The sequence below is a fragment of the Leptosomus discolor genome, chromosome 1 (assembly GCF_034619465.1).
Source record: "Leptosomus discolor isolate bLepDis1 chromosome 1, bLepDis1.hap2, whole genome shotgun sequence".
NCBI classification, from domain to species: Eukaryota; Metazoa; Chordata; class Aves; order Leptosomiformes; family Leptosomidae; genus Leptosomus; species Leptosomus discolor.
In genome coordinates this window covers 34504002-34648180 of record NC_141391.1, presented here as the reverse complement: position 1 = coordinate 34648180, position 144179 = coordinate 34504002, and the positions used below count along the sequence as shown (strand labels likewise).

At 44.2% G+C, this 144179-nt stretch overlaps 4 protein-coding genes across 7 annotated transcripts; 2 read left to right on the top strand and 2 right to left on the bottom strand.

Annotated features, from left to right (window-relative positions):
- The first annotated feature begins 20444 nt into the window (after positions 1 to 20444).
- Positions 20445 to 24063, top strand: PCDH8 (protocadherin 8). Its single transcript, XM_009952324.2, has 3 exons — positions 20445 to 22856; positions 23000 to 23210; positions 23690 to 24063. The coding sequence occupies exons 1-3, from the start codon at positions 20445 to 20447 to the stop codon at positions 24061 to 24063; spliced, it is 2997 nt and encodes a 998-aa protein (XP_009950626.2).
- Positions 24064 to 46810: 22747 nt separating this feature from the next.
- On the top strand, positions 46811 to 59505 carry CNMD (chondromodulin). The gene is made up of 7 exons (XM_086481981.1): positions 46811 to 46882; positions 47205 to 47339; positions 49808 to 49948; positions 52617 to 52730; positions 55261 to 55414; positions 56727 to 56914; positions 59290 to 59505. The coding sequence occupies exons 1-7, from the start codon at positions 46811 to 46813 to the stop codon at positions 59503 to 59505; spliced, it is 1020 nt and encodes a 339-aa protein (XP_086338107.1).
- A 6423-nt stretch (positions 59506 to 65928) lies between these two features.
- On the bottom strand, positions 65929 to 92594 carry SUGT1 (SGT1 assembly cochaperone of MIS12 kinetochore complex). 2 transcript variants are annotated; one of them, XM_086476622.1, is made up of 15 exons: positions 92560 to 92594; positions 92416 to 92461; positions 88775 to 88865; positions 88000 to 88069; positions 87577 to 87647; positions 82695 to 82748; positions 81067 to 81083; positions 80024 to 80058; positions 79283 to 79379; positions 78119 to 78226; position 77060; positions 73248 to 73325; positions 68120 to 68212; positions 67096 to 67277; positions 65929 to 66473 (listed from the first exon to the last, which is right to left on the bottom strand). In XM_086476622.1, the coding sequence occupies exons 1-15, from the start codon at positions 92586 to 92588 to the stop codon at positions 66372 to 66374; spliced, it is 1074 nt and encodes a 357-aa protein (XP_086332748.1). In that variant the 5' UTR covers positions 92589 to 92594; the 3' UTR covers positions 65929 to 66371. The 2 variants fall into 2 exon arrangements, with proteins under 2 accessions (XP_086332748.1, XP_086332739.1); XM_086476613.1 differs by lacking the exons at positions 73248 to 73325; position 77060 and having other exon boundaries at positions 68120 to 68210; positions 92560 to 92593.
- Positions 92595 to 94806: 2212 nt separating this feature from the next.
- ELF1 (E74 like ETS transcription factor 1) lies at positions 94807 to 135209 on the bottom strand. Of its 3 annotated transcripts, none has more exons than XM_086476590.1 (8): positions 134863 to 135209; positions 126967 to 127141; positions 119168 to 119275; positions 118394 to 118558; positions 113477 to 113560; positions 108905 to 109097; positions 107343 to 107810; positions 94807 to 96494 (listed from the first exon to the last, which is right to left on the bottom strand). In XM_086476590.1, exons 1-8 carry the CDS (start codon positions 134932 to 134934, stop codon positions 95879 to 95881), a joined length of 1881 nt encoding a protein of 626 aa, XP_086332716.1. In that variant the 5' UTR covers positions 134935 to 135209; the 3' UTR covers positions 94807 to 95878. The 3 variants fall into 3 exon arrangements, with proteins under 3 accessions (XP_086332716.1, XP_086332724.1, XP_086332730.1); XM_086476598.1 differs by having other exon boundaries at positions 94807 to 96502; positions 107348 to 107810; XM_086476604.1 differs by having other exon boundaries at positions 118394 to 118498.
- Positions 135210 to 144179: the final 8970 nt, after the last annotated feature.

Genomic DNA, 144179 nt, shown 5'->3' with positions numbered 1-144179 from the left:
TGGGCAAAGTTTACAGAAACCAGTTATTACTTACTATTGTTGTTACATGCACATATTTCCAAGCCACTAAATAATTACCATCATGTTTCAATGCAGAATATTTCTTTACAATCTGAAAACATAATAGTGCCAGACACACTGAATAGACAAATGTATTTTTGATTATGTCATGGTAATAATTGCCTTCACTGCTTTATATGAATTGAATATTTAAAATATCATCATAAAAATAGCAATCCTTTAATGGGTATTATCCTCTCCCATAATGGAAGTTCAGGTCACAGAACACCTTCCTTTCCTCGTTATTGACGCTGATAGAAACCAGGCTAGTAACTTCATTGTCACCGCAACATTTCTGCAAGGTTTGGCATGTGTCTAAAATGCAGATATTAACCCCTGCTTTAAACATTCTCTCACCAGCATACAACTGAGAACCCTCTCTCTAAGAACGTCAGATAAGGTGTCTGGCCTGGAATAAAAGAGCTTTTCCAGTTTCTTGGTAAGAGAGAAAAAAGAGAGTTCTTTATCGAAAGCATATTAGCATATTTTGCCTCATTAATAACTTCACTGCAGCATTAATTTGCTTAATTATTGCACTTAGAATTCAACATGGAAGCTAATTAATTCAAAGGCTGGGGAAAAAAAATTTGGAATCATAACACATACACATATAGCCCTGCTTTGTGAGCACACTTTTTTTGAAAATCTTTTTTTTGTTCTGTTCCATGAAACACTGTCTGTGGACACAGTAAGTCAAAAGTTATCTTTTCAATGATTTATTTTAATACATTTTCCCAGGTTTGCCCATTTATGCTTCTCTCCTGATGAATCTTCCTATAATAAATGGGGTTAATGCATCTCAACAGCCTGCTATCAGGACTTCCAGCCCCATTACCCACTATTAAGATCTAGTTCTCTTCCTCTGCAAATCTTTCTCTCTATTTTACCAGCAATGGCAACAGGAACACAAAATCCTTAGCACATCATTTGAAAACAGGAGTTCACTTCTCTCCAAACAGCCCCAAAATTATCTTCTCATAGCCCAAACGAGACCAAAAAAAGACACAAAAAACCCCCAAACAAAACCCCACATCCCAATCCCAAAACACCATTCTCCATTTCCTAAAGTCTTTCATCATAACTGAAAAAGAAAATCTTGAGGTATTTGGGTCACCCCTAAAATTCTCACCATCAGAACTGGGAATGATATTTCAATACGCCGCCTTCTTAACTGCTTGATTACCCACCTTACATCTTAGCAAGACAAAACCATCGCAAACCAATTAATGCACCAGGGCTACTCTGAGCTGACTGTCTCTTGTGGTGCTACAAAGGCTGCTCAGTAACACAGGGGATGCTTATGGTGATTCTACAGTGATGGTCACAGAGGCAGATAGTCCATAGCTAGCAGAAAACCTTAACTGAATACAGCCACATTGGAAAACAACTACTGCCAACCGTGCTGCTCAAGCTGAAAAAAATAGTTACATATCGGTAAGAAGTTGGTATAGCTGGACTGGTCACCCAGCTGCTACTGCTGGGGCAGCTCACTTCCCACTAAAAGCACTTTGCTGGTTTAGTCTTTTGATATCTTCATCCATTTGTACTTTGGTATGTACCAGCTTGGTGAGACAATGGACAACGGAGGATTTCAAGGTGCTGGCCTCAACTGTCCATAATTGTATTTTCTTGGGTTGTTTCTACTTATACAGGCTTGCCTACCCTCAGTTGCACTTTTTAAAGAGATATACTGGGAATGGGGATTTACGGAATCTGCTGTAGATGGCCTAAACCTTTTGAAGCCTGGTGTTACAGCTCACATTAAGTTGCAAGAGAATTGTGATTAATGAGTCTCTCTGCTTGTACCGGCAGTATTTACACAAGGACCAGAAAAGTCCATTAATGTAGTTACAATTTTCTTAGGGTTTTGGGTATCTAAAATGGGACTTCAGTGAAACTGAATTCTCCCTTCCCACCATTCAAAAGCTATTTATGCCTGGAAACACCTACATTCGGTAGGCATTCTCTTTCCAGTTGAAAACATTAGAAAATACTCTAAAAATCAGAGTTCTGCTTTCTGGCAAGCCTAGATCTGCTACGGGTAGGGAGCTCATCCTGATAGACTGTCAGGATGCAGAAATAAAATACGCAAAAAAATAGGTTACCTGCACAGCTCTCTCCAAGACATATTCTCAGAGCACACCTAGCACTGATGCAGTTCAAGCCCTCACAAAATGCACCCTGAGGCTTCTTACTTTTGAAAAGGATCTGAAAAACAAGATGCTGAGGGTACCCTTCTTCTATGTAACAGCCTGAAGACACTTTTGTAGAGGTTCACACAATTATCTTGCCTCTTGCATTCCTGTTCCCTCTTCCATCCCTTCTCCCTGGAGTCACGTATGAGGCATTTTTTTTCCTGCACAGTGTCCCTCTCCACCTTATAAGCCCGTCACCTGGTAGTTGTGTCCTTTGTGACCTGCTGATTCAAACCCTGTCCAGCAGAGCGCAGAACAAACCTATGTCTTTAACTGCTTGAATAACTACCGTAACCAGGAGGCCACCTTGCAAGGACCAGACTCTTCGTTGTGTTCCAGATACCTCTTGCAGCAAAACAATGAGCCATGTTCCATCCTTTAAGAAAAATCTAAATTAACATTTGAAAAGGTCCTACTGTGAGGTGAGAGATGCTCTTCACTACATCCAGGAGATGGGCACCTTGGGACTGCAGGTTGGGAGGATTTCAGACACTGTGCAGTCCTCCGTCACCAATTCCTAGCTCACAGGTCTGATCAGCCCTCCACGCCATGGACTTCCCCCTGAGAAGCCAAGCCCATAGCCACGCTTGAGAGCTCTGGCTGGGCAAGTGAAAGATGGTCAGCAAAGCACATGGATTTGAGAACTTCTTCCAGATCTTGCCTTTGGTTTTGGTGCATTGCAGTGTCCCAGGCTAGAAATTCTGTAGCAATGTCACATTCATTACAAAAATGAAGGATGAATGATGAGAGCACACACTCTGTTATTTATCTGACTTTTTAAATCATTTTACATATTTTATATATCAGACCACTTCCAAAACAGAATAAGCCATAAATTTTTGTTTAGTTAACTCAGTGTCTGCATCACCAGAATTGCCAATGTACCATCCTGTGGGATAACCTGGTATCCAGGAAAGAACCAGGTAGTACTACCTAAATGTGTCTGCTAAGAAGTAAGCATCAAAAAGAGACAATTTTGCCATGTGAAATGTTAACTTTCTGTTGCTGCATTGATCCATTGTGTGAATGAAACTGTTCAAATCCCTTTAAATGATAACTATGGCTTGAGGCTATCTGCAGTCACTTAGATTACTTTTGGGGGGCTTTCCTTTTTGCTGAAGTCCCTGGTCACAGTTCTGGGACAAGTTGCAGCATCCCCAACAAGCTCTTTAACAGTGGAATTACAGACCAGACACCCAGAACAAGCAGAGCACCAACGCTGAGCTGAATTAGCAAAAGACCTATTTAAGGAAACATGTCTAGCATCTGTTTTATCAAGCATATGTATTCTGCTCATTGCTGTGCACCATTAAGACTTTTCATGCAGAAATTGTAAGATGCACATGAGCATTGCAGAAGCTAGGAGACTGGTTTTTTTTTCCTTCTTTACTTTGCCTCATCAAGACTTCATTCAGGACCACTCTAGTCTAAAATCACCCTAGTGGTAAAAAATAAAATCTCCCTGCCAATGATCTGAAGGACAAGGGGACATCAAATACAGAGGGAATTTTCAGAGTGATTAACAGACATCAGGGATATGACCTTATTTCAGCTACAGGAGTCTGGATAACTGAGGACAGACATACTATGTTATACATGAAAACACATGTTTAACCACTGTTGGTAATGACAGGATCTAACAAGACAGGATGCTCTCTCCTCTGGCTGTTGATCCCGGCAGGCGAATGCCCTGAGCCAGCTTGCCCTCCCACAGTCCGAGAGAGGACACCCAGTGGGAGAGCAGTCACCCCTTCCATCATCCCATGTCCCCTGGACAGCTGTACTTAGGAGTACCTTCACCAAATGCACAGACTCCTTCCCATCCTTCCAGCCGTGATGAATAGGACAGAGGAAACCCTGTGAAGCAGCCCTCTGCCCCGTGCTTCTGGTGCCCAGCTCCACAAGCTGGGAGGACCTGGCAAGGAGCCTTTCTCCAGGCTTTCTCCTAGACTAAAACATCCCAGCTAAAGTATGTGGAGTCTGAACCGGGTGAGTGGAAAAAACCACCCTGCTCAAGCATTGCACAGTCTTAGAATCACAGAAACATTAGGTTGGAACAGAACTTTGAGATCATCAAGTCCAATCATTGACCTAATACCACCATGCCCACTAAACCATGTCCCGAAGTGCCACATCTACACGTTTTTTGAACACCTCCAGGGATGGTGACTCCAGCACTTCCCTGGGTAGCCTGTTCCAATGTTTGATTACTCTTTCAGTAAATAATTATTCCCTAGTGTCCAATCTAAACCTCCCCTGGTGCAACTTGAAGCCATTTCCTCTTGTCCTATCACTCGTTACTTGGGAGAAGAGACCGACCACCACCTCACTACAACTTCCTTCCCATAGTTGTAGAGAGTGATAAGGTCTCCAGACTAAGCAATCCCAGTTCCCTCAGCTGCTCCCCATAAGACCTCTTCTCTAGACCCTTCACCAGCTTCGTTGCCCTTCTGTAGACACGGTCCAGCATCTCTATGTCCTTCTTGTAGTGAGGAGCCCAAAACTGCACACAGTATTCAAGGTGCCACCTCATTTCTGGTCTAAAGACCCCAAAAGGCACACGAGCCAGGAGGTTAATCTAGAATAACTAGAATATTCAAAAGCTGGCAGCTGGATCTCCTCAGGGTTCACAAGGGGCAGATCAACCATTTGTTGCTTTCATTATCTGGATTACAATTAAAAGAGAGAAAAGAGAGTGGAGGCAGACACTTCCCTGAAGACTCCTTGCCCAGATGTTAAACCAGCTGGCTACAGACCCCATGCAGAGACTTTGCTGTCAAAGCCAGGGCTGACAACAGGAGATGGAGACATGGCCTCTACCTTTCCCCCTCCTGCCAAAACAGATCAAATGTTCTGTAGTACAGCTCAAATTTGCCACAGCAGATGCCACCCAGAGTACCGCTCTGCAGAGTCCCAAGTCCTCATTGGCACCGTGTCCCTCAGAGTCTGGAGAAGACCTTCACCACCTGCACCAGCTCTTGCCAGTGGATCTGGAGGAGCAGTCCCATGAGGACCACAAGCTGTGGGGCTGTGGGTCCCATACTTTTCATTGTCTTTGCCCTGAACCACTACAGAGCCTTGCCAACCCCCAGCCCTACATGCATCTCACAATTTCTTACTCCCCATGCTACTGCTTCAAGATGTCAGAGTGACCCTGCTCCAAAGATTTTTCATCCTTCTTCTTCCAAATCTTCTTCTGCTCTTTTGCCCAGCACACATTTCTAATTTGCACTTAAAGTACGCTTCTCATGAGAAAAGCACTTGGTCCACCAGGCAGGGCAGGAGAGGTAGCTCAAATAGACACCTGCATTGGAGAGAGAATAGCTCTGTCTTCTGGTAATCCATCATATCCTGGACCACATGCAGGGAATTCAGCAAATCCTCCTTAGGAAAAGTCCCTTGTGTCTCTGAACTGAATGACTGGTGCTCCACACCCTGTTCATCCACAACATGCTAATATTCATAATGGGTAAATAAAAACATAATTGCTTTTCCCTTCCCATTTCCAAAAAAACAGCAGTCTGTTGATAGAAAATCTTGATTTACAAAACCAGCAACTAACAAACTGATAACACAGAACAGCCAACACTGATAAGCAGAAATTAGGACATTTCCCAGCTTCAGCATGCTTGAAATCCTGTGTTGTCTCTTTAAAAACAATGAAAAACCATTCTGGATAAAATCTTTCAGAATGTTTTATTTCCTCAAGAGAATGGATCTCTTTTCTTAAAAAAAAAAAAAATACTCGCTAATATTAAAATATACTGAACCTGATAGAACAGAACGTCTCCTTTGAAGTTGTTTCAATCTTTTTAAATATCTAAAGGACCTAACCCACACAGGGCTTGCACGTTTTCAGCTTGAAAAAAAAAAAAATCAAAGCTCTCTCCCCTTTTTTCCCCTATGTACACCCGCTTGCCAATTATGGGAATTAGAAAAAAAAAAAAAAATCAGTGTCTGAAAGAGGTAGAGGTTTTTACACTTTTGTAATTATGCACAGGATTTAATCATTTGGGGAGAGGGACTGCTTGGGGGGATAGGAGAGTTTTATTCCAAGAGTTATATGCGCAGTTTCATTCTGGATCAAGTGTCAACCACCAGGTGATTTTTCATAGGGATAGCCATGCTCCTCTGCTTAACAGCTCATCTTCGATTTGCTCAAACGATCAACAGCTCCTCATCTTCTTTATTAGTCTCTCTGTTTATCTGCCCAGCAATGAGCTCCAGCTCCCGCAGCCAGAGAACAAGCCAAGAATAGCCAGATCCAGAGCTGTGAAAGATACTCTTCCAGCATCATCTGGCTCCTTGGCAGAGTCTGCAGGCAGCTGTACTCGCAGCCCAGTGCCTGCCGCTGGGTATGTCATGTGGCCACGCTGTAGTGGTACTGGCTGGGCATCTCTGGCCTCCTGGACACAATTTTCCTTTGATTCACCTTCAATCCAAAAACCCCATTATATGACCATTGTCTCAGATTTGATAAATAAGGGCTTTTTTTAATGACTGTCTGTATAAGATAGCCAATGCATCTTATTCCTGCTGTCATACTTTATAAATCTCTGTACTGCCTTTAAGGACCATTCCTTTTGCCGTACAGGGCATACTTCAGCAACACTTTTTCACAGCACACGAGCAGGATCTTTTCCAGCTGATTTGTAGCACAAGGGGTGGATTTCTTCTCTGACGGATAAACAAAAAGCCTGAAAAAAAGGCTTGGAGCAGAGAACAGGAGGGTTACCTAGAACTGCTCTGGATACTGAGGCATCAGCCAGGCTATAATTTCCAAAATATATTTGCTTATTTTTTTCAGGAAAATCACACACACCAAAAAAAGTGCTTTTCTCTTCCTTCCTTCCTTCTTCCTCCTTTTCTTCCTTTCACAAGAAAGACCAGTAAAAGCTCTGTGTGTATTAGCTACAAGCATCGTCTATAAAAATCATGTCTTAAAATATTACTCTTATCACACTGTTGCACAGTCAAATTTCATAGGAAACAAAGCACCAAATGCAACACAAATTACATCAGCATTACAACTTGGACATAAATTATCTGAACTAAACAAAATCTGACCTTGCTTCTACTAGTTTGGTCAGTGTCTCCATTTTAGATGCTGCAGGTCATCCTTAAACATAAGTTTGTCCTTTCAGTTGATTTTTACATTTAAATTGGTTTAATAATTCCTGACATAACGAGCATTAAAATATAAGCATTTTCTACCTAAGGAACTAACAGTCTGTCAGCTTCAGCAGTAGATGTGACACAGCTGAACACTTGAATCAAAAAAAGAGAATATTTCCATAGTCTGCGACTGATGCAATTGTATACAGGCGTTTATTTGTCTGCTCAAATTTTCAACCCCAATAGTTTTTTTCTTTCTTATTGTATTTGTCTAAATCCAATTGTAAGTTCTTCAGGGCAGCAATCTGTCTCCTCATATGTTCGTAAAGTGCCGTGTACATCTATGGCACTCTGTAATACCTAATTTCCTATCTGCTTATGATTAAAGAGGGATTTCAGGTGAAATATTGTAAATTGAAATGGACAGGCTAGGAGGACAGCTTACATTACCAACATCATTGGGTCAGACATTGCGTTTCAACACAGGATGGCAGACAACGTGCTATGCACGGTTTGAGCTCACATTTGTGCAGCTCTACATGCCTTTTTAGAGCTGTCCTACAACCATTCCCCATGTCCTGATGCCATACCCCTAAACAACGCATTGTGCAGCGTAAGAAATCTTTCTATTAAATGCTTTGTACTGCGGTACACATTTGTTTGTAGGGGTATCTATTTCTTTTTCCAGGGGTACTCTCTGAAAGCAGCTAGACATGCCATGGACACGACTGAAAAGACAGAAGTGCACTGTCTTGACTAAAGGTGGAAAGAAAGCGGGATAAGCCACAGAACAGGGAGCAGAGAGAGAAGGTAAGAATTTGTTATATTAATAGGATCGCCCGGTGACTCGCTGGAGGCATGGACACATCCAGACGGGTCTGTTCCCCACTTAACAGTAATTGATTTGTGCAGGTCATATAGCAAATATGAGAGTCCAGCTGCATGATGCATGCACAGATGAAGATCCCGGCACGTTGAGGATTGCCATATTCATGGCATGTGATAGGCTTCTGGGAGCGGTCTCCAGCTCATGCCCTTGCCTGCACCCCAGGACACTATGATGCCTATCGGTGGCCATCCAAAATCTCTCGTCTTCCAGCTTTGGTGTTATTTTTTCTCAAACACCATGTTCCTGAAGCAGCAAAACGAAGGATCCCTATGCAGAGGTTCCTTCCTCACTGAGGGAGGAGTGGAGAAGGTTTATGGCTGCTGGGAAGAGGAAGCCAAGAAGGACACTGGAGGACAGTGAAAAAAAGAAGTCACCACATGGGCAGCCAAAGTTTGTTGCTTAGTGAGCAATCACTGATCTAAACCGCCATCATGCCACAGGCAACTTGTATGATTACAGGGCATATAGGACAGGGTTTTCCCTCTACAGACTTATATATTTCAACGGCTATGACACCCAAGAGAACTGCACTGGAAGGACGTTAGTAAGACTGCAAAGTCAGGCACTTAAACTAGGAAATATGGGGCCTAAGGTGGTCTTTGCAGGCCCAGCCATGCTGTGATACAATCCTTATTTGCACAGCGAAGTGTTATTTCTCCACCGCTCTCCTGCTCTGCTCCACAGACCCAAGAGCCCTCCTTCTCTTCGGTGGCACGTTCTGTGTTCTTGCTCCATTCCGCAGTTTCCTCACATCACTCAAGTCCTGCTCGGGCTGGAAACAATAATTTTATCATAGACTTTTCTTTGGCCTTCCCCACTCTTAAATTAGAGTGATTCACAGATGTTAATTATCTTATTTCCATAATGAACCCATGGAAGGAGGGTGTATCATTAACTCTGCATTACAGCTGGTGATCTGAGACATAAAGAGATGCAGGTTAGTAGATTAATATCCACTAATTTTGCACACGTAAGCTGAAACACTCAAGGCCTGCTTTCCCCTCACTCTGGAGGACCTGACATTGCAAACTCCACGATCCTCTATTCATATCTCCCTAGACTTTAAGGTACAGGTACTGGAAAAGCATAACTTCACCACCAGCTCTCCGGCAGTTGTCGCCAGGGTTGCAAGCCCTAGGTCCATTGCACAGACAGTGCCCCATTTGAGGAAGCACAGAGCCAAGGCCAGTGTTGGGCTACCATTGGCCAACCTTTCTTGAAATCAGGAGGGTAAGGGATGTTTTGCTACCAGATTTTAATGGCTGTTTCCTGATAGCAGAGGAGTAGTTGTCTCTGTCTCACAAATATCTGGAACAGCAATCCAAGTTTGTGGTAGACCAGGAAAAAAAGGCGCTATGACTGGAACAGACTCTTCTGACTTTTCTCTCCCCAAACCTTCATCCCTGCTTTATTCAAACCCAACTGTTTCCTTCTCCAGCTGCCTGAGACCACAGAGGGATGTAGGCTGCTTTCAGGCCTCTGGATATGCCCAGCCTGTGCTTAAAACAAAAGCCAGTCCCAGATAAGGTCATGGAGTACCCACCGCAGGTGGAACCTGGAGGGAATTTACCTGCTTAATCTCTACTCTACTTAACACCCACAGGCTGCACTGTTTCAAATGTGTAGCCAGTTTCGTTGAAAGCTCACAAAATGGCACAAGTCACTTTCCTGCTTTAGCAGGGCATCTTCTTGCAAAATTTCAAGTCCTCAAATGAAACCATGAAAACGGCATGATTTAAAAAAAACAAACAAACAAATAAACCAGAAAAGAAAAAGTAGAGAGCCTGGATATTCATCCCACAGGCAAACCAACCAGAAAAAAAACCCTAAGATAAATTTACCCTAGCTTTCTTTCTGGAGATAGCTGAACTGCTTCAGCTGAAACTTTCTGTTAGGAAGAACCAGCAGCCTGAAGCAGACAGCCAGCACAGAAAATTTCAGCTTAAACAGTTAATACTTGTTGAAGAATAAGCTCCTGGAGACAGTCTTCTACACAATAAGTATTCTTATTACAGGACTCCCTATAGGACATAGAGACCCCTGGGTGCCTTTCCCCAGCATGCCCACTACCTCTGGCCCTGCTTCCCTTGCCCGGCTCTCTGCTGCCCCTTCCCAGCTCAGCTCTGCAAGGACCAGACTCACATGGCCACCCACATGACCCAGCCTGACACTGATTTCTCACTCTGGCTGCTTTATCTGGGGTCCCATCACAACCACTACACATAAGTATTCACAGATAACTGTGCATCTTCCTGGTAGCTGAGAGGTGGATTTCTTCTTCCCATTTGTCATTTGTAAAAGTCTAAAATCCCAAACAGTCTTTCAAGTAGGACAGTGTGAACACTACCGCACAGCAAACCCCAATACTAATCGGGTTTGTCACTAATCACTAATCCAGCACCTTCAATCCAAGCTGCAGCTCTCCTGTACACACTTGCAGTTCCTTATATTTTGTCCTTTTTGCAGTCTTTATCTCCTGCAGGTCTGCCACAGGCTTTTTGACTGGTTAATGACTTTATCCCTGAGATGAGCACACAGTCTCCAGTCATTAGTGAGCATCATGTGTTCATGTTGTGTTATGTATCTTGGAAAGCTGCATTTGGATACGGTATATCTTCCTCTTTGCAATGCCAGGGGTGTCTTGCACAAGCCTCCCTTACTCTTTTGATGGACTGTAGACAGCTTGCTCATTAGTCTAGTATCTAATTGCTTATCAGTCACACTCTCAAGCTCCTCATTACTTCACTTACACGGCTACAGTAATTAGATTTCACGTTTCTTTAGACTCTCATGGCATTGTTTTAGCCTACTGAGGAGGCACTCCTATATAATACACATATATTATAAATTATCTCCTATAATTATCATATTCATTATAATATATAACACATACATATACATACATAATGCTGCTGAGGCAAACTCAAACCTCTCCGGTTCTAAGTGTTCAGGATGCTCCAGGAGCATCTCCAAATGCTTGTTTGTCAGCTTTAACCTCTGCGAGGCTTCACCCATCTGTGACCCTTCGCTTACAAACCAAGCCCGATTGCATCGTTTTCTGCTTCTCACTCACCACCACATATCTATCCCACAAAGCAAAGCCTTTGGAACTGCTCACTGCAGAGATACACATTCTTTTAGGCAGAAACACGAATTTGATGTTTAGTGCAGAAGCAAACAGAAACGTCGCTTGAGCCGTCAGCCCTTATTTTTTGGAATAACATAGATTTAATGCCTTTTTTTCGGTCTAATTTGATGCATTTCTTTAGCACCTATTCTCTAAGCCTCAAGCTTTTTTTGTGAGATCATTCCACACATTTATTACAGCACTTTAAAAGCTACAACAATTTATTTAACTTTTCAGAACAGATGATTTTTTTTCCTGGGAATCATGTGAAATATGTTCTGGTGTCTGTATTTCCAGATGCAAAACCCACAGACACCGGATAGCATATAAAATTGTGCACCTCTTTTTAAAGTTAATTAAATAAGTGAATGCACCAGATGGTTAAACTTGAAAAGGCAAACAGGTAATTCCCCTTGAACCAGAAAAGGGACATACCATCATAGGCTACATCTGCAGAAGTAAACAAAGCAGAGCCAGAGTATGGAGCATTTTATTCACTGTTATAGATGTAGATGTAGTGACTGCAGCGGTTTCCAGATCGCCTCCTTGTCCTGCTGTGGTGCACATTTATAGGTGCAGGAAGGACAGGTGACATTTGGGGATGATTGGCTATCTCCTCAAGACAGGCAAACACGCTGCTCTGGGCTACGGTGCAGATGCATCCCTCAGCCACAGGAAACAGCTCTGCTCCTCTCTGCTCTACCACCAGCTCCAGGTCACGTTGCCCAGAGCCAGCATTGTGCCACCTCAGCAAGACCCCTTCAGCGAAGCGTATGTGGAGAATGAGCAATTGCGGTGCATGAAAGACGGGCGGTGAGCACAGGAATATTTTGTAGCTCTGGAGGTCAAAGTCCTGTGGAGGTCAAAGAATGGCAGATTTAGACAAAATAAACTGAAGGGAAAAGTATTCCCGTGGCCTCATAAAGCAGCCTGATCAAATGCTGAGCAACACCCTACACTCCTGAAATGCAGCAAAATGTGGTAGTAGAAAACCTTAAAGAAAAAATCCTGGGTGAAATACTCAAGAGCACCTAAATGATTTAGGAACCAGATTTCCACTAGTCCCCAAGCTTATGAAAAGTTTTCTTCTCATCAACTCCGTATGAATACCTAAAGCCTTTCCAAATTTCTTGTAATGGGATGTGTTTGCTCTCTCCATCCTCCTCTTTACTGCTGTGTGCCATTTCCCTGCCTTCCTCTGCCCAGAGTTGGCTGCATGTCAGGCAGCAACATGCTGGCAGTCATCAAAGCTATAATCCGTCCTTGTAGGAAACCCAGCACGTTAAAGCTGGAGACTGAGAGGGAGGTTTAACTCTGAGCCCCACCTGCAGATAGGAAAGGGAGATGATCACAAAATCAGGATGAAGGACAGCAGTGTGATTGAACTCACCACTGCTCCCACACACACCTTCAGTCCTTGGGGGCTCCTCACCACACCGATATAAAACCCTGGGCTGGGCAGACGCCTCAGGTCCCTGGAAGCGGGCAGCTGAGGGGGGATGCTCGCCTGCTCCCCGGCAGTGAATAGCATTCATGCCCTGGCAGGCGGCCAAGCACGGCAGCCGCCCGCGTCTGGGCCCTTCCCCTGCTCTCACAGCCTCTTCAGCAGAAGTGACACGAGGCACACTCTTGCTCACAGCCTGCTGCCGCTCAGGAGCTTGGGAGAAGAAGAGACTTAGTCCTTCACAGCTGGGGGGCTCTGACTTTGCAAGCTAAGGCGCGATTAAGATGGAGGACGAGGGGGGGGAAGAGGGGGAAGAAGGAGAGGCGAGATGGAGAAAGGGACTCATGGCACAAGGCTGAGTCCCTGCCTCTCCATCGCATTTTGCCCCCATGCCACCCTTCACCATAATCCTCTGGGAAACAACCAGAAGCAGACCAGGGCACAAACCTGCAAAGCCCCCCCAGCCCAGGAATCGGAAGCTGTGGCGCTGTGCCCAAGCTCATTAACCCCGCTGTGATACTGGGCTAATTTACTCGAGCATGGCGTTACGCTAGTGCAACTTCTCTGTTTCCAGGACCTCAATGAGGATCACTTCCCAGTGTCCCCACCTACCCCATGAATGAATCAGCAGAGCAGGGGGAGGGGGGGGGGGGGCAAGAAATCACATGTGCAGGGTAAGACTGAAAATATAGAGACAGCAAAGAAATGGTGAGGATATTTTTATTAGCATAGTAACAATATATTGGCATGTATGTAACTATCCCTGTGCGTATATAAGGGTATGATCTTACCGGGAAGCACTTCAGAAACTCTAAGCAGGAGGCAGAGCCCAAGAAGTGGCATGGCCATGCTTCTTTAGTGTGCACTGGGAGGGTGACACTGAGTGAGTGACACTGGCTGGCCAAGGGCAGCAAAAGGGCATTCAGAAAGGGACCTTGCACACCAAATAGCGAGGGAGCTGCCTCTCAGAGAAATCAGTGGAGCCCATCACAACCACCACACGTAAGTATTCACAGAGGACTGTACATCTTCCTGCTAGCTGAGAGGTGGTTTTCTTCTGCCCATTCATCATTTGTAGGAGTCTAAAATCCCAAACAGTCCTTCAAGGAGGAGAGTGTGAACGAGGCCCAGGAGGAAACAAGTTGCTGCTGGAGGAAAGCCAAATATGCCAGCCCAGACACCTTCAAAGTGGTGTGAAAGACATCCCAGCCAGGTGTACGGCAGCAGCCACAGAGGGGGAGCACCAATTCACAACAGCCAGGGGGAGAAGCCGTGCAGCTCCCCTCTTCAACACCCTAGTGACCTGACCAGACCCCAAGCTATGGAGAGGGTAGGCGTTTCTTCTAAAGGTCTACATTGGAGCCTGGCGTGAATAACTACTCGGTTACCTGCACCCCCTAAAACCAAAGGCACTGAGGTAAAAGAGCCAGAAAGGATCTGCACAATAAAGGGTATTCCTTCTAAGGGCATCTCTGATCTCCTAAAGGTCCTCATGGTAGCCAAACAGCAGGACTTGAGCTGTCACCTGTCCGATGCACCTGCAGTTTGCAGTGCGTTTGTCTTCACAGCGCCACTGTGAGGTACAGAAGTGCTCTGGGGGGCTTAGGAGGGGCTAAGTCTGAGAGAGCCTCAAGCCCTCATCCAGACTAAAATATGTCCAACTCCCATGGCATTCAATGGCAGTTGAGCACCTAAATACCCCAGACCTTGGTGGGGCTGAGCCTCATTAGCTTTCTGGAGATGAAAGAGCAGAGAACTGAACCTGGGCACCTGCCTTATGGTTTAACAGCTGAAAAGCTTCATCTATCTCTTCCACTGCAGAAAAGGTAGAGAGTAAAGAGAGCCGGAAAAAGGGGGGGGGGGGGGGGGGGCAGAAAAGGGAAGGGACACCAAGGGTAAGGTTATGTGGAACCACAAGCTGTGTTGTGGGATAGGAGGGAAAAACTCACATCAAGCCACCTTGCAGGCAAGATAGACTAGGGAGCACCCCAAAAAAGCCTGCACTAGACCCCAGCTGAGAGCCGCATGGAGGGGCCTTTAGGAATGCGCTGCTCCAGGGATACCTCCGGGCAGCATGCACGAGGCCCACACTGTGTGGGGAATGCGAAGAACTGGTCTTTTGTTTCATGCCCCTTTGTTTTAACCTCTTGAATCAAAGACCCCAGCTGCTACTCCGGGAAAGGCTAGAAATTAATCCAATTAAAAAATAAATTCCCTGTGGAATCAAACCTGCTTGCCGGGTGGGGGGTATGGGTATGCGATTTCTTTCTTCTGCAAAACAAACTCTTTTTCTAACCCACGTTTCACAGAAGGGAGATAGAGGCAGTGAAGCATTTGAAGCAAATACAACAAACAAATGACCGGGATGATTTATAACCCTGGTACCAACCCGCAGCTCACGGGAAGGATCGCAGCCTCTGTCTTCTATAGCCTGCATGGCCGGAGACAGAAGCACAATGCCGCGTGCTACCCTCCAACACAAACAGTCATAGAGCAACAAAACCCTTTGCCGCTTCGTTCCACTCTTTTGTTTTCCAGGGTTTTTGGTCAGCCTGGGCTTGTGGAGCTTGACAGGTTAACCCACACTTCCTTGGTTGCAGCAGAAATGATTAAACAGGGGGGATTGTTTAGGCTGTGAAGCAGAAGGAATTCCTTTGTTTTTGCAGATCACTCCAAGGCAGCCGAGCCCACCGGGATGCCCAAGAAGAAAGAGGCAGGGGCTGAGCGAGGAGATGGGTTTCCAGGGAGGGAGGTCATGTCACCCCTCTTCAGGCTCAGAGATGACCAGTGTGGGGACATTTTGCACTTCAACTTCATGGCTGGAGAGAAGTAGGCCAGACCCTCTGGGTGTATGGGTGAGCAGGCCCAGCTGGACGCCATTCCCGCGTAGCGTGGCTTCTCCTGCGAGGCTCAGCAACACCCCAGCGAAGTCATACCACTCTAGGGCTTGTGCTACAAGGGCACCACACCCCACCACCCCGATGGCATGCAGTCACCATGCAGCGTATGTTGAGGGGAACGGGAGCCAAGGAGAGAGGGGGACTTTCAATAGCCAGGGCTTGGTGCCTCTAAGATCTCCTGGGAAAGGGGAAGCACATATAACATGGACACTTCTTCTTAAAATCTAGCTTGTTTCCACCGCCCCGTGCGGGTGTTAAGCCGCACATCCTCCCTCAAGGTGTATGTGGTCCTGAGGCACTGGGGTGGACCTCTATGCGAGTCTTACCTTCTCTCGCAGCCTCAAAATGTAACACTTTCTAGTTTGTCTGCACCAACAGAGGTCACTGGAGAGGATCTCAGGCACCTGCTGAGAGGAGGAAAGTCTTACCCTGCTGCACTGAGGACACTGACACCTCAGGACATATGCACACTTACTGTGCTGCAGGTGATGGAGAAAAGGGCCAGAGGAGTAAGCGCCTGTGCTCAGCTGGAGGAGATCCTGAGGTTTTGTCACCCCGTGTAAGGCAGTAAGTATCCGGGGAGAGGGGAAGAGCACTCACAAACTTTAGTTCTAAAAGCTGGATCAGAATAGAGGGGGGGAAATAAATTTAAAGCTATAAAAGGGAACGTGGAGTGATTTGCTAGCCATCACTAACTTAGTTGCTGTTGACATCAGGCTGGTGGCCTAGGAGTGCTTTCACTCCTTGGGAGCAGCACATTACCCAGGCATCCAGGTTCATGGGGGGGGGGGGTTGGAGTCTTGCTTTTTTCCTTTGCCTGACACTCACTTCTCAGAGCAGCTTCGATTTCTATCTAAGAGGTACGGGAAGGAGGTTGGCAGCAGAGATCAGACCTCCGGACACTGCAAAACACCTCCTTCTTAGCAGGCTCTGAGTCTCCACCACAACACTAAGTGCAAGAGAGGTGGTAAATTATTAAAACAACCTTGCAACAGCTCCGGAGAAACCGCCAGTGCCTCAGATTCAAAGGAAAGGCTATGGTGTGAGAATCCCCATTAGTAACAATACGCACAGTTTGCAAGAACATATGTCCCCGCATGGAGCAATCAACCAATCTGGGCTGTTTAACCACAATATTTCAAAGAAGTGCTTTTAATGCAGCTGATCCGTATGTTTATTTTTGAGCTGTAAAATGGGATTCTTCACCAGCCTTTCAGAACATTTCTGTAATGGACTCTATCCAAACTATCGGGGAGAAGGCTTTGCTCCAGCAGAGCGACTGATATGTGGGGGTTTTTAAATCAAAGTCACAAATGTGGAAAAAGAATAACTCAGGCAGACAGAAAGTGCATTTGTCCTCTGGAAAAAAAAAAAAAAAAAAAAAAAAAAAGGCAAGAGGAGCAAGACCCCACTGGAACCCTCTCAAGAATGGGTTTCGATCGAAAGTGTGTGAGTTGAGAACCGGGTGGATGGGAAAGGAGAAGGATTTCCAAGCCTCTTCTGATGCAGATACTTGAGCACACATTGAAAACACAGCCCTTTGCACCCTTTTCTCCTGCAAAGTGCGTGGGAGGTGAACGAAGGTCCTGGTTTATCGATCGATTGATTTTTTTATAAAGAATAAGAGCTCCTCGTGGAATAACCATGCCTTTGCGGGAAGGGGGAGCTGGGGAGTGGGAAGGGGGGGGGGGGGGGGGGGGGCGGGGGGGGAAAGGTCTGGTCTCTTTCCCTGCTCGATCTAATCCTAATTAAAAATAAATTACATGCTGTATGGAACTTGAAATGGCAAAGATAATCCTGTTACACACGAGGGGCCGCCCCGCTGCCCGCTGCCCGCTCCCGGCCGGCAGCCCCGTTCCCAGGCACGCAGCCCGCCCCCGGCCCCCCAGACCCCGGCCCCCGGCCCGGTCCGGCCCAAGGTGACCCGGTCCGGCCGAGCTGCTCCCCGCCCCGCCAGACGGCCGTCCGCGGAGCTCCCGCGGGGGGCGGCGGCGGGGGGAGAGCAAAGAGCTCCGCGGAGGCTTTTCGTATGGAAACCAGGCGTTGGGGGAGCTTTTGTCGGCGGCAGAGCCTGCCCCCCCTCCCCGCGCCCCCCGCGATTTAAATCCCATTTCCATAAGCCGGCGCTGCGGGCAGCCCGCCGCGCCGCACCCCCCCCCCCCCTCACGCGCGCGCGTGCCGCCCCGCGCAGCGATCCCGCTCAACGACCCCGCGCAACGACCCCGCGCAACGACCCCGCGCAACGACCCCGCGCAACGACCCCCTCGCAGCGCCCTGGGGTCCCCCCGCTGAGAGGGGCGGCCCCTCGCGGAACCGCGGGGGATGGAGCCCCTCGGGATGCTCCGTCGCTCCGTGCGCGCAGCGGGGCGGAGGGCTTTTATCCCGTGTCCGAAGGAAAGCGGGGGGGGGGGGGGGGGGGGGCACGGCCCCCATTCCGTTTGTCCCCCCTCTTCCTTTAGAGCGTATCTCTGAGGCTCCCTGACAAGTGGGAAGAGGGAAGGAAGGAGGGAAGGGTGGAAGCAAGGAGGAAGGAAAAGAAGGGAAGGAAGGAGGAAAGGAAAGATGAATGGAAAGAGGGAAAGGAAAGATGAAAGGGGGATAGGAAGAAGGAAAGAAAAGATGAATGGGAAGAGGGAAAAGAAGGAGGAAAATAAAACGAGAGGAAAGAGGGAAAGGAAAGATAGAAGAAGGAGAGGAAAGAGAAAAGGAAGGAAGGAAGAAGGAAAGGGAAGAAGGGAAAGGGGAAAGGAAAGGAAGGAAAGAAGAGGGAAGGAGGCAAGGAAGAAGGGAAGGGAAGGGAAGGGAAGGGAAGGGAAGGGAAGGGAAGGGAAGGGAAGGGAAGGGAAGGGAAGGGAAGGGAAGGGAAGGGAAGGGAAGGGAAGGGAAGGGAAGGGAAGGGAAGGGAAGGGAAGGGAAGGGAAGGGAAGGGAAGGGAAGGGAAGGGAAGGGAAGGGAAGGGAAGGGAAGGGAAGGGAAGGGAAGGGAAGGGAAGGGAAGGGAAGGGAAGGGAAGGGAAGGGAAGGGAAGGGAAGGGAAGGGAAGGGAAGGGAAGGGAAGGGAAGGGAAGGGAAGGGAAGGGAAGGGAAGGGAAGGGAAGGGAAGGGAAGGGAAGGGAAGGGAAGGGAAGGAAGGGGAAGGGGAAGGAAGAAGGAAAAAGGAAAAGCAGGAAGGAGGGAAGGAAGGGCATGCAGTTTCCCGGGGAGCCGGATGCCCCTCAGGACCCCCGGCTTCCCCCGCGGGCCGAGGCCAGCGGCCGCCCTGCCCACGGCCGCCCCGGCACGGCGGGGCCGGGAGGCAGTGCCGGGCTCCTCCCGCGGCCCCGGTGCTTGCGGGGCAGATGGTTTCGTTCCCCCCGGTTCGTGCCAGGTTTCAGCCTCATGCTGTTATTTTTGTTCTTCTGGAACGAGACTGGTGTTGCTTCCCAGAGAGGCCCTATTAGGACAAAAAGAAAATCCCGTGAATAGGCGTAACAGGGCACCAGGAGGGATAGGTCTTAAATGTATTTTAATATGAGCGGGGCATTGTGTGTAATTCAGCGCTCATCATCGTTTAGTCAAAGAGTTATGGCAGTGATTGGGAATGAATAGAGGGACATAATGGATACATGTGGCGTTTGCTCATTATATTCAACTTAGTCCAACTCCTCTGTGGAAACTGTTCAACTTTCTCTCCCTTTAGCCTGTCACAGTGAAATAATACAGACATTGGTTCCTCGAATGGGATAGCCTGCCATGCTATTATATTTCTACAGCTAACGAGGGCTTCATAAGCCTTTGATACAGCCTGATCTTTGAAACCTTTCCAAATCTCCTCAAGCTTATGCTAAATCCTATTTGGAACTTTTTTTTCTTTCTTTCTTTCTTTTTTTTTTTTTTTTCCTTTTTCTTTTTCCTCGCCTGCTAGTGCCCCAGGCTTAAGAAACCCGGGCGGTGACATGCATACTAAAGCATGCGGGGACACCTCCTGAAAGGCGACTTACGGCGCTGATCACAGGCTCTCACGCGAGTAACACACCACTCCGGGCGCGCAGCTGAATGCCGCTCCGCACCACCACCCCCAGCCTCCCCCCCCCCCCGCACCCCGCTAATCCGCGCCCGCCGCCGCCCCGCGCCCCCACCCGCGCCCACGCGGCGCGCCGTGCCGCGACACACCGCGACATGCCACGACACGACACGGCATGCCACGACACGGCGCGACATGCCACGCCACGGCACCCGTCCGACCTGTGGCACAATTAACAAACCCCGCCGCGCGTTTTACTCCGCGCTCCCCGCGCCGGCTCCGCCGCCGCCACCACTCAGGAGAGAGGGAAAAGACGGGAGGGGACGAAAGAAAGAAAGAAAAAAAAGAGAGAAAGGGAGGAAAAAAGGAATAATGCCGGGAAAAAAGGAAAAACCCCAAACCCCGGAGAGTTAAAGAAAACAAAGGCGAGCGCCCCGCGCCCCCGCTCCCGCCGGCTGCCGGAGCCGCCCCGGTTCGGGGACCGCCGGGGGCCGCCCGCCGCCCGCGCCCCGCCGCCTCCCATTGGCTCCGCCGCCCGCTCATTTGCATACCGCCGTCTATGAAAGGCCGTGCGGAGGCGCGGAGGGGGCGCAGACGGCGGCGGAGGGGGTGCGGAGCCGCGTCCCGGTACCGCGCATCAACCCCCCCCCCGGGTACCGAGCACCGGCATCACCCCGGACCGCACCGTCGGGCTGAGCCCCGCGCAAGTGCCATGAGCCCCCTGCGGCTGCTGGCCGTCACCTGCCTGCTGGCCCTGTCCCGCTGCAAGACGGTGAGGTACCGCACCGACGAGGAGGGCGCGCCGGGCACCGTGATCGGTACGCTGGCCGACGAGATGCCGGTGAAGGCGCCGGGGGAGATGAGCTTCCGCCTGATGCGGCAGTTCAGCAACAGCTCGCTGGTGCGGGTGCGGGAGGAGGACGGGCAGCTGAGCATCGGTGAAGCGGGGCTGGACCGGGAGCGGCTGTGCGGGCAGGCCCCCCAGTGCGTCCTGGCCTTCGACGTGGTGAGCTGCTGGCGGGAGCGCTACCGCCTGGTGCACGTGGAGCTGGAGGTGCGCGACATCAACGACAACGCGCCACGCTTCCCCCGTGCCCAGATGGCACTGGAGGTGTCGGAGAGCGCCGCACCTGGCACTCGCCTCCCGCTGGAGGTGGCCGTGGACGAGGACGTGGGTTCCAACTCCATCCAGAGCTTCCAGGTCTCCCTCAACAGCCACTTTGGCGTGGAGGCGCAGACGCGGGCGGATGGGGCACGCTGCGCTGACCTGGTGCTGCTTCAGGAGCTGGACCGCGAACGCCAGCCCTCCTACACGCTGGAGCTGGTGGCCAAGGATGGTGGTAGCCCGGCACGCTCGGGCACGGCCACTGTGCACGTCCGCGTCCTCGACGCCAATGACAACAGCCCTACCTTTGCCCAGGCCTCGGTCACGGTGGAGCTGCCCGAGGATGCGCCACCCGGCTCCCTGCTGCTCGACCTGGACGCTGATGACCCTGACGAGGGCCCCAATGGTGAGGTGGTCTACGCCTTCAGCAGCCAAGTGCCCCCTGAGGCACGGCGGCTCTTCCGCCTCGACCCGCGCTCGGGCCGCCTCACGCTGGAGGCCGCTGTGGACTACGAGCGCACCCGCACCTACGAGCTGGACGTACGTGCCCAGGACCGTGGAGCCAGCCCTCGCGCCGCCACCTGCACCGTCGTCGTGCGCCTCACGGACGTCAACGACAATGCACCACGCATCAGCATCAGCGCCCTCCGTGGTGCCGCCAGCACCACTGGTGTGGCCTACGTCAGTGAGGCAGCGGCCAGCGAGAGCTTCGTGGCCCTCGTCAGTGCCTCAGACCGTGATTCGGGTGCCAACGGACAGGTGCGCTGCAGCCTCCGCGGCCATGACCACTTCGCCCTGCAGCGTGCCTACGAGGACAGCTACATGATTGTCACCACAGCGGCACTGGACCGCGAGCGCATCCCCGAGTACAACCTCACCGTGGTGGCCGAGGACCTGGGCTCACCGCCCTTCAAGACCGTCCGCCAGTACACAGTGCGGGTGAGCGATGAGAATGACAATGCGCCACTCTTTGCCAAGCCCCTGTACGAGGTGGCCGTGCCAGAGAACAACCCCCCAGGTGCCTACATCACCACTGTGGTAGCCCGCGACCCCGATCTTGGCCACAATGGTAAGGTCACCTACCGGCTCCTGGAGACACAGGTCATGGGGGCCCCCATCTCCACCTATGTCTCGGTGGACCCCGCCACTGGGGCCATCTATGCCCTCAGGACGTTCAACTATGAGATCCTCAAGCAGTTGGACCTGAGGATCCAGGCCACTGATGGAGGCTCCCCACAGCTCTCCAGCAGCACCCTTGTTAAAGTGAGGATGGTGGACCAGAATGACAACCCTCCCATCATCATCCATCCAGTGCTCACCAACGGGACAGTGGAAATTGGCGTGTCCAGCAAGACGTCCCGTGACTCCCTGGTGGCCCAGATCAAAGCTCGAGATGCAGATGATGGGCCCAATGCTGAGCTCACCTTTGCCTTCCTCGAAGAGCCCCAGCAGGACCTTTTCACCATCAACCCAAGCACTGGGGACATTGTGCTGAGGGGTGACCTCTCTGAAGAGCTGGGACAGCTGTTCAAGGTCATCCTCACTGTGACAGACAACGGCAGACCCCCCCTGGCCACAACTGCCACAGTCAACTTCCTGGTGACCGCCACTGCTCCTTCCAGTATCCAGGAGCTAGCCAAGCCCAGCTCCTGGGAAGGAAAGGCTTTGCAGTGGGACATCCCTCTGATCGTGATCATCGTCCTGGCAGGAAGCTGCACCCTCCTCCTGGTGGCCATAATCACCATCGCCACCACCTGCAACAGGCGCAAGAAGGGGAACGAGATCAAGAACAACGCTTCCTTGAAGGACCAGATAGACATCTCCCACCTGGAGAAGGGCCGGCAGGAGGAGGGCAGCCAGAGGGGGAATGTATTTGAGGTACGAACCTTTCCCAGCAAAACCTCTTTCACCAGCCCTGACCCTTCTCCAGCTGCCGAAGAGATCTCCACTGCTGAGAGCAGCAGTGACAGCACTTGCCTCTACGAAGGCCAGAAGAGGCTCAGAGGACCGAGTGGGGAGGTAAGGTCCTGCTGTGGGGAAGGGGGTCGGCAGGTGGGAGGGGTCTCGGAGGATGTGAATCGCAGAGATGCGGTTCTGATGTTGAGGTACCCTTCACTGCTTCCCTCTCTCACCTCTCCTTTGTTCCCCCCACCTCACCCCAGCAGGGTTTCACTGCAGCTCCAAGCTACGGCAAGGAGCCTGCTCCCCCTGTTGCCATTTGGAAGGGGCACTCGTTCAACACCATCTCTGGCCGAGAGGCAGAGAAGTTCAGTGGCAAAGACAGCGGCAAGGGCGACAGTGATTTTAACGACAGCGACTCGGATATCAGCGGAGATGCCTTGAAGAAAGATCTCATCACGCACATGCAGAATGGTAAGGGCTGAGCCCCTGCTCTGGGCTGGCCCCTCCGGACAGACAGACAGAGGGGCGGATGGGGAGGTGGACAGAGAGACCCATCCCTGGGGCACAGTGACTAGGCAGCTGGAGGGGGAAGCCTGATGCTGTGTGACTCAAACCGCCCGTCTCTTCATAGCAGGCTGCTAGATGCTGGTACCTCTCCGCACTGAGCACCCAGCACAAATTAGCAGGTGCTGGAAGTACTGCAGGATTGGGGTTTTTTCCCTTCCCAAAAAGCTTCCCTTAAAGTTAGGATTGGGAGGAGTGTCCCTAGCAAAACGACATAACCTTCCCAAGCGGGGTTTTTTCACTGTGCCATAGAGCATCGCCTCCCAACTCCCACCGCCAGTGCATTGAATCATCCTGTGACTGATAACTCTGAGGATTAGGAATTATGTGGCTTTATTCCTGCAGTAATGACGGGTTTCTCCTCCTCCCTCTCTCCCTCTCTTTAGGTCTGTGGGCATGCACAGCCGAGTGCAAGATCCTGGGCCACTCAGACCGCTGCTGGAGCCCCTCCTGCGGCCGAGCCAACCCTCACCCCTCTCCCCATCCTGCGGCACCCCTCTCCACCTTCTGCAAGAGCACGTCCTTGCCCAGGGATCCCCTTCGCAGGGACAACTTTTATCAAGCCCAGCTGCCCAAAACAGTGGGGCTTCAGAGCGTCTACGAGAAAGTGCTGCACAGGGACTTTGACCGGACGATCACCCTCCTCTCCCCGCCGCGCCCCGCACGGCTCCCTGACCTCCAGGAGATCGGGGTGCCCCTCTACCCAGCCCCCTCGACTAGATACCTGGGCCCCCAGACTGACACGGCTGAGAAAGCGTAGCCCAACACGCTCCCCACCCAAGTACACACGTCCCTGCGCGCACACGACTAGGTCACTCCCGAGAGCCTTTAAGTTATTGACCGGATCTGGTGTCGTATGTGTAAATATGCAAGATGTGCCTTAAAAACGAAGTTGTTGGGAAAGATTTCCAATCACGTCAGTACTGTTTGAAACCTGCAAACAAAAAAAAAAAAAAAAATATTGTTTGTAGTTAATGTAATTTTTATGAAATGTGCAGTATTTAAATTTGTTTTTCATGTTTTCTACATCGGGTTTTTTTTGCTTTTGGTTCACCCATGGCCTGCCATTTTTTGTAGTGTTTTTAACCTGTACATTGTGTAATGTAATGTTTGTACATAATGAAAATTGGTTATATTTTTATATAATAAAAGATTAAAAAATGGGAATTCTTGCCAAAGGAACTGTCTGAAAGACACAGTAATAATAATTAATAATAATATCCTGAATATGTAGAACCTTGTAAGGGAAATTCCTTTTTCACAGTGTAATAATAACCTAAGCAACCCAGTGTACTGAGAAGTTTGCCTTGCCAAATGTGACTTGTATTTCTTGAGTCTGTGGTCAGCTTAAATGTTATTTAATTGCCTTTGGTTCCTGTAATCTGTGTCACTGATAAACACTAATAAAGGTTTTGTGATGTGTTGGAGGATCTGTTCGTGGATTTCATGCTTCAGACCGTAGAGGTCTTTGCAGGTCAACAAAAGTATTTTGTGCAGAGAAATGAAGCGGGGAGGAGCATGCACAATGCTACTTTTAGTCTTGCCCATCCTTCATCTCAGGCAACACCTCACTGGAGGCTTAGCTCTAGAGATTTTAATGATGGGTCGCAGGGTGAGAGGGAGGGATGTATGACGGAGCGGGCCTTTGCTTTTCACTACCTGGCCTGAGTTCTTCCAGCTTGATCCTTCACTGGTGGGAAGCAGTGTAATTTTAGTGAAGCAAATGAAGTTACGTCCATCAACTGCAGAGTTCGTGCTGTGCAAGTGTCTTTGCATCAGCAGCTACTCGAGCACTTTGCTTTCTGATCTGGCTGAGGCCTTGATTTGAGTCAAGCTGCATAAGTATGTGCTTGTATGTTTGTCCCTTGTTAGGGCAGCCTTACTAAAGGACAGTAACTTGCATTTGTGTACATACATGCACACGTTAAGAGAAAGGATTAGCTTATATTTGTGCGTAAAACAGAAAGAATAAATGTTGATTATGTTGAGTTTTTCTGTGATACGTATTTTTCTCCCAGAAATGACAGTCCTGAAAAAAAATCATACACAGCTTTGAAATTCCCTCCCCTCAAGGTTTCAAGCTAAAAGCAGATCTCAAATTCTTCTGCTGAAATCAGGTATAGAAGAGCATTTAATGAAATAAACTGAAGCATGAGCATTTCTTTCTGTGTTCAAAGAAATGCTTATACCAGAAATGATGCTTCTATTGGAGTTTTAATATTAGATTGAACTTTTCCAGAAGGAAGAACTGCTCCTCCCTTGAAGTATATAATTTCACATTTTGTACAAATCAGTAACCCAGAAACTTGTACCTGGCAAAACTTTTGGGTTTTATTCTGAATTCTCCAGTTATATGTCTAATTACTATGGCATATCTATAGAGAAGACAACTCACAAAGAAAATATGAAGCCTTCTTAGACATAAACAAGGTCCTATTAGACTTTGTGTCTCAAAATGTAAGTAGAAAACAGTAACCCACCTGCATGTCCCTTAACCAACAGAAATCCCCTTTCTCCCCCGACTTCCAGCTTTATCAAGCCCACATAGCAAGAGTGGTAGAGCCCGACCGAGTTGTTATGCACACAGCATCTGAGTTTTAACAGGGGCTTCATAAAAGTGGCTGCATGAAGATTTGTGGTGGACAGAGAGCTTCAGAGGCTGTACTTGAAGGGAATTGAAATCAGGCTGATGCAAGACTCAACTGGGAAGCAGCGTCTGTGATACAGCTTTTATGGTCAGAAAAATAGGTGAGCGTTTCTGGCGATTCATCTAAATCTGGTAGTAAAAATCACGATGCATCTAATGAACGAAGAGGGTTGTCTTGGTTAAATTTAGAGCTGAAGCTGGGGCTGAAGGGTGGGTGCTGAGAAGGAAGGCTGGGAGCCTCCCTGCTGGCTAATCATCAGTGATGCAGAGCAGCAAGCCTGCATGCAAAGTAATTAGTCATAACTCTGAACGTGGGGAGGCGAAGGCTCTCCGTCAAAAAAGCAGGGCGGTCTGATAAGCTGGTTCTTCCTCTTGTAGTTCAAAAGCCTGGGTTACATACTGCAACACCTCCACAGCAGGTCCCTAGGCTGTCCTGGGGGAGCCTGGCAGGAGGTAACCGCAGCTGAAGGGCAGTTCATCGCGTTGGGTTGAGATGCCGAATTTGCACCGTTGCCCACAACAGAGCCCATGAGCTTCTGTGGGTGAGTCAATGCTCCTCGCTGCCTAACCAGGAGTTCGAGCCACCCCAATGTGAGGCAATCTTGAGATGAGGGGAAGATATAAAGTCACTGTTTCTAAAGCAGCTTTTCAGCAGCAAGCAGCTACAGTCTCACTGGTGTCAGGGATCTGTCTGTTCTGGCAGTAAAATGTGGGGTTCATCCATGCAGCGTTTAAATCTGAGCCTGTCACTTTGCAGGGACTCTCTGGTTAGTGGAAAGATACCTCTTCTGAGAGCTTTTCCTCTTGGCTTAGAGTGCATCACTGAAGCTCCTGAGCTCCCCTTTGCCTGTAAGGGCAAGGGGCAGCATCCCAGACCCTTTTAGCTTTTAGATGCCTAAGATTAGGTGAGGGAAACACCCAAGCACCATCAGATAAGAGCACACATTATCTGAAGAGCAGACAAGTGGAGAGGGGAGTCCAAGGCTTAGCTCCTGGGCAGGGTCCCTTGAATCAAACCTTTGCTCCCTTGATGCTATTTCACTGTGTATGTCATGTTTTTTTTTTCTTTCAGTTTTTGATTAACATAACCAAGGTTTTTGCTAACATACTTCAGAAATTAATCCAGATCTATCAATTCAACTCCATTTATTCCCCAAGCATGGTATGGCATCAGCCCTGTGTTGTGTGCAGCAGACAAGACTGGGTGGCCACACAACTTGTCCATCATGGAGAGCTGCCCTCTCCTGCCTGCCTTTCCTCGGCTCAGGGGGCAGAGCTGAGGAGGGTGTGCAAGGACATGGGACGGGAGACACTACTCTTTCACTAAGCCAGCATTAATTCCGTGGCTTGAACAGGCAACAGCAGCTGGAGATCACAAAAACCCTAACCTCGGCTTGAGCCTGCTCCTGCAGAAGTCTCTGGTAGTCACCTGCAATGGAGCAAAGTACCCTCAGCTCCCTTCGTAGTCACTGGAGAGAAACAGACACTTTCAGAACACAAATCATCTCCTCCTGAACCAGCCAGCTAGAACAGGTCTGGTGTATTGCACTGAGAAGTTCCCCATCCCTCCCTACCTGCAGCCTGCAGTGGCAGTAGACATTTGCACTGCGGACATCATACATCTAGTGAAATTAATCTCACCCCGTGTGCTTTCAAAAACTGCCAGGTAATTTGCTGTTAGCAGTTGCCACGAGACCATCTGATCTGAGCATACCGACAGTGTGGCAAAATGAGGGATCTGTAACCAAAATAGGTTAGATGAAGATGAGGATACCTCGTAGCATCAGTAGCATCAAGCCAGGCCGTTGGAGACCAGCAGACTCACAACTAGGTGCCAATATCCAATTTCTTTCACATCAAGGGAGAGGACAGCACAAACACAGAAGTGGGTAATTCCCACAGTCTCTTTTCCGGGTGTACCTGCACAGCCATTAAGCAATAATACCCAGGACACAGAGGAGTGATGCTACCGCAGCACAGCCCCAAAATGCCTTGTCTCCTGAGTACCCCAGGGATATTCTGGGACTGTGGGCTTGCAACTGCCACCCTGGAGACCTTGGGTAGACATCCAAATCTATTTTAAATGTCAATAAATTAAATTAATTTTCCCAAAGTGTTTTGCCTGTGACAGTGACTGGTAAGTGATCTCTCTGTATCTATCTCAACCTCTGAGCTTTTTCATCTCATTTTCTCCCTTTGTCCTGTTAGGGAGGGGGAGGGAGGGAGCAGCTGGGTGGGGGGGTCTGGCTGCTGACCAACATCAACCCACCACACACCTCCCAAGAAAACAAGATCCCAGAGATGCCTTCTGTGGTGCTTTGGCCAAAAAAGTGAAGTCAAATTTCCACTGACCTGCTCTTCTCTCCTCTGCCTCTTGAATGGCTTCAAGGATGTTTTATGTTTAATGGTGTGTGGTGGAGTCAAACACCACTGTGAGGTGCCTAATTCTGGTTTCTGCAGTGCATGCTCTAGATGCGGGACTCCTAGTAAAATGGGGTGGCAGCACTCATGCTTGTAAGCGGATATGGCTGTGACCTCTGGGATGGAGGCTTAATCCTGTGATCTCAATATGTGCGAGAGATGCTCAGAAAATGCTGCCTGGACCAGGCCCTGAAGGCAGAGAGACACTAGGGTGGGATTTAGCTGAAGATTCAGACAGATGTGCCTTTTGTGGCCACTGTGTAGGGGTCTACATAGATGTGGTAGTCATCTATGCTTCTGTAGCAGACAATGAGGGCTGGTATGGGTGGTCTAGAGGGCTGACTGGCTCATCTCACAGTAGGCACCTGCATTTCCTTAGCAAAATCACTCTCCAGTCTCTCGTAACTGTGTTGACTACCTCATCATTGTATATGACAGCAGATTAAGCACCTGCCTTACACATTGACACGCACATTGTGGATACAGAAATTCAGGTGGATGCACTGTCACCAGAAGGGATGGTCCAATCTTCTGTCCATCTCCATCTTCATTTTCCCATGACTCCTTTGCCACCAGCATCCAGGAAAGTCATCTGCCCATGGGCAGATGTACAAAACCATGTAGATTTCTGCAGGTTTAGCTCAACCAGGTGTCAGGCAAATGTCAGACGCTGTCAGGGAGGGGGCAAAGAGAGAGGAGGACCCCAGGGCCTGGGAAGGAGGCAAGACTGTGCTTTTGAACAGCAGCCAACAAGTAGGTCAACCTGTATATAATGTAAAACCTCTGGAGGCTTCTAGGAGATTTCAAGGTTGGCCAAGGAGGAACATAATGCCTTGTGGATAATTTGAAGGCTTGGCCTCACTAGTAACAATGCCCGCTCTCTCCTCAAATGTCACATAAGCCCAAATTTAGACTGAAGAAAGTAGACAAGTAACTGGGGAGAAGTAAGTGTTACTTCCCACCATATACGCTAAGGTCTTCAAGCCTTCCTTATTTAAGAAGATGCTTTGGGGAAGCTCCCTGGAGTTGGGTTTCCCCCTCCTTATATAGTAATAAGGACCACTCTGCTTGTCTGTCCTTCCTGATGGATGCACAAAGCTAGTTTCACACTTATGCCCACAAAGCCCGTGGCAGTGGGACCCCCACCACTCTAAGGGCTCCTGGTGCATGCTGCCCATCCAACATTAATCATATCAGGAGAGTTCACAGGGAGCTGGGGACCCTGACGCAGGCAGGGAGGGATGCAGGGATCAGGAGGAGGACTGGCTTCAGTGGATTTACCCCACGCTGCAGTGCCTGGGGAGGGTTAAAATCCTGGGAGCTGAACTGGAAAGGGAGCAGATGGCCACCAAGTTGAGAAAAGCAGCAACTTAGCCTGGATGTGAGAAGCCAGTGGGTTCATTCAGTTGGTAATTATTAATTATTTTTGAGCGGGCATTAGCATCCTTGGGGTCACAGGCATGAGCACCCATTTTAGCCTGCAGCAGGCAAACCCTGCTTGCCCATCAGATCCTGCTGCGGTGGGCAGCCCACTGCCATGCCCTCGGGGTACTTTTTGAGTAAGGAGGGCCTATGGGCCCCACACATGAGGTGGGGAAGCAACCCTGTGTGGTGCTGTAGTTGAATGCTGTTGAAGGGTGCAGGCATTTTTGCGGTAACTCCATCTTTCGGATTTGAAGGCAGGTTTTTATTCCAAGCCCAGTTGTGCTCCATTGCATTAACCTATGCAGGGTGAGTGTGTTGGGGGCCAGAGGCAGAGGCTGCCTTCTACCCCTTCTCCCCTCTCAGGTGACTACTTCAGATCCAAACAACACAACGTCCGCTTTCCAGCTACCTCCAGCCATGAAACAGTTGAGTCACAGTTTGCAGGTGCTTCTTAAGTCAAGGTATTTGGCCTCGGCAATGAGGTTTTATGGTCATGCTTGCCCTCTGGGTTACCTCAGTGCCATGGGATTCGGCCGTTTCTGTCCTGACATGAGCACACAGGTGGCTGCAAGAGCTCCCAGTTCCCACCACGGCAAAGCCACTTCTAGGCTTTCTTCTGGAGCTAAAGTGGACATGTAGTGGGAACAACCTGTGCACCCACCACAGATAAATGTGCACCAACACCTTCGCAGCTTCCCAGGGTGTCGGGGTGGATGGCCCAATGCTGAGTGCAAGAAATGGCATCTGTCCCTGCAGCTGTCTACCAGGCAGCCCCTGCCATCTGCACAGTTCAGCCCCTGGGACCTTCCACCCACCTGCCAGGGTGATGAGCCCTGGCCCTGCCCAAGTTGGCTGCTCTGCAGACAGTCACAGTAACCCTGGCCGTGTGCTCCATCCCCTTGGAGCAGCTCACCAAAGAACAACCAGCCCAAAAGGCCCTGCAGACCAGACCTCTTTTTTTTCCCCACAGGCTCATGCTGTATATGTATATGTAGAAATACTCTTTATGGTTAAAACCAAATTGCTCAGGGATAACTTGCATTTGCTCCTGCAATAAGAGGGGAGTTTTGCGAGAGGTCAGCAGAGGCCATGATGATGGACAGCTCTGTAAAACTCCATCAGAGGGACTGAGAGACACAAAGAGGAGAAGAAAGGGCAACAGCTTCCACTCTTCACCTGTAAAATTCTTCTCTCTCCCACTTACAGCGAGAGGAAGACAAAAAAATCAGGGAGTTTGGGGGGGGACAGGATAGAGGGACCCACACGACGTGGGACTAAGCTGTCTAGAGGCTGCAAACACACAATGGTTTTGGAGGACAATCCCCGGTAAAATAACCAATTTCACTATGTACAGAGAATCCTCAGCTTAATTTATCCTCTCTTTTCATTCAAAACATGTCCACTGGATTGGGAAGAAATTCAAGAATCTTGACCTTCCAAAAATCCTACGGCAGACACTGAGAGCATGTTCAGTGGACAATTAGCTAGAGAATAGCATGGAGAGGCACCTCCGCAAATCAAGATCTTAAAATTGCTTTTGCCTACAAATTTGCTACTGCCTGAATCTCTATGTGTGGGACAACAGTGCATTTGGCATGTGACCCCCTGAGTGGGGGCATCCCATCCCCAGCTCTTTGCTGCAGCTTCCGGACAAGGTCTCCTCCCTCCCCGGAGTTTAATTTCACTGTTGTACCGAAAGTGTTCCTCCTCCCTCCCTTCTGGGCTAGACCGCTTCAGAAATGGCATTCAGACAGGGCTGGCAGCCCGCTGTGACCTTTGCCTGATTGAGTAATGCACGATAACGAGAGATCTGATACTTCTGAATACACAGCTTGGCGGGATGGTAATTAAACCAGAGTAACACTACCTCTACCGTTTGCAGGGCTGTAGCTCCGAGCACTTTGTGAATGCCCAGGAGGTAAAGGAACATGTTCAAGGCCACGCAACACATCTGCGAGAGAGCTGGGAGTAAATCCAAGTGCTTTTTGTTTACATATCAGCGTACAACCTGGCATATACAATGAATCCAGGACAAGACCAGATGGATGCACCAGAAACCAGTGGCATGAGAAGGCGGAAAAATCGCTTCAAATCACTTTGCTTGAAAGGGAAAGAGCATCTTCCCTCCATCCTCTCTCACCCACACCAGCAGCAAACCATCACTGTCCAAATTGCCCTCGGTCCCTTGCTCCCCTGTCAGTTGATAGCAAAGAGGTTCACCGTCACTTCCAAATTGAGTGCTCCTTTGGGCCCCGGGACAGCCAGAGTTCTGCTTTGTTTTACCTCCCTGACATGACCTAGGTTTTCTTAGCAGTTATTTATTTTTATTTATTTAACTGTGTAAACTGATTATCCATGTAACAACTTTAATCAATTATCTGTAGCGAAGAACTTCTCTGCAACTTAATTAGCAAAGTTCTTCCCTGACCTAGCAGTATCTGATTGCATCATAGAAGAGCTTAACTTTGAAATGGCAACACAGTTCATTAAAAATAACTAATAGCTGCAGGGTTTAAAGATGTAAATGTTAATTTTCTTAATGAGAAAAAAAAGGCCATGCAGACTCTACCTGTCTATATTCATTATACTGTGTCCACATGGGATGACTCACATTTGCAAAACTCAGGTTTAATTAACATGCTTATTTTTACAATGATATTTCTCATTATAATAAATTAAATGTTTAAACAGCCAGTGCAAACATTTTGATCCAAGACAAAAATGCTTGCACAGTGCTAGTTTAAGCATTTAATTTATTATAATCCTTTCCACAACAAATGCCTTAGAAGTTGATTTCTTCGCTGTGAAAGGCTATTAGTATTATTTCCTCTGGTAATGTTTAATCCAAGACAATCAACAACGTAAGGCGTGAACGAAGCGGGACCGGCAGCGGCGATGAGCGCCGAGATACCGAAGGGCGCTCTCTGCCTCCGCCGGCCGCAGCTGCAGCGGGTGCCGGCTCCGCCGCCAGGCCGCCCGCCCGCTCCTTCGGACCTCCGGCACGAAGCCACCGAAGCGCAGCGGCTGACCCAAAGCGCCTTCGGTCCCCGGGAGCGTTTGCCCCGACCCCGCCCGCCGCCCTCCGGCGTCCCCAGGCCGGGGCGGGGTGGGGGCCTTTCCTGGAGGGCCCCTCCCAGCTGGAGGTCGCTTTCCTTTAGACCGACCCTGCGGCCTGTCCCGGCTGGGGATGGGGCACGGATCGGGCTCCCGACCGGGGGGACGGGGGGGGGGGCAAAGCCCCCGGGGAGCCGCGCTGCCGGCCGGACCCCGCAGCCCCCGGCCGCTGCCGCCGGCTCCGGCCGAGGCCGCCGCTAGGTGGGGGTGCGGGGCCGGCGGGCCTTGCCCTGCCCGCAGCCCCTGCCCGCAGCCCCTGTCCTGCCCGCAGCCCCTGCCCGCAGCCCCTGCCCTGCCCGCAGCCCCTGCCTGCAGCCCCTGCCCTGCCTGCAGCAGCCAGGGCAGGGCACGGCCCCAAACCGGGACTCGGAGGGGGGGGGGGGGGGCGGCGGGGGGTGTCGGATTTGAGCAACATCAGTAGTAAGTGGAAGCAGCAGATTCAGGAGACTCCAGCATCCTCCACCCTGAAAGCAGAGCAGGAGAGGGTTATGCTAAAATTATGATGTCTTATAAGATTTAAGAGCTCTCTGGTTAATGCAGCTCCTTCTTTTCAAGAGGTTTCCAGCCTGGGCATTGGTGCAGGGCAGGAGGCTCAGCCATGGAAGCAGCAGCTGCTCCACACCCTCTATGACAAGGTTCAGCTGCTAATTTCTAAAAAGCTCCTGGCCCAGCTCCTTTGTGGCTGGGGTCCTGGGGACAAGCCAGGGCAAGGAGAGTGTCCTTATCCCCTTGGCATAAACTCAATGAAGGCCACATTGCTCCCCAAAGGGATGCCCACTGAGTGGGCTCCATCAGCTCCCATCCAGGACCAGGACTGCGATGTGAGGTGCCGTGAGAGGCTGGGACAGCAGGGCACAGCAAGGCAGGCCAGGGGACACGGGGACATCCAGAAGAGTTGCTCAGCCTGGCTGGGAGCCAGGAGCCAGCCTCCAACTGACTTTCCTTGGGTTCATGGCCCCGGTAGACATCTCCTGCACCTCCCCAGGGGAAATTCCCACCTTTGAGCTGGAACGGTGTCTGCAGAAAGAAGTGGGCCAGGAGGCAAATTTCCCTAGAAGTGATGCGAGAGGAAAAGTCTTGCAAGAGACAAAGCCAAGGCAGGGTGCTGCAATCAGGTGAGAAAAGCCCAAGTGTTCAAACACACACACACACCCCCCCCCCCCCACAAGCAGCTAGAAAAACGCAAGGCAATGAGCACCCTGGCCTGGGGACAAGCAGACAAGGAGTGACTGTGGGACCCCACCGGCATCCCCTGCCACCGTCTCACCCCTGCATCCAGGAAATCTCCCACCATGGCTCAGTGGGCTGGAACCGATGTCAAATAACCGTAGCTGCACAGGATATTTCAGTGATGCTGAAAAGTTAGTCTGCAAGTCACTCCAGTTTCATACGTAATTCAAAAGTATATAATTGGAATTAATAACTAAAGCCCTTTAGGGGATCTCATTATGCTGTGAAGAGCATTAGCAAAACACAAGTTGTCAATCAGTTTAGCTGGCTGATAAGCTAGAAACCAGCCGATGGTCCAGGCTGAGCCAAATCAGCAAAGGAGAAGAGAAATTGCTCCTGGATTTACCTCGGATGAATGACCGTGACAGTGATTTTTTTAAAGAAACCGCCATTAAAACATTCATGGACAAATTACCAAGTACCCCCAAACCACTGAATTAAATTCAGGGGTTGCTCACGGTCTGACAAACATCCTGCCAGAAGGTGCCCATTTATTTTTCATTGCTTGCTGCTTGACAAATCACTGCGTTCACAAAAAAAAAAAAATCAGTGGATTAATAAACTGATCCCACTGCTTAAGTAATTGCGAAAATCCAAAAAGTGATTAGAGTAGTAGTACAATGGTCATTACAAAAATATCCACTGGCTTTGGAAAATTGAGGGCACAACATTTTTAACTTGGAGGGCAGCTTTATGTAGGCCACAAAGTGCCTGGGGTATTTCTTAGAGTCCTCGAGTTTATTCATGTATTATTTCCTCGGATATTCAGTATATTTTTCCAGAAGGCAAGAAACCGGGGCTTCTGTGTACGAGTTTCATCTGCTCAAAATGTGAAAAAATATAGATCCCCTTAGCACACACTGCTACAGTAGAAGCAAAGTGTAAAAAGAAAAATTCCAAATATGTAGATTTAAAAATAAAAACACAGAACTCTTTCCTCCCTAAAAGGGATTTGGAAAAAAAAAAAAAACACACCAAAAAAAAAAAAACCAACCCAAACCCTGGGCTACAGATAGGTCTAGACTTTAATTGTCGAGTTGCCTAAGAAGAATTGTTGGCCTGAGGTCATTTTAATCAGGTTGCATGTCAGCTTGCAAAATCTCCAAATTAGCTTACAGCTCGGGGAGAGAAAGATGTTTTTCTTTCCTGAAGAACGCAAACAGATTGTTGTGACATGTTCTCAGTCATCATGACAGATCAGATCCCTGCTTTGCACTGCAAGCCGGGAAAGAAATCAGCCGCTTCTCGGGCTCCTTGGGAGATTTGGGCATCTCCCAATTTGTCAGAGCCAGGGATGGAGTTTATAGAAATCCTTCTGAAAGTGAGGTTTATATGCAAAGACTCTGATAAAAGAGATTGACCTTAATTGGGAAGCAAGTTTCTTTCACATTTTTTAACAACCTCCAGGCCTTCCTAGCAGTCTGATGAAAGGGAAGTTGTGAAAAGAAACAATCTGTATTTATGCAGCAGGAACTATCATATCCTGAGCTGCGCGGAGAATGACAAGGAACCGACTCATCCTTTTGAAAAAAAAGGATTAATTTGCCATTTTCTTTGTGAGTTTGTAAAAAGTAAGGCTGTGGGTAGATTTCAAAACAGGCTGAGTACTTTAGTTAGATTTATGGCAGGCTGTGAGCCTGCGTGAGACTGCATGGTGCTGTGGAGCACCTGACCGGGGACAGTGTCCCTCACAGGGTGTCCTCAGCCTATGTGTCCAATTCAGTCCCTTGGCTCTAGCACACTCGGATGCTTTTTTTCTTTTTACTTCTCCATGTTTAGTTTTCCATCTGCATCAGTAAATGGCTCCAACGGAATCACAGGGGGAAGAGGGAACAGGGTGACAGGAGCTGGGGTGGTGACTTGGCTTCATCTTGATGGACTACCAGAGGGAGAGGCAAGTGTAAATTCATGACAACTAGCTGATAGCAGGATGCGTCTCACCTATCTAGTGGCCCCCAAAGGTCTGCATCTGAATAAGTAACCAGCAGCGTCTCTTTCACAGGATGTGGGAAAGAACCAGAGGTCTCCAAATGGCAGCTCCTCTGACTTCTAGCTGCTGCCTCTTTCTCTTACGTAGTTCAGGCACTTTATTTAGGGAGAACGAATCTATCTGTCCCTGGTAGTGGCCAAGGGCTCGGTATTGCCCGCAGCTGAGTAAGGACGCAGGCAGAAGCAGGAGCCCTCCCCTACAACCCTGGCATGCCACAAACACAGGCGCATGCCTGGGCAGAGACGGAGCTGGGACCGCTTTGCCGAAACAGGAGAGGATGTGATGTGCAGCAGGCACTTGTGCGTTCGCCACGAAGGAGCCATCCTGAGTAGTTGACATAAGACCCTCAGGCCTTTAAAATCAGATGGGACAAGACAGCGGGGGGGATATCTCTGTTGGGACAACCCCTGGCATCAGGAGAAGAGACTGTATTTCCCCATCCCTACTTTTTCCTTCTGTGATTCTGCAAGCCAAGAGGAGTCACAACCGTACTTCTCTGGGTAGAAGCTGCCAGATCCTTTCTCCCAAAGGCCTCCACGTTGACAGCAGAAAAATCTTCATCTTCCCTGTTGTATAGGTTTGAGGACCTCTTTTTTTTATTCCCTGGCTCCCTGCCATCAGCCCTGGTGGGACCCAGGGCAAGGCAGCAGTGCTACGCAACCCAGATGTCAGCAAACCGTTAATCCCAAGGGACAGACCCCTGGGGTGAGATTCCTGCTGCAACTTGTCCAATTAGACGGCTTACCTCCTGCTTTGCCTCTGCTTTGGCCATTTCGGACCGAACATATTTTATTGTTCGGCCTCCTAGTTAAATGTCTGGGAAGCTCTGGATGTAAGCACGCAGAGATTACTGGTTCAATAATAGAGTCGGGTACGTTGGCTTTACTTTGTTTTGCTAATAAAGCTGCAAAATAAAAATGTTGACTCTTCTTTCATCAGCATCAGCCCCATGAGGCTTTCCCACATCTCGCCTGGTGATTAGAGCAGAGGGCTGGGAACACGGGTCTGGAGTTCAGCCCTTAATGAGCCGCCTGTTCAACATGTTTCACTTGGGGCCCTTGACCTCTATGCACCTTGGCCAAATCAGCTGTAAAACTGTCTGCAAGGTAGACCTTGTGGAAACCAGCCATCGTGCCCCAGTTGAGCCTTGAGTCTGGGTTTCACGGGTAAACACAAAATAAAAATCAACGGCAATTTGAATCTGTGGTGATCCAGTTCAAATGCCACGAGGACGTCAGGCCTTGCCAGTGTAAACAGCGTCAGTCTCTGGGGTCCCCCATTACAATGTCAGAGCAAATATTAAGCGGTGTCCCTGCAATTTGTGCTGCAGTGAAAAAAAAAAAAAAAAGGTGTTGCGGATACCCGCACTGACAAGGAGACATGGTGCCAGCTCCAGTACTCGGGTAAAATCAGCACCTGCAGCACCGAGCAGTGCTGGGAAAACCTGGGTGGCCTGCGCCTATCCAGGTGGGGATGCAGTCCCCCAGCCAGGGGGAGCAGGGTCTCCCTCACTCTCTAAATTGCTGAGCTGTGAGACAGCCCACAGCCCATCCCTTCTCCAGGAAGGCTCCTCATGGAGAAACCAGCGTGAACCGTGCCAAGGACAGGAAAGGCCTAGTCCTCTCTCACACCAAGTCCAAAACATTCCCAACCTATCCCACAGCCAGGATGGCTGCAGCTTCTGGCATCTCTGTTAGCACTCATTGCTCAGCGTAACAGAAGGAGATGAAAGGAGGAGCTCGTGTCTGGTACAGCTTGTTTGCTGTGTGACACCTTCTGGGTACGATGGGGATGCCGAAGAGAAGTCCTGCCTCAGCCATCTGACCCTGCCCGACACACACATGTGTCTACTCACATGAAACACAGAGGTTTCTCTCAAAGTTGAGAACAATTGAGAGCTTTTTCACTTTTAAATGGGAGGCTGCAGGTCAGACTCGGAGGTGGCATAGAGGAATCAGAGATGCCAAGCTGGCACTTCGGGGGGGGCGGGCAATGAAGAAAGGAGAGGCACCATCCCTTGGGATTTCAGAGGTATGGGGTCAGCCTTGCGCACGCTGTTTGTCATGGCAGGCTTAGTAAAATGGTGCAAGAAACTGTTTTCAGGCAGAGCAAGAGCACCTAGGATCCAGTCAATCCAGTCGTGTGGCAGGGCCATTTGCTCCCACCTTCTCTGCACCTCCTCATACAGTCCTGCACTGTGCAGCCATGTGAAGACAAGGATCCTGAACCAGACAGCTCTTCCTTGGGCATCAACAAGAGTCCCAGGTATACTTCTCCGGGTATCTCAACATTATCCCTCCTTGCACCATGCAGACATACCCAGCCAAGCACAGGCTTAGAAAGGGCTGAGGTTGAGAACTATCTTATAAAGCCTTTTCCATACCACTTATAACCCCAGCTGCCCTACAAAGTGTCATTTAGTGACTGGTGGCTTGTAGCTGTGGAGAACAGGCCAGCGTGAGGTGTCTTCTGAAGTTGGGGAGGTGGATATTTGCACAGTGTTTGCACTGTACAATGTGCTGGAATTGGTGCAGGTGCCTGGGGGTGAGCCCAAGCCTCCAGCACACAATGGAGATCTCTGTTCTGGTGTAAGGATCCTTTTGCTGAGATTTTTCCGTCCCTTGAGGAAATTATGCTAACAGGCTTTAATTAATTAAACAAATCACATTGCAGGCAAACCCAAGTTGATCCTCAAAATGCATTATCCTCAGAAGGCAAGAGAAATGCTCGGTGCTTTACACCTTCCTCCAACCTCTTCATACTTTAACTAATTCATCCCACGAGGGACCACCCAGCTGCATCTCGACCACGGAGCAAAGGTTATGCCAGTCACCTCTGTCTTTAAAACCAGCATTGCCACAGCTGGGGGCCAGGTTTCTTCAGCACCGGCAGGCACCGGCAGTGGGGCAACAAAGCTCTTTTCATCAAGCCAAGCTTGCACAGGGCCGCTTGCTGGTCTTGGCCAGGAAGGGTGGGCTTCTCTTATGGCAACAAGATGCTCTGTGGCAGCTGCAGCCACCCCCTTGCAGGAGGGGGGAGTCATGTGTGGTCAGGACCAGGGACAAGTTTGGCATTCTGTGGGCAGAGGCAAGGAAATCAGCTACCTTGAGCATCTGCTCTGGGCCACCAAAGCCATGTATGATGGAGACCTTCTAAGAGAGGAAGCAAAGCCACTATGAGGTGGTTCGCTCCACCTAGCGTAATATTGCAGAACATTTATCTGGCTCTCTGCAAGCTAACTCTTCAGCCCAAAAACTGCCTGGAGACAAGTCCTTACTGTTTCTGCCAGGCTGTGTAAGGATGTGTGAGCAGCTTGAGGCAGCAACCAGAAGGTCTGTCAGCAAGGAGAGCTGCCAGTGAGGAGCAGGGCAAGGCCAAGCCCATCCTCAGCCCTTATCGACATTCCCCCAACCCAGTGGTGGGGCTGGACTTCGCCCCTGCACTCACAGGACCCCATGGAGGACAAACTGATGGCCAGAGGCCAATGCCAACCCCTCTCCAGCTAGTCCTTTTTCCTGTAGCGTTTTCTGGCTCCTCAGCTCTCCCACATGCCGTGCGTGGCCCCAGGCATGGAGGCTATAACATGTGGAGCTTAAATTATTTGACAGTTCCCCCTTTTGAGATTAGAGAACACCATGGAAATGGCTGCTCCTGGAGCTGTGGAGCAAGCCCTGAGAAACAGGGTTGTGCTGGGGGTCCTGGGGGGCAGCCACGGCTGTGAGCCCCGTGGCAGCCAGCTCTTCCCAGGAGCTCACAGTCCCTTCTCCCACTTCACCTGGCCTCCAGGTCAATGGGTTGCTGTTCCTCCCTCCAGCCCTTGCTCTTCTGGGCTGTCCAAGATGAAAGGTCCCCAGATTTTCCTGCTATTTCTCAAGCATTTTTTCCCCTCAGCAGTCCACACTGGACACATATGAGGACCTTGCTCCTCCAGGCTTATCAAACAGTGTCTTCAGGAAAGGATACTTGGCCCTAGCCAGGCCAAAATTATTATCACTGTTGTTGCTAGAGCTTGATTTCATAAGGCAAGCCACGGAGGGAGGACAGCAAGTGCCCAGAAATTATGATTGCTCTTGGTGTCTCTCTACCCTATCTTTTATCTCTCAGGGAAGTATTTATCCAAGCAGTCCATGGCTCCACTTGAGCCATGGCATTGTCTGCTGGATTTTCCAGCAAGAACTTACCCGTTTTCTCTGTTGTGCTCCACCCTAAGCACAGAGGTGCTCAGAGGGAATGCATCTCTCACAGCCTCCAGTGGGGAACAGAGGGGCCCTGGGCCACCTTGATGGACATGTCATAGTCTCCATGGTCATTTCTGAGGGCCAGCAATCTCAAGAAAAGGGATGTGAAATGACAAAAAAATATATTAAAAAAAATCAATGCAGCACTAAAATTTAGCAGAAGACATGGTTGCTTATTGGTTCTTTCACCCTCCCATGTAAATCTGATGTGGGGGAGGGTTTTTTTGGAAGAATTTTTTTGTTTAAAGCAGAGATCTGAATCCAGGGGAAGAAGTACTACAGATTGGATCAAAAAATCCTGATGTAAGAGGCTAAAAGAAAGAACAGAGCATAGGTGAATAAGGATTAAACTTGCTGGAATCAACCAGCACAAATGTCTCACAAAGGTAATGAAAGTAAAAAAAAAAAAAAAAGTTTGAAGTGTTGGCAGAAGCACGAGTAAAATATACGTTTCAAGAGATTGGATTTGTAAAAAACATTCTGGAGCTTCAGGTGCCTCCAGGACAATCTCATTGGAAATACTCTCTAAAGTTGGGTCATGAAATTATTAGAAGAACAGGGCATAGATCGAAAAGAGAAATATAGTTGATTCATGGATGCTTTTGGATGAGGGGAAAAAAAAAAAAAAAAAAAAAAACAAAAAAAAACAGGCTCAGCCTTTGCTGCAAAGCAAAAAGAAACTTAGTAGATTTCTCATCAAAGTGTAAAGAAGCCTCTGGGAAAGAAACAGATTGATGCTACCAAGTTGTTTAAGATAATAACTACCTCCAAAGCACAAAGCTGTGGTTGGAGGTTAAGAAACAAAGTAGCCTATGAGCAATTTACACAGAATAGTTACAAAAGAGACCACATCGTTAAAGGTAGCAATGAAAGGATGAAATGACAGCTAGTTATTTTATTTTATTTCTTTAATTCAAGGAAAACAGAAGGCACAGCCACTAGCTAAATTAAGAAGAATAAGATGAAGACATATGGATAGACGGGATTCAACTCTGGGGAAAAACAAATCAGCCTTTAATGTCCTGGGGTGAGGAAGAGCAAACCGTGACGGGCCATATGTCTTCACGCGACTGCAGGAGAGAAGAGGAAGGATGCGCGATAAGCGAGGTTCTGCACCGAGCACATTTTGGGCCATCCTTTCAAGCAGGGCCAGCTCAGCTGTGCCATGCCACCCTGCTGGGGAGGCACCCCAAGCAGAGCAAACAGGGATGCCCATCTTCTCCAGAGAGCAGCATCAGAGCTAGGGACACCGCAGGGCTTTTCAGGGAGAATTTCACAGTCTGCCAGGAAAAACAACGGGTTTGCTGTTTGAAATTTCCTGTGTTGCTTGTCAAAGAAGGGAGGACAGTGTCAGCACACCCCGTGCACAGGGCAGGGGGGAAGAGGAGGAAAAGTGAGCATCCCAGGGGCACCACAATGTGCAAGGCCACCGCAGAGACAAGAGCTGTGGTGATGACATACATACATACATGGATTTTCATCCTTTGGTCTCGCTGCCAGCAAGAATCCTTAGAGTCTCTCAAAATCCTCAGGCTGTCACAGGTTAAGTACCTGTATTGGGTTTGCGTGGCAAGGTTTTGGTAGCAGGGGGCTACAGGGGTGGCTTCTGTTAGAAGCGTCCCCTATGTCCAACAGAGCCAATGCCAGCCAGATCCAAGATGGACCCACTGCTGGCCAAGGCCAAGCCCATCAGTGATGGTGGTAGCACCTCTGGGATAATGTGTTTAAGAAGGGGAAAAAACAACTTTGCAATAGCAGTCAGAGAAAGGAGTGAAAATATGTGAGAGAACCAACTCCACAGACACCAAGGTCAGTGAAGAAGGAGCAGAAGGAGGTGCTCCAGGCACCAGAGCAGATTCCCCTGCAGCCTGTGATGAAGACCATGGTGAGGCAGGCTGTCCTGCCTGCAGCTCATGGAGGTCCATGGTGGAGCAGATATCCACCTGCAGCCCATGGAGGACCCCACGTCAGAGCAGGTGGATGTGCCCAAAGGAGGCTGTGACCCCATGGGAAGCCCGCACTGGAGCAGGCTCCTGGCAGGACCTGCGGACCCATGGAGACAGAGAAGCCCACGCTGGAGCAGGTGTGCTGGCAGGACTTGTGCCCATGCTGAAGCAGTCGGTTCCTGAAGGACTGCACCCACAGAAGGGACCCATGCTGGAGCAGTTCACGAGGAACTGCAGCCTGTGGGAAGGACCCCCGTTGGAGGAGTTCATGAAGGACTGTATCCCGTGGGAGGGACCCCACACTGGAGCAGGGGAAGAGTATGAGGAGTCCTCCCCCTGAGGAGGAAGGAGCGGCAGAGACAACATGTGATGAACTGACCACAACCCCCATTCCCCGTCCCCCTGTGCCGCTGGTGGGGAGGAGGCAGAGAATTTGGGAGTGAAGTTAAAGCCAGAAGAAGGGAGGAGTGGGGGGGCATGGTGTTTTAAGATTTGGGGTTTATTTCTCATTATTCTACTCTTATTCAATTGTCAGTAAATTAAATTAATTTCCCCAAGTCGAGTCTGTTTTGCCCATGATGGTAACTGGTGAGTGATCTCCCTGTCCTTATCTGAACCCAGGAGACTTTCGTTATATTTTCTCCCCCCTGCCCAGCTGAGGAGGGGAGTGATGGAGTGGCTTTGGTGGGTCCAGTCAGGGTCAACCCATCACAATGCCAAAGCCAACATTTTCTTTTTGTATAGGAATTTTTTCACCAAAATACTTCGGTCATTTTGAAGAGACATCAAGTGGGACCTGGATCAGCACCATGTTATGGTGTTGTAAATCCCTGGAAAAGCAGAGCAGTGAACCAGGTGCCTAGTCTCAGTAGCCCTCACAAATTTCTGTTTAGGCCATCATGGAGTTCAAATAACTATTTGGGACACTTAGAAAATGAAGATAGAACGCATAAGGCACCAAGAAAGGCTTACAGAAAGGCACACAGCATCACCAAATCCTTCTCATTTTTAATATTTCCATTTCTCCTTCTAAACTTTCTCTTTAAACTGAAAAATAATGAGAAAATGTGCTTCCTTGAGACAAGCCAGTACCATCAGCTAAGCAACTTCACATTCATCATAGCACTCAAGTACTCTGGAATGCTTTTCAGCCCAGAGGATAATAGTATTAGACGACCAGAAAGGCTGTCCTGTAAAAGACTATTATTATGATTTCCAGTCTCAGAAGTTGGCTTAATCCAGCTGAGCACACACATGTTATTTAGAGAGGAGACTGAGCTCAGACACTAGTATCATCATCATCTTTATTGCAAATGAAGAATTCAGCCGGTGAAAGGCAAGTCACGTTTTATTTTGTCCTAAGCCCTGCAAACACTGCTGTTGCACTCATCTTTGCGCTCCACAGCGAGTGTCTGGAGCTGCTGAATGCTGAGCTGTTTGTATGGCTTTGCATCAGCCTAAAAAAATCCCGCTTTCTCTCTTGTCACCTCATCAATCAAGCGGCAAAAGATGTGCTCCAAGGAAAACAGATATCTGCCCACACAAAAGGCAAAGCATGAGCATAGGGGTTAACTAGAGGTGCTAAGCTGCAAACCGTATAATGGGGACATTTTTTTCTCTTCTGTCTGCTTGAAATTTCATGCTGCTCTTCCTCTGCCTGTGGAAAAGAGAAGAGGAGGCAGTGATGCTCTGAGTTGGGGGGAAAAAATCTGGGATTTTTCCCTGCATGAGAAAAATATGTTCAGAGGATTACTGGGGGGATTTGCACCTTGACTTGAGGAGAAAACACTGCACAGCTTCTCTCCCAGGGTTTGGGCAGAATGGGTCCTTCCTGAAGGACCAGTTCTTCCACCCACACGTCCCTGTGAGAGCAGGACCCATCTCACACCCCAGCCCGCCAAGGACTGGCAGCCAGGCACTCATCCCTGCGGATCGGCTCGTGGCCGGCACCATTGCTTGGGATCGCGGGAGCCTGCCCAAGCCAAAAGCTGCCAGCACCACCGCTGCCCCATCAGTTGGGTGGGGGTGAGCCCCGTCCCCTGTGTTCCCAGGGTGATACTGGACTTCACCACACAGCACCCGGAGTGACGGTGCCTCCACAAGTATCCAGCACAGACCTATTAATTACACCTATTTGTTCTGCCGCTGACAGTGTCTTTGTTAACGCTCGACGCCGCACCCTCAGCCGCCCCTTTGCTAGCCAAAACGGTGCAGCCTCCGCTGCCCTTCCATTTGCATCCTGGGGAAGGAGCCGGTGGGCACTCGGACGGGTGCCAGGATGGGGGAACAGCTGTTCCCCCACCTCAGTTGCAGGGAAGCAGCTCAAACAAGGCAAACTCCAGCGAGGAGCAGCTCTTCTCGGGCAAGTGCTCCCTCCCTGGCACGTTTTCCCACCGGAGACAAGCACAGGGGCCTTAAAATAAATCTGTCTTTTTAAAGCAGCGATGCTAAATGGAGGTTTGAGATCAAAGGCTGGGATTCTCACATTTTGCCAAGATAGACATATCCATTCACGAGATTTTTGGTGTAACAAAATACTTGCTAATGAAGAGGATCATAATCTTATTATTAGCCCCAACCTACAACAGTATGTCATTCAAGAGAGGGCTAGAATATGCCCTAGTTTAGGAAGCTGCACAGTAGGCTTTGCTTTTGATTTAATGAGCCGTGATTGTGTTTATTTTTGGTGGCAACTATGCCCATTAAATTTTTGTTTAAGGTCTGATTGTCAACGACAGTAATCAACAGGAAGGATTAATTTGGGTCGAAGGGAAGGAAAATGGGGATTGTGTCTCTGGGATTCAGTCCCCAAGCACACGGAGGCAAGGCGGGGCCTGAGTTTTCTCTGCTTTTGCGTTGCTTGATGATGGTTTTTAAGCTACTGGTCACGTCAGTGAAGGTATTTAGACAAGAGAAACAGCGAAGATTTTTGCAGTCGAGTAGGGCACAGAGGAGAGTCCTGCGTAGGAAATCAACTGCAGGGGCCAAACCTGCCTCTTTGGGGCACACAGAGCTGGGATGAGCCGCAGTAGGATGGGGTCATCGCCTGGCCTCTGCTGGCAACGTCCCAGAAAGTTTAAGATGGGGGGGGCATGCTAGTAGTGTGCAACAGCTGAGCAAGGAGACATAAACCTGCAGGATAAGCAACATAGAGAAGAGAGGGGAAGAGAAATATAAATGAAGATGCATACTTTGAAAAAAGATCTGCTATTGCAGAGTTGGTTAGTGTAGGCACTGCTCCGGAGCGAGATGGCATCCCATGTGCCAGGGTGTCCTCAGTTTAACAGCCCCCCACTCCAGTGCTGTTGCCTGTCTGGGAGACCGAAGCTGGGCCACTGAGCAAGTAGGGCAGGGCAGGGCAGGGCAGGGCACAGCCCCGACTGCCCCCTTCGTGCTGGTTTTATAGTTGATATTTTTTCCCTCTGCTTCCAGCCTTAGGAAGGGATACTCTGCTCTGTGTTTGACAATGTCAGCCCCAAAGGGGTCCAGCGCTGTTTGCTTTCCAGCATCAGAGAGGGCACCCCAGACACACGCACGCACATTTATGTACGGGCAGGGCATCCCTACGGTGCACGAAGGGCACAGAGATGTGGACAGACACATGGACAGACAGCTATAGCCAGTTGTAGCCCTGAGTCGAAGCTTCCCATGTACAATATTAGAATGAGCCAATGGATGCAGACAAATGCCCCTTCCAACCCAAATTCCCCTATGATCCCACTGTACTCTAGATGCTCAAAAAAAAACAACCGAGCATCATGAGTGACGAGGAAATGGAAGAAATCCCAGGGATACGTCCACTTTAGAGCTCAAGTCGCAAGGTACCCGTGACCTTTTTTGTAGGAAAAGATGAAATTGCCCCCCGCGCTCTGCCCTCTCTGTGCCAGGCTGTGATGGCTCAACTGGAGGCAGGGCTGTCGGCTTGTGCCACGCACCGAGGTGTTTCGCAGAGCAGGCACCGAACAGCAGCTTGTCAGCTCCAGCTCCAGCCTGTGAATTCCTGTGGCAAGTGTAAAAAAGCAGTTAAAACGCTGTTCTATTTTAAAAGTTGCTTTTCACGACGGCCGTCTGTCTGCTGGGGCACCTCTCCCCTCCGCAACGGCATGGGGGTGGGTGTATCCCCTACACCCCCCCTGATTCTCCCATCTCCAAAGCTAGAGACAAGCCCCAGGGGCAAGGGGGGCAGACGGGGCTGGGCTGGGGGGTCACAGCCCAAAGGGCGCGGGAGGGACGGGGCTGGGCAGGGGGGGTTCACAGCCCCAGGGAGCTCCGACGGCTGCTGGGCAGCTCAAGGCGCTCATTGTGCCCAGGGAGAGGGGTGGTCCTGCCCCCATCCCCCCCCCTCCCCGCCCCCCGTCGGGGCCGGGGCGGTGCCGCCTCCCCACCGGCCGGGGCCGGGGCCGGGGCGGGCCGGGGCGGTGCTGCCCCCCGTCGGGGCCAGGGCCGGGGCTGGGGCGGTGGCGGAGCCCGGGGCAGCTCTCCCTCCCGCGGCAGCCATGGCAGAGAGCTCCGAGAAGGTGCCCATCGCCCGAGCGGGGCCCGACGATGTGGAGCAGTGCCTGCCCCCCGTGAGCGCTGCCGGGCGGGGCGGGACGGGACGGGACGGGAGTGGGGTCGGGACGGAACGGGACCGACTGGTTGGGGTCGGGTCGGGACCGATCGGACCGAGACCGAACAGGTCGGGACGGGATGGAATGGGATGGGTCGGGTCGGGACGGGACGGACTGGGTCGGATCGGGATGGCTCAGGATGGGATCCCGCGGTCCGCACGGCCGGGCTGGGGACGAATCGCGCCGGGTGCCGGGGTGGGGGGATCCCCACCCGGCCGGGGGGTGGGGGGGCTCTGCCGGCCGGAGGTCCCCGCCCGACCCAGCCCCCGACTCCCCGCAGGCGTACGCGGCGGCGGCGCCCCCCGGGCCGGGGCGGCTGCTGAAGGCGGGGGCCGCCGTGCTGATCGCCGGAGCCCTCCTGCTGCTGGCCGGGGCCATCGGCGCCTTCTACTTCTGGAAAGCCACCGAGCGGCAGGTGAGCCTGGGAACGGAGCCTCGCATGGAGCCGGGGCGGGGGGGCAGGGTGAGCCGGCGGCACGTACGAGGCAGGACGGGCTGGAAAGTCTTCTTGAGAGGTCGAGAGAAAGGTCTTTAAGCAGATCTTTATTTTTTTTCCATGCTTTAAAAAAAAAAAAAAAAAAAGCAACCCCCAAAAAAACAACCTAAGAAAAAGCCCCAACACCTGAAAGCAAACTCACCATCATTATCTTTACTGGCTGTTCGGATGGAGCCTCGTGGAAGCACGTTTATTAATGAACACGAAACGTGTCTTTGAGAGCACAGACGCTACATTGATCTCTGCTCGCAAAGCCCCAGCAAACTCAAACCCAACAAGTCCCCAGGGATTCACATCCTGGGCAAACTCCAGCGCCCAGGACAAAAAAAGCATTGAAATATATAAATTCCTTTTTCACATCATCTGCATTCTTGGTCCAGATTCTACCTTGACCCTCAACTATGTAACACTATATTTAACCCATTAACAGGCACCGTTATTTCACTGGGGTGGGTTGTATGACTGCGAGTACACATGGGCATTTATGGTTAGCAGCTGTGGAATAATTTTTAAAGTCATGATAAGTTTTATTATTTACACTTTCTGGGATATATGAAAAACACCCTATGCAAAGAACAAAACTGAGAAGCTGCTAAAACTGAGAAGCTGCTGCTCCAAACTTCAGAGCATTAGAACACATTTATATATAAACTTTTCTTTCTGTTTATATAAGATTTTGGTTTAAAATGTATTTGAAATAGGATGGTGCACACGTGAATGTAACTTGCTCCGTAAGTGCAGTTAGTATGTTTGAATTTACTTTGGAAGAAGTTTTGTACCGCGTCCAGCCACGCGCCAGTCCCCATCAAGGAGAGCCTTGTGCGAACCCCTGCAGCCAGAGCAGAGGTTCCTGGGTGAGATACACCCATGCACGTAGGAATAATTCAGGTAATCAGAAAGTAGGTACAAGCTTTTACACCAAAACGCCACGGCACGTTGCTGACCTTCAGGAGGCGCTGTAAGAGCCATCTGCTTCTCTAGGCTTTTGAAACGGCAGAGGGACCTGAACGGGTACGTAGACCAGGAGGAGGTTCGGCTCAGTCAGCTCTGATCAGGTCGGTGCACTTGCGGAGTACAGGACAAAGTTTCCTTTTTCTGATTGCCCCCGTCATCTAACTTCTGTTTTGCAAAATATGTCACATTCATAGGTGTCATTAAGCTTCTAAGTTGTTCTCCAGGTTAAGACACGGGGAAAGCTTAGTGGTATTTTTCCAAGCTGCCTTCAAACTCAGAAAGCTACACTTGACTTGCAAACATTTAGGAAGCAACTGTAAAAATTATAATGAGGGTCATTCATAAAAAAAATTTAAGGCAAATTTTGTATTATTTTTAATCTTCCTATAACTGAGAGGGGTAACAAAGTCCCACCTCTAGCTCAGCCCCCAGCAGGGGACAGCATGTATATTGGTCTGGTTTTATGGACCACGTTCAACAGGATTCCTAGACAGCAGAGAATACGGGACTGAATCTGTATAACTGAGGAACCACAAATCTTTAACACCTTGGACTTGCCTGAGCGAAGGTGAGAGAAGAAGAAATTTGTCTCTAGCTGTCAGAATAAGTTTTTCATTAAAATGCTGTAAGGCTTTTTTAAGACCAAAAGTAAACTGCTTGTGCAGCACTTTTAGCAGAGCTGCACAAGAAAAATCGCAAAATCCCTCCACAGATTGTGGTCTTCCAGCAAATACAAACCACACTGCAGCTTTCCTCATTGCAAATAGGATAAGAGCAAATACGCTGACAAGGAAAATACAAGTCTATGCAACTTCACATCCAATTTAAACGAAGTTCACATCCATTACAAGCTGGGAAGCATGTTCATATTCAAGAGGAACCTGTTTTCCTGCACCTCAGCAGAACATCCTAAAAGATAAATGAGGTTTGGCCTCTTTTGGAGTAGGACGTTCACTCCTGCTTTCCTTTGGGAATCATGTCAGCATAAGAAGCGATTCCTAAAATACAACCTAGAAGAAGGTTTTTAGGTCTGAGTAAGCCTAAACGTGGACTCACCCCACGTTGTTTTTGAAGTAAAACTGTGAGTAGCCTCTGGAGCAGGGACCTCAGGAGGTCTCTTGTTCTACCTGCTGCTCAGAGCAGGGACAGCTGTGGGGTCAGAGACGGTTGCTCAGGGCTTTATCCAGTTGGGCCTTGAAAATTTCCAGGGATAGAAACCGCACAACCCCTCTGAGCAACCTGCTCCACTGCCAGCCTGCCCCAACGGTGAAGCAGTAGTGTGGCGTTGGTTGTTGGAGGGTTATCGAATGCCTCCAGAAATAAAAGTTAGGAGCTGAATAGGGGTATGACTGTCAGATTGACCCATTGCCTGGTGTAGGAGAAAGGCAATAAGCAATTACTGACATGTGCTACTGCTCTTTTATTGATTCCAGGTGTACAATGTTCACTATACTATGAGCATTAATGGAAAAGTACAAGATGGATCAATGGAAATAGATGCTGGAAACAACTTGGAGACATTCAAAACGGGAAGTGGGAGTGAAGAGGCTGTGGAAGTTCATGATTTTCAGATTGTAAGTAGCACCACTCTTGTCCTTCACATAACATGCTCCAGCGCTGGACTGTAAGGATAAGCTGCCCTGCCCCGATTTCTCTGCCCCAGTCATTCTCAGGTGCCAGCCCCCAACTATTCACACAAACATCCTTGCTCTCCCAGCTTGCTTTCACAGCAAGGCAGGCAGTTTCCTCCAAAACAAAGTCTAAGTGCCTTTTGAGGACAGGCCGTGCCAGGTCCCACTCTGGGAAGCAGTATGGATCAGGCTACATCAGGTCTAGCTCCACATAACACTTTGCATTTTCAAACCACTGAACAGAGCTACATGTGCCCTTGGGGTCTTGCTAGAAAAATGCTCTGGCAGGCTGCGACACAGCCCATGCATGATATCACATGATTTGAACTGGAAAAACCACATCCCCCCCTCTCCAAAACATCACTGTTTTAGGAGCACAGGGTCAACACAGTAAGCCAAGTAGACACCAAGGAGAGACCACTATACGGTGCTGGACCCAGGCAGCTTGCCCTGCCCCAAGATCAAGGGTGGGAGCTGCTCTCCAGGGCTTGGCCTGGGTTCATCCCCAGGGGAGAGGATGGAGGCATTTAGCACAGCTTATGCATCTCTGCACCAAATGCACCATGCTGGGCCGCTTGGGCTGACAGCAAACACATTTGGGTACCCCAGCAACTTGTCTGCGGCTGCTCAGCACGGACCCTGGACTAACAGATGCCAAATCTCAGCAGAGCTCAACAGCTTGGGTAGTGTGGTTCCCCGAGCTGTGCCACCTCTGAGCTGCTAAAGGCACATCTATGTGATGTTGCAGAAACCTATTTACAGGGCCCAGATCCTGCAATTAATGTTCTCAGGTGCAGAACACTCAACTTCAGAGTTAAGTCCCCTCTAAGTCAAAGCAGCACCTAAACTAAAGACGCTGCTGCTAGGAAGACTGACCCAGGGCTTCTGGGGCAGCCGTCTTCCCCTTGCCGAATCTAGAAAGGTGAGGAAATTCAGCTCCTTGGCTTCTCAGCAAGTACAAACCAACCCACACCAGGAGACCCAGGACCCCGACTTTCCCCAACAGCTGACTTTCCCCAACAGCTGCGGCTCAGCCTTTTACAAAACTCTCATTAACATCACCATAGCAACATTATTAGCAGCTGAATAAGAGCATCCACAACGAGCTCTTCTCATTTGCCTTCGCCATTCCGCATCTGCACAAAAGCGCCAGCCCACTGGAGAGATGCTGAATTCATATTGCCTCCGTGTGCGCTGCTGGTAAGCTGCCGCCTGTCACAACCAGGTCAGAAATCAGCTCCCAACACCAAGCAGCTACAGGGACCTCCCAGGGACGGTGCCCGCTTGTAATTACAGCGGGCCAGGGACAGGCTCAGTGAGAGCAAAGGGATGCTGCCAGTTGGGTTTTGAGCCAAGAACGCGCATAAAGGAGAAAGAAATTGAAGAGACACGCTTCCAACAGCCAAGTATTTACATTAGCAGCTTTGGGCTGACTGGCACGGCTCGAATGATTGCACGGTCGGTGAAGACTTGGATTTGGCAGCATTAGGATACTCCTAGCACGCTCGGTGCACCACAAAGTCTCATTCCCTTGTGCACTCACCCCTGCACAGCCATCCCCTCTCTCACTGCTTTAGAATTAGACATTTTGCGTTGATGGGTGTCTGTCCAACTGTGCAGGACTTGCGGGCACACAGGACGAGACTCAGGTGCCTCAGTACCCTCCATCTCAAGCTGCAGCAGATGCCTAAGGCATCCACGATGCCCATATGAGGGAGATGAGAGGGGTCATGATGACACACATGCCCCCCTGTCCTGGCAGCTAGAGGCTAGCCAGAAAACCAGCACACCTCAAATGGTATGAGATAATTATATTTAGACGGTTGAACAGAGCTTGTGCAATCCTATGAAAAACAGAGAAGCTTTGCCATCTACAGCGAGGTACCCAAACTCACAACGTGAAAGAGAGCTCTTTTATGGACACCCAAAAACCGACAGCAGAAACACAGAAACTACAGACAAGGTTCCTGTGCCAAAACGTTGATGCCCAAGGTGCTGCCACAGGGCTGGCAGACGTGACCCATGACTTGCAGGAGACCTGCAGTCCTCTGGAGCTGCTGGGATACCCTTCTCACTAGGCATCCGTGGTTTAGGCAACTGCATTTCACCCTCGCAGGCCAGATGAAGGAAGTCCCACACAGAGATTTCTGCACCAAATTCCCCATCACAAGCTTCCCCTTGCTGTCACAGCCACTTATGTGAATAAATTGGACCAAACTGCCCCCGTATTTTTGTAAATCTGTGTCATAAGGCTACCGCACCACCAGCTAACACCATTTCAAGGCTGCCTACGTTAGGTGCTAAGTTACAGTTCAAATCATGTCAACTAATTCCTTAACGGAGCTACTCCAAGTAGCCTAGAGCGGGCATGGAAGCACTTACATAAAACACCCCCACCTTTCAGAAATTGAGTGAAAACTTCTAGACCCATTTGACCAAAATTGTGAAGCTAAAGTGATGAGGGAAGAGAGTTTCATTGCATCTGGTTTTAAATAAGATTTAACCTTCAGACTACAAATTCAGTGGCAATTTTAGCAGAGCTTGAGCGCTTTCTTGGGGGCGGTGGGGAGCAGGAGGGCTGCGCACAACCCCCTGCCTTCTGCTTTTGCAGGGCATAACTGGAATCCGTTTTGCTGAAGGAGAGAAGTGTTACATCAAAGCTCAGCCAAAAGCTCACGTCCCCGAAGTTGATGCTATGACTAAAGCGAGCCTCTCATCTGAGCTGGTAAGGGGTAATTTACTTACTTATTTAAAACCAAACCTTTGTATAGCAAGGGTCTGTGGATAGTGGTAGGGTTGTTGAGGGTAGGGTTGGATAGGTGAGGGTTCACTGACTGATTGCAAGGGATCCCCGAAAGGTAAGAAAAGCAAGATTGGTGTCAGAGGCGTCACTGTTGGGATACTCTGTGTCCAGAGGCATCACGAGAGGCTGCAGATTAGTGAGTGGGGGAAGCCATGGACCAATTTCTACCAGATCCACCGGCAACCTCAGTGGCAAGAGCATCTGCCTGAGATCAGGCTGTGCACAAGGCTGGAAGGGAGAGCATGGAAGAAGCTGTTTTAGTCAATGCAAAGAGGGATCGTGGTAGATCCCAGATTTCTAACGCTCTTGGCCAGAAGCAGGGACTCCATCACTCAAGTCCTCTGAAATAGTCAATAAAGGGGAATTGTGGAAAATATTATTGCAAAAACTAAGTCATAAGAATTTACCTTTTTAGCATCAGACTTCATTTTAGGACATAGTATTAACTAAATTTCATGGAATCTGCACTGCAACCACCACAAAAGCTGCAGTTCTCACCCAGATATCACCAAAACCTCTCCTTACCTCACATTTGTAAAAGAGCCTATCGCTTTAGGTGTGCAAAGCCCGAGTATCCCAGAGCTCAGACCCCCCAGCCCACCGCTCACACAGGAGTGGCTCTGGTGACACATGAGTATGGCTGAGCCTGGATGCTGGCATGGGCTCAGGAGATCCACAACCCCTTTCTCAGGGTTTGCTCTGCTCCCAAGAGAAAGCAGATTAAAAATTAGCTGGGAGAAAGGCGCTGTTAAGGCTGCACCTACCCGCAACGGTGCTGTGATTACCCGACATCTGCTTTAAAATGAAGAGGAAAAAGGTCTCTCTAAATCCAATCAGCAAGGCACCAGCAACCGTACAAAGCCCCGGTGGGATTTTCCCCATGATGGGGAAGAGGTCTTGCCCAAATTCCAGGCAGACCCCTACCTCTTTCCTGCCTTGCCTTATTTTAAAGGCTCGACTTCATCGGCATTATTGCCTGAAATCAAGGTTTCAGTTTTTCATCTTTTTCTAAGAATGAAGTCACAGTCCTGAAGACATTATAAGAATCAGAAAGTCATTTCTAATCTTCTACCTGGCTACAGTAAACCTATTTCCTTGTCTTGTTCCTGGTGCATCTTCTCCAAAGCTGCATCACCTACACAACCTCTGCAATAAATCACACGCACCGAGGCCAAAACAAGCAGCCGACTTGGTGCTGCGGTTGGGATATTAACCTTCCCCTGTTGCTCGACCTTCCAGGCTAGATGTACAAAGGGAGTGGCAAAGTAGTATTTCTTTTTCTAGAGCAAGTCCTCTCTCTGATGCGCACGTATTTAGGAGAAAGCATGCATGTGCCGTTTTCTTACAATGTGTATCATAACCAACACTGTCTATAAAAATGGCTGATTAAAGTAAGCTTTTTTAGATACCCAAACTCTGCCTGCTCACAAGTCAGGATCGTCTCAAACAGAAACAAAGGATATCTTTACTTCTGAAAACCAGATTCAGGTATTTCTGATGCTGATTAAAGCTTAAGTGGGAGAATATAAATAAAGAGCACTTCTCACTAGACAGATTGAATAGCAAACTTAAATGACTTGAGACCTACAAAAGAAATCAATAAACACACTAAAGGAACAACAACGACGGAATAAATTGATCTAGTCAGTTACATAACGAGTTGTGATGACTTTTACGGAAGCAATTTAGAATTTTAACTTTGAAATCATACTGGTTTTCATGATTCAGAAGTTGGGGTTTCTTTTAATATTTCACTGTTGCTGTAAAATACTTACACATTTTATGTAAAATAATACTTTGAACTAACAACTTTAAAGAATCAATCACTGGCATTTTCCTACACTACTTTGAAGATATGAACCGAAAACCTGCAGGGTACACTTCAAAAAGGCAGGCTCCTTTAACTTGCACTTCAAGCTTTTGGTCAATTGAATTGCTTTTACCAAATGAGACCTTTAATCAGACCGATCACATTGACTTGACTGGAAGCTGGAGCAGTCCTCAAGCTATAATCCTCTCCAAAACTTCTGAACAAGATTTCCCCCCCCTTGTAAATACAGTGGTATCTTGGCAGTACATCAAATGAGAATAGGGGATGATAGAAGATTAGGGTTTTGTTTTAGCTGCTGTATTTCATTGCTGCTTTGCTGTTCACAGTTTCTACCGCCTGAAAATCTGGTGCTTTGGGCTGACACCTAGTCCTTGTACACGGGGCAAAGACAGGTAAAATCTTAGCCCCAGCAAAGCTGACAGTAGTCATGCCATTCATTTCAGTGGTGGCAACCTTTACTTGGGCTTTGGCTCAGTACAATCAGTTCACATTCATGAAATACAAGGTTGGTTGGTATTAGCTGTGGCAGATGATTATACAGTTTGATGCTCAAGAATTAAGAGCAAGCAGGCACATGACTGTTCACCGAGCAGCAAAAGATTTATGCTCTTCTATTTGCAGGAAGATGAAATCATGCCTGTGAGATTTGATGAAAACTCCCTTATCTGGGTGGCTGCAGACGAGCCTATCAAGCACAACAGTTTCCTAAGCCCCAAAATTTTAGAGCTTTGCAGGGATCTTCCAATTTTCTGGCTGCGACCAACATATCCCAAAGGTAACACTTCTTTTATTTGAAAAGTATGTTATCCCTCCCTTCATCTAAACGCCTTCCCCAAATCAGGTCTGCCACCAAGACTTGCACATCTGGGAAACCAGGATCCTTTCCCCTTTTGCCCAGCCTTTCCCAAGCCCTCGTGGGCTGGTGCTGAGATTGCAGGTTTGGAGTTTATCCACGCTTACATTTTCCATATTTATATTTCCTCAGACAATTTATATAGCCCACGTGGGTGACTTAATAGGAGACGAAACATTCCCAGAGAGGTCAACCTTCTTCTACAGAAGGACAAGACAACAGCTTAAACCAGGCCCCAAAATGTTTAGGCAGCTGACACCAGGCAGCAGGAACACTACACCTGGCCAAGAGTCAGGGAATATCAAGCTCCTGTTCTGGGACCACAGCCTGTCCTGTTTCCTACCCTGCTCCTCCAGAGGATTTCAGCGGAGTGGAAGGATGAGATGCTTCAGCTAGCCAACCGGTGGATGAAGTTCGAGGTCCTAGGGGCAGTCCCAGGACTGAACTACTCCCATCACCCAGAGCCAAGCTTAGCAAAGGTGTTCAAGAGTCACCAGGGAGATGAAAACTTCTCCAGGTGACTTCCAGGCCTGGGAGGAGAGGAAAAGACTTGAGAAGATCTATTCCTCCTTGGTCCTGTTAATATGAGAACACTCAAGGAGGGGTGGATGGGGTGAAAAAAAAAAAATACGAGAAAAAAACCCATCACATTTTACAGCACCTGTGGATCCAAACTGCCAACATTTTCCAGTTATCTCACGACCTTGCATATCCCACTGGGTGACAAAAGAGCAGCACCGAAACTGCCAGAAGCCGTTTCCACCAGGTTCACCCGCTGCCCTTGGGAGCGGGGCACCACGCTGTCACAAAAGCACTTTAAAAAAAAAGCGAGATGCGTATGACTGGTCTTGCTAGTGCCAGCAGCTGCTGTTCAGTTGATATCAGTGACCACAGGGTGGGTCAAAAAACCCAATAAATTTCCTCACACCCATTTTGCCTCAAGGGGAGGAAGAGGCAGGGCGGGGGGGGCGGGGGGGGCCACACAGGACACCCAGCAATCTTGTACCCCTTCGGACTGATACTGGCTGCAGATACAACACAGGAAGGCAAGCAGCTCCCATGGGGATGCTCATCAAGTTTGCCACCACACAGTTCCATCTTTCTCTCTGCCCCCTGCCCTCTCCTTTCTTTTTTTTTTCTAAAATATTTAAAGAAATCACTGAAACCTTAGATCATGTGAGGATAAATACAAGGACATGCTGAAGATAAGATTATGCTCTCATTATTTCTTCAGATAATCAGAGGAGAGAAATGAAGAGAAACAAACGTCAATCAGAATCAAACTTGGATACAGAAGACCTGGAAGCTGCCACCAGGTCACCCACCACACAGCTGACTCAAGAGCTTGACCACCAGTCTAATGGAACCAGGCCAATGGGACAAGAAACTGATCAGACACTTAATCCAGACAACCCATACAACGTAAGTATTTGCACTGTAATCTTCTTTCAGAGCTCGAGACTGTTGTAGATAGAAAATACTGGTGATGTGGTTTGTTTATCCTGGTTTTGTTTTGGTTTTTTTTTTCAAAAATCTGTGCAGTCTTTGCCTGTTCAGCTTTTCTCTGAAATTACAGACTTGTAAGCTAAGAAGCTCAAAAAAGTCTTCCCTCAGTCCTCTTCTCCCTCCCTCATGCCAGTTTTCATTAGATTTCAGTCTGAAACATGCCCAAGTCCTTGAAGTGGCAAGATTAAGGCAAGTTGATGCCAAGTTGCTCTTCAGGGTTTCCAGGTCCTTGCAGAAGCAGCACTGGAGAGATCTGACAAGGACAGCACCTTCTGAAAATAAACCAAAGCTGGTCTTGATCAGACAGCTGAAGCCCATCATTTACTGACAATGTAAAGGGAGAGTCCAGTAGCTAGAAACATACTTTGCCCTCAAATATAAATTAGTATCAGAAGTGACCGCTACAGAGGAAAGCGGCAGTAGTGTCCGGTTGCAAAGAGATTAGGGTTAGGCCAAATACTTTTCTCAGCCTCTTCTCTATCAGGGTAAAACAGCCCTAGTCTAGCAAGCAATTCACAGAGGAGAACCTGTTTAGATACGGCAACAGTGGGTGGAGGATGACTCTCACAAAACTTGTTGCCGCTCTTCAAGACGAAGCAGCCCACAGAAAGAGCACAGGAGTGCCCCGCTGTGCGCCAACACCTTTGCCGCGCCGCAGGAAAACTGACTGTACAGTAGGCACCTTCCAGTCTGCTGCACCAGCGCCAGACAATTTACACCCACCATTTGGTGCAGCAGGAGTAAGTCATTTTAATACAACACTGTCACAAGATAAATGCCTCCTGCTTTGGAAATAAGTCCCAGCTTTGACTTGACATTTATGCAACAGCAGGAGATCATTATACTGTGACAGCATTCTGCCGAGTTGACATCCCTTAATTAAACTTAAATTAATCACTCCAAATAAAGTGGATCTAAACCGACTCTCTCACGAGGTCACTAAAACAGCAGCGGCACTGGAATGTAACTTCTCCTTACAGCTCCTGACGCGAGCGTAGCCGTGGGGTCTGAGCTGCCCTGTCTCTGGAGGGCAGCGGCACAACAACTGCCACAGGTCCGTTCTTCCAGCCAGAGGGCCCCTGGGCCAAGTGGGGAATGTCCAGTCAGATACGGTCAGCAGACCTCCCGCAGCCCGCGGGGCAGGACTCACCGTCACTAACAGCGACGGCGTAGATGCCTATATCGACGCTTTCTTTGGAGACTGAACAATTCGATTCAAAAGGACCATGAATTACACTGCAGGCCCTTCCTGTAGGATGAAAGGAATCCTCTTCACCCACTATGAGTGGAGTCTGGACGATGAGCTCAGGTGTAGAAGTTCACACTGGCAGGTATCTGAAGTCAAGGATGACGAATCCTGCCCAAGGAAATGACACCCTCCCTCCTCTCGGGGCTGCTGGGGGCCCAAACGACACTGAGCTGTCACCAGCATCCTGTACAAGCCCAGACAAGAGGTGGCACCTTTCTGTGCCTCACCTTTTCAGTGTGCTGCTAGTTTTCTAGATGAAAAATGCTCAGGTAAAAAGCTAAATGCTACTCCGGCATTTGCTCTTGGCTGCTGCTTTTCCTGAAATACCAATGGAAAAGGAACAAATGAGTTTCCAAAAGCAGAACGTCCAGGTTACTTTTTTGCCCGGAAAGGAGGAAAGGAATTTTGAAGGGTGAAGGCAGTAGCAAGAGGCTGCTTTTACTTAATTTTATGCATGCCTTGCTCCATGTAACTCCTTACTGTCAGATACAGAACAGGCAGAATTCTCACTGTCCACAACGCACCTAAGTGTGACAGAAGGGAAAATAAAAAGCAGACTGAAAGACAAGGGAGAAATATTCAGAAGACTGCACGGTAATAGCTTACCGAATAGTTTCCTGCAAAAAGCATCAAAATACAAAAATTAAAACAAAACATGAAAAACACAGCATATGCTTCAGACATTGTCATCTGCATAAAAGACCCAGATAACTGTCTTGAAATCTTTTCCATCGCTAATGTTTAAAACTTGAGAGTTTAGTGCTGCTGGATCTTTTGCAAGGACTGGAGAAGAAAAATAATGAAGTTAGAGTTCCCTGTTGTTTCTTTACATTTTACACGGGTGATTGCACCAATTCTACACTTCTACCAAACAGAGCAAGACAAAAGAAGAAAAAAAAAAAAGCAAGATGCATAGGTCAGTTAGTGGGAGTCGTGTTAACTTCAACAGGACCAAGATTTCAGTTCTTACCCTTTGTAGGGTTAACAGGAGCATCGGTACCTTCCACATGCCGAGAATGACATTTATTATTTTACATTTCAGCAACTGGAAGGTGAGGGGATGGCGTTTGACCCCATGCTGGATCACCTAGGCGTGTGCTGCATTGAATGCAGACGAAGTTACACACAGTGCCAGAGAATCTGCGAGCCTCTCATGGGCTACTACCCATGGCCTTACAACTACCAAGGCTGTCGTACTGCCTGCCGAATCATCATGCCCTGCAGCTGGTGGGTTGCTCGTATCATGGGTGTTGTGTGAGAAAAAGCAACCAGAGCCTTGACAAAACAAGCAGGAACGCAATGACGACAAGCTAGTAAAAGACTACAACCAAAGCAGCAGTACCAATCCTGGCTTTTAAATCAAAGTGTGTGTCACCAAACCAAAAGCAAGGCCAGATATTCTAACTGTAAATAAAAATCTTAAGTTAATATTCCATTAGCTTTACAAGTGACAAGGGTATACTAGGACTTACTGAATTCAAACACTAGGACATCCCCCCAAAAAAAAGACAGTATTAAACTTTGCTCACAAACTGGTTTAGCAGTCCAGAAGCTTGCTCATCAATCCAAACTCAGCCTTTCACAACAAAACCCTCTCTTTCCAAGCTACATGTGAAAATTTACGTCCAATTAGGCAACTAGCTCAACTTGTACATTTGGGAGTACCTTTCATCCATGTAGCTGACTTAACTTGTGATTTATTTAAGTCGCTCCCCGTTGCTATTCGTACCGAGCTGCCAGGTCATTGTGAATGGTTATAAACCAATTACAGCATACCTTTCCCACAAAGCTGCTCCAGGGGACACGGGAAAGCGCACATTGTGCTAAATCGGAAACAAACGGCAGGAAAAGGGGCTGCGGAAGGGAATGTGCGTGGCCGCAGAATCAAAACCCTTCGCACATCCCAACATCAAAGAAGCCCCAGCATCAAGAATTTTGTATCCATGATACCACTCTAGTGTCCAACAAGTATCTGCTATCCAGCTACTATACGGCAAAAGTATTTACATGCAGTTGCAGACCAAAGAGTCTGAAGACCCTTCAGAATCTACAACAGCCACTGTATTTATAAATCCTTGAACTAGACACTTTTGACATAAGATTACAACCCCTCTTTATTCCACATGGATAGCAGCCATTCATGCTAGCTCCTTCAGCTTTGCTGAAGCTAACCTCCCTTCCCTGCAAGAGAAACTGCTTACCAGTGAGGAGAGAGAAAAAAAAAAAAAAAGAAAAAACCATAAAGAAATGGTTTCTAATCTCACCCTTTTTGCTTAGGCAAACTCTCCAATTATTGGGATTGAGCCTATTACATATTAAATCTCTAAGGAAGGTGCTTAAGCTGAAACACTGAAAGATGGAATGACTTAGGATTTCTAGCCTTGAGAAACAAAGACAGAGGTATTACACTGCCTTCATCCATACTGTATCTCTTGAACCCTACCATTGAGTTTATGGAGCCATTTACATGGGCTTTATAAACAGAAGGGTCCAATTCTTCTTAAAGTTCACTTTCTGGAGCATTCATTTTTGTGACTAAACAGCTCTTGAGATGTTGCAAGCGTAGTAATGTTATTAACACTGCGTGACACACAGAAAAGAGGAATTAATTTGACATAATCGTGGCTTAAAGAAAATAAAGACAACCTCATGTGGAATGCTAAACTGCATATCTAAAAAGCAAAGTGTTAAAATGAGAATAAGATGAGAATAGAATTCAGTATTTTGTTCTATTGTAGCTTTTTTTAATATAAGCTTCACCTTCCCTTAATCTGAAGAGCAGATTCACTTTGAAATATTTAAATTAAAAACTTCTTAAAGTGGGATTTCAAGGCCTGTTAAATTTGAGTTTCTGCTTTTTAAAATGAAAATGACCTTGATCATTATGTTGTTTTAGAAGTACGTCATCCATATGCTTAGAAAAGTTGGTTTGCCTTTTTTTTTTACTGCAGATTAAACATGTACATTAAAAAACGGCAATAGCTTTCTGTGCTTTTTTCAATGTAGAGAGTGTAACAGTACCTTTACACACATGCTCAAGAACTGTCTGGAGAGGAAAACAAGGGGATCAGCAAGTGAAACATTGAAGGCAAAGAGAAGGAAATGTGACTTTATATATGAACTAGACTGTTGCTGTCTTTTGCATCTAAGGCCATCTTGAGGCAACCCATGACCTGCTTCTCTCTGTGTGTCCGTGTGTCCGTCCCCTCCCCCAGTAAAAAACAGTCTCTTTCTGAAGACAGAAAAAAAAAATAAAAATCTTGTAGGTGATTTCCATGTCTACATGTTCTTAACAAAATTAACTCTTCCCAAACAAAAGGCTTGTATCAGTTCTTTTCTATAGGCAGTCACAAAGCATGTAAGCAGTAAAAAAGCATCCTACTCATGGATGCGCTGAATTGACCCGTACAGCATGTATGCTTTCGGAACTCTTCCGTACGCACCATGCCGAGAGCGCCCCAGTGACTGTAAGAGCAGCAGATACACTACTTACACAGCCTGGGACTAGCACAATTGCCAGAACTGCAATATTGCCCAAGCACAACACAGAGGGCACAATTTACCTGTTTCCAAGAGACGCGCAACAAAATGCCTTCTCCAACGCATGCTTCAAGCAAGCAAATCCACGCTTACCTGTATATTGTATTCAAAGAAAAAATAGAATAGAGATCTCTTGCTGTGGCAATGTTGAAAAATCTTATTTAAGTGCAACAGCTAATTTTGAAGGAAACATTCTGAGGTGACACAGGAATGACAGTAAAACCAACGATCCAACAGCATGGAAAGATGTAGCGATATCCCCCCCTGCTCTCAGACTACAGTTCTAACTATCCGCAGTGATCCCATTCACTGCCATACAGCATCTACCACCAATGTTGGAGACAATGTTTTCCACTGCCACCACAAATATACCACCTTACACACTACTAAAGAGGGTACAAAATGCCTGCATTTGGGGGGGTGTGGTGTGGGGAGGGGGGGCATTCCTCAAATCTGACCCTGCGCTAGCAGAAACCAGTTCAGCAGAAACCTTCCTTTGGCCAAAGTTTAGAGGAGGAGGAAAGAAAGAGGGATGAGCTTGTCGCCAATGGCGTTTCCCACCACAGGTGGGTAGATGTCAGTCAGAGCACCATCATTCTACTATCCTTAAAACTTAATTACCCATGTGATTGTGCACTAGGAGGATTAGGATGGCAGAGCAGATTAGAGCAGAAAAAGAGGATAAATTTAGGCTGGTAGAAAAGAGAAGGAAAACAGGCAACAAAGCCATAGAGTTAAAAAGACTGAAAGCCAGTGATAGGAAGGCAGAAGTCATCTCTTTTCTGCATCCACAGCCCCCCTTTCTACCCACTTACAAGGAATGAACCTGAGTCTCTCCCTTTATCCTTTTTGATACGAGAATCTTCCTCCACTCCTATCTACGCTGAGAAATAAGATGAAGCTGGGGGGCGTGGAAGGGGGGAATCTGTCTTCTGCCTCCCATGTAACACTTCTCCCCTGTTGCAGCATGAATAAATTCCAAGAAAGTTTCAGTGAAGAACAGACTAATCACTTGTTCCACGAAGTGAAAAAAAAAAAAAAAAAAAAAAAAAGTAGAGAAGCACAAGACTACAGTTGGCAAAGAACAGACTGTTCATTGGCACATCACAGTGGACAGAATCTCTGCTCAGAAAGGGCAAGAGTCAGACTGAACCAGGAGCACCACCATCTTCTGCTTCCGAGAGGCTCAACTGATCTTTTACAAGTGCTGCACATATACCAGAGAGGCAGCCTTAAGCTACTATAGACAGGCATTTTCCATGAGCCACAGAGCAGCAGCAGAGAATAAACCCATCTGCAGTATTAAATGGGAAAGCTACTGTCACCTCTTGCTGTCTTGTTCCCATATTTGCAACAGGACTACAAATCACACCACCGAGGCGAAATCGCCTGGGCCTTCTAGACAGTACTATCTACAGTCTCAGAAAAAAAAACACCTCAAGAGAAGTTAGAGCACAATTAAAAATCATCCACTCGGTCCTTGCAGGCAGTTCTATGCTTCCAACCAACTCACTGCCAGCACTGCAACAGATTCCACTCACCCTTTGTCACTGGTACCTTCACCCTATTCAACCTCCAAGCTCCCTGCTATCTTCCTCTTGACCTAGGGGCTTCTGGAACCATTCCGTGCACGTGTTTCATCAACAACAAAACACATACTGTCCACAAAGTTCATGAAGCACCTTCCCTCCAACTTTATATGGAAATTTTGCCTACTGCTTTAACCCAATCCCCTCCCACCAGAAAGCCCCAACACTCCCTTCACCCCACCCCGCTCTGTAAAGCAAGAAGAGCTGCCGTTACTGGTTCACCTACATTCTAAAGTGGAGCTCACACAGATTATCTGTCTGTGCTCAGAAACACGCTGGAATTATGTTTAGATCTGCAAACTTGGCTTACAGGACTGAGATGGACAAGGAGGTCTACCACTTGATTGCTACAAGTTTTAGCCTGAAGCTAAAGCATTATATTTGCATTACATATGCCTCAAGAGTACATAAGTAGCAATGCATTTTATTTTACTTTTTGCCTTAAGCTAAGTGAATTGAATCCCAAAGCAGTGAAGCAGTACCCACTTAACAGAAGAATATATTGTGCTTATCTGACAATACTCCCATGGTCTTTCTGCAAGTGAAAGTAGACAGAGGAACCCCTACTGTGTTCTCTTCAGTAAGTAAAAAGAACTTGATTGGCAGAAAACATCCTCAAATTACTTTTTCATTTCTATTTAAGAGATTTTTATCTAGGCTTTTCCCATAGCAACTCTTTGCTAAGCGCTGTTAAGTGCTCTGAATGACATTTATAAAGCAAGGCTGGCCAGGAGACAAGAACCCAATTTTGTGACAAACTGAAGGGCTCAGACATTTGTCTTCCTTCTACATTAGAAAGGAAGAAATGCCTTCCAGAGGATAAATAAAAAGCAGCAAAGCACTTATCCAGGAGAATCAAGTTCAAGTCCCTGTTCCACATCAACTTCAATGCTAGCATCCCATACGGATGGCAAATGCTCTAGATACGGAGCAACTAGCTACTCTGAATTCTCTGAAGGGCAAGATGTGCCCCACTGAAGCTAACAAATCTTCACTGAAATATGCCACAAGTACATCCTTTGAGAAACTCTTCCAAGCAGCAGACATTGTTCAGTAAAGAGGCAAGGCACACAAAACCCTGCCTAAATTCAACCCCTCTCCCTTCACTGTATTCAAAGACCAGGATAACATTCAGTTCTGAAGGTTATCACATTTGAGGTTTGGAAAACATGAATCAATCCCGAAGCTGAAAGCGATTCAAAAATCACTACCCAGCTTGCACTATAGCATAATCACGATCTGAGCACATCAAGAAACTGCAGTTATGCCAAGACTGCAGTCATAGTCTACAACTGCCCAGTATGACAACTGGAAGTTCATAGCATGGTATATATGCAAAACCAAGGTCTCTCTTTAAGATTTGTGAGATTTTAAAATCTTGGTATCTATCTATCTACTGCAGAGGCACAGTAACAATAGTAGGAAAGAAACCCGCTGCACTTTCCTCAGCATCACTGCAAAACCTAGACTCCTAGTCCTCAGGAGGAACAGAATACATCCTTTCTTCCTCCCCCTTAGTTTTCAATCACCTTTTACATACATTTATTACAATAACACCTGCAGACTTCACTTGTCCTATTAAAACATCTGTGCTAATAACCTTTATATTTTGCCAAGCTCACCCAGTTCCCATTGTAGTAAAATAACATATCAAATACAAAGAACAGGCAGAATAACAAACCATCTGGGAAAAGCTACATAATTAGGAATTCAAGGAAAAGTAGCAGACTTAAGCACCAACCAATGGTTAGCAAGGAATGAAGTGGCTTTCAGGGGGCTGCCAACATTTGCAATTTATGGTGTTTTCTAGAATTTTCAGAATATTTAGGTACCTCTAAATTCCCAAGAGACAGCAGCACGTGGACTAGGCACGTTTACCACAACTTTGTAAGTTCATGTGTGCCTCACAGAATCACAGAACAGTTGAGGGTGGAAGGGGCCTCTGGAGGTCGCCTTGTCCAACACCCCCCACCCCCCGGCTCAAGCAGAGCCACCTAGAGCCAGCTGCCCAGGACATGTCCAGATGGCTTTTGAGCATCTGTAAGTCCTCGCAGACTTGTATCCAAGTAGTACAAGCATAGACAGCATTTCTTACATTTCTCGGTTCTTTCTCAGTAAATACTGTTATTTACAATAACCATGATGGGAAAGCTGCATTGATGGAAACAATTAAGGACACATGGGCTCTTCTCTGAAATATAGTTTCCAATATTCTAAAATAACAAAAATTAAAGTAACTGCTTGCTATCTTTGATTTCAGGCAACTGCAATAGATCCTTCTTTTTGAACCTAAGAGGCAGACAGAGGACCCACTTTTCTGTAGCAATTTACAGCCACAACTGATTTTCTCCTTTCCATCACATACGACTGCAGCTCAACCTACCACCCAGGTGGAGGGACTTCAAAAGTGGAAGTTTTCTGTCTGCATTAATAGCAGCAATCTCAGCCTCTTCACTGAACGCACATTTTTCTCCTACACAAGCCAATTTTTTCTTCTTCTTTTTTTTTTTTTTAAACAAGATTACTGAAAATGAAATGAAGCAGCTTCCGTATAGAAAAAGTTATATTTACAGTTTTATTTAGCAGAGTTAAAGAGCAAACAAATTTTAACACTGTTGTTGAAAAGTGTTTTTACCCAAAGTTGCCAAGATCTAATAAGTTATTGAACAGAAATACCGGGCGTAAGGCAATAATCCTGACCAGCCATTAGAGATCACCCTATTCCCAAAGAGCAGAGCTGATAAAGGCGGTAGAAAATTTAGACTGATTGACTCAATTTCCAAAAATTAGACAGAGGTGATGAAAATAGGGTTCCATTCTTGAGTGTATCTTTAACATCTGCGGATGAAGGAATTTCTAAAGCACGCAAAATGTAAAGACAATTCCTGTTTCCAAGGGAACATTCAGTGCTTTGAATCCAAGAATGCTATGTCCATACACAGTGGTCAGTACAGGACTATGGCAACACAAAGATGGAACAAGATTAAAAACAGGATTAGAATTTTTTCCATTCCATGTCATCAGGAGGATTTACTTCTACCTTCCTTTTGCCAACATCAGACCAGTTGGTGCTCAGAACTGTGCCTCCAGACTCCATCTGCAACATGAGAGAAAGCTTGTTTAGTTTGCTAGATGAATTCTAGTAATAGAAAAGCCACATTTCTTACACTAGATTATAAAATTCTGAAGAAACATGAAGAATTTAAGCTTAATGTGGTAGCAATTACACAACAATTCTGTGTATAGATAGAATAAAATTTGACAAAGCCATCATTCCATAATCTTCAGCCCAACAGTATTTTTATCAGTACTGGACACGATGAGATGTTACTTCATTAATGAGAAGCTTTTGAAGGGTCAGTCACATTCCTGCCTATGAGGACCACAAATAAAAGGAACTAGATACAAGCAATTAAGAGGATTTTCACCCTTTCACCCATGGTAAGTCTTTAAGCTCTATGAGAGCCAAAAACTCTATTTCCTTTGATAACACTGATGCAAAGAGACCAGTGACAAAGCACAACCTTGGACTAGAGAAGTCACATTCATTAGTGTACAACATTGTAGCTTTCAGTGTTATACCAGTACCTCCAATGGAACCACTGCCACTCATTATAGGTTTCGGTAGCTAGAGGGTTCCCGAATCATGCAAAGTTTAGTAAATTGCATCATTGTGCAAAAGTTACACATTTCTTCAGAGAAAAAGAAGAAAGACTTACAAACGATTTGTTCATGGCACGTTTCACTTCATCTGTACCATCTGAATAAATTTGCTGGAAGAGTTTATTTAAAGCAGCATCTCCTTCCAACTTCTCATTCTTCTCCTCTTCTTTGATTTCAACTACCAGTTTGTCCCAGTTCCTTGTATAGTGAGAGGATGATGGATATAAGTGCTGGGTATCTGAAAACAGAAGTGTTAGTTAACCAAGCGTTTTGTCACGACTTTTAGAGCAGCAGAGAACACACAGACACATATGTATCCGATGAATCAGAGATGATAATGGAACATGAATCTGAAAATGCAAATGGATTCCTCCTTACTGATATAAGTATTGCAGTAACGAAAATAAAGAAAACTAAGAATTGCTAGAGACTACATTCAGCAGCTGCAAAAGTTTAATTAAACAGCTATATAATTTAGCTATGCCACAGAAAAAAATGCTGGACACCAGCAACAGAGACAATTAAAGCCAAAACGAGGCAGAAGATACTGACTGACAGTAAGAAGAAAAACAAACACAAACAAACAACACTTCCCCTAGAGCTGCAGGAAAATTTGAGCTAAAGTTCAAACAGTATCTGAAATCAATAAGTGAGGAAATTCAAATTCGCTCAAAGACAGACTGTTAATCTGTCTTGAAAAACTGCAAAACTTACTTTCCAAGAGAGATGGAATATTTAAGTAAATAATAGTTAATTATTTAAACAACAATAGAGGCATAACAATGCATGGAACAGCAAAGCGGTGACCAAAACAGATAGCCAAAAAGACAAGCTCAGAGGAATTAATGACAATCCATCAGATGAACTGAAGTTATGACTAAATTTAATACCTGAGTTTCAGTAATGCCCCACAGACTTTTTCGGTCAATTCTTGGCAGTAAAAACCAGACTATTAGGCTTTTCATTGTAAATATGAAGCTGTGATTTTATTAACAATATTTAACACAAAAATATTATTAATAACTACATATAACTTAAAACAAATAAACTATTTATTACTGAATAGTTCAGAGAACAAACCTGGTGTAAATTGCTTTAATTTAGGAGATTCTCCCTGGCCCTCCAGCTTCTCCCATCTTACAGCCTCTGGCTTCTTCATTTTTATCTCAACCTACAAAACACAAGACAAGGAACAAATTAATCCAGATGGCAAACAGTTCTGCCAAATAGTTTCAAAGTAGTTGGATCCTGTAGCGGTGAGAAAGTGAATACACTTGTTTTTAGAACCACAGTCTTTAATACGAAGCCTGTATTTTATCAAAATTTGCCTACCTTACAAGATGACGTTGCGTGACTTCAAGTCATATGTCAACTAAGCTCTTACATGGCTGCATAGCTCCTGTATGAGACTTTTTTACTCTTTTGTTTAGTACCACTGAACTTTCTTTTACTTACTATTCACTTGATTCTTTTTGTAAATTATGGCATCCCGAAAGCAACGATCAGTCCCAACATCTCTACACTGCCAGGCACCAAGGTATTATCTTTCAAGCATCTCTTTCTTGCCAGACAGCTCTAACAGTTAACTAGCACTTTTGAAAGACTACAAAATACAACTTTATCTGGGTTTACATTTCATCCACCAAAATTTTCATATTTGATGTGTAGTACACACACCAGAGAGACACCCTGGGATTATGCAGATCTTCCCACTGGAGAAATTCAGAAGCTGTATTCATTTGGTTCAATGAACAAACACTGCTATGGAGGAAACTGTCTAGTATTCACTGACAAAACTGGCAATTAAAAATGGATAGGGTTGGAATTATCATAGGAGAAACAAAATTAAGTGAAGTATGTCGTGCCCTATTCACAACTACACATTATCCCTTTAGACAACCATATTGAAATGTTTTTTGTAATTAACCTTATCCTTTGGTTACAGGGTTACAAACTTGCAAAACAATGTCTGCAAAACAAGGACTGTCTAACGTCACTCCAAATGACAAATTTGTTTAAGAAAATGTCACAAAGTTCATATGACACCATTAACTGAAATCAGGGCTTGCTAAACTTCAGCAGTTCCTTATTTGTGAGCAGCTCAGCAGAGGCAAATTCTTAGTTCTACCTAAAGCCACCATAACCTGGGGATCCCTCCAGACCCAAGAACAAAGGCACCACTGTAAAAGCTAACCCGGGAGATCCTAACAGCAAGCTCCTTGCACAGCATCACGTTGATCTGAAATTTGAACTTTATTTAATCCATTCTTCAAATCAGTCACTAGAAGCAACACACCGAGATACCTTATAAAAATAAAGACATGAGCTCACTGAAGTTTCAAAGCTTCCACATTTGCAATCATGCTGCACTTTAAGAATCAGAATATTCAATTATGATTGTGCTCCCCCCCCCCCCTCCCCCCCAGGGAAGCTACCATTTCCCTAGACAAGTTTAAATACTTATTTTCCACCAACAACTTGTACTAACTGAGAACAACAAAAAGTTTAAGACATGAGGCACAGAATGCCCTTAAAGGCAAGAGAGAGTGTCAGCAAGTTTGTAAGTCAAATAGCCCCATGTATTCGGCTTCTCCCTCTCCATGTCTGTTGGATTTCCAATGCTTTTAGCAGCTTTACAAGTCACAAATTAAGCATCAGAGCATCAGTTTTTAAAACAGTGAAAGTCACAGTCACAGAACCAAAAATAATAGAATAAAATTAAAATAATCTATTACTTTAGTTGCTCAACCTACTGTCCCTAAAGGCAGCCTGTATTCCAGAGTTTAATACTACAATCTGTAAGGACGCAGAGATTTCTGCTGAAACTATGCAGAAGCAGCACTCAAACTGTGCCAATAATTTGTCTTCAGTAGAACAAAAGAAGTCAGCAAAGCTTCCTCCAACGGACTCTTCTAAAAACAGTTTGGAAACTACAAAAAGTACAACCTTTTAACACCTACACTCATAAATCTAATGCTCTGTGATTAGCTTAAGGGAGCCAAAAATATTTTTAAATCTACATATAAGATAAACGAGTGGTTCCATGAGTGCCAGAACTATCAGGGTTTTATTTTTCCAATAGATTTAGATCTCATGAGTCAAACATTTAAGGTAATTAACCACTTACAAAGGCACTAATTAGTTACAAATGAAACGCGAGTATTAATTTAAAACAACCTGTCTCTCCTCTGCCTCTTGCATAACTCTTCTCAGCATGGGGAACCTGTAGTATCAATTCAGCTGCACATTTAAGATGAGGAGGCCTTAACTTTAAGATTCTTATCCTCTGCTTATTAGCGCATGGCCCCCATATGTTCTACTTTAAAAAAAGAGAGTGTAAATGCTTGATATTGAGACTACTCAACCCTATACCCCTTCAATTTCTGTTCTGTTTGTTTCTTCCTTCGTATATCCTCCTACCCTTATGCTTCAGGCTTTCCACCACTATCTTTCAGTATCTCAAACACAGACTATTTCATTCACACCAAGAACGACCTCTAATGCAATATAACGCTTTATGTGAGCTACTAAACACAGACTTTTTTTCTTCTCAGAACACAACCCTCCTCAAAAAACCATTATAAAAACCTTTGGCTATTCAGAGTACTCTGCCCACGCATAAAAAAGAAAGAATATCTTTACTTTTGCTGCTCCAGTAATCCCCCTCTCCTTTTTTAATCTGCTAGTTCTTACAATTTTCTCTCTCAAACTGTCCCTAAGCCAGTACTACATGACAAACATCCCTAAGGAAAAGGAAATGCTACAAACTAATTCCCAGTGGAAGATGCAGATTTCTTAAATCTAAACCATTTCAACCCTGCCAAGCTAGAAGTACAGCCAGCTGAAGAACTGAGACAGAACATATTTATGACATGATTAAACCTCCACCCCATCTACTCCATCCACTTCAATTGAAGTTACTCATTAGGCAAAGCGGCAGGCAGGAGCAAAACTAGGGAAATCATTAGCTTCATACCCTTGAACAACCACATTTTCCAAAAATATAAAGCCATAAAATTCTGCTTGTGAAGGTGCGTATTTCTTCAACTTGAGAGCTTTATTTGATCTAAGGAGAAACAACTTGTCCCACTTATGTGCACAAACGGCAATAAATGCATTTTAATGAACATTTTAAAGCCAATACTGATAGCTATCACAGAAAAGTTACATATCAGTACGAACATTTGTGTCATATCCAACATACAAGTACTGTTAGCTTTTTCCTCTCCTTTGAAAAAAAGTTCAGTACTCAGGCAAGAGAAATACATCAACACTCCAACTACTTTGATTTAACATTTATATTTTATAAAACGTATGCCTCTGTGCCTCGTGCCAGCTTTAAAATAAAAGACAGGAAAATTTCATTGCAAATTAAATGCTTTGCATGCCATTTCAGGGCAAGCCTAATTCCTCAGCCTCAACTCGTAGCTCGTGCTGTGCAGCCACTGACCATCTCGGTAGCCCTCCACTAGGACTTGCTCCACTATGTTAGTGCCTTTCTTGCACTGGGAAGCCCAAAACTGGACACGGTACTCCAGATGCATGAAAAGTTCCAACGCAGAAGTAATCCACCCTCTGCTGTAATTTTCAAGTTTCTGGTATTTTAGGCTCAAAGTGAGCAAGCAAAAAGGAAAAGAAACATAGAATTTTGATAGAGTAATTAATGCATTACATGTTTGAAATACTGCTTTGAGAGAAACCTACCCCTCTGAAAAGAGGGTCAAAGGGGGGATTCATTGTCTAGAAGAAACTCCATCTGCAGTGAAAGGATACAGAGAAATTTCTACTCACAGAATTTTCTAGTCATAAAAGTAACTGATTTTTTTAAAACCTATCAAAGACTTAGACACATTTGCAGCTTAATCCAAGCGCTAGCTATCAGAAAAGATGCCACAGAGAAGCTATTCTAGACTGTTTCCTTGGTAGTATAAGAACACAAACCCCCCTTTACTTTAGGATGACTGCCATAGAAGAGCATTTAATCTAGTTTTAAGAGGCAATTTCTCCTCCTAGCTACAGAGAAACACAATGCTAGTTAGCCAACATTAATTTTCAAGGTAGAAGCTTACTTTTAAAATTCCAAACCTCTGATGAACTAGATTTCACTTGAACTTACATTCTGGGACAGACTTTGCCAGTTTAACTGAGAAACATTAAAAGGGAAAGTTTTATCTTTCTCCCCAAAAGAAGATTCTGCTGTACGCTGACAAGTTACAAGAATTTTCCTCTAATTTCTACTGTGTTTTGTATTTTATAGTCCATGTTAAGGGAAAGTTCACTTACCACTGGCAAATTTGTGTCAAGCTCTGATCAGATGGATGAAGGAAATCAGAACTGGCACAGTTTAAGCAGTAGTTCAGCCATTAATTTTAAGATGCATCAAAACCCACCCTTTTAAACTCTGACATTTTGCTGTGTCAAACACATGAAACAAGAATTTGGGGTTTCCCATCAACTACTTAGTTATTCATTGAACTACTGACTGCCTTGTCCAAGTTGTAAATTTTAAGTGTTGAGAGTTGTCATTTTGTAATCATCTCACTCTAAATTAAAGAGTAGGACAAAATAGCACTGTCTTCTAAAAATATATGACCTATTCAAACATACCTCTAAGATCATACGCACATACAGTTTTGGTATCCTATTTATTAAAAGACCTTTTATACATTGCTTATACTCTGAATTCCAAGATCTTTGGTCCGTAACTTTAAACAAAATATACTGAGGCAAAAATAACTCTACGGTATTATTAGAAATAAATGACAATTACGAAATTTATTCTGCAGCAAATATATTGCAACAGAAGGGATTTAGCGTGCACCTTCCAGTTTCTTTGCCAGCTATGTACTACGCAGAACTGAATGCAAAAAGGTCAAAGTTTCCACCTCATTGATACTACATGACAAGGACTTGTTAAAATGTTGAATTTTAGAGAAGAAGCTAGCAATACAGATCTTCTCAACATCCTAAAGCTCTTTGTCACTGCATCCTCAATGTAAATCATTGCTGGTTTAATATTTTTAAATCCATCTTCTCTCAAGACAGAGAAAAACCCTTATACATAGTTTACCTTCACGTATTTGTATCAAGCATGGGCACTCCTATGCTTGTTTAAAATACAGTTCTCGGAGTATTAACAAGTTTAAATCTGCCCCACACGCACCCGCATTCACAAAGAAGAGAAAAAAAAAACCCATCAAACTTATTTTGAGCCAAGTAAATATCACACCAATCATTGGGAAGGTTTCTTTATGGTCTAGCCAGGAAATTACTCCAACAAGCCATGCTTAAGATACGCAAGAAATTTCAGAAAAGTATTCAACTCCTATCTTAAATATCAGTTTATAATTTAGAAAAAATGCTCAAGCATATATATAGCAGATATGAATCTGTATGAAAGCCTCACAGAGAACACAGGTACATGAGAGCTGCGAAGTCTGCATTCAAGTGCCTGCAAACAATTTCATGAAAATATCCAAAACAAGAAAGTATCTTTTAAGGATCAGACTGCAACGGTAAGAACCAACTTCAGTTAAAACAAATCTGTTCCTCTATTTATCTATTTGTGTATAGTTGCCTCTGAATAGAGGCTCTGACAACAGTCCAAGAGTACGTGACAGTTTCACTCTTTGCCTTCTCCTTCACATTTAGCAACACGCATCGGTGTGCTTTTCCAGTAAGCTGCACAGAGCACTTCAGAGTTTGCAAGGCAAAATGTTGGTTTGAGGAAAAGAAACATTCCACTGATGCACGCTACCACATTCTTGGCATGAAGCTGCTGAGAGTGTGCTTCTACCTCAGACATCTCTATTAAGTAACAAATGTCAACTGTAAAAGCAGCTGAGGATTTCTAACACCTCCCCTGCTTGCTGCACAACTTTGATCTCTAATTAAAGGACTGTTCTGGGGTAAAGAAACTGCTTTTTACCACTTTTTCAAATGGCTCTAAATTGCCTCAAGTCATTGCTTGCAAAAAACCCAAACCACTAAAACCTGAAAACTCACAGTAATTGTCCCCAGACTATTTGTAAATGCAAGAGCAGAGGGGAAGAAAAAGAGAAAGCCCTAGCTCAAGTTTCCTTCAAGTTCATAAGCTATGTTACGAAGTATGCTAAAAGCACACACTCATCCTCACTCTCCTACGTCTAAGGAGAAGAAAACCCTGAGCATCTCCTAGAACTCAACAAAAGAACTAGAGAAACTGGTCACTTTACACAAGTTCCCAACAGAACATGGCAGAATATCCCCCTGCAATCCCAAATACACCGGCTGACAGGATGAACAGAAGAGGGAAAAGAAAGTGAGGCTGACTGCACACAAAGAACTGTTTCAGAATGTTAGAAATCCTTATGCTATTTGTGCATATCTACTTTCCTACCACATTTTCTGGACAGAGACAGATCAATTAGTTTTGTCTTAAACATAGTTAGTCACACATTTTAAGTTTTTATGCCTTTTTGCTTTTATGAAGGGAGACGATGATATTACACACACCGAGCTGCAAGCTAACTGCACCCAGGCAACTTCCAAAGAGCAAGCTTGGTCCAGCCTTTACATTCTGGCTCCCTCTTCTGGAAAGAAGTAAAAAACCCAAGCAGTACCATTAACGGGTACTGTCCTCCGGTTAAACACCGAGTGCAACGTGCAGTTTTCTGTGTGCCACAGTTTTTTCCCCCACTTCACCTGACACCTTAACACTATTGAGGATAACCAGCAAAATACACAAAATCCTACCTGTTGTGTACAAAGTCATGCTACACACAAAGACCAGACCAGCTTCCATTTGTAAGACACAAATCTCAAATTTATATGGTGCTTTCTGAAGCTGCTGTTGCTTTTTGCTTTATCAGACTCCTACAGTCAGACACCTTTCACAGATGACTAGTATAACCAATAACATCAGTTGATCTAGTTATGATCTATCAACTATGCTGTTCATGTACAAGAAAAAAAATGCTAGGCATACACAGCAATTCCCTCAAGAGAAGGGCTCAATACAGTTGTATTCAGCATTTTCTCCCACGAACATTAAATTGAGGCCTTAGATCATGAGAATTATATGCTGAACAACAACTCTAAGTAACTTGTGACCAAACGTGAACAGGAACCATAATCAGCCCAAAGCTGAATCTGCAAGTAGTGACATCTATTAAATAGCAAATGCTTTCAAATTAGGTAAAAAAATGGCTCCAAGCATGGCAGTAATACATACAGCCACTATTAAAGGCTTCTGTATCATCTATAAAACTGTTGACAATTAAAGAATATACAATACTAGTATGTATAAAGAAAGAGATGAGGATTTTATCTTAGAACTGGACTTCACCCACACATTACGCTGTTCTTGAGCCAGTGTCAAGCGTTTTACCTCTTCTAGCTAACAGCTTGAAGTCACAAGTCTGCAGATTACGAACGCTAGTTTACTCCTGCTCATACAGAAACGACTCAAACACCTCTGAACACCTACCTATGCTACCCCTGTACCATTTGCTAGTTCTGCTCTTTTCCAAATAGAGACTCTGTATCTCAGACCTAGACACAGCATGAATTTATTGAAAGGTATAATTTCTATTTCATTGCTAGGAAAGAAACAATTCTTAAGGTATCAATTGCATTTTTCACCACTGTTAACATTCCCTGAAAGAACTAATCCCAGAGTCTGTTAAGTGCTGTCTGCTCTTTGCAGTTATTTTAGAACCTGTAATTCTGCAAATAAAGTTAAGCTATTTTTTCCTCCTGAATTTGCATCTTTACCTTTATTCCTTTGCATTTGTCAAGTGATGCTGAATTTCAAGCAGTACTGAGAAGTCCCTTTCCAGCTTCTTTTAGTCACCAAAACATGCAGTATTTTTCTACTATCCAGCAGTTCTGTTGTTTCATCCTCTATTCATTACATGTTAGTTTCATGAAGTTCATGGGAAACCCAAACTATTCACCACATAGCCTGACCATACATTCCACTCTGTTTCCTCACATATTTCCTCATATAGTTGGAAAAGACCAGACTCTTTGTTGCCCAGTGAAGACCACACAATGCTAATGGCAACATGGCTCATGCATTCAAAGCGGCAATATAAAATAAAGCAGTGTGAACACATGCAGTTATTCTTATCTGAAATTACTAATCCACAGGAACAGATCTGTTCCTATCCCATAAAAACACCACTTCTTTACAAGTACGTAATAAGAAGTTTATATAATTGGGAAGATAATGAGATTATGTCTTTCTTTCCAAGTCCTTACAAAAGGACTTCATGTAAACGGTACAAAATAATTTGTACAGGGTTTGAGAAGTTCTAAGTAATAAGACAGCTTATTCAAAGTAGTAACTGCCTATTTTCTATGCTGCTCATACGAACAAAGTATATACATGAAAGTTATAAAAAGAAATCTGAATTTCTAGTATTCAAACACTAAGGTTGCACCATTCCCTTAAAGCGCTTAATGTTTTTGGAAGTAAAATATTCTAAGCCTTTAAAGATGTCTTTGCATGCTTAACGTAGATCTGCTTTTGAACTTTTTTCTTCAGCCAGACTCCATCTGCTGGTCGGAACCGGAATTAGCTGGGGCATCATTTAAATTGTATTCCTTCACTATGCCTTCACAGATGGCCTTCTACTTCTCTGCAAAAGGAAGAACATGCTGAAGCACTGACTTCTGCTGTTATAAACACCTCTTGTGTGCTCTCTCATCCCATTTCATCTCAAAAATATTCTCACAATTATATAGGAACAGTAACATTTGAAAATAAATGCAAAATGTATACAATCCAGACACTGCCTGCCTGAACATAACTAAAGCTTTCATATGACTTTAGGTACCTCAATCTAAACCAGGCTCTACACTACTAGAGATTATTTCAGAGATTAACCCAGGCTAGAGATGATAGCGTAGAAACACAAAGTCAAGTTCATTTCAACAATGCTTAGTAGCATGCTGATGCTTCATAAAATGAATGGTTAAACTTCAAGATAAATGCAAAGTATAATACAAGTTAGATAGGAATATAAAGCAGAGAACCCTCACAGTTACTCCTCCTGACAAGGTCCACACCCATTCCACTCAAATGTATATAAAGACTAATGGACCAGCAGATTTTCTACATACTTTGAGCACTCTGCTTATCTCCCACAGCGTAAGAGCTCATGTGACTCAATCACATAACCTGCCCGGCTTCCTTAGTGCGAGGAGTGGAAAAACAAGACCAACGTTCTACGGCAATCCTCTCGTATCATCTTTAAGTCCCTCTTCCCTAAAATGATGCAAGACCTATTATAGGTACCTTTCTGAGAAGGGAAAAGGTAAAATGGAACATGAGAACACAAAGGAATTTCCGAAAGCTCTGAAGAACCACTGCTGAAATACAAGGAAAGAATTAACCATACAATCCTGCTTCAGAGATCCGAGCTTGGCTCTATGCACAAAACCTATGTCTGTATGCGTTATACCAACAACATATGCTATGCCAAACCACAGTCAGTTTCTTAGTTTTCTACACCTGTAATAAAGAAATAAAATGCTGAGACAGAAGCATTCCCTCTCATGTCATGAAATTTTCAAGTGTCTCCAAGCAAGTACTATTTCCAGGCACAGCACGGAATATACTCCCTTGAAAAGCCAAAACCAGTTAACCGTATGGTTAATCTTTACCAGCAAGAAGTCGTGAAAGTGTAAAGAATTATTTCAACAATTAAATCTTTGAAGACTGACTTTTATTTCTTAGGCACACAAAGTTAACAATGCTTCTTCACAAGGCAACACTGGCTCATAAAAGTTTAGTAGAAACATGTTCATACTTTCCTAATATCAGAATTTTAAGAGTGAAGACTACAGTCTTCCTTCTACAGCAACAAGTAAAAGCATCCTCAACATCCCTGTCATTTGCACTTCAATAAGCACCATCATATTATTATTTCTGATATTTGCACAGGTTTAGAAAGCCTCTCACTGGCTGAAAGGCACCTTGAAGAAAGAAAAAGCATTGCTATATGAAAAACAAGGCTGTTGCAGAGAGACAAGACAATAGAGCAGAAACATTCGGAACAGTCAAAGAAATAATTTACACTTTAAGAAGCTTACCTTTGTTGAAAGCACTTTAAACGTACTTTGCTCTGGCACTATCGAATGAAGAAGAACAAGCTTTAAGTTGTAGTCTTCACCTGATGGAAGTCTCACTGATGCATTCATCTGTTAACAGTTGAAAACACATCTCTGGTCATCTTTTAGAGCAGTTTTCCATTTCCAAGTAAAGTACTGTCATTTGGCACCAAGATTAAGTGATTAAATTAATGATGCTTCACTAGGGCACTTAACACATCAGGCGTCAGAATTTCAGCTGCTGCTATTACATTACTGCGTTACTGAGCAAGGTGTTCCTAGAGTATACTAGAAAATGAACAGGAGAGTCCAATTCTTAGCCAGCAAGTACTCAAAAAGCCTACTATCTTGTCAGCTTGATCTGCATTCTTTGGGGAAAAAGTTACATGGCAAATGAAGTATCAACGCATTAATAAAGCAACATGAAAACAATTTCCAACTTCCCTTCTAATACATGTAAACTACGTGGCAAGCACTCACACAATTTTAACAATCTAACACAGAAAGTAACAACCAAGTGGTTTTGGTAGTTCACAGAGTATCAACTAAGTTGAGAATAAGAACCTAACTCTCCAACATTCTCAGCTAAATTGAACATGAACATCACTGGTACCGCATACGATATTACAATAAAAAGATTGCTGCACTTCCTTGAAATACATACTTTGCTGCCTTTAACAACTTTAGTGATGCAAAAGCAAGAAAAACCAACCCACCGGTCATTCTTCTTCCATAATTGTCCTAAAGCAAGGTATTACTCATTCATACCTATTTTTAGAATACCTTGTCTCTGTCCATTCCTACTCCAGATGCACAGATGCATGCACAGTCAAACACTTCAAGTCCAGAACACTTTTTCTCCCGCCCCTCCAAACTCACAGGCAGCTGATCACCAGGTGTTCCCTTTGCAGCACGCCCAGCACACCACCGCCCGTGTGTAAATCCCATGGACACCGCTGTAGCTGTAGATCCCAGTTCACTTGACTGGGCATACACCATATACAGCATAACTGTACACTGAAAAAGCTCAGACAGAAGACCACCTGTACCATTCTTTTCATGCTACTGCAGCAGATAATGGTCACTGTTTCAATTACCACATCTTGGGGAATCTAGGGATGCGTATCAATAACCAATACAAATCACCTCTTTCTCTGAGAACTGCACACTGACATCATCCTTCTGTGCATTCTTGATCATTATGGTCACAATTACTTGAGACTCTGTTTGGTACCAGTCATATCTAAAAAAAAAAAAAAAAAAAAAAAAAAACAACCAAAAAAACACACCACAAAAAAAGTGGGGTGGGGAAGAGAGGAAAAACTGACTGCAAAGAAGAATATCAGAAGTTGGAACAGTACATTGTGTAGTTTAATGCGGGAGAGAAGACGTACAAAACTAGATTGCTTCCCGTTCCTTTGAAAAGGCAGTTGCAGAATTGACAAGGTAAGTAGTTAAAGAACAAAGACTCTTTTTTTCATCAAGAAGCGTATCAAAATTAGGTCACTTTCTTAACTAATTGATAGCATTGTTTGTCTTCTATAAACTAAATGGCACTTTTTAGTTCAGGATGTTAAAAATATCTCAAAAACATTACCTATACTAGGCACAACGGGGCAGTCTTGAATTAAGCTCAGCATTAGAAACAGAAGCCAGAATGCTTACTCCGTTCCCCACTCTCCCAGTGAGGCATAATCTCCTCAAAGTACAACTCAGTCTGAACAGAAGCGACGACACTGAGAAACACTTCACTTAGACTGCCACATTTTTAAAGTTACCCCAAAAAAATTTCTACAGTCATCATTTCGCTTCTCCAATCCCCAAGTCAAAGAACAGTTTTATGTCAATTATTTTAATTCTCACAATAAAGCTAAAAAGTCAACTTACTTGATCTTTGGTGGCAGAGGTTGCTGTTGTGTATTCTAGTTGAAGCACATTGGAAAGAAAGTTACATCAGTGTAAGTGAAAACATACCATGAAGTACATTTCAAAGGCACAAATCATTTTCACACTGATTGCTCCCCTTTTCTTGATTTATGTATGAGCATTAACTTACAGGTGAAGCTCTTCACTGTTCTCCTCGCCATTTATGCCAGATTACGAATTAAAAAGTTTCAATTTACACTAAATATGTCAGCCTGTAACTTAGAATATATTTGTCACACATTTTATAAATAGCAGTAACTTCAGCTTTAACTAATTATCTTCCCGGGTAACAAGTATAACCTGGAACACATACAGAGGCTCTGTTGCTAATCTAAAAGTCATGAAGGAAACCTGAAATAGATCTGAGAACTCAAGGTATAACTTTCAAACATAAAAACCTTTTAACTGTAAGATTTGTCTTTACATACACCCACCATGTTTTCTGTACGCTTTCCTCCTCTACCTTATTCTTAAAATGTAAAAACCCGAAGTAACTATGAAAAGAGGCAGCAGAACATCCAGTGCAAATTCCCCTTTTTTTTTGTTTCAAGAACAAAAAGGGGGGGTGGTGGTGTCAATTTCAACATTAATTCTGAAACTGAAAGCTGAAAAAGTTCCAGCAAAAGAAAGTCCACACAAACCACTTGCAAGCTACCGGGGAAAAAGGTTTCTAGCACTCACAAGCAAGTGTTGTCAACATGATCTGGTTAATTTGTAAGTTAGGCCACAGGCTGCAAGCCAGAAAGTTAAAATTTACTTCAATGAGTGCACGATAATTGCTGGATTTGTATGGCATTTCTAATTTTCAGGGTTCAAATTTTGCAACTTTGGTCTCCAATAAAAGAACACACGTTTAGAAGAAAAGTTAAATCCTTCAGAACTGCATGCCATAGGAAAGATTATTTTTAAAGCCTGAAAGTTGTAAGAAGCCACTGAAGCCTAAAAGCATGCTCTAGCTTAACAAAGAACCCAAAACAGTAAACATATTAAGGAAAACATCTTACCATTTCTGTCTCTGATGCTGCAGAGAGAAAAAAGTTGCACTTTCAGAAAAAGACATATTGAACTTACAAGGCATATACTTATTCTAGCTTTCTTCAGTTACTCCAAACATTCTGCATTTATTCCAGTCTCAACAGTAGAAGAGTTAAAAACACGCCAGTTCTATCTCAAGTATTTTCCTTTTATGACACTAATTTTTAAACAGACTTCAATCAGCAACTGGTGCAAAGGAGCAACTGCAACGTAAAGCATGTTCTGATTAACAAAAGGAACACGTTTTCCATTACCTTCCCTGCTTTACAGACTTTTTTTAATGAAAGCAACATCACAGCAAACAAAAGTTTTAAAAACCACTTCCCGCAAGCCTGTACTAGGTTTATCATCCATCCATAGGAACAGCACAAAGTTCTCATCAGATTTGTACTTCACACTAGGCAAACCCAGCTGGGGAATGAGAGGGAAGCTTGGCAGAGAAATTCACTCACATGACCTTAAATATATTGTAATACTTGGATCTAAACTATAGCTCAGTATCTCCTCTTCTAAGTATTTTTTTCCTAAAATATTTTGGATTAAATGTTTCCTGTTGCTTCTTTATAACGTGTACTACCATGAAGAGATAATTTTTTTTTTTGTAATCTTTAAGTTGTAATGAAGAAATCAGAGGGGCTTTTTTTGCTGGTGTATCAGAGAATTAAGAAAATGGCTCAAAAAAGAAAAGATGTGGATAAAGACTCAGGCTAAAACAGGACAACTGAGTTGAACTAGGCAAAACACGGCAAAAAGCAATTATGACATTGTAGAAAAATGTGTATTATAACCTCTTTCCTTGAGGGGGCAGAGAAAGTCGTCAGCCAAGATAACTTTCAGCAGAAATTTGTTCATTCCTACACACCACAAAAGGGTTCTCCTTTACTTGTTTTTCAGTCAACAGGTTGACATGAACTTGTTCTACTGCCCCATTCTCCAGGGTGCACCATAAAGAGGAGGGAAAGTCACAACAGCTGGAGGAAAAAAACCTACATCCGTTACTCTGTTATACCTGATTAAAATCCACAGGCAGTTTAAGCACTGTGGACGAGTTAACTGTTCGGGGCATCAGTCTGTAGGAAGGTATGAAAGGAAACTCTACTCACTGACTACCACAGATAAGACACTGGAGCAGCAATTAGCACCTAAGGCACTCTCCACATGGAATGAAGGAGTAAAATCCCCAAATTTCCACCTCTTTCCAACTTTATAACCTGCAAGACTCGAAAACTTATTTTGATGATGCTTTTAGAAAGCAAGCTGGCACATGCTTCCACAGGTAAAATCAGTTAGCAGTTGTGTATGAAAGTAAGTTAAAGTTAACAATGATTGTCTGAACTTTAAATAGGCACTCCCCTGTCACAGTTCACTATTACATTAAAAACCTAACATTTATGTTCCTCTAAATCCAAAGTGTTCAGAATGTATATTCTGAGAGACAAGAGACAGGAAAAAGTGGTTTGTTGGGTTTTTTTTTTTTTTTAAAAAATATTCTTTTGTTTTAAGTAAGAGGTAAGCTGTATATCTTTGAAAAACACGACACATCTTCAAAGCACAGGGCATATCAAATCACTTATCAAGTAAATGTGTTTTTCCTTACCGTTTAGTGTTTCTTCACATCTTTTAATCCAAATAGTAAAGGTATCATCTACATCTAGAAGAGATCAAACGCAGTAACATTAAAACTTCAAGCACTACACGTATTGCATAAAGAACAATTCCTCACAATTGCCAACTGGAACAAACCCACCCCAAACTTGCACCAACTCACTAAAAAATTTATTATTTCCTATTATCTTCTTGTAACCTGATTCCAGTTAAGCTTTAAGTATTTTTACACAACTTTACTATTTAACTCTGTTATATTTAAACTAACTTCAAAATAATTTGTAGGACACTGCATTTTGTCTGAAATGACCTAAATATGCTACTGCTTTCCAGTCTGCTCAATCCCTAGTTAACTGTTCAGAAAGCAGTTTTACACATTTTTTCCATTATTCTTAAACTTATTTTTTCAAACAGTTACACACTTCCTCTCTAGATAAATATCAGAAGACACAGCCTGTTCCAAGGACAACCCAAAGTTGCACCGAAGTCTTCACAAACACCAAGTATTTTCTCCTGGTGGTTTCACACAAACTTTACAAACACACCTGAAGTTTCAGGGATGCTAGAAATACATAGGTGCCAATTCCACCCTATGATCAAAGTCACAGAAGAGTTTAGCAAACCCTTGATATTCTAGGGAGTAAGCTCCCCAGATAGAAATTAATTCACTGGAAAATAGCTCAAAAGGCAAAAGTGTATCGATCAGAGTGATCATCCTATCTCAGCAAAAGTCTCAGAAAAATCTTTCACAGTCAGGAAAGTAAAAAAGTGGCAATGACACTGACCAGCTGCTAAGAACAGCTAAACTTTTTCTCTTTTTACAATAGAGAGAATTCACACTGAGGGAGTTCACCCAGCCAACCATCCCACAGAGGGCCTGAAGAGGCTCAACAAAGAGTTCCCAGCAGACATGCATGTAACACCAAATGTGACTCCACTGCAGTTACGCAAAGCATGTGCCCCAACCCCTTCAAATATAAAATGTACATAGATTTTAAGGTGTGCCTTAGGTCTTAAAATTGCTACTCCACTCCTCAAGCTGTTTTCTCTTCACTTTTCTTCTGCCATATCCACAAGTCATCTTAAAAGCTATCTAAATTTTAAGCTACATAATAACTCTCAGTTGTTGTTAGGAAAAGATAAAAATGCAAATAATAATATGGCTGTCTTAACATTGCAATACAGTCACTGACTGCTGCAGTCTTTTCTATACGCCTAACAAACCCTAGAAAAAGATACCTATTTTCAGAATGAATTAACCAGAACTATCAGAGGGTTCTGTCAGAGGATACAAGGGCGCTCTTCAATCACCTCATGTATACTTGAGGTATGCAGATGATTGACTACAGACTGTCCTCAGAAGTAAACAGGTAAACGAAGCGGGGCAAAGGACCCAAGATGCAGCAAAGTAAATTCTGATTAGATAAGGAAAATTCCTTACCAAAAGAGTGGTCAAACACCGGAGCAAGTTGCCCAAAGAGGCTGTGAAATATTCAGTCTTGGAGATACTTAGAAATCAACAGCAGGAGGACCCGAGCAAACACCGGCAAGTTCAAACTTAATACTGCTTTTGGCCTGGGCACAGAATTAGATGAGCTCCAGAGCTTCCCTGCAACCTAAATTAATCTCTAACTTTAAAACTTAGCACCCATATCCTAAAAAGACTTTCAAGTTTTGCAGCCAGGACCAAAGTCTATTTATCAAAAGTGAAGTTAAATGAAAGCGGTTCAAGAGTCTAAGCAGAGAAAAACTGAGTAAAGCCTCCACTGATCCAGCCTCCAACTTTCAGCAGTAGGTGAGGAATTCTCTTTTTAGCTATGGCCTATGACAAGACTGCTATGCAACACAAACTTTAAAAGAAAGATCCAGTGCTATCTTCCCTATTTTCCTAGAAGATTCCCCTTGCCAACCACTGCCTCCTTCCCTGCATCCCAGCATATTTTATAATGTGAGGCAAAAGAATTTTTTTTTGTCCTCTGTAATTGCATTATCCCCCCAAAGAACTGACAAAAAACTTCTAATTAGTAGCTTTCTAGTTCAGAAAACCTATCTGGGTCTTCACTTACTAAAAATCTACTAACTTTTAGAATACAAGAAAAGTAGCTATTAAAACATTTCTTTTAAAAGTTGACACATTCCACCTTTACTACATTCATTAGGTGGTCAAAGAAAAAAAAAAAAAAAAAAAATCAACAAAATTTGAGTATAACTGTCCTAAGCCCACATAACATACTGAGGAGTAACAGATCACACTGCTTCTTCAATCTAAGGCAAACTAATAAACTCCAAAAATCCACATGCATCTAGTGTCACAGTTGAGTGAAAGGAATATTGCTTCCTAACGTCACTTTATTTTATAAAGAAACATTGCACATTCAACAATTCATCATGTCAAGTCCTATTTAAATATGCCTATAGATGGGTAATGGGAAGCTTGCTGTGGTACCCTGGGCCTGCCAGTCCTACCGTAATGAGCAGAAGCAGGAAGCTCATCGTTGTTAGCATTCCAGATTGAGATGTAAAACAGCCCTTACATCAGCAACGAAAAGGAACACGTACCGGTGTACTTCTACCCCCTCGTGCGGCAAAGAAACCAGCCTTGCCAGCAAAAAATTCCCCACCACAGCAACCCTCTCTGAGGCAGCAACAGCTCAAGTCTTCTCTCTTTATCACCTACTTAGCGGTAAGCGGCAAATTTTCCCTCTACGCTTTGTTCATTTGGCACTAGCTGCATTTAACTGGAAGTTAACTGCTTTGGCAAAATGCTTACGCTCACGATTGTTTTCACCTAGGGTCCATCAAACATTCCACAGAACTGCAACAGCAAATTCTGTTACTGACATAAACTTGCCAGCAAACTAGGTAATATATGGAAGAGAATCAACTAAAAAACCTGTATTTTTAAAAAGGCCTTCAAGGAGACACCTCATCTCACAGCAGGTCACGGAATTTTGTAACGAGATACGGGAAGCACAGCGGAAGCTATCTTCAGACGAGAGAGTAATCAGGAAGGACTGGGAAGCTTCAGAAACACTTCAACTGGGTAAGCAGCAAAACAATGGCAAATTAAATTCAAACAGGTAGAAGTCAAGCAATTCAACACAGGAAAACACTGTGCTCTCTTTCAGGGATTCTGAATTAGATGAGAGGAGCTTGGTGACCTGACTCATCTAAAAGACATCTGCAGCTCTGTGTGCTGCTGCACTCTACAATGTAAGTAGGATGTAAGGTTAAACAGAATGAAAACAAAAAGTGCTGCTCTGGCCTGAGGAAATTTTGTGTATAACCCGATTTCGAACAACTCCAACAGACAAAGCAGAAAGGTGACAAAATCCATGCGCATGAAAAGCCCCAAATTGATAGTGGTTGCTTGGGGTGGGGCAAGAATACGAAAAAATATAGATCATTCAATTAAATTGAGGAGTGATGAGTCTGGAGATGTATGAAAAGTTACCTATCAAGTAAGGAAAGCTACAGAAGTCACTGGAAGGAATCACTTCCTTTCACAGGAAGATATTAAATAGAGAACTTGGCGAGATTGCAAAGACACACTTGTCTTGCTAGCGTACAAACTAGCGGAGACTGCCCAGTTATCCAAACTACCAAAACTGAAAGAACTTTCAGAAATTTCTTACATTTTAACTACTATTCCAGAGCAGCCTAAGCTGACAACTAACAGTTGCTGCAATTCCACCACATCCCCCTTCCACCACCATTACCACTGCCCCAACTGCCCTGCCGCTTCACTTCCGCTGTCTTCAGCACTCAGACCCTTCATTGGGCCATTTCAATATTCAACACATCAATTCAGGGGGAAAATATTTTTAAAATAGTAGCTTTCTGCAGACTTAATGCACTGAAAGAAGAGGCTAAGCAAGCCCAAGAGCAGGAAGGAGCATGATCGCTTGGCAGCGAGCACAAATTAGCTTATACTCCCATGAAACTCCAGTTTTAGATCAAACGATCACATCGCTTATTTGGGAGAGGCAAGGTAACGAAATTTTTGCTAAACCTTCAGCCAGTCCCAGCCACCGTTACAGATAAGACAACACACTAGAAAGATCCGAGACCACGACAACGCTTATCCTATTAGCGCACTTTGCCCTGTGTAACCTTTCAAGGTGCTTTTCTTACGATTTCCTTCGACTGTTGGGAAGGGAGTGAATGGAATGAGGAGGGGGTGTTATTTAAAATGGGGAATAGGTGGGAAGAGTTAGGAGTCACAACCACCTTGCAACTGCTTTGTTGTATCCTTCCCCATGTCTTCCACCAAAGCTTTCTATATTAAACTATTTTGTTCCTACTTCTAGAATAAAGTTAGGTTTTAAAAAAGCTCTAATTCTCCCCAAACTAAAAAGTGCTCAAGTCCAGTCAACAGTTTAAGGAAAAAGAAAGATATAACAAATATGCTTTTGTAATTAAGTTGTATGTATTGAGAGGTAAAAATCCATTTTGTCAGTTTGAATACCCATCAAGTTGAACGTTCTTCCTAAAAACTGGTCTATCAAACGGTTTAAGTAAGAAATTCCAGCTATGTATAAGGACCCTGTTCTGTTCAAAAACTCTTCTATGACACTTAATGCCACACCATTGCCACCATTTATTTGTAAGACCTCCAGGAAGCACTCCCCATTTTATAAAGAAAAAAAAAGTTACTTGCCAAGAACTTCGATACACATTTTTAAGCAGTTTCACACTTTTATGCAGCAACTGCACAAACCTTCCCAAAAGCCAGACATCTGAAGTCAGGCACCTAATTAATTAGCTTTTAAAAAAAAAAATTAAATGCTTGGTCTTCATTTTCAACTAACACAATCAAAGTTTTTTCTCATTAGCAAAGGAGTACTGTGCACACAAGAAATTCTAATACTTACTGTCCAACCTCTGTCCCTCTCTGAAAGACTCTAAAGCAGATGCATAGTTTTTGATATGATATTCACCTAACCTGACGTGAACAAAGAAAAACACAAGGAAACAGCAATTACTTTTCAGTCTAATCCACATTCTGAAGACCACAACATCCTTAGTTCACACACTACATTGGTTAAAATTATATGTGTAAGAATTTAGACCACCTAAGAGGTGTGCTTCTGAAATGGCTAGGACGTTAAGACAACGACCCCAAACTAAATTGCTTCTTATAACCACAGCTTTATTACGGGTGGGTTACAAGCAGTATGGCATTAAATTTATTCATTCGTGGTGTTGCAAAAAGCTTGTACAGAACCGTAACCCAAATACTCGTATTGCCCTACAGCTTATCACAATATTCACAAAGTACAATATATGATACATACCCTTTTCTAAGGAGTGCTACAGCGTTATTCGGGTTGAGTTCTAGGGACTTCTTTGCATCTGCAACTGCATCTGTTGGAAGTCAGTTTAAAGGGGAGGAACATATTATTATGTTAACAAGCAGTGAAGTGAGTCATTTAGTAGTGAAATTTTTAAGGTGTACTATGTTAGCTTTCTTGGCTTGCACACAAATCACACCATTTGAATGAAATCTAGCCCAGACTGCTACGGATGACCCCTTCATTCAGCTGCAGAGCTCTACATAACATGTAGCAAGACTTTCCTTTAGTCAAATCCTCTACTTAGATCTGAAGAGTGAATATGTTTGTTTGATCGTTTTTTACTGGAAAGAAAACCCAGACCAAATCTTAAGTTATTCAGTTTATCTTTTTTCCTGGGAATTACTCAGTTATCATACTCCTGCCATGACAGGATTCAGTCTCTATCAAAAACATAAGGATGGAAGACGCTTACAACACAAAGCTTAAAATCTGTCTCAGAAGTCTACTTCAGAAAAAAGCTGCCAAGATAATACTAGGCTAAAATCAAATGGAAAGCTGGGACTGCAGAGTGCCCAATTCATTGGAAGTTTTGCAGAAATACAACAAAGACAAAGAAAACTTTAATACTACGCACTAACTGTAAAAGCAGCATATTAAGTTACAGATAACACTTCCTCTTATTACTATATTTGGCTTCAGACTGAAGACATCTTCTGTAAAGAATATGCTATAATACACTTGTAAGAGGATTCTCAGTGTTGTACGAAGATGTTACCAGCATATTTCTGTAGAAGAATATAAGCATAAGCTCGTTGACAGTAATATTCGGCATCATCTGGATTCTTTTCCAAAGCTGTTGTCAGTTCCTGTAAAGACACACAAAAAATGAAACGGCACCTCGGAAGTCCCCATAAAAACATAGTACCAAACTGTCAACTACGAGACATTTCAGAAGAAAATACTCTAACTGGCATGACTGTTTACCTGTTGCTCAGTTCTCATCCACAAAGCTTAAACATCAGAGCTTGAAGTACAAGAAACCTGCCAATGATATCAAATTCAAGGAGCCTCTTTCTTACCGAGAAGGAAACAGGGCTTTCAAATGCTTTAAAGAGGAAGCTTAACGCACAGATGATCCTCATATTGCAAAGACCTTCCTACAATTCTCAGCATATTTGTACACAGTTCTGCTGGATTTGAGGAAGCACTGCAGTATAGGGAATCCGGAACTCAACACGCAGTATGTCAAAACACTTGTCTGGGGATAACGTGCTCGAAGCATTGTAACATGGGATGAAACACCACATTACACGATGTTACTGAGCATAAGAGATTGTTCTGATTTATGCTGAGCACAAAAGCGGGAGAAAAAGAGACTTATGGAGCACAGGGCTCACAGAAAACACGCTTACTTCCATCGTGCAGCAAAGTAGTCCCTTGTTAGGGGAGTCACTGGGTATACAGATTGAAATAATTATACCTCGCTCTCTTATGAGAAAAGTTTATGACTTTTGCATAACCAAATAAAATCACAATGACTCGATGCGCACACCTAGAAAGAGCAACTCCCATTCTCTCCTTACTAGTCAGAGAAATTCTTCTCTTTGCTAGAATAGAGTAAGTCTTCCAAAGCCGCTACAGCACAGTTACTGTTCGCTAAGCTGACTTCTACTCAGAATCTAGCAAGCATGAGTGTAGCTAAGACACAGGCTTTCAACCTGCATCAGTATCAGCACAGCACAGCTGCCAAATCTCTGTCCCACCACACCAGAGAAAAAGAAAGAGCAGGACTTTCCTTAGTTTCAATTCAGATCAGTGTCTTGTTCTATTTCACAGACATCACATAAAACACCCAACAGCTGCTTTTAGCATGAATTCTTACCAGTGTAAGATACGCAAATCTATATAGAGGTACAGCACATAAATCTAAAACCCTGGGGGTCTCTGAAGAAAGTGGCTGGCAGTAGACAATTGTAACTTGATTCAGTTGTAGCGATGCCCTCCTAAGACTTAAAAGTCATTCAAAAATGGAAATACTCACGGCTATAGGTATTCCATGTATTAAAATTCGTAAATATTACGCTGAGTGGTGAAGTACAGCTTTTGATCCTTAAAGCCAAGCGGGGGTCTGACTCTGACACCCAACGTTACAGACACTTCATAAGCAGAGTCACTTCTGTGACAGATCACCTCTCACTCCAAACACTACTTCCTGCGATTTACGCAGATGACAGAAGCGCTGACTAGAACCTGCAGACAACATCTGAAAGGATTCTCCTACAGAACTAGCCCTCAACCCAGGACAGCAAAGAAAACCAAACCCAAGCATTTTCAACAGCGCGGAACTCGTCTCTTTGCTGCTCTTTGCTGATTTTTTTATCAGTAAGCCGTCACATCTCATCCAGCCACACACACACAAAAGATGTTACTCCTCTAACACAGGTACTTGAGGGGACATACAATACTCAACTAGCACCAGGAACTCCAGATTATCACAGATGTCAGAAACAGTTACTCAGAACAAGCTTAGACCTCATCTTCACAAACACTCCTGAGTTTTCTACATATTTTGACTCTAAAGGCCCTCACCATGCGACCAAGTTGCAAATCTATTTCTAAATACATTGGGAACTTTCAGGTCCCTCCACGCTAATGGTGAGCATTTGTATGAATTAAAGGTGCTTTTGGTCTCCACACAGTAACTACTTTTTCAACCTAAAATGACAAAAACGTCATTGGAGAGTTCACAGCTTTATCATTCAGATGGTATTTAAAGATAGATGATGATCCTTCAGCCGGATCAGATCTGGGCGCAGAAAGCCGAAGCATGCTCTCCAGGGCTTGAAGGAATCAGAAGTCTGAGGACACAGGGCAGAAATGCTACACCAACTGGACACAAGTCTAGTCAGGGGTTGAAGCACACAGCCCCGTTTATATAGTATTGTGTCCCAGATCAGAAGTATGATGTACATGAGCTAAAAGGCCACACCTAAAACCATGCAAACGTGGTATACCACGTGTAGATCCAAGATTCTAAGTCAGCAAAATGCTACACTGAGCTATGGGACTTACCATTTCAGAGATTATCAAGCACAACCTGCCTACTCAATTCAGTACTTTTAGAAAAGGTTACACTTACACAAGTGACACCAGTGTCACTGCCTCTGATTTTAAATAATGTCTATAGAATGTCTTCCATATTGGTTTGAAGCGCTAAACGTACAAAGAACCGAAATATAAACCAGAAAAGCAAAGCAGCTACGTTAATATAGAAAAAAAAAAACCAAAACTGTATTCTGATAGTATTCTCTAATACTTCCATTGTTTGTTTTTTTTTTAATTTGTTTGTTGGCATTTCCACCCTTCCCACCAATGGGAAACATACTTCTTTTTTTTTTTAGATCTTAAATTAGTTTTACTATGCCAAATACATTTGGTTATTCTGACTTGCTTTTTAGATGTCATTTATCTTCTGAAAAACCTCTACAAACTACAGCCTAAACCCCAAAGAACTGTAAGACTTAGCTTCACCATTTTATGGAAAGATAATTCAGCTATCATCCTATGCTTCTGCCACCTACTCTATTCAGAGCTAACCATTTACATTCTCTCGCCTTCCAAGTACATTAAACAGAAATACTTATCCACCCTCCAGTTCTGCCTTCTCATTAACCCTTTAACTAAAAGCCATCTTTGAAAGCACATTAATAGATGCTAACAGGTAAAATCACAGAATCATAGAACAGGCCAGGTTGGAAGGGACCTCGAAAGAGCATCTCATCCCATCTTTCATGGAAAGGGGAGCCCAGATGAGATTATCTAGAACACTGTCTAGCCGTGTCTTGAAAATCCCCAAGTGATGAGAACTCTACCGTGACCATGGGGAGGCTGTTCCAGTGAACTACCATTCTCACTGTAAAAAATTATTTTTTTCTATCAAGACGAAATGAAAATCAGTTCTGGTCCCCACAAACAGCAGAAAAAACAGATCAGGGCAGAATAAAAACTAATGAAAACTGAATAAATTTCTCTAATAAACTTGGGGCTTTTTAAACCACAAATTCAGTTATTTGAACTACCACCTACCTACATGAAGGGAAAGCTGGTTCGGTTTGGGGGTTCCCCCCCCGCTTCTTTGCGACACAGGTAGCACAAGTCTCCTGACAGAACTGCCCTGAGCTCCTCTACAGCCAGACCTCACACGGGAGGCTCCCAGGGCAACTCCTGCCAGCCGCCCGCCCGCAGCAAGGGCAACCGCACGACGCCTCAGCTGTTCCCCTCGCCCCCGAGAGCGGCACGGCTCGCTGCGAGCGCCGGCTCCCTCCGCCACCCCACACCCACGGCTCGGCAGGCCGCCAAACCTCCGGCACCCGAGGGGCACCGTCCCCCGCCGGCCTGGCCCGCCCCGGCCCTCACCTGCGCCGCTGCCCCGGGGTCCCGGTCGACATCCCCATCCGAGAACCTGCCGAGGAAACACAACAGCGTAAGAAGGCGAGGGGGGCGGAAGGGGGGAGAGGGGGAGGGAGGGAAGGAGGGAGGGAGGGAAGGTGGGCGCCTCACCGCGGGGGAGCCGCTCCCGCCGCCGCCATGCCGCCCGCCGCCCCCCCCCGGAAACTTCTGGAGCCGTTGAGGCACCGGCGCAACAAACCCCAAGGCCGCAGCCGCGCAAGGCCTGACGGGATGCGGCGGGGCCAACGGGCCCCGCAAGCTCCTCCCGCGCCTCTCCGGGCGAGGCGGGGCGGCCGCGGCTACCGGGGTGAGCGCGCCGCCTCCCCCGCCATAGAGCTGGAGGACCGGCCGGGGCAGAGGGGCTCGTCAGCCCTTTCCGCCCGCCTCTTCCTCCCCCGGCGGCGCTGTGGCGGTTGGCGGCGGTTGCCCGCCGGAGCTTGCCGCGGATCGCGGGTAGGGCTTCCCAGACGGGCTCCGCGCACGCAGGGGAAAGAGCAGGCAGCTGCCATTGGGGGTGGGAGCCTGAGGGGAACGGGGGTGAAGGCTGAAGCACTGGCGGCCGCAGAGCGGGGCCCGCCCGGGAGACGCTGGGCTCTCCTAAAGCTCTGGCGCCTCCTCCCGCCCCGCCGACGGGTGCCAGCGTCCCCCGCTGCGCCTCAGCGAGCATCTCCGCCTGCCCGCCCGCCCGGCGGCGGCGGGCCCGGCCCGGCCCGGCCCGGCCCGGCGGTGCTGGCAGCCCCCGGCCTGCTTCCCTCCCTCCTCCTCCTCGGGCACCCCTTCTGTGAAGCGCCTCCGAAAAAGAAGTGCCTTTTTCGGCTCCGCTGCCTCAGTTGTTCCGTTCTGAGTCAGCAGCGGCTGGGATTTGAGATCCTGCGTTTTGTTTGGCGGCTGCTGCAGGCACAAAGGCAGCTGTGAGAGGGGAGGAGCTCCTCAAACTCCGAATGGGAACCCTCTTTTTATGATTTACTCCAGCTTCTCCCTTCCACTGTTGTACTAAGGAGAGCTGCAAGTGCGGGTACACCCAGCTGGCGGACTTGGAGCCCGAGGGACATGGGAAGGGGGCGATTTTCGTTTACTGTTGGTTACACAACAGAGTCTGCTGCTGGAGACTTTGTCCACTCCTACTGACATAAGCTAACCATTTCCCCTTTGTAATACTTGCGTTTATAGCATGAAGATTTGTTGTCAAAGTTGTAACCTTAGTGTGGGGCTTTTTTTCTCAGGTTTCCAGTAAATCAAGTCAAACAACTTACCCACGTTTAAAACCACTAATGCCAGTCAAGCATTACCACTTCAGGCTTCCTAGTATTATGAAATACTTGCACTACAGGCAAAAGTCCCTATTTTATAGTCTGACAAAAACCAACTAGCCTCCCTCTCCAGTGCCTTCATCAATCTGAAACAGCCCTCGGGATGAGAACTGTACCACAAGCACTTCTACAACACTCACCCACGCTCCCAGCAGTATTGCCAGCACTCCCCACCTGCGGGGCATGCTGCCAGGTAACCAGCCACCGGTCAGCTGGCAGCAGTCGCTTCGGTTTGGGTACGGCCGGCCTTCCTGAAAACAGGGTGAGGCACGTTGGATTTGCAGGTGGGAGCCTGACTGCATGGGAGTCTGCGGGAAGAAACACCGAATTCCACAGGGCAGTTTCAACTGCCAAGAAACAGGGCGGCTGTGGCAGAGAACTGGTTCGGTACAGTTTGTGGAGTCACTTCTATTCAACTCGACTAAACTATCTCTGCCACAGTTCTGGTCCCATCAGCTTTTCCAGTACTCATATGCTCATCTTTAAATTTAACCTTATGAACCAATCAACAGAACTCCTACATGAATTCAATCATTAAGTTATATTTCCTTTAAATTTTACATTCCACTAATCTTACCAGGCATTGTATTTATTTTTAATCCACCTTCTGTTGAAACACTGCAATATGCGAGGTTTTGAAGCCCCAGGAGTTTTGGACAACAGTTACATTCTACAGGCTACAAAGACCTTTGTGATGAACGGCACCCCAGAGTTACGTTCAAAGTTTCGGGTTCTTTGTCTGTAACATACTGGGAAGAGATGGAAAATGAGATGTTTAAGTCCTGTTCTCGGACTTAACTGAGAACGGGACTTAGCTCAACTTTCATCTGAGCTACAAAAGTGTACAGTATTGCGATTTCAAAGGACACCCACAGCATGTTGGTTGTGTCCAAGTCTGTTCAGAAGTGATGCATGAATTGCTCATGTCCCACTACAGACCCACACTCATTAATCACGTTGTGCTATTTCTCAGTGTATTTTGGTCATATATGATGATCATCAAAACATTATAAAAATATAAAAACATTTCAGAGTAAATACAGAAAAATGTTTTTCCACTTGATTTATTTTCATAATAAACCAATTAAAAATACAAAAGACAAGGACCCAAGGTTCAGAGGGCTCCATCATTTAAAAATTTGTCTTTAAATACAAATTCACTCTGTAATATGAATACATATAACATTAGAACTCTAAACATAATGATCTTATCTGCATCTATCAAAAATTTGTATGGAAACAAATTAGCTGAAAAAACTTCCCTGTGACATAGAATGTACATTATTTACAATCAAAAAAAAAGAACTCTTAGCAGTATTAATCTCCAAATACCTGCATAAATTGTATATATTTAATTTCCCTCCCCCCTTACAAAATAATCTGAAGTAGGAAGCAAGATTGTTAAGCTTCATAGTCGCAAAATGGCATGAAACGTTTGCACCTGTAGTGATGCTGTTAGCTCCTGTAATTAAATATATCTGATGTTTTCATACAAAATATAGACATGGCATTGTCCATTACTGGAATAAATGTTTTGTGTACTCTCAATAGGAGTGTATATTCCATTTTGCACACACAAGAGCTTGTGCTGCAAAAAATGCAAGAGGATACCTGGTTATCAAAGGCTAAAACTGGTGTAATTCACCAGTTTGAAAACAGATACTTGATCATAAAAACTACACATGGAATGACAATGTCCCACTAAAAGTAACTGTTGTTTCAAAAGTTAAGTGATACATGTACAGATTAAACAAAAAAGGTTACAATAACATTACTGCAATGTAAATCGGCAACAGACTGAGAACGCACAGTAAGAAAGAAGTTTGAAACTTTGGCCAACAACCTCGGGAGAAAGTCTTCATAGCGTAAAAAGCATGTTCCTTCATGCCTGTATTCTGAAACATGAGTAAGATATGATTTTATTTATATGGTAACATTTAGCAATTAACAGAAAATCAAAATCCATTCTAAAGCATGAATTCTAACAATTAACTGCAGAAATTAAGTAGCTTTGCAACATCTTGCTTCAGAATCAAATCATATATACATAACTGAAAAGGTCCCATCACATTTATGAAAATAATCATCCACAGGGTCTTTTTTTTTTAAAAAAAAAATTATTAATATGAATTGGGTTCCAATGGCTCGTTTTCTTGCTTCACTTGCACGTTAGATGGGAAACCATTCGAACTGGACACTACCATCACAAACGGCTGCTGCTGGAATCTCTGCTCCGACTGCTCGGTATCCTCTAGTTTGTCACTGTCATCTTCTTTTACCACTCCTTGTACACCAATCTGTTTCGTTTCCGGTGCTTTTATAACCGAAGTGATCACTGTGCCCGATGGATGAGCTACCACCTGCGAGCTGCTAGGCGAAAACGTCACCACGGGGGTAGTGGCACTGAAGGATGGAGATGAAGCCATGTTGACTGTTCCATTGCAAATTGTCTGCACGCTGCTGGTGAGCACCTGCTGAACTTGTGCTGGGCTCAGCACAATTGAGGAAGGGGGCGAGACTGGCTTCTGAGGCTGTAGCATGACGTTTTCCTTAAGAACCGTCATGGGTTGTGAAGTCGGAATGGCTTGTAAAATGAATTTTTGGGGCGTTGTTGCTGAGGCTGGATCTGTGCTGGCTATCACTGTAGTAAGAGGCACTGTCTGGAGTGTCACAGTATGCAGCTGCTGATTTCCAGGAGAAACAACCACTGGAACTTGGGTTGGAGTCTGTAAAGTCCTATTAAGGTTAGACAAGATTATAGGGTCAGAACGCTTCCATGCTGAGTTCTGAAAAATAATTATAGCTTTACTATTGAAAAAATCACTTGGCACCATAAACATCTAATTTACCCAAGAGTTCCAAAAGAGGTAGCAGTCGCTCTCCTAATAAAACAAGAACTGGACCTGACCCCTGAATTCAGCAACACCGTTCCCAAAATAAAGGTACCCTGCACGAACAATACTACCATCGCCAAACCGAACAGCCTGCCTTTGAGACATTCAGTAGGTCGTCAGAAAACCTGGGAATTGCATCTAAGATCTCCTTCTCAAGCATCAACCAACACCATGAGCGCGACCCACTGCACATCCGCCATCAATTTCACGAGGTACCCTTTAAGTAATTTGTAAGTCACGAGCCTAAACAATTTGTAAGTCAGGCCTCAATTGTCCCGACAACAGCACGTAGATTTACCTACATGCCCTGCAACAGTGAACCCGGTCAGGACCTTCTCAGACTCCCAGGACACACAGTTCTCTGCCAGGCTTGTACGCTCCTTCTGGCAAAGCAACGGCACAGAATTTGCTCCCAAAACATCAGTTTAAATTAGAAATGATTCCATCAGTTGCAGGCTCACAGACCTGGGTACCACATTACTTTCTGTACGTGCACAGCCGAGAGGGCAACGACAGAGGATTAACAGCCATATTGCTGAAGTACACAATGGACAATGGTGACTTAAGAGATGTGGCTGAAACGCACACACTCCAGGCATGCAAATAAAAACAAACCAAACAAAAAACCCAAACCACAACGTACTCCCGGTGAAGCAAATGATTTCTAGGGGAGGGAAAGAGGAAGGGAATGGTAACTGCTTTGACACCCTCCCACAGCTTGCTCCAGCCCACCATGCCAGTGCTGTCTCCAACAATCTTTTTCTTTCCTTCTGCTTGTCCTGAAAAGTTCTCTCCAAACTTCCTGCTTCAGTGTTTTTTCCCACCTACTGTCAACATTTGTACTTTCAAGACCATGCACAATACTGCATGCTCTTCCTTCTGAAGACTGGGCTTCAGATATGCTATAAAGGTTACCTATTATGTATCTACTGTGGAATGTTCTCCTTTCTATCGTCCCTCCACCCATGTAGTACCTATTTTTAACAGCTCTGTGAAATCCTACTTGCCAGTGTTTAGCCATCGACATGTCAGATCAGACTCACAATATTCAAAACTTCAATTTAAAACCATGCTCTGGCTATCACAGCTACAACAAAAAGCTTATCAAAGCAGGACTTATGTGATGCTGAAGCTATGGGGTAATGGGGATACCGATGCTGCTGGCGGTAGTCTGGCCACACAGGGAGCTGCATTTCCCCTTTCTTGGTACAGCAGCAGAGACAAGTGAAGGAATATTTGTAGAGGATTTCCCAGGCCCCTCTCAGCTCAGTCCTCTGGGAAAGGCCTCTAGCTAAGCTCCAAAGATTGCTCCAGCAAGAGCAGCCCCAGTAACCCTACTGGCAACTGGAGGATACTCAGGGAGTACTGATGTGTGCTGAGCCTGATACCTTCCAGTCCCTGCTGCAGGCAAGCTTTTCCCTACCTCCTATGTGGCTTGGTAATACAAGGAACAAAATCTGCACTGTAGCTTTCTCTTCCTCACAAGAAAGAAGGTTGCAGTACTATAGCACAACAAATGCAAATCCTTGCCCATGGGGCTGCCACGCAGGTCTCATCACAACCAGAACACAAAATTTGATGCAACTGACACCAGAAACAATCTTGAGCTCCTGTTTCACACAACTGGAGATAGCCCAAGGAAGAAGTTCATGGAAACGGGGGCTGGCTGGAGGGGAAGCACCAGCTAGAGTGATCACTTCTTTCTTTTCAGCTTCTGGAGAACTTGGTACTGCACAGCAAATACCAACAACCGAGCTTAAAGTGCAAGACCCAGAATGACAGCACCAAGGCTCACACCAAGTCTGCTAACTCCCCCCCCCCCCGCAATTTCCCTGGGACCTTGACAGAAAAATCACAAATGCCTCTGTCAGAAGTAGCAACAGGATGAGGGCATCCACTAGGTGATTAAAAAAAAAAAAAAAGTGAACTACCTACATTTAAACTTGCAGTAAAATAAAAATGTCACATAGATACAGCTCAACCCAGGAAAGTCTACAGAGACCAGCAATGCAAGTGGAACAGCTAAGAAGGAAACACAACTGACACTTGCCATAAGAAAAGCATTTAAAGTATCAGAGTAGATACCAAGCCAGATCTTTAATCCATGAAGAAATTTACTTGAGCCTGAAGGATTAAGATGAACTCAACAGTTGCAGTTTTGAAAGCAGCAGCTGAAGCTGCAAGTATTACTTTGAAGCAAGTTTCTTGATCTTCAGCTGTTTTCTTTTAAAACAAAATAGTAAAAATAAAAGCTTCTAGCTGCTAAATGGCTGTAAAGGATAACCTCAGAAAGTGCGAACTGGATCTAATCAATGCAGAAGGTATTCTGCAAAGCACTAGGAGCAACAGCTCTGAGCGGACCGAACCAGACCGTGTGTCTCAGCACACTGCAGTTAGTACTTCCATACTGATGTTAAGCCATTTTACTTCTCCTGAAAGCAAATCCCATACCTGTACATCATAGTGTGATCAACAGTTTACTCCAGATGCTCTATCCTCCATCAGTCAAGACACATATATAGGATACACACACATATATATAAACATGTATATACACATGTACGTATACACACACAGAGTGTGAACATGCATCAGATGTCTGTACAAGCACAGGAATAAGTAGCACATTGGCATAAATACACATTATTTACGCTAATAGTAGCCAAGCAAGACATTTGCCTGAATTGGTAAGACTACAGACAGCTGTGTCTGTTTACAAACTAAGAATCTATCTGCTCAAACCATTTGCCTTAAACGACATTGAAAAATCATTTTGCTAGTTTTAGAAAAAAATGTACACACTACTTAAGGTCATCTGGTAACACTGGACTTCATTATTTTAGGTGCTTTGAACTGTGTATTTTGTTATGCTTCTCAATTTCACTGTCAATTTGCTAACGCCCTTCCTACTCTTAAGATACAAATCTACTGGGTGATTATTTTAAAAGTTCCTGCTGAGGTTACAAAAAGAACGAGAACATTGAGCAACAATGATGAAAAGGAAATGCTGCCATAAAACAATCTGGTTACAACTGAGAAAAGAATGACAAAAATTCTGAAGTCATTTCAGAAAAATTTCAGTTTCAGTTATGGCAGAAAATTATCATCTTGGTCCATTTGGTACCGTTAACAGCCTAGAATTGTGCAGTATCATATGAGCTCATGAAGAGCCAACTAGTGATAAAGCAAACAATAAGTGACACACAGGAAAAACAGGTTTATTCATGGTAATTTATATGAAATTTATGAAATGGAGAAAGGGAGAAGATACAAATAAAAATATTGAAGCTACAAGCCAAGGTAAAACAGTATTTCACAGCACTAGCTATGAAAATGAAACAAGGCAATATGAAGAAATACATAGAGAGAGGTAACAGAGGAGAATTCCCTCTCCAACATACACATTGTTCAACCTACAGCCATAGGGGCAATGACGGTGTTAAGTGGGCAAATTTCCAGGGACTTTCCCCATTTGTTCAGCCAACTAGTTGCAAACAACTCATTCAGTCAAGCCAGGAAGAGCAAGGGAGGTGAAGGGGTGGGACGTGCTTGTTAGAACCACTTCAGATGCCCAAGTGGAGAGGCAATCTCTTTTGACTGCCTGTAGGAAGCATCAGCCAAATGCAGCTCAGGAACTCTGCCGTCACTGCTCCACAGCTGTGCTCGTGTACGTGATCCTCAGAGTCGTCAACAATCTTGTCCATCGTTCACCCCAATGTATTGCCTCATAGCCACTGGCCCTTCTACAGCACAAGATAATCTCTTACATCATGAGCAGAGACAGAGGACTCGTCTGGTGTCCTTTTTACTGACCCATGCAGTCTTACAGTCTTTTTTCCAGAATTTTTCAAAACTCCACACTCAACTGAATTAAAACTCAGAAACTTTGCCACCAACAGAGACCTGCAGAAACCCCACCTCTTTCAACAGTGCCAAAGGCATGTAAAGAGAGCTCCCGTGGATAGCTTCTCATTGTGCAGAAATAAAATTAAACTGTCTAGATGACTTTGAAGTCCCTTCTGCCGTGAGCAGCCTTCTTCCTACCTACTGCAGAAATTAAATCAGAAATGTGCTTAAGAAAAGGTCTTCTCAGCTGCAGGAAAATCAAATCAAAATGTCTGGTTATAACCAAAGTCTTTGCTGTGAAAGAAGTTCTCCCTGTTGTAAATTTCTTCTGAGAAACGCACCCCATTGTAAGCTAAATGAGAGTTTCTTGTAGAAGCCCAGTGAGATCACATCAGCCTATTTCTGACCAATGTCTCCCTCAGGAAGGGCATTTCCCTCACCATCCTGAAACGTGAAATGCACTCAAGCCTTCACATAAGAGATGTCAGCGATCAGCTCTTTGCAACAATCACCTGCTTCCCTTCTTTTGGGGAAGGCTCCAGCAGCGGTGAGCCAGATCCAACAGTATCTGCTAGTCGGTGTGCTGGAGAGCTTCTACTGCAGGCCTGCCTTTGGAGCATGGAGACCCAACTTGTTGCACTGACAGAAGACTACTGTCTAACTGCAAACAGAAGCAAAGCATGTGCACCGATGTTGGCTGATCAAAGGATTAGCCAGGAGTTGTTTCCAGTTATCTGGAAGTCTTCAGCTGGCATCGTATTTCTTCGCTCATGTTCCCCATCAAGTCCCAGGGAGCCCTAGTGAGCTCTTTACCGAGCCTGACACCTGTCAACAGTTGTAGGAATGGCAGAGGAGTGATGGGCTACAGCATTAGCTGACATCATGCAGATTTGACTCTCGTTCTTATTCAGGGAAAAAGGACTGAAAGCAGATGGTCAATGCAAAATCTCAGTTGGACAGTGCCAGGCTGCCTCCTTGGGTCTGTGTGGTTATGCAAGCTCGAGCAAAACCAATATAGATCGAGTGTAAAGTATGATTACAGAACATAACAGTGACATTCACTGCACAACTTACACAAGCTGATGTCTATACATGGCACAAGATGAAGACACTTCATTTGAAATAGCAGCTGTAATCACATTTTCAGAGTTGATAAACTCATGCTAGACAGATCTGTCTATTTTCCAGCATCAGCATAGCTGCAGTCAGACCACCAATCCATCACAGCCTGAACACAGAAACAGATTACGGAACAACAGCAGAAAGCCTATGCGTTTGCTTGGCGTAGACATGACTTTCAAAGGTAATTCCCTCTGTTTATCAGGACAATCCACTGTGCTGGCATATTGGTGGCTTCATCACCATTCTTACACAGAATGCTTATGTCCAGAAAAAACATGATTCACCTTCAGCTACTTCCTTCTCCTCTTGAATGAGGATCCTGCCACTGTGGTCCATGCTTGTGTCACCTTCAGGACGAATTACAGCCAACGTTTTCTACCCCAAAGTTTACAAGAAGGTCAAGATGAAAGCTGTGGCTGATTCATCATGTAGTTGTTCTGCAGTTCAGAAGTGAACACACAAAACATATCCCACTGGTCCTCTGTGGTCTGTCTTAGCTTTTCCCCCAGCTACAGAACAGTCAGCATACTGGTCTTCTAACATGCTCTGTCCAAGCTATCACAATGACAACTTGAAAATACAGAAAAGAAACAATAAACTGAACTTTGATAGAAACATTGTGTTTAAAATCTGAAGTCTGCCAAACCATTGCACAGGATCTATCAGCAGCCAGCTAATTACAAGTTTCTTGGTATACAGAGCTGCCAGGTACCACTGCTCCTTGTCCTATCACGACAGGCCCTGCTGAAAAGTCTGTCCCCATTTTTCTTATAAGCCCCCTTTAAGTATTGAAAGGCCACAATAAGGTCTCCCCGGAGCCTTCTCTTCTCCAGGCTGAACAACTCCAACTCTCTCAGCCTGTCCTCACAGGGGACATGCTCCAGCCCCCTGATCATTTCTGCGGCTTCCTCTGGACCCACTCCAACCCCAGAGCTGGACACAGCACTCCAGGTGGGGTCTCACCAGAGCAGAGTAGAGGGGCAGAATCACCTCCTTCAACCTGCTGGCCACACTGCTTTTGATGCAGCCCAGGATGCGACTGGCTTTGTGGGCTGTGAGCGCACATTGCCGGGTCATGTCCGGGTTTTTTTTGACACTCCATCTTAAATCACTACTACTCTAGATTAAAGGCAAATGAAAATATATCTCTCTATCTGCAGTCCTAGCCATTTAAGGGAGCAACTAAACTGCCCAAATGCAGGCACCTTAGAGTCCTGTACGATGTCCTAGACAAGGTAAATCCCTAGCCTTAGAGGCGAAGTACACTTTCTGGAGCAACAGAAAGGACACCCTTTACGCTCAGAATGATCCAATGAACACGGAGCTGAATCCCAGGCCTACTTCAGTGCCTCCAAATTTCAAGCTAAAACACAATTACTCCAATAAACCAGATGTTCCAGTTAACCTGTGTCAGTTATTCTGATTTGAACAGAACAATTTTACAAGTGCTAAATTCAAAGAGACTTTTTTTCTTTTTTGCCAAGGAGGCATTTTTGTCTGATCACTGGAAACATGTGGTGCCAAATTCAGCTCCCAGTTACACAGCTGCACTAACTGTGCTTGCATCCACCGAGCCAGAGCAGTTAGACCTGAAGAACAGCAGTGACTTTGCAATTCTGAATATTCCTACTGGGGATACCAGATGCCTTCCCCAGTCGGCAAAACCCAGTTTGCATCACCTGGCCCTGTTCCTGCGCCACTTCCCAAGCTTGGGTTAGCAGCGCATCACACACAGCCTTTCTGTTCAAGCACTGGGGCTGAAGAAGAGGCATCTATCCCTGGCGAGCCACACTTTGTCTCCCTTGCATACAGCAGCACCAAAACTTGTATAAAAAGCCCATCAAAAGCCAACCAAAAGGCAGGAGCTTTCCACTTCAGAGTAAGACACTACCCTCCCCTCAAAGTACATGAAACTCTGCACAAGCTTTGTGCAGCTGTACATGAAGCCACTGCCTGTCTCCTGTGAAGAACCAACCCCTGATTTTCACTGGCATGCCCATTTCTTTGAGAAACAGGAAGAGACACTGGGGAACGGCTGTCACACTCTCCCAGCAATGCTCTGGGTGTAGACTTTACCAGGCAATGCTGCCCAGTACAGGGGAGGGATGGTGACATGAGTCTTTCACAACATTCTACAAATACGGTTCTTTTACCAAGTCCCTCAGCAGAGAAGATGCATGTTCAGACTTATCTGAAGGATACGGTTAAGAAGACAATTGTTTTGAGCTCAAAAATCCTCAATATTTCCTCTGTATTGTTTTTCTTCTCACAGCACAACAGAAGCAAATTGCTGCAGAGGAAAGACCATTTATTTCCATTAAGAAGAGGGAAGAACATTTTTATGATTAAAACTTCAGAAGCTACGTTGCCTAAGACAAATTATATGGGTCCAAGATGTTCATGCTTCAAGGCAGAGCCCAACCACGAACCAGTATGCATCAGAAAAACTTCTGTGGATCATTCCGAAACCCTGGTTGCCGTTTCACCCAAATGACCTTGCCCACCTACATGCCCCAACCCCTGAATGTTGCTATTTGTCCTCATGCTTCCTCATAAAACTACTATGAAGTGACTCCAACCACAACCCTACAGAGAGTGTGCACACACCAGAAGGTTTGTCAGCTCTTATTCTGTAACAGCAATTGTACCTGCTGTACATTTTCAAATCATGCAGAGCATTCATTTCAACCCTTGCGGAAGCCCCACTGCAGCAATTCAGAATGTGTATACAAACACGTTCAACTGCTAGAGATTTACAGCTGTTTGAAGATCCAGTTCCTTTGTTTTAGCCTTGCTATAAAACAAGACCTAAAACACATGCTCCAAAAAAAAACGTTCAAGGTGCCATTCTACCTCACCAAACTATTTGAAGTTTATATTTTTAAACTGAGCAGAAATCTATGTGTCATAAATTGTATTTTTAGAGCCTGGAATGGGCAGTGACTACTGTCCATCAGCACCTTGGTTTGCAGCTTGGCCTATCCTAGTTAAAAGTACACCAAAAAAGTGTGGGTTGTGGTTTTTACTTTCACTTTACCTGTTCCGACAGTACATTCTTTCTTAATTAGTAATACTTCTATACCATTCAGTAATTACGTACTGTACTGGAAAAAGCAGTTGGGTCCCTTTTTCTCCCTTCATCCGAGACACTTTGTCATCTCGGCTAAGTGCAACTGACAACTTAGCGGAGTAACATTTTCAGTGACAAACAATGGATGAGAATGAACGCAATCCCAACCTCTAAGCCTTTAAGGCTTTTCCTTCATTCAAACTTCACCCATGTATCATCTCTACCACTTTTTTCTCCTTAGCTTATTGCCCAAGGCCCGATTGTGAAACACCGTAATGCAATTAACTGGATGTCATAATGTCACTGAGCAGCTTTCCAAATATTAGGCAGGACTTCTCGCCTGCCTGCCTTATTAGGTCTTACAGATACTTCTGTTGTTACCATTTTTTACTATTGATACTGGTAGGTCTAGCCTAGAGCTATTTAACTCTGCAAATTGCTGAACCTTCTCCCTATTAATGTTTAATAGCATTATTCTACTGACCTAAATGGTACCGTACAGCTTCAATTACATCTGCACTTGTTTCCTTGCACTATATTGCCCTAGCCAATTTTTACAAGTAATTAAATCCTTCATCAACTCTGAAATCACAGATTGCACTGTACAGAGTAGCTTCATTCCTAAGCTTTAAAAACTTACACAACATCACCTTGATGCAGATTTTTATTAATTTTCTAAATTAATTCCAAAACGGTTTGTTTGTTTGTTTGTTTTTTCTGGTCAAATTCTTTGTAACTGTCTTTCACACAAACTTCTGATCAAATATAACCCTTCCCTCCTCAACGTGCATCTTGAACTAATTCTAGTTGGTTAGAACAATAAGCAAAACACAATCTGAGTTCAAATAATGCATTTTCGAATTAAAAGACAAATGAAAACAGATATTGTCTACTTAAAAATAGCAACTCCTTCCAGTTTGTTTTACCGTGCTTAGCAGTTAACTATGAAAAATATTTTTGCTTTCATGGCCCAATATATTTATTCCCTTGCAGCCTTTACTAACCAGTGAATTTATCTTTTCAGTGAGAATTTTTCATATTGCAGTATGAATGAAAACATTTCATCATTTTTAAGGAAACAGTAATAAAAAAACTCAAGAGGATTCAAACTAGGAAGTCCAGGGATAATTTCAAAGTTTGGGGTTTTTTTACCACAAGGGAAGAAGAGATAATATAACTTTTTTTCTTGATTGAAGCTGCAGTTTTGGTTTGTCATTTCCTATATATAAATCTTCAGCTTCCTCAACCACTTGGTTGTCCCCTAAAGCATTTCTTATTGATTCTATTATATCAATCACTAGAGGCTGATCTAAATAGTTTCAGTTCTTCTTTCAGTTCTTCTGTTATTGCTATTCTGGATTTTCCTTTTATGTAAGTGGGGTTTTAATAACTGACTAGCTTTTACAGTATCCCTCTAGCAGCAGAGTTGAGAGAGCAAAACTTCTTTGAAAATAAAGACATTATTTGGTCTCATTAGTGTCATTACTTACTTCTCTCTGACAAAATCGCATAGTTAACCCCAGATAGTCAGTACCACTCCAAATCTGTTGGTGGCTCTGGATGTAATTTTCAAAGGAAAGAACTGAGGAAGGGAGTAGGAAATAGTGTTATTGCCACTCTGGAGTAGAAAACTATAACTATTATAAAGGTGATCTTAACACAGCAAATCTCAAAAGAAGTGGTGTTCATATTCATTAAGAATGTGCAGCTCCTGAATTATAGCCTGAAGCTTTCCTGCAACAGCTTTAAGGTCCAGAACCACCACCTACAACTCTGACATTCCTGTGAGAGGCCTGGATTATACGAACATTTATTTGGTTTAGGTCTTTTGTAGTCAGTGGAGACGAACAAGCTCCATCAGGGGATGCCTCAGGCTAGGGTAAAACCAGGCATATGTGATTAATATTAGTTTTTAAAAACTCTTCAGTTAGGATGCTTGAATTAACTGGTAGGTGCAAAGGAGTCATGATGATTAAACACTGTGTAGTGTTAGCCAGTTGACTTACAAACTAAGCATGGAAGCACGACTGTCTCCCAAATAGTCTGCAGACACACAGCTCCCATGAGATTATTCTGTTAAATGTTTTCTAAAATCAAAAGAACATGCTCTTGTAACAGCAGCAAAACGCTAAGAGTAGGTAACAGAGAGCTTTCCCTTGTTGTAACTGGGGACAATACAAAAGATGAAAGAGATGACAAAAAATTCTTAAGAAGAACAATTAAGAAGTGAGAAGGAAAATCTTTTTGAAGGGATCATGCAGACACACCATGCATAATTCAAAAGCGAAGACACCAAACAGTCAGTGAAAAAGCAGAGCCATGAAAATACTGCCTCTGCGTCGGGACAGAGCTGATGATACCAATTTTAAAGGGAAGTTGTGTATTTTTCCTCTCTAAGAGATTTGCATCAGGTCTAATACTGCAGGAAAGATGCGCTTTCCTCCACCACAGGCAGAGCATTTCTGAGTGTACAGGTCGCAGTATGCTGTAGTAACTCCCAATTCCTAGGATCAGCCACAAAGACACCATTTCACTTCAACCAAACTGGGAGACGAGCATCACTTTGAAGCACAACAAAGAATCTAGTCTACCTGGCCATCATCTGGTGAATTTATTACTATTCATACATTTATTTTCTGTACATTTTCTTACCTTATATTCTGAACCGAGGGATTTAATGTTTCATCCGGAACATTACTGGTTACAGCTGCATGTCCTTCTGTGAGGGACTGCAATGGCTGCATTACATGAACTGTCCGAAAAAGCTGAGTGGGATGTACTGGCTGCGGAGATTGCATTGTCCTCAAAACTTCTGAAGTCAAGCCAGGTGTCTGCTGCTGCACAACTTCTACATGCTCCTTCAGCTTAGCAGGCTTTGAGTTTCCTGTTTTTAGCACTGTGGTTGATCCTCCCTTTGTTCCTGCATTTGCAGAAGCTCTAGATCTGCTCGACTGGTTTCTGTTGGCCACAGGAGTTGAAAGCAGAGCTGAATCCGATGATTCAGTGCTAGGGCTTGCATCTTCGTCATCTATATAGACGAGATCTTTTGGCATTTCTTTAAACTGATATACTAGGCGCTGACCTTCTACTTTAGCCAGTATTCCTCTTTGGTAATAGTATCTGTTTAAAGTGTACACACAACAAGTTACACAGTGTTTTTTGCCAAAAACCAACCAAAAAAAAAAGGCTACAAAACTCCCAGAAAATGAGATCAGCAGTAACAAGTAAACAATATTTTAAGTGCCTATTTTCTTCATTATAAAGGAGTAGCAAATTTAATAGCGTAACTTCCTCAAGCAACTTTCTTCTACGGGTATTTCTTGTCACCTTTTAATTTCAACCTCACATAACTCTGAGGAGGAAGATAAGAACTGCGTGAACTGGCAGCTCTGCTATCAACTCATACTCTTTAGAAGTTGCATGAAACTTCTAATTCTCCTCTTGACTTATACAGTTATTTCAGTTACCTGAATTCATGCTTGTTCACCAGTCAGCACAGGCAGATGTTTTAGCTACAACAAAGCAAAGGGAATAGGACAGCAGAGCACTACTTCTGTTATATTTGCAAATTAATACGACAATTTGAAATTACGCACAGCAAGGTGAGGGGTGAAGAGAAACGGAAAGAAATGCATAGCTGCCAGCTGGACAATTATCAATCAGCAGGTAAGACTGAAGCTTTGTGCACGTGTGCTTAGTTTGCACAGTCTTTTATGTATGACAAAAATCCCAGCGCCTCACAGGCAGAGGGACATGATAAGATGTTTTAAAACTGTCTGTATATGCAAGTTCAGAGAAGTGCAACCAGACATGAATTCTAAAACTGTACCTTCCACTAGAAATGCGATCATTTGCAACAAGTAGAAATAATTTCATTAATACACCTGAATTTAGGATTTTTTTTGAGAAAGGAGATACAAATTTTATGTAAAAGTCTTGCCCCACTTGGAATCTTCATTCTCTTACTTCGCCTGTGGCTGACTGTGAAGATGCAGTTTTTGCAGGAGCACTGAAAATGTCTGACCTGAGACTGAAGGTGACTGACTTGGGGTTGAGGTTATAAGGGTTACTTTTAGTTAGCTTATTTGTTTTGCTGAAATAACTTCTTCATTTCCCAAACTGACAGAATACTAACTCTTCTCTGTTGTTGCACAAATCAGATGAGGCATTCAATGCACGCAACAAAAACAGTCTGTTATTAAAAATGGACATACCTGAGAGCTCTACCCATTGTTTCGTAATTCATGTCAGGCTTGTTTTTGTGTTTTCCCCACAACCTGGACACAGCCTTGGAATCTACCAGTTTGAAAATGCCCTTCTCTCTTTGAGTCCATTTGATATATTTAGGACACGTAGCTTTGTCCTGGAGCAGTGCTAGTAAGAACTCCCAGAGATAAATTGTATTTCCTAAAAGAAAAGTATTTCAGGAAACAGGAAAAAAAAGAAGAAAAAATATTAGTTGACCGTATGTTATTAATTACGTAAATAATCTAAAAATTAAGAAGGTGGTGTCTGTACAAATATACTAATACACTATCAAGACTAGGAAATAGTGATGGAAGGGCATGGGAAGGGATTCTTCCTACTAGTTGTTTTAATCTGGGTGCCCAAATACCCTAGCCACTGTTTGTAACCTACAGTCAGGTACCAGCCAACCTACAATCAACCCGTTCCAACCACTAACGTTAGACAGCATTAGTCACCGATGTGTACGCTTCCCTCCTGCCTAATCCAGTTACAGAAGCAGTTACTATTGCTTTACTTCAAACAGAAACACATTCAGGTCCATCCTCTGAAAATTCTGGAAATTAAGCCCTTGCTTAAATATTTTGCTGATTTGAGGGGAGTGTTATTTGGGGTTGTTCAGCCTGCATTGGGATTGTTCAGCCTGGAGAGGAGAGGGCTCCAGGGAGATCTTAGAGCGGCCTTCCGGTACTTAAAGGGGGCCTACAGGAAAGGTGGGCAGGGACTCTTTATCAGGGAGTGTAGTGATAGGACGAGGGGTAACAGTTTCAAACTGAAAGAGGGGAGATTTAGATTAGATATTAGGAATTAGTCCTTTATTGTGACGTGGTGAGGCACTGGAACAGGTTGCCCAGAGAAGTTGTGGATGCCTCCGTCTCTGGCAGTGTTCAAGGCCAGGTTGGATGGGGCTTTGAGTAACCTGGTGTAGTGGAAGGTGTCCCTGCTCATGGCAGGGAGTTGGAATCATAGAATACCAGGTTGGAAGGGACCTCAAGGATCATCTAGTCCAACCTTTCGAGATAAAAATATAGTTTAAATGGTATGGCCCAGCACCCTGTCAAGCTGAGTCTTAAAACTGTCCAATGTAGGGGAATCCACCACTTCCCTTGGGAGATTATTCTGATGTCTAATTGTCTTCATGGTGAAAAAGTTTCTTCTGGAGTCCAACTGCAACCTCCCCAGGAGTAACTTGTATCCATTACCCCTTGTCTTTTCCATGTGACTCCTCCTAAAAAGGGAGTCTCCATCTTCTTGGTAGCCACCCTTTATGTACTGGTACATGTTAATAAGGTCTCCCCTAAGCCTTCTCTTCTCAAGGCTGAACAAACCCGGTTTTCTCAGCCCTTCTTCATATGGCAGGTCTTCCAGTCCTCTGATCATCTTTGTGGATCTTCTTTGGACTCTTTCCAGCTTGTCTGCACTTTTTTTGTATAGCAGGGACCAAAACTGAACACAGTACTCAAGGTGTGGTCTGACCAGTGCTGGGTAGAGTGGGATAATGACTTCTTTATCTCTGCTGGTGACGCCCTTGTTAATGCAACCCAGCATCCTGTTGGCTTTCTTTGCTGCTGCGGCACGCTGTTCACTCATGTTGAGCTTGTCATCCACCAAGACCCCCAGGTCCCTTTCCACAGGGCTGCTCTCCAGCCAGGTGGATCCCAGCCTGTGCTGCACTCCTGGGTTACGTATTCCCAGGTGCAAGACCTTACACTTGTCCACGTTGAACTTCATAAGGTTCCTGCTAGCCCACTCCTCCAGCCTGTCCAGGTCTTCCTGGAGGGTGGCTCTCCCTTCTGGAGTATCAATTACCCCACTCATTTTGGTGTCATCTGAAAACTTCATCAAGGTGCTCTTGATCCCAACATCCAAATCACTTATGAATATATTAAACAGCATCATAGCAGGAACAAGATGATCTTTAAGGTCACTTCTGACCCAAACCATTCTATGAAAAGGCTAAACAAAATCCTTATTTTTAACAATTAGATTTAGATGGAGCACATGTTGAGGTAGGCAAACCTTCAAGAATAAAGTTCAGAAAAAGATTTTTTTTTTTAAAATCCAGTGAGTGCTTGCACTTGCTGGTAGACAACATTCAAATTTCATTTCACAAACAAGCAGACACAAACACTCAATTATGCAAAACCATCGCTCTGCTCGGTGTTTATCACATATAAAGAAACAGTATTAAAACCATTTTATGTGAATACTTAAAAGTACTACAAAATTTGCATATTCTTTTTTCTGAAAGTACATTTAAGGAGTCTAAACACGTATAAGTAACGAGACCCTTTTTCCTGCTTTTTTCAAGTCTTTCGGTGTCTCATGTTCTTGAAGCTGCAGATAACATATGTTGTTAGTCTGAGAAAGGATGGAAAAACTTCTCTGTATGTATGTATCACCTCCCACAAGTAGCCGGGCAAAACCACAGCAAGGACAGCGTGTGCAGATTTCACCAAAAATGATGCCCAGTGCATCAGAAGGTGACAAGATCCCTTGTTAGCTTCAATTTAACCTGGCAGTTTTTTCAACTTTAATAACACTAGTCTGAACTTTATTCAACAAGAGGAGGTGTCTTGTTGAACTCTCATACAACTATAATTAAATTAAAACTCCCATACTACTGTATTAAAATCTATATTTTGCAAATATTCAGCGAAGTCATCAGCACTGGCAGTACAAAAAGTCAGCAGCTCCTTCAGCAGATGGAAACTTGAAAAGTGAGAATCCCTAAAGAAAAAAACACTGCCTTTGCAACAAGTGTCTCCCAGCTCACATAAAACGATCTGCCTGTTTGCCTTCAGATACACTGAAGGCAAAGGTTAAGATTGCTTAGGCAAGGCGCAATGTCAACCAGGAGCGAGAGCATTCCCAGCCACTTACCATCTAATCCAGGGTGCTCCTGTTCTAGTCTAGACTAAAAATGCTCAGCTGCATCAAGGAAATCTGAAAATTTGTCACTGTTTATCCACTGAAAATCACTGAGAAGAGGACTGGACGCGAAAATCTTGTCTGCTTTACTCACAGGCAGAACTGTTAACCTTCTCTGAGTCACAGCAGAAGAAGAAATAAGTAGAAAACTCTGTTTTCTCCATGCATCACATCAAAAAACTATATGGAGGGTTTGGTATTTTAGCATACATGGTCCCCTTAGGGAAACGCTGTGGATACTGAGAGACAGGCAACTCTCATGATTTTCTAGCTGCTTTCCTGCCATGGCTGGTTATATTAATATCCCTTTTACTTCAACTCTATGTTCCTCAAAATGCAAAACAACTGCTTTTGTTGCAGCTTTTTTGGTAACAGGCAGTGGTTTCAGGCAACACGCTCCTTTTTAATTCCTTCTGAATTAGCAATTTTGTAACAATGGACACATGTGAAATATGGTGTATCCTTGCTATCACTGGCAGAAACATTAGACTCTTTTGTCTTTTAATTTTGTGGCTAGCTGCTTTAATATTGTCTAGTAGTTCATTTGAGCACTGCTTGGAGTTTCCTCTGATATTCTTCTTTCATTTTTACTTAAAAATCGGGTTTTAATTAAAAAAAAAAAAAAAGGCAACAACGCATACTCAAAATTGCTGCCATTAACCTGTTAAGTATTAATTGCTTGCCAATGTGTTACTTTTCCCGCTATTGCAGAAAATCCCTCTTCAAAAGGAAAAACCCCATACTCATTTGTCAGTGTGGCGATTTTTCCAGAGTCTGACAGCCTTATGCCACCACCTTCCAGGTTTGGCTAGGCTTCCGTCCTGGCAAGTACTGCACACACGCAAGCACATCAGTCCCTAGGCATGTGGTGACACAGGGGAGGCTCATTTCCAGCTCCCTCTGAGCGCAGCAGAACTCGGTGGGGGCCAGGGCATCAGGCTGCCACTGAAAGCCAGCCTGGGCACAGGTGTGGGTGCTGGACCCAACAGCAAAGCAACTGAGTTGTTGACAAAAACTGACAGGCCCTGCTGAACAGTTCAGTATGGAGGAAACGATTTATTGTATCAATTATGCGGTATTTATTTTCTTTCCTCCTTTCAAACACAGGAAGAATGAAAGAAGTATCAAACCCCCAAGGTTTCTGCCCAAGTCTTCAAGCTGCACTATGACTTTCCTCAAAACTCAGGGCTTGATGCTTCCTGCTGCCAACTGGCAGCCTTGATTAGCTCCTCATGCAGAATTAGATACACACAGATGGAAAACATTTTCAACGATCATCTGTCAAAATAACCACAGCCCAAGAAACACTAATACAATGCAAAGTGCTCCCCAAGACTTCACTCAAAATGCAGCAGCCTCTGTGGGGGGTTGAGGAGTTTCCAAGAACCCTTGGAGAGAACTGAAGTGACAAATACATTATTCTCCCTAGAAACTGGGTATTTCACCAAGAAATCTGTGTCTTAATTTTTTATTTGCATTAAGATGAGATGTTAACCACCCCTAAGCATGAGACCTGGTTTCACACTACAAGAGTACTAGTGAATTTTGTTCTTTTTACAGCTCAGAAACAATGTTCTTTTAAAAACTTCAGTGACAACTTTTTGACTTACCCTTTCCATCTTTGTTTTTCTTTTTCACAGATATGTTTGGAGTTGTGGTAGGGGACTCAGGACGAGATGGTTTCGGCTTCTTCCCTGAAAAAAAACACCAGTAAGTCAACTGCAACTTAAAAAAAGGAAATGTAAAAGAACAAGGACCTAAAAAGGGAAGAGATTTGTTTCCCCAATTCGGAGAGGATTCAATTTCTAGTAAGTTAGGAGCTCAGTTCTATGCTGACCTTTTTCAATTTCTACAGCAGGACTGGACCCCCTATGCTCTTTATTTCGACTAAACATTACGCTCATTGTTCTGAAGTCCATGTACCTCAGAAACTTCTGACTTTTTAGGTACCTTTGAGAGTACTTAAAATGGATGAGAAGAGAAGAATAAGCTATTAACTGTGGGCAAGAGTTTAAACAGGAAAAGCTAGATAAAATACAGAGCACTATCTTGTTCACTCATCACCAAAATGGAATTTAGGGATAAAATAAGATTGTGTGTTTGGAAGATTGGAAGTCTCCACTGACAGCAGCAAACTACACTGTCATGTGAAGAAAATACTTTTCAGTCCTACTGTCTTTTACACCTTTCTCAACAGTGGCTATAGGTGGAGGAAAGTCACTTGTTTGTTAAGACCAGCAGAACTAGTAACAGACCCTGAAAAAACACCAATTTTTAAAGTCAATAAGCACTGGTGGCTCTATCTGGTGAGGAAGACTGAAAGGAGTAAGTTAGTTACAACCGATGACAAGAATGAAGAGCATTCACTTGAAAATGTTGAGAAATCAACCACCTAAACATAAGCTGAGTAAAAAATACAAGTCATGCTTAAGTATTTTTCAATATAAAACCTTGAACCTTTTCTTTTATTAGTTCTCATGCCCTGCAATGGCAGCTTTTATAGCTAATGTACTTAATCAACAACCCTCAGAACTTTCTGATGAAATAAAAATTTCTCTTATGTTTTGCAGTGAGCCCTTAGTAAATTGGCGATACCTAAATTATTCATGTATTACCTTTGCTCTTTTGAGAGGCAGAATAGACCAAGCAGACACAGGACTCTGAAATACGTATTTCTAGTCCAAATGCTTTTCTTCCTTCTCTGTTTATTGCACTTCCAAAGAGTTTAAGTTCTAAGGAGGCAAGACCAATAGGCCTGTGCAATCCCATACACTATGATGTTCCACTTTTGGTTTTGTTTTTAGGGGCTGTTTTAGTAAGGAAATAGCTCTGCTACAGAGTAAGAGTAAGGGTTTTTCACTAGCTCTGAAAAAAAATGCCCAGTGCCAGCCTGTGCTGTCTCCTTTGTTCTAGACTTCCAGGTATCTACAAAGAAGTCATAAGAAACACTGGCTTGAGCACTCACCTGTTGACATCAGCAGTCTTGCTAAGTCTACCTTGGCACCTCTTTCCTTCTCTCTCTCTTTTTTTGACAGGGCATGGGGGATGAGGGGTAGCTAGTTGACAAAGCTACAGTGAGGAAATTCTAGTATAGCCTGGAGTCCGCTAATTTTCTTGCTTCCATTCAGACAAGATTCATGACTGAGGATGAGACACAAAGTTCAGCCATCATCTTGGCCAGTAATGTCTTCCTTGATTTGAATGAAGATGGGAGGGAGGAAATCCTACAATACTGATTTTTTCATATGTCATCATATGAAAGGACAAAGAACTACTGGAGTACATTTTTAGCAGCTTTGTTCCACTCACCATTATTGGTTGCAGAAATGTTTTCCCTAAACATGTCTAATGAAGTCACTTTTGTATAGATCAGCTTCTACTGCACAAGCAGTCCCTCAGGGTAACTTTGGCTAAGTGCTTTTCTTCTTTAGAGTTGTGTCATGGGAAGACTCTGTTGGGCGCTCATCTTGTTTCCCCTCTTGTACAGGTGTAAATGTACACCATTAAGGAGTGAGGAGTGTTATTTTGATGTCATTAATTACCTTGTGTCCAAATTAGATCAGGTCTTAAAAGGAAATGAAGTGAATGACGGCTCAATTAGGTCATAACTACTGCTGGTCAGCTTCAGGAGATGGAAGTACCACTCACGTATAATTTATGCACTTCTGATTAGGGATAACCTAGGCTACTAAATATGAATGCTACCGCTACAGCAATTCTGGGGTCTCTTACATCAGCCTAGACTACTTCAGGACATCCTATTTGGACAATCCTGTACCAGGAAGAGACCCATCCAAAATTGGACATCAGTGAAGACTGTGAAACTTGTTTACGGAAAGGTATTGATGTTACTACTCTGTATCTGGGCTAGAGATACTGAAGATGATGGTTTTAGACTACACTGTGAGCTATAATCTCCAGGCGCTGACTGATACCATCAAAAACACAGTTAACAGACACACAAGATATGTTTCCTTTGGTTTAAAAGAAGACATTTTCTGAAAGCACATTAAGCATTAGCACGCTTCCTCCTTTGGTTCAATAGAGCATGAATTTGTTACCTTTCAGAGTATATCACCAAATTCCTTTTTAGGAGAGAATTTTACAAAGAGAAAGGGTGAAGAATGTGCAAGAGCTAAGCCTGATGTGGGGCTACCATAATTTTGTATAGCTAATTGAATTTATAGTTGGTATTTCCTATTTCCATAGTTGCAAAAACACTTCAGGTTAGAAATTCATGCTACAAATTAATGTGATATTTAGAACAGTGATATGCTTGTCCTGATTGAGTATTTTATACCACACCAGAAAAATTCCAATACATTTTCTTGCACTGTTTTCAGTGACTTTTGTTTAAAAAAATACAATGTATGTAAAAACGTAGTAAACAGGATGTATCTAAAATATAACGTGTATGTAACTCATGTGACCACAAGCCGCCGGATACCTCCCATAGCAAAAACGGGACTGAAGGTATTAGTAGAGCAAATTTCTAAGTGTCCTTCTCTGACATCCCTTCATTTTTCCTGTCTTTCTGATCCACAGTTCAGCAGCTCAGTGCTCAGACATTCATGAGTACAAATGTTATGCTGAACACAGGTTTGGAGTTGGACAGATGAGTGGTGCTGCAGCAGTAAGGCCCAGAAGGAAAGGAAGTGACATCGCCCCATCACTTCTCTTGGAGGAGCTCTACTTGGCAGTGCCATTCTGGCTGAGTTAGCTGGCAATGCTCTGCACAACACAACCCTGTAAGTTTAGCTGATGGGTTATATACGCTAGAAGTTTATAAAATCATGAGTGGTATGGATAGGGCAAAATGACCACGGTCCTTTGCTGTACCACAAAACTGACCAAAGGAAGGGAAACAGATTGCACTTAAAAAAAACATAATTAACAAAAACCCAATAAAATAAAAAAAACAAACCACCAAACACAACCAAAAACCAAAGAACACCCACGCTGCACATCATCCTAAAGTGCGCTACAAAATTAATAACTTTTTGCAGGAATTGTTGTACACCAATGGTTACAAATCCCTGGACATTTTGAAGTAACACTTCAACATCACTCAGACCATACCATCTACCTCATGGAGTCTCAACTCCGGTGAAAACTAGTAGTTAATGAAATACTAAGCTGATGCATCTTTTCTAGTATTTCTTCTGTCCGATCTAACTGCCAAAATGAAACACACACATTTGCTGTGAAGCAACTGGTTTTCTAATCTACAGCTAGGGAGGAGGAAGGAGTGGGAGTAAGCAGAAGCACAACACAAAAGAGGGTAGGAAAACATCAAGCCAAAGAGGTTAAATGTCTGGCAGACAGCGGCTCCTTATTTTGACCCATACAGCAGCCAGCATTAAAAAGAAGAAGAAAAGAAAAGAACAAAACCCAAAAAAACCCAGTTTAAAATCCTCTTACAGTTGGTTATCTCACAGTAGGGCGCACAGCACGGTAGTTTCCCCAGCAGCACTCTCAGGGCAGCTGCTGGTAAAGCTCTCCTCCACAGCGGTTTCAGTTCAGCTTTCTTACAGGAATTGGAGACTTCCAGACCCACGCCCATCCCTACCAGACCTTGTGACACACATGCGGCTCAGGAGGCTTCCCCAAGATCTCCACAGGCTGATACGCTCTCTCTCACAGATAACGACTCCCAACATTTGGAATTAGCGGCAAAAGTAGCAGCAAAATCGCACTCTCATTCAGCAGGAGTACAGCTGGGTAGCAGGAGCCCTGTTCTGGAAGGCTTTTATTTCACAGGGGGACTTGTCAAAATCCTAACGCTCTGATTCAGCCCTAGGATTAATTCCAGAAACATAACTCTCTTTGGGTTTTTTTTGGTTTTTTTTTTTTTTTTTTAAATTTGTTGCAACAGCACTTACATCCGCCTGCACTGCATGACTTTTCCACTGCAGACGTCAGCTTCAGGACCTCTGATGGGGTCCATGCTAAAGCAGGGTGGGAAAAAAGGAGCAGAAGGTCTGACTAACACCCCTTCATTACTCTTTGGCACAGCACCGACTCCAATGGAACATCACTCAGTGGACGCTGTGTAAATGTTACCTCCTGCAAATGGGACTAACGCTTAGTATAGCACGCAGCTATTTAAAGAAAAAAAATACTTCAACCGTTTGTATTTAAGAAAAGCTAAAAAACCCTCCTCATTCTCATCTGGTATTCTGCACAGATCAAGTATCTTTAGTTGAAGCTAAATAAGAGCTAACTAAAGTAGTAAGAAAAGCTCTATAGCTTGTATTGCAATTCTATTCTGAAGAAGAATCGATAAATAGGTACAAGCCGAGATTCATGTTCCCGTTGGATACGCCATCATTGCTACCTCTCCAACATCATCAATATCTAAGCAGCTCACACTACCCAGTACGAAAATGCTTTCTCTGTATTTCTAGCTGAGCCCACGCAGTTATTTTGACCTGACACCCAGAACAGTTCCAGACACCCACAGGGAAGGCGAGCATGTCACCCACTTCTCTCCTACTCCACACCACTGCTCTCCAGAGGCATCTTACCTTTTTTCTTCTTCGGTTGTTCAAATTCTGGAGTCTCTGGTGATTCAGCGTAACGGTCTGGAGCTTGGTGAACTTCCACCACCTCAGGGATCCCATCAAGTGTGACTGACACGTGTGTAATAGGAGCCACCATATCATCATCTTCAGTTGTGCCAAACATAGTTGCTTGAGGGAAAGGGACAACAGGAGTATTTTCACACAGCCACAAGGACTTTTAAAAAGCTATTCTTTTACAGCAAAAAAATAAACATAGAATAAAATAAAACTATGAAAACTTAAGGCCTTCGTGGGAGGGAAGACTAGTTCATAATGGAACTTATGCACCGATAGCATTTTACACAAGCAGAAGCACTATTAAAATAGAACAATTTAACGGTATAACCCACTCACCCAAAAAGCACAATTAGTTGGTGATCATACGTTTTTATTCATATTTAAGGCAATTTGCATTTATTTGTATTTACGGCAACATAAACAGGCTAATCCTCTATCAGCAAAACAAAACAAAACACTGCAATCTAAACCACCTGACTTCATTCATACCTTCTGTCTGTAGTTTTTGATTCTTTCCTCACCTGTTCAACTCTGGTGTGGCAATGAAATCCTTCATTGCATACAACACTGGATTTCCGATGTCCAAACTATGTACAAAAAGGCTAACTGGAATCAAAATAAGCTTACCAATTCCATGCAACCTTGCTGCACTAAATTCCTCCTTTTTTCACAAATAAACAAGGCAAATACAGATTGCATTTCCTTTCATAGAAAACTTACTTATTCTTTTTTCATCCAGCATAGGACCAGGGGAGTCCATATTGAGAAGTGCTTCAGCAGCCTCGATTGTTTCCATTGTTTCATCTCCATTATGACAAGATGCTTCAACTAAAAGCAAGAGAGAAAAATTCATTCTTAACAAGCTACAAACTGGACTTGAGGCTTAACATATTTATTCCTATTTCATTTCTAGGAAAAAAAAAAAAAGTGGTAAACATGGTCTCCTACTAGATGAGTAGTAGCAGGTTAGCTGGGCAGAAAATGCACACTGCATTCATTTAATTTATTTAATACACTACGTTTTTCAGATTGTATGTATTAAAAAAAAACAAACAACCCAAACACAACACAAATCCTTTGTTTCTGCCTCATCTTTCTAACCCCTCTCTTTGCTGAGCAAGCACAGGCAGTAAAACACAACACCTATGAACCCTAAGAAATATCACTACCACAAACAGTATTCCAGACAGTATCCTTTTAAAAAAAACCAATATTGCTAATTTCTTCTTATGGTGGTCCAAAGGAAGTAAATTCCATAATTAAGAGATGTTAACCAAAAGTATCGCGGCATTTAGCCTGGAAGACAGACAAGAAAATATTCCCTAACTTCTATTAGAGAGCATATGGTCTAAAGGTATAACTGAATCCTAAATCATTTAAATCCATGGGGATTACAGCTAGGGCTAAGTGCAGGCTTCAGGAACACTCTGGAAAGCAAACATAAAACACAAAACCAGACAATCCCTCATCAATCTCATGAGGGTGGTCATTAACCAAACCCAAAGCTCTTGAGCATTAATTTATAATTAAGGTAATCTGAAGCTACCTACCAAAAAAATCCAACAAAATATCATTTTGCAAAGTAACAGCTGTCTGAGAAGATAATATTGGTTTGACTGGAGGAGTATTTTACCAGAGGACTTTCTCCAAAATAATTGTAGCATGACAGATAAGTTAGATATTAGTTCCAGTACCTGGCACCGTAAACCTTTAGAACTGTTTAAAACATTCTTTTAGAAATTACTCTTTGTTAGATGGAAATGCACAGGCCAGGCCTTCCTTATCCTTTGACACAAATTTGAAGCTAGTTGGTGAATTCACTTGCATCTGTCAAAACAGTACAAAAGGGCTGCATTAGTATACCCCCTCCCTGGGACACCAATAAATCTCAGTTACTTTCTCACACTGGTAAGGAGTCAGGTTGTGCTCTCTTTCCCTCTTTAACTTTGAGGAATTTTGGGTGGGGCAGTCACAAAAAGAAAACCTAAGAAGGGAGACTGACTGACAGAGCAAGCAAAAATGCACCATAAAACACAACGCAATGACCTTGGAACATTTCTTCTTCGCAAAAAAGCAAGAGGTTTGTGCCAGAATTTCTATATTAAAATTTCTATATTAAAAAAAAAAGTGTCAAAAAGCACTCAGCTCATAGCACTAAACAATGACACAATTAAAAAAACACCCCAGTTTCACCCCAAATGTTTACAGCTTCGACAATCTTATCATTAGGAGAGGGCAAAGATGAATGAATGCAGACATTCATGCACCAGCCCTACCTCCTCCACCCAGCTGTGCTTTACAGGCAGCACATGGAGCTCAGGAGAAGCTTCCTTACCTTCTGGATTTTTTTTCTTGACCTTAGTCCTACCATGCCTGAAGCATCAGATGCTCAGGCTACGACACAATAAAGTAGACGGGTGCTGGGAAACCCTGACCCACACAGCAACTCACCCTGTTGTCCACAGGACCCCTTCCACCCCACGCCTTGCACAGACATTTGGACAGTTAAGGATCTGCACCTTCTGGCTGACAACTCCAAACAGGCTTAAGAAATGAGCAACACAGAGTTGGGGAGGAGGAGAGCACGAAGAGAAAAGGGGAGGTAATGAGTATGGAATAGGGTCCTGCCTTGGGAAGCCACAGAGCAAGTCGGGGCAGCAAACCCCTGACACTTTTGTCGTGCGGCTTGCAGGCTCTGGAGCTCAGTTGCAGAGCACCTCAGCCCCCAGGGCCAGGCTGCATCCCTTGGGAATGCCTGGCCAGCCGAGGAGGAGGAGGCTGAACCAAGCGCAGCCCATGCAGCCTGCAGGCACACTCACGCTTGGCCCGGCAGTGCTGACCTCATCGCTTCTGGTTCTAAGTTTCATCTGGGTGGGAACTTTCCATGCCATCTACCAGCACAACGAAGACCACAATAAGGATGTCACACTAAATAGGGGTGCACAGCACTTCCAAAGCAGCTGTCATCGGTTCTGACGGTGTTTGAATGGACAGGAAGGTCATGACCCAGCTCAGCCAAAGCCATTGAGCGGGGCTGGTTTACGCTGCCACATACAATTTAAAAGCCAGCAGTGGTACCCCCTGGATTTCAGTGCTGCGGGCGGGGAGGAGGGAGCAGCCGCTGGTTGCTCTTTCCCCAGCGAGAGTTGTATGAGGAGCAAACCTGCCCACTTGCTTTCAGGAGCTGAGGTGACGGAGCAGAGTCAATTCTTCACTCTGAATAATGGCAGGTGAGGCAGAAATTGCCAACTTTACACCACTGTTACACCATGCGGCTACAAGTTGACCATCCCTCTGCAAGACTAATGAAAGAAACTTTAACAGTCATATAAATAAACACAGAAATTAATATAATTTGATGCTCACAAAAAACGTAAGGAGTGCCAACTATCTGTCTCTCCACAGAAACTAAATGGCAAAAAATAAGCTTCTTAACCACATTAATGTCCTTGCTAACACCCTTCAAGCCTCCTCTTAGAAGATGACTTCACAAGGTGGTTTGAGCCAAATTATTATTTCCCTGTTGCTGAAAAAACAAGGGCTGTGGTTCTTCCTCCCATCTCTGCCCCTGGGTCATGATCCAAACTCCTGACAATTAACAAGGCTTCATGCTCTTTCGATCACGCCACGAGACAATTCAGTTTTATAAAAGAGCTGAAAAGAAGTTTTTGGGGTATTGCTGGGTTAGCAAGTTGAATTACAAGAACTCAAGAGCTAACACACAAACAAGGCATGGGGCACCGCACAGAGATAGAGCATCCCTTCTCTGTCCTGCTAGCAGCAGGATGCTAATTCGCATCACTCAACTTGAGACGCTGCTCGGAGATAACCAACTCAACTACCAAAAGAAAGCTGCTGTCTGTTATTTTAGTTTTTCTCTTAATGTTGCAGAAAAGCCTTCCAATCACTGGCAGGTACGATACAGTCACAAATTTAAGAAGAACTGGGATGAAATAGCTTATTTGTTGCACTCTGGCAAAGTCAGAGCTGAAAGAATGGTAGAGGGGGAGGTTGTTTCTGAGAAGCATCAGATTTCATATGTTATCTTAGATAGGCAGAAACTTAAAAAATAAGAGGAAGAAAAGTGGGGAAAAAAGGAAAAAACTAAAAAGGAAAAAAAGAGGGAAGAAAAAAGGAAAAAAGAGGGTGAAGGGGAGGGAGGAAAAAGAAAAAATGGGGGGGGGGGGGGGGGTGTGAAGGGAAAACCACACCCGAAAGTAACTTCATTTTTTTTCCCAGGGTACTCTACAAGTTGTTGCTTATCTGAGCAAGCCACAAATGTAAGACTCCGTATCTGCATGCCAATTACGGCCCAGTTACTGTGAATCCAGGTTCACTATGAATCAGCGCTCGCCGTTAGTGCGAGGCTTGCCCGAACACAGCTTTCTGCTCTTCTCACCTGGTGGAGAAAGAAACTACTCCTTGCGCGGGAAGCTCCCCGCCTCAGTCTAAAGTCCTGCTTTCCCAACTCCTGCCCAGTGTCTTTTTTGAAAGCTTTATACCGCAATTCCGTCCCACTCCTGTTGCTTCCCCAGTGGCCAGCAGCTCCGGAGACTGGACAACACGACTCTTTGTCCAGGCCAAGACACAGGCTGTGCTGGTCACAGCTGTGTTTAAATTCACTGCTGGTTCTACTATAAACAGAAACAGGGACCACAGAGCCTCAAAATAATGTCGGAAGAAAACTGAAGATGCTAAAGGTAGAAAGAGACCCATTAAACATGGACAGGGCCCCCACTTGCAGAAGAGTTGGCCATTAAGATTTAAGCGATTGCTTTTTAGTGTCAACTCTGAACTGATTGTTAACTGACCCTGGAAAACTGAGTTTAAGAACACAGGTATTTCAGGAGACCTACACATCACCCTTCATTTTCTATTCTAAATAGGGCTTTACAATTTGAAAAGAAAATTATCTCATGGGGAGCTATACAAAAATAACCCTCACTGTTTGTAACCAGATGCTACGTGCAGCAGTGAATAATTTCTTTACAAAGTAACGGAAACCGAACCCATATTTTTTTTTTTACAACTGGCATCTTGTCAACTCAAAATCCTCATGGATTAACGCTATGAAGTTCAGTTTCCACCCAACTGCACCTCTGGGTTTCTCTGTAGCATCACAAATGATCACCAAAGATGCTGGGTTTGTGCAGGACTGCAGTACCCATCATCTTTTTGCCTTCCCTCTCCTACATGACCAGCTTGGCTTGCGCCACGAACACTGGAGTGTCACAAAACATACAAGCCAAATGCTACCAAACTTTGAAATGCTGTAAAATAACTTCTGAACCAGTTATTAAGCACCGCTATGGTTCTATGAAAATGCACGCTTCCATGCTCCCTATTCAGACTAGGGCACAGGGCACCTAAGTGCAAATTTTCCATCCCTCCTCTCTCATCCCCCCCAAACTGCCTCAGTGCAGCAGCTTCCCTGATCCCATGAAAACAACACCAGAACAGGTGAATCACAAAAATGGCAGAGTTCGATTAACTGTTATTTTTCTAAATTATCCTGGCTAGACATGGCAAAGTTAAAAAAAAAAATAACAATAATTAAAAAAATCCTTTCAGGAAGTTACATAATCCAATTAGTTCCTCCTTCCTATGCAGTTTATAACTGTAATTAGTCACATTAATAAGGTACATAAAGTGTAGCAAATTGTACCATCTGACAAGTTGGCCTAGAATTTATTCTGCACAAAACATTATCCCTTGTATTTTTCAGAGAAAAAAAAAAACCAATAATTCAATATGCCCTTTAGAGATAAAACTTCATTCAAAGCCAAATGCTGCAATTTATTTTCTTAATCACCCTTTACTACATAACGATTAATCATTTAAAATCCCATAATAATGGCAACAAACTGACCATATAAATTGCCATTGCAGTTTTTCCAGGGAAAAGTGCTTTTAAAGAGAAAGACGATAAGGGAGGTCTGCCTATTAATTACAAAAAAATTACACTGTGAGTGTTAACGTAACTAAAAAGCTGGTTGTTAGCCGTCTTTCAGCAGGGTTTCATGTGAAACAGATGCTGTTCTTATAGTTTGCTGCAGGTTATAATTTATACTACAGGTAAGCAATCACTGATGCAGTGGTTTTGAAGGGCTGAAGCTACATCCTATAGATGGAAAAACTCACCAGTGTCCATCATTCTGCAGACAGATCCCTAAAAACTAATTGCTTCAGTTTCAGGAGACCTACTACTAATTTCTGTAGTTTAGGAGAAAAGATAAGCTTAACGTATGACAACAGTACCGAAAAACTGGTAACTTAAAAAAAAACCCCACCAAATCCTGCATATTAAGCAGCTATTTCTCAGTAATGTTTAGTCACAAATGACAGTGGTTTCAGTTTCGTTTTGCTGTGAACTTCAGTCTTACGACTATTTTAACATGGAATTAGCACAGTCTTTATAATGTCTGATCCTCTCTCAAAGCCGTAACGTGGAAGCAAGTGAAAAGACTGGTACAAACTTCAAAGAGTAAAACAACGCATTTCATTGTGGAGACCAAACATGCCCCATGGGGAAAAAAAAAAAAAAAAAAAAAAAAAAAAAATCAAGAAGAAATCTTCAAAGAAAGGAGGGAAAAAAAAGCAGCTGAAAAATAGAGTAGGTGGGAAATTTCAGCTACGATTAGCCCCATTTCAGAGGCAGCCTACGGCAAGCAGTGCTTGAACCGAATCTCTTCCACAGCAGCCTTGCAGCTCAAGCAGGCAGCTGCAGCCACAGCCGACGCTTGCCTGCAGTGGGGCAGGGAAGTAACGGGGCCTCCCTCCGATGTTTTCTCCTCACCTCCTGTGGGGTGCCTTCGCACCCCTGGGCTCCCAAATTCTGCCCCACTTAAGTCAGGCTGGATAGCGCCCTGCCAGAAACAGGGGGCTGAGCTGCCAGTGCTGCCCGCCTTGCATCCTGAGCAGGAGCTTTCGGCAGCGGTGCTGGTCCCTGCCCGGCCTGGGCTCATCCACTTCCCTTTCCAAGGAAACCTAGAGCACACACAGTAGCTAGTGGGATGGAGAGTGTGAAACAGATAATTAGTTAACATCTCCTTCACAACAATAATCTCTGCAAAGCGGCAGCTCTGGTTTTCTAAGGACTTTGCCTTTAAAGAAAACCAGATTGCTCGAACTACAATGGATGACGGGAACAATACTGTACTTGTCTGCCTCCCAAGTATCCCAGAAACCCTTGGACACCATCGGATACAAGGATTACATATTTTCAGTCTCTGGCAGCAATTTGCAAGCCCTCCTTATGTGACCAGCAACAAAAAAATGTTAACAAGGGCATTCACAAAGGTGGAGTTTCACAATTACTCATGCAAGTAAAAATTCACACACAATATATTACAGTGAATTTGGATTCATAAAAATGATCCACTATGAAAAATTCACACAGCCGCATTAAGTGGTGCTTAAGTAACACACTGAGGGAACGCCAGTTGCAGTGTGAATAATTAATATGAATAGCAAGTGAATAGCTGGCAAGAGGTCTCAACTTGAAATAACGTTTAAGTATGTAAAACCTTCTTGAATAATCAGCTAACTTATCTGTACGGTCACAGTCTGTTTACAGATAATTCACTAATAAAAAAAAAAAAAAGAAGTAATTTTTATCAGATAAAACCATTTACTGAGAACAGCTCATGTCAATTTACTCTGTGAACTGTTCCTCATGTTAAGTTTTGTTGAGCTTTTGTTTTGCTTTTGGTGGTAAAAGATTGCATCAGAGTATGCCTTTGGAAATAATGTCAAAAGCATGACTGAAAACAGCAAGCTGTCTCCAGCCCTGGAGACAGTCCAGGTATGGAGCCTAATGGCTGAAAGAAGATGCAGAAATAGATCCTCTCTCTGTGAAGAATCTACCCCACCTTTCAGGCTTGTTCTGCAAAAATGCCTCAAATACACGCATTCAGTGAAGGGTTGTTTTTTAAAAACGTGACATATGTTTGAGCTTTCCTCTTGAGAACTGTCTTCTCTCTGGGGCTACCTTTTCTAACAGAATTTAAACAGAACATCTGTATTTTAGGCATTAGTCATTAGCAGAGATCCAAACTGAATACTATGCTGAGCATACTTACACCAGTAAGCCACGCTAACGTGCACATTTTATGGCTAACTATACACCCTCAGGAAGCTAAAAGCAGTACGTCTACTTAAGCTGCACCTTCCTGCTTTTTGGTATGCAAGTTTACTTAGGTACGTATCAACCATTAAATAAGAGCAAACAAATCCTATGAAGAGCAAAGAAAAATCTTGATGTTACTCTGAGCAGGACTCTGTCTTAATCTCTGTTGATGGATGAAACTCTTCACCATTATCAGCCATGCAGCTGGGATTGCAAGCCACCTGCTAACAGCATTAATGCCATTTTGTCTGTCTTGTACAGAATTAACAGCATGAAATACTACTATAATTTTGTTTCCTGTTGGTTTTTTTTTGTCATTAAGCTTTTTTCCATCATTAGCCTCAGCCATCTTGGTACAAAAACATGGCACAGAAACGTTTTCATTGCCAACCTGTGAGGGTGATATCATCATCTTCTATGATTTGCTCTTCTGCGACGTCCAGAGAGCTCTCAGTGATCATGTCACTAGGTTCATCCACGCAGGTTAAACCAGAATAGTTATGTAGGAGGTCTGCACTAGGAACATGCTCCACGATGACAGCAGGGAAAATAGACGGATCACCAAGCTGGGGGGTGGAAAAAAGAAAATTAAAATAACAGTAGTTAGTCTGCGTCCAATGTAACCACTTACTGATTAATACTTCAACAGACTTCTACTACATCACTTGAGTATTAGATCATCAGGAGGGAATACCTAGAGCACATAAAGCCAAGTAGCAGCAGTGTCCCACTATGGGCCAGAGACTGAATATCACTGTAGCATCTAATATATTGACTTTACTCCAGTAGGTAATGCCAGACTCCCATGACATCATTTTGCAGCATAAAAGCTGCCAATACGGAGGAGTGGCACAGTGCAGTAAACGCTAAACGCTGCTGGCAATAGTACTGGGCAAGTGACTTGCTACAAGCACTTTAAATCTTTTGCTCTTCCCATCAAGCTAGGGGTGGAGGAGTCCTGTGGCTGTCAGGACTGGATGGAGCTCTCACAGGCACCAAGTTTCCCAAGAGACATTAGTTGAAGATCACTATTTTGGGGGACGATTGCTACAAGAGCAAGGGGTGTAACAGGGAGTGCCTGATATACATGCCTTAATACTTTCCCTCTCTAATTTTTACAGCTTTAGTCACTTGACATTATTCCCCTCTTTCCTTCCTAAGTCTGCTTTCAGACATCATCCTTCTGTCTCGATAGTTATTTTGCATCAGATACAGAAGAAAAGAGGCAGCTGGGAAAACAGACATCAAACTGACTGGTAGTAATAATAATAATAATAATAAGATGCATACACTCTGAAAAAGCAACCATTCAACGTGAAGAGGTTTTCAAAATCTACTATTTATTACAGACACAGTATTTTCCAAAGCAAGTCTTTTAAAATGTCCTTTGCAGGAAGAAAGTCATAGCTGATGATAGCAGAGCAGGCTCCAAGAAAGTCTAGTGTAACTCTAAGGTTCTCTCACTACAGAAATAGATCACATTATGAATTTGGCAAGCTTAAAAACAAGAAAACAAACCAAAGAGTTGCTAAAACATGTTTCTGAGAAAACCAGTACTTGTACATTTGGTCTCATCCTCCACAGAGGAGCACAGATATGCATGGATCAACTAGGTTTTTTATTTAACCACACAAGAAGAAAACCTGACCATATGATTATAAGCTTGCTTAGGGACTGCTCATGTCTCACTGTCTTGCCACTAAGCACACTGCCACCAACGGAAAATGGTGTCAGAGCTAATGGCTATGGGAGTAAGCCTCTCCTAGGGAATAGTCTGGAAGGTAAGTACTGAAAGTAGAAAGTGCAATTAGAAGTTTTAAAAGGCAGTAATTACCACTTCAAGTTGCTCTGTGTTTTGTAAAACATGTCTCAGCAACAACTGTGGTAAAGGGCAATCAGGAAAAAAAGGAAGAATTAAGAAACAAAACTAGTACTTCTATGGGCTTCTATCATGGACAGTCTGCTAAACAAAAAATCCCAACAAAACCAAAAGAAAATAAAACAACAAATAACCTGCCTACTCTACCAAACATAAGCTTCAAAACAGAGTAACATGGTGGTAGGAGATCAATAAAAATGAACAAAGGGCAGCACAGTTAAAGCCTTCTTGTGCAATCATGATGCCAGATGATGGGTGTTTACTGAGTCAAGCAATGGGACAGCTTCCACCCAACACCTTTGTGGCCACCTCTATCCAAGGCGGCATCTTGCCAGGGCTGAGAAACCAGGAATCAGGGCCAAGTTCCTCAGAAAGATTCATAGTTACATTGTGCATCCTGTTTGTTTACTGACCCAAACATCCCTGATCCTATTTGCTTCCAGGCAAGAATAAACAAATAGATTTGATTAAATAAAAGCCACATCAATAAAAAAGATAAAGCACAGTAAAGAGAGAATATTGTATGCATTAAAAAAAAAGATTTTCAACAATATGTTCCATAAACTAGAAGCAAGACAGTCCATTACAGCCTCATTACTGAGATACAATACATGCTCTAAAAACAGTTTAAATACCTCAAATTCGGCAATATGCCACAGTATAGAATTTTTGGGATTAAGTTACATATATTGTACACCCATATATACAATTGTACACCCATATATACAACTACATTAAAAAAATATATATTAAAAGGATTATATACAACGTTCAGGCTCCTGTCACCTGCAAGCAAGAACAGCACGTGCTTTGCAAACACGTGTTCAGTATTGTACTGAGCAGGGAAAAAATACGGATTTTAGGTAGCGAAGATGCAAGTAAGACTTCAGTCTTCTCACCCTGCTCTAGTTCATAAACACCAAGGGTGAAGTTCATCTCACCGAACCTCAGACAGCCGTGGTGCAGGCACTTGGACCTGAGCTAGGAACCCCAGGTTTCCTTCAGAGCCAACAGAGAGAAATGAGTATTTCCAGGGCACAATTTTCCTGCCCAATTTTCAGCTCCGGTGCTACCACAGGATGAATCATGCCCTAAAAACGCCTATTCCTCTCCCCTGACTATAAAAGGGTGGAGGTGTTTGGGTGTCTGTTTCTGATGTCGCGTCCATCTCCTGCACGCTCGTCGGCAAACGGCCAGCTGCCTCCCCGCCATGCCTTCGACGCGCGGCATCCTTCCTCCCTGCTTCTGCCGCTGCGCCAGCTCAAGAGCTGCAGCAACATGCCAAGTTGCCTGCGCTTAGGATAAGCCTCACATTAGCTTCTTCTGGATAAAAAAAAATTGCTCTACCTCAGCACCATCCTTCTCTAATGACTGATGCTCGTGTCCCTGATGGCCTCCAAGAGGCAAAACCACCTCCGGCGCTGCTATTATTCTCTAGTAGGGACAAGTAATAAAAACTGCCTCAGAACAATAAATGAAACACGATCGATTGTCGCGTGTTTTCAGTTCAGTTTCTCAAAGCCCTGTTTATATTACACCTTACTCTGCTGTGAAGTGTCATTACAAAAGCCCAAACATCCACCTGTTACTGAAACACATTTCACCACTGACCCAAATGTTTCCCGTGGTAGTGAACAGTCCTGCTCTCACGCATTTGAGCGACAGTCGGTTTGATCTGTATGATCAGATACGATCTGCTCTGAAAGGTTAAACTGTATTTTGACCATGTCTAGAAACAACCACCATACGCATACTCCCACATGGTCACTATTTCTGTCTACAGGCAGAGAAACCCTCATGGCAGGGGAATACCACGTTGCTTGAACTTGGCGCCAGACCATTCGAGGAGTTTGCTGACACACTACGCTTCCAAAAGACAAGAGACGAACAGAAAAGCATTCACTCATGGTGAGACATTTTTAAACGTGGTTTTCTTTAAATTAATAACAGTTTTAAACTGGAAGAGTCAGAGTAAATATCACTTCTTGTGGCTTTTTATTTTAAAGCCACAGTTGCACACCCTTCCAACTCATACCTCACACAGGTACAACCTACGGATTTTCTTTCCTGCCACAGCTGTGAAAAGGAGAGGCTGGAACAAGCATGTAATACACTTTCAGAGAGAAAAGCATTCATGCAACTGCAAACAAATCTAAGTTGAAATGCATTTTTTGCAGACACCATCATCACTTTTTTGTACAGTATTTGCAATTGGTTATGATTTCATTAAAAGAATTTCGTTCAGTTTTAAAAGCTACCACTAATGTATGCTGTTGTATATATTGACTGTTCAGAGGTAAAATCTCACCTCAGTACTTCTATAATGTTCTTGATTCCATTGAAAGCACCTGAATCCCAACTGAGAGCCAAGCTAAAGCTTCCTATAGCTCTGCTGTTGTAAGACTCAGGAATAGCTTTGTACATATTTAGAACCGCAGAAGAGCCCATGTTTAGTACAGCTCCCTTTGATGCTAGTGTGTAATGAGAATTACACACAGGGAAACATTAAATTAAGGATTAGAAAGTAGTGATTCAATTAAGACAAATCAAATTACCTCTCTAATAGCAAGATCACAAAATAATTTATTTGTAATACAAAGGTGGTTCTACATGCACTAACAAAAAGAAAAGAGTACAAAGTATCCCAAAATTAAAAAACTAGCCCCAAATTAAAGTGTCAGCAACGATTTTCGAGAAATTAATATATAAATCCATAGAAGAACAATCTGTGTGTTTTTTCCTTTCACCTACTTCTGTTGCTTCATCTTCCTCATGCAAAATATAGTTAAAATATGACACCCTAGCTCCCACCAAAACTTTGGCTTGGCTTCAATGTATCTCCCATGTTTGCTGGACACATAAAGGGAGTTGAGCTACTGCTGAAATCTTCCAAGTCTTAGACACCAAATTCCTCACTATAGTTTATCTACAAACCAGTACTCTAGATCGACCTTTAACAATCTGGAGGAGTGCAAAGCTTCAGCCAGATGCCGAAGTCCATGGAAGGTCCCACGAACAGCACCAGTCATGCTCCATGACACCCTGAAAACTGAACCCTGCCCTCCTCTGGGGGCCAAAGGCAGCAATCTTCCTTCCTGCTCTCAAATTCATATCGGGTGTTTGACATACTGACAAGGTGTTTCTTTTTTTCTCTGAGAATTTTCTCATCAGCTGTCACCAACTGACAGAAGATCAAAACACCATCCTAGTTGTGGAAACGGAAAACAAGGAAGGAAGTTCCTTCTTCTCTGGAGGTACTGTCTTCCCATACTACAAGTCCTCTAAGGAAGAAAACTTGTCCCAGGAATATGGTGATTAGATTGTAACTGGTGTGGAACAAATTTTGTGCAAGTGAGTGATCGGTGGGAAGAAATACACGCAATAGATAGGCACAGGGAAAAGCTACATGGAGGGAAAAAAAAAACCACCTCAGTGAAAAAAACCCTGCTTTTTTAACAAAGCAACAAAATTCAGACTCACAATACAGTTGGCCATTTATTTTTTAAAAAAACTAAATTAAACTAGGCAAAGTGACCTTGGTGACTAGGAAATGGGCTTTGGTTTTCTCTTGCTGAAGGCTCCTGTGCCAAAAGCAGAGGCAGCCTCTTGACTTTAGAGGTGTTCTCGTGGCAAGCACCTGAGAAATTACGAAGTTTCACAGAGTGATGCTGGAAGCAGATAAATGCTGCTTGCTTTCCTGGGGAGACAACCTCATTACAGATCTCACAACGATTTCATAGAATCAGAGAATGGTTTGGGTTGGAAGGGACCTCAAAGATCACCCAGTTCCAACCCCCCTGCCATGGGCAGGGACACCTTCCACCAGACCAGGTTGCTCAAAGCCCCATCCAACCTGGCCTTGAATACTGCCAGGGAGGGGGCAGCCACAGCTTCTTTGGGCAACGTGTGCCAGTGTCTCACCACCTCATAGTAAAGAACTAATTCCTAATATCTAATCTAAACCTCCCCTCTTTCAGTTTAAAACCATTACCCCTCGTCCTATCACTACCCTCCCTGATAAAGAGTCCCTCCCCATCTTTTCTGCAGCCCTGTTCAACAACTGGAAGGCTGCTATAAGGTCTCCCCAGAGTCTTCTCTTCTCCAGGTCCTTCCTAATCATGCATGTAAGGAACCCACAATGCGATACATGAACCCTCCAGAAAAAAAAAAAATCCTACTTTCTAAACTGAAAAGGATAAAGCTCATAAGAGAGAGCCTTTCCCGTTCACACGGGACCACGTGATTGAGTCCTTCCCACTGGCATTTGCCACTGGCTGAATGCTTACATTTGCAAATGTTCATAATTTATGGTTGTTTAACCAAGACTTGAAAAAAAAATTTTTTTAAAAAGCCATGAATAATGACTTCCCTGAAATACTGAGCACAGCGGCCATCTAGACCCTGAATGTCTCCCTGCAGCTGTTCCATGTCCTGACAGCTCTTGGCACAACAGGGCTCCAGGCAAAGCTCTGACAAGAAGAAAAGTACCAAAGTTCTTGCAATGCCAGCTTTTGGGGGCATCGCAAAAGTAATTATCCAAAGATCAGTTAAAAGATACCCGTGTATAAATATGTCACCTTTTGTATACTGATGAAGCTCAAAAAAATGCTTTTCACCAACACAGAGCACTTCCAGAGCTAAATTTTTTGCAAAGTACAAAAATTGTTTTATCCATCCCTAAATACAACTCATCTGTCCAAAATTTAAAAACTTCAAGAGTAACAATATCTCCCATGTTGTAAGAAGCAGAACAACCAGGTGTAAGCAATCTTTTTGGCTTAATGTTGTATTATAAACCCTTGTCTGGGCCAGATGTTGCTCCAGCTTCCCAGATCTTTCCCTATGCAGGATTCCTTTTCTACAGCTGAGTATTTGAGTATAACCCTGCGCAGCCAGCTAGCTGGCTACCTGCATCTTTGATATCTGAACTAAGCCAACCCAGTGATTTAAGAGGAGCTTGCATCTGACTGTTTGCAGTAATGGACCTTCTGCTGTGCACTCTCTCTCTTTGGCCTTTCCCATCTTTGATTTCATCACCTTTGGGGTATGCTACAGGATGCCTTTTTTCCTTAGGCTTCACCTGGAGTAAGATTTATCGGGGTTATGAGATGAATGCCAATGTTGAGTTTGTTCTGGAGCTTGAGAAAGCTCTGTTTAGGGAGGTTTTACTGCCCTATTGAGTGCTCGTTAGTATTTTTAAAGTTTTTCAGGTGAGCATCTGAAGAAACTGCAAGAGGCAGAACACATAGCTAAACTGAACAACACCATGCTTGCTTGCACTACCCCTTCCAGGAACCACACGGAAGTAGCTCTCCCCATCTCAATTCTCCTCTCTCCCATTGGCTTGTAAAGTGAAGCCAGCAACGAACAACAAACAGAGGTAATAAATAAGGCTCGTTTTCGACTATGTTTGTGCAATTCCCATATCTAAATCCCCAGGCTACCACAAGCTCTGGAAAAATACAGGGAAGGAAGTTACATTAGTAGTTCCACCCAAAACTGAGTTAGCACTTTAGACAGACAACGCTCAGTTCATTGAAATGATCACATGACTCTGACACCAGAAACAGGCCACTGACCCAGCCAGGTATTAGGCCACACAGAAAACCCAGAGACGAGATTATAAAGCCAAAAGTATTTTCAAAAGAGGATAAATGCTTTTCACATTCCCAAAAAGAGGAACAGTTTGTCATGGCACTTCTCAGCCTTTTAAGAGGCTCTCCACAGTAGCCAGACATCTAATTACTTAATAAATGCAAAACCCTGCTATTAACCACCACCTATAGAGGAGCTGCCTGATTTTTACAATAGGAATCCTTCACTGAAGCCTCAGTTCTCACAGGATGTGGTTTAGATAACCAACACCTAACGGAGAGACTCCTCAGACAGAAACAGACATATTTCCCCTGCAGTGTGAAAGAAAGAAATTTAAATTACTTCGAAGCTTATTTCTGAATAGCTGGCGCACAGTACCACAATTTAGAAACCAACCTAAATAAAAGCAGTGAGCAGGTACCTACTGCTCCTTCTAGTCAGCCATAGTGTGACCATTACTTTTACACAGAATTTTATCCTAGCACACCAGGAAAGTTAAAACTACTGTCAAATACCAGAATTTGGGCTCTGCATTACAAATAGACGACACATATCAGCAACATAGGAAAAATAATTTTGGAGCAGGATGTCTCTGAAATATTGCAGAAGTTGTAACATTTCAACCAATTTCTGTTCCGCCCATGCAAGTTACAGGAAGCAACAGGAAGCTTTTGAAACAGCACAAAGATCTGCTGCAACAATAATGACCTCAATGTTTGCTTTTTTGTGTTTTACACCACACTTTTTCCTCATGTTTTCATAACATTCCTAGCATCAAATTGTACAAATATGGTTTCTTACACCGTCCCGTACCTGCTGCTCATCCTCCATGACGTTGCTGGCAAATTCAAACACAAGCTCATTCTGCTGTACAACTGCTGCCATAATAACGCATTCCCAGGTCTCAGCTCCACATACGAAGAAAAATGTTCTCCAATGTGGAAGAATGGAGAGCGTCACCGAGGTCCAGCTGGGCAGAAAGGCAGGATCACAAAACGAATCAAGTATCAGCGTTCGTATTTCTTAGATCATCGGTGTTCCCTGGCTTTTCTCTTCTGAAAGGGAAACAAACCTTTCCTGAGTTGTTCTTCCCAACTCGATAGCCTTTATCACTGTGGAGAGAAAAAATAGAAAAGTTATAATTAAGAAATGATTGCTTTAGCTCTGTGAAATAGTAGCAGTCACAATAAAGCTTGCTCCAAACTATAACTGTTCTAACTCCAAAGAAGTCAGACATCTTTCTATCTTCAGAGGTATTAATTTTACTGATTAATACAAGTGAATTTTCATTCCCTTAAAAACAAAACTGTTTCAGGAAGTAAGACATCAGTTTCAATGTGTTTCATATTAAAAGCATGATACTAAGAAAAAGTTATGGAAGTTAACAAAAAGAAAATCCATCTTTTCATTTGATTCATATATGCAGTTTCCACATTCATTACTAACTCTCATCTTTAAAGTACATTCGAAGTAAAAATACAAAACCCAGACTGACCTACTCAGCTGTAGGATACCTCACATATATCATCCTTCTTCACACAGTTCAAATTTAGCAAAGTTGTTATTTTGCAAGCAAAATGCTCTAGATCTTGATTTCCACAGTGTCAAACAGATGAAGCCAGTAAACAAATTTTGTACAATTCAGAGTGTCCCCAAGTTCCTACACAAAGCAGATCTTCAGCTTCTTGTTAAAAATGCACTGTAAACGTATCCTTATCTCTACCACAGGCTCGTAAGCAGCCGGAAGGAAACAGCACTGACCACGTCATGGCAAATTAGAACAGGCAAAAAAACTGCACAGTACAATAGCAAAGAAAAAAAAATCCCAAACTACGGAATGTAAACAGCTTCACTGGAGGGATGCGTGCCTACAGCTCTCATGTTTTCATTTACTCCTCAGCGCCAAAGGTAAACACGGTTAAAGTGAGCTTACAAAGTGAGCTACCACTTCTGGGGAAACCAGCGAGCACAAAACCTACTCTTTTACTACAATTAAGGTGACCAATACATAAATAAAAAAAAAAAATCTACCCTTTCAAAAGAATAACAGAAACAGGTCTCTAAAATTAGGAACCTAAGGGAGTATGTTGGTGCCTAGAATTTAGACCCGTATGTTTTCAGGGAAGCGAGACGCGTGGTGCCTAGATTTTTGATCAAAATACTTTGATCAAAAATTGCCTTTGATTAAAGGCTGCTGCAACAGAAGAATAAGGGGCAGAGGTCTAACATGTACCCATCCAGACCGAGATCCCCAGGAAAGCCTCTGGACAACTTCAGTGCCACTGGCGAGGATTAACACCTGCCTTTGTACAGGAGGTTTAACTTTGCCTTGTTTTTACAGCATGCTGAAAGTCAAAAAAATGAAGGGCATCCTCCTCTCCCCAGTGCCAAGCAATTTAATCAGGGAGGATCATGTCACAGGCTCATACTCCCTCACTCCAGGAAATGTAACAGCTGTTTTTCCCATACAGATTGTGGTATTCCCAAATTCCTAAGCAGTGATGGCAGAGCATTCCAGCATTTAAGTCACTAGATCCTACCCTTCTAAGAAATCAGGAAACCCAAGATTATGCAAAGAGGAGAACCTCCCCAACTTCCAAAGCATGCTTTAATCAGCTGTGAAAGGGTTCATAAGAGCAGCCACAACCCTAACTAGAGAACATTTGCTTTAATGAGAGCTACAAGCATGATCAGAGAAGGATGTTCTTTGGGAACCATGACTGTCCAACCTCAGCCCCTGCCATTTTGCAGGATGACTTGAATAGTTAACAAGGCTTTCTCTGTACTTCAGCGAGGCTATGGCACTGAAAGCATTACATGCAACCATACAACCCTGGGTAACTTCCCTAAATGTAATTATTTGGCTTCACCTTTTAGAAAGTACAAATGTCATTAAGAAGTTACACACACATGCCAGCACATTTGGACTAAGACCAACTTGCCCCATCCTGGACTCCTACCATCCTGTATGCCAGCCTGAAAATAAAGTACATCGCCATGTAATATACAGTTTAGTTTTTCCTCCAGACAGTGATTGAAGTGGGTCAGTCTATGTCAACAGGGACATAACAGCTCTTTCAGAAGAGAGGACAGGTATGGAAATTTATTTAAGTACAATTTCTATTTTGGTTACTGCCTAGAAATAAATTGTAACTCTCCAATAAGACAAAATAATAATATTTTAAGTCATTCCCTCTCATCTATGAAGAGCAACTTCACTCCAAAGGAACACCAAGCAAATACGAGAACCTACTCAGCTTCCAAATGGAGATTTATTTTAAAATGTGGGTTAAGCCAGGGAGAAGCAGAGCTGGAATACAGCAAAGGCTTATAATCATCTCCGTTACACTAATTGAAGCCACATGTATGAACAAAGAGTACAAGTTCTTAACGTCCAGTAACTTTCTAAGGTCAGTAACAATTAACAGCGTCAATGCAAAATCACCATAAATGAAGTGTTGGACACTCAGGCTACCTAGTAAGTTCATGAAGTATAAGGAAAACTGGAGGTACAGCCACTGTAAGACAGATTTTAAAAGTTCCCTACATGCATTGGGAACTGGCATATTCTTCCATTAGCGCCAGGTTATTCATTATTCTGTAAAATATTAGTATTTTATAGTAGATACTACAGTGTCAAGATGCACACTAAATGCGTAAGATCCAAAAGCTGTGGTAACAAACTTACTAAAAGCCGTAAAGAAATCTTTTCTTACTTTTTATTTAAAAACAAACAAACAAACAACAAAACTCTCAATGCAAAACTAATCATATTTTAATATCATTTAAGAGACTGCAACAGCATATTGCATTTGATCGCAAAGGGATCCACACAAACATTACTTAGAATAGTCACACTTTATGGTAACACAAAGTTCCTAATCGTCTGATACCACTGCAGGAACGGACATTCAAAGCTGTTTTACGAATTTTGCACCGCGGTGATAAAGTGATGTAAGACTACATAGCAGACTGTTCCCTCCCCTCTACACCCCTCCCCAAAACCACCAAGGAATCTATAAATGAAGTCAAATGATATCATCTTCTTCTAAGAAAAGAAACATCTAACCACAACATTATGACCAAAGTCAAAGACAAGGGAGTGAACAGGTTTTAGTGAGCTTTTATATCTAACCCTATAAAGGTTAGACACTCAAATTATTATTATTTACAGGAAATTTTTCATTACTTCTTCAGCTGTGTGCAGCAACAGCAAATAATCTATTGGGCAGTAACAGCATGGCAAAATAATGCAAAAGTACTTTCCTTTAACCTATATCACTTTCTGTGGCACACAGAAAACAAGAGCAGCTTTTCACAGAAGCCAGCACAATTCTAAACCAGCTATATTTTCCTCCACATCTATTTTTATAAACTATGCTTTCATTATTCCAAGTATCACAGGATCCTGCTGTCTATAGGCTAACACAAACAAGACTATTGTTTTTGCTATATAATGCCACTTATTTCCCTGCCTGATTTTACATACATCTGTGAGTAGAAAATAAGTTATTTGCAAACAGCATAGAATGCATAAATTGTATGCACATGCACAATAAGCTTGACTACACACAAATAGTCCTAGGAGAAAGGGAACCCAGCATATATTACCATAAAATTTACATAAAATTTTCAGAACTACAGAGTAACTACGGTTTTGCTTTCATTTTTACTAATTGTTGTAGAAACATATTATAAAAAGCAATATTAAGACACGGCAATATAAATAAACTTCTCAACTTTGCTTAATCCTTGAAACCGAACATACAAATAATTATTACAATCCCTCTGGAAATTCCCCTCTTCTGCCGATTTCAACATACAGAAACAACCTCCTCAATCAGTCTGTCATAAAGCACATTCAGCCAATTTAACCCTTAGTACACTGCCACTCTGGTACCCCAGAAGACACATTGTAGGACTCCTTCTAGCTAGATATCACAACTTTTTTTCCCCACCGCTCTACACCCTGCAACTTGACTCTAGCCCTATTTAGTCACTTCAATAAAGCTTCTAAGAAATACCTCCAGAACCAATGGTTTTGGTCCCAACGGTGAAGCTGCAATACTGCTCCAACTTGGAAGTAACAAATCCACAATTTCTCCTTCAACTCCTGACAATACGAGCCAGTATAGCCCTTGGTGCCCTAGCATTCAAGCACTGTAATGCAGAACACTGAAACAGCACAGCGGCACACCACAGTGGAGCAGGTGTAGCAGGCACCAAAATGCCAGGCTCAAACCCAAAAATTTGCTGAAGGCGCTCAGCTACAAACTTGGAAGGCTCAAGTCTTGGTACTGAGAGTGCCCCAGCTGACCTGAAAGATGCCTCCAGCTGACCTGAAAGATGCCTCCAGCAAGCTACTGGATCCAGTCCCATTTAGGGTTACTAAAGATGACTGTAATTATCCTGAACTGCCTTTTTTTTCGGTGAAATTAGTGAGATCATTCATACATTTAAAATTAAGAACCAGCTTAGCTGCTTCAAGATTCAAATGCAGATCGGAATCCCAAGTTACGCCTTAAACAGCTTAACTCACTTATCACAGGAAGAAAAGACTTGCGACTGAAATTTCCCATTGATTTTCTAAGACAGTCTGCAGCATTAGCTTTAGCCTAGAAGTGTCAAAGTTGTGACTTAACAGAAATGCAAAGCTGAACTCTCCATCTCAGCACCATCTTGGATGTGGGAGGAAGAAGGGAGCGAGTGATAGGAAAGGGAATAATAAAGACATCACCTGAAAATTTTGGACTGAAGGACTGCAAACCATCCTGGGTGAGGTCAAACACATGGATGGTAACCACACCATTTTGCTCAAGTTTCTAGATCCTTTCTACCAGTGGAGGTTAAGGATGGATCAAGCCACCCTCTGCAGAGTCACATCTTTTTAAGAGACTCTACAAGTAATACATCATAGAGCCTAGTTTTCTTAAAAAGGGGAGAAATGCTGAATGGTATCGCAGCTGTCATAATGCAGAAATCCCAAATCCATTATCATCTTTACGTATTGTCCACTCTAAGCATAAATGCTAACAACATAGACCACTGTGGCATTCTTCATGGATGAATTATTCCCATTCAGTAATATTAAGAAATTGCACAGAACAGGAGCTTTGAACCACGTCCTTAGACTCAGGGCATCTGTAGCTGGCAAAATGACAAGCAAAAAGAACAAGTTAATATATGTTACTTGGCATAAGAAGTTTCTGAAGGTTCAGTATTTGAACTGCTCACACAAATTAAAGGAGATAGGAAAACAACACAGTAAGGGATATCACTGAGGAAGGAAAGAAACAGCATAAGGAACAGACTGAAATCTTCCGAAAGCGTCCACACTGCCTAGGGAAAACTGTGCAAAAAGCAGCTGACATAATAAAAGTCAACAGAGTGACCTTTGCTGAGCTTTCAGTAAGGACAAAGAAATCATCGGTATCAATAAATCCCTGTTTTACAGCCAGGCTGGAAACCAGCCTATGTCATCATGGGCTCTCAACATATATACAGCAAGGAGGACAGAGAGTAAGAGAGTTCATCTGTTAAATATAAACGAGCATTAAAAAAAAGGAATTGGCATACAATTCAGTCAATACAAAACGAAGTGAAATGAACCTCCCCTTCCTTAAATCTCACATAAAAGCACATATTTACTTCAAAGACAGCAGAAAGCACAACTGCAAGCAACAAGCTCTTCTTTGCCATCACCAAAAAAAATCACATTTTCACCTTTTCTTTTCTTTCTTTTTTTTTTTTTTTTTTTTTTTTTTTCCTACTGGTAACTACCTCTTTTAGCCTGGATATTTAACATGAGGCAAGATTCCTTTCCAGACTACTAACAGTAACAGCTCCAGCACTGCTTAGACTCCTCCGCCCCTGAAAACCTTCCTCTTCCTATCTCCCATGTTCCCTAATACTTTTAAAGTCCCTTTTATTTAGCACATTTATATAACACAGCTGTTGTACACAAACCCAGCAACCCACTAGAGCGCTGCCGGGAAATCTGAAGAAAATTACAGTGTGCTTGAGGCTTTTTTTCTTCTGTATCCTCTCCTGCCAGCATGCTCGATGTGTAAAGGTAGCCCCAAATCAGTGTAGGTGTGTAGATGTAGAGCACTGTAAGTAATTGATCTACGCTGCAGCAACAAAAGATCAGACTACCACCAAAAGGCCAGTCCTAAACAGCAAGCTAGAAGATACTGAGGTGAGGGAGGCTCTCTCCAGTGCTACTACTGAAGCTCTTGAGCTCTGAATAAAGTATTTGGACATCTGCTAAGATAAAGAGCAAGGCTCCCTAATCTGATCAGGCAAGAGGAAAGGCCAGGCTGGGTTTTAGTCACCTTTCTGCAAAGTGTTTGCTTTTGCAAAGTAGAGCCAACTCAACAGGGAAAGTTAGCTGTAACTTGCCCTAAAGCAAAGGAGCAAGGGCATTCCAGGGGGAAGCAAGGGTCCAAATCCTCTCGCCCACTTCCCCATTCCCCTGAGAAGAAAATAACTGAATCTTGCATTTCCATAGGTTGGGTGCATGGTAGAAGAAGAAGAGGTTAGGGAGACAGGACGTCACAAGGTCAGCCCTCCCTTCCTCCCCAGTCAGAAACTGGACCTCCTTCCTTCCCTCCCTCCCTGCCCACACCCCCCCACCCAAAACCACTTAGTGGATTCAAGCACCGTTTCGCAGCTGCCCAAACTGCACTTTTTGGAACATTAGACACATAAAAGAGAAGATGAGGGTAAATTTTCAGAAGTGGTTATGTGACCTAACAGCCTTGGCTATCTGTAGGGCTTTGAGTTTTTCAGATTGAATTTGGGTTACTAAAGCCTAGCTCACAGACAAACTGCATTACTTCAAGTACAGTTAGATAAAAGATATGTAATGTGGCTTCACTGCATAGCACCTACTCTACATGCCTGCGCAGATGCACCCATACACTATCACTTGCAGTTACATAAACACACAACACACTTCATCCCCGTTTTTCTGAGTGTACGTGCATGTACACCCTCATATGTATACACCAAAATAAATATATGAAATGCGTGTCCTTCTACCGACTTGACTTTTTAATTTTGGTACAGCTGTTTTGGCTACTGAAGAAGCAAAAACCCCACAACCTCCCACATCCTTATACAACAAGGGGATATGCAGAAATGCCCCTTCTCTGCTTCCAGTTCTCTGCTTCCAGTTCACTCACCTCCACCCATTCGTCCCCATCTACACCTCAGTACTGCTGGGAGAATATTTAGCTTGATCTTCTCCTCATCCACTGAAGCCCAAACAAACGAGATTAACTGGACCCCCTAAAAAGGACAGTGTCCCCCAGGCAGTGCATAGGCAGCTCGTGCAGTCTGCCAAGCCTGTGAGAACTCAGCAGTCGGTCTACCAGCCTGGGGAACAGAGCAGGACCATCTCAGTCTTGCAAAGACAACATCTGTGAGTAGTTGCTGTCAAAAAGGTGAGAAGCATACGTGCAAGTCAGGCCTTCACCAGCTGAAAAACATCGGCCACAAGCACACCATCACACCGAGCTTCCTGGTGACCGACAGCGTGACTGCCAGTCTTTCTTTCTAAGAACGTCTCTGTGATGGGCTATCTAAAGGTCTCTTATCCTAACAAGGATCAGGTTTTGTTATGAAGAACATTTCCGAAAGAGTGGCCTTGTTTAACAATATAATACAGACCCAAGGAACCAGTTTAAAACAGTAATATTCATAGCAGAGACCTGCTTCTTTTCTCGCTACTGCACAATGGCACACATGCATGCTGATCTCCAGCAAATGCAGAGGCTGAGGAGCGTGGTTTGCTGGTCCAAAACTCTTGGGAATCACTAAGTTGTTCTGTCCTTTGATTCTGCCTTTGTAGTTAATTCGTCACTATTGGTAAAGAGAAGGAAAAATTCAGGTGCTTGTACTTCCCAGTTGACAAAATGAGAAGGAGAGAATCAATTAAGTCAAGAAGCAATTAGTTTTGAAAGGATGAAAGGAAAGCAATTAAAAATGCCATCAGCCTAGATTACTTACTCAAATTCCTTCCTACAGACGTGACAGAAGTCAAAAAGCTCAGGAAAATTATAAAATGTTTTAAAACCAGCTCGATGTAATTAGACCAAATCAGCCTCATTACATAAGGATTTCTTTTTAAACAGAATGGAAAAGACCTGTCATAACACAAGACAAACCTCCAGTAATCCAGATTGCAACGACATATCTCTCTACAGGCAGGATTTTGCTGTTCTTAGTTTCTTTTGTAACTGCTCACTTCTGGACTCATGTATTCTCCACCACAAAAATAATAACATATTAAACACTCCAAAAACAGAATAGATGGACTACAAGTTTGATATGACACTGCAAGTGTCTGCATAGCCTAGCTCATCAAGAGGTAAATGACATTAATTATGGAGAGAAAACAAAACATCCCTATTACTTCCTCTCCTACAACACTCCCTATATGCTATTTTATCCAACAGTAAATTTGCAGGGACGGGATTGCTTTTACGTGTTGGTCATAAGATAACCAAATTACCAGCACTAATCAATAACATTAGTATCAAAGATATCTTACCATCCTTTTATATTCACAACATCTCAAAAGCTGGTTAAAAAAAGATACCCAGAAAACTGTAAATTGATAAAATCCCAAATCCATTTCAGAAATTTCTGTAAACCAAATGAATTATTCCAAGGACACAGAATAAAAAGCAACCTCAGGTGGCTTCTGCCATTTAATAGCACCTTTTAAGGTGCACTAAGACCACAATCCTACAAGCAACTATAACAAGAGAGCTGCAGTAAGTCAAATCCAACTGATTTCACAGGGAAAGGGTTCTCAGTAGAGAGACATCTGAAGGGCTGAGCTCCAAGACAGCTAAAACAGGATATGAGGAAACTTTTTGTAAAAGAGGGTGGAGCGCGGAAGAACTGCTTGACCCTGAGAGGTTTTGCACTTTTGATTAATTCATACACACCAGAGAATGAAGCAGAGGCAGTGGGAGGAAGAAAGATCAGGGGAAATTAAATATAATTGCTTTGGCGAGGTGCCAAACTTCACAAATTACCAGTTGCCAGTCTGTACCCAATACCGATATAAACCTGTCAACTGTTCTCTAAAAATTACTTTGCCCACAAATTAATAATGC

Bases quoted from the DNA above. Each gene is read 5' to 3' on its own strand.
- ELF1 (XM_086476598.1), bottom strand. From the start codon at position 134,934: ATGGCAGCAGTTGTACAGCAGAATGAGCTTGTGTTTGAATTTGCCAGC. The intron at 113,561-118,393 runs GTAAGATGCCTC...GTTTTTTTTCAG, and splicing joins ACAACCGAAGAAGAAAAAAG to GGAAGAAGCCGAAACCATCT. The intron at 107,811-108,904 runs GTATGTCCATTT...CACTTTAAACAG, and splicing joins ACAATGGGTAGAGCTCTCAG to ATACTATTACCAAAGAGGAA.
- SUGT1 (XM_086476622.1), bottom strand. From the start codon at position 92,588: ATGGCGGCGGCGGGAGCGGCTCCCCCGCG. The intron at 92,462-92,559 runs GTGAGGCGCCCA...TTTCCTCGGCAG, and splicing joins GCGGGAGCGGCTCCCCCGCG to GTTCTCGGATGGGGATGTCG. The intron at 79,380-80,023 runs GTAAGTTGACTT...TTTTTTTTTTAG, and splicing joins CCTCTGCCACCAAAGATCAA to ATATGACTGGTACCAAACAG.
- CNMD (XM_086481981.1), top strand. From the start codon at position 46,811: ATGGCAGAGAGCTCCGAGAAGGTGCCCATCGCCCGAGCGGGGCCCGAC. The intron at 46,883-47,204 runs GTGAGCGCTGCC...GACTCCCCGCAG, and splicing joins TGGAGCAGTGCCTGCCCCCC to GCGTACGCGGCGGCGGCGCC. The intron at 55,415-56,726 runs GTAACACTTCTT...TTATTTCTTCAG, and splicing joins GCGACCAACATATCCCAAAG to ATAATCAGAGGAGAGAAATG.
- PCDH8 (XM_009952324.2), top strand. From the start codon at position 20,445: ATGAGCCCCCTGCGGCTGCTGGCCGTCACCTGCCTGCTGGCCCTGTCC. The intron at 22,857-22,999 runs GTAAGGTCCTGC...ACCTCACCCCAG, and splicing joins TCAGAGGACCGAGTGGGGAG to CAGGGTTTCACTGCAGCTCC. The intron at 23,211-23,689 runs GTAAGGGCTGAG...CCCTCTCTTTAG, and splicing joins CATCACGCACATGCAGAATG to GTCTGTGGGCATGCACAGCC.